This window comes from Rhinatrema bivittatum, unplaced genomic scaffold (genome assembly GCF_901001135.1).
Source record: "Rhinatrema bivittatum unplaced genomic scaffold, aRhiBiv1.1, whole genome shotgun sequence".
In the NCBI taxonomy this organism is placed as follows: Eukaryota; Metazoa; Chordata; class Amphibia; order Gymnophiona; family Rhinatrematidae; genus Rhinatrema; species Rhinatrema bivittatum.
Window position 1 is genome coordinate 21,607 of NW_021820752.1, and position 144,179 is coordinate 165,785.

General features: G+C 46.2%; 1 protein-coding gene across 2 annotated transcripts; it reads right to left on the reverse strand.

The window, feature by feature from the left end:
• Positions 1-31,702: 31,702 nt before the first annotated feature.
• On the reverse strand, positions 31,703-102,263 carry LOC115082081 (neurexin-3-beta-like). Of its 2 annotated transcripts, XM_029586346.1 has the most exons (4): positions 101,977-102,263; positions 94,686-94,857; positions 40,801-40,890; positions 31,703-32,625 (listed from the first exon to the last, which is right to left on the reverse strand). In XM_029586346.1, the coding sequence occupies exons 1-4, from the start codon at positions 102,220-102,222 to the stop codon at positions 32,255-32,257; spliced, it is 879 nt and encodes a 292-aa protein (XP_029442206.1). In that variant the 5' UTR covers positions 102,223-102,263; the 3' UTR covers positions 31,703-32,254. The 2 variants fall into 2 exon arrangements, with proteins under 2 accessions (XP_029442206.1, XP_029442207.1); XM_029586347.1 differs by lacking the exon at positions 40,801-40,890.
• Between the last annotated feature and the right edge of the window lie 41,916 nt (positions 102,264-144,179).

Consider the following 144,179-nt stretch of genomic DNA (forward strand, 5'->3'; position numbering starts at 1 on the left):
GGTCAGACCAAGGGTCCATCAAGCCCAGCATCCTGTTTCCAACAGTGGCCAATCCAGGCCATAAGAACCTGGCAAGTACCCAAACACTAAGAAGATCCCATGCTACTGATGCAATTAATAGCAGTGGCTATTCCCTAAGTAAACTTGATTAATAGCCGTTAATGGACTTCTCCTCCAAGAACTTATCCAATCCTTTTTTGAACCCAGCTACACTAACTGCACTAAATTTTAGTCAATCTGGCTAAATGCCTCTGGATAAGGACTGCAGGTTATTATTACATTTATTTGTGTTTCTTATAGCAGTGTGCAATAAAGAATGAAGTTAACCCTCTCCCTGCAGCAGCAGCAGCAGCACTGCTTGCATTTTTAGTGACAGGATAGTGGATAGAGCCCGTGCAAGCCTCTGCTGCCCATCCACCTCATTTCTTACCAGGGAAGAGTCCTGAAGCAAAGGGCAGACAGAAAGCTGCTGCATGCTTTGCCCGTCACTGGAAACCTCAGCTCTCAACTCTGGTAGAGTCTCTTCAGCTTGCAATGTCAGCTCTTGATCCCCTGGCTTGCGTACGGAGGTGGTCGGGGGGTTCTCCCCTCTTGCGCGCCTGCGGGAAGCCGCTCAGTAGTTCAGACACCCAAGCCCCGACTCGGCTCCTGCTGGAGAGGCAACCGCCGTGTAGTGCTGGGCATAAGGGCCAGCACAGCCGCCTTCTCCTCCCGCCCATTTGCTGTTCTGTAGATTTATCTCCCTTTTGAGCTCCTTGCTTTGCGACGCGTTTTCTCGACGCCTCCTCGTCATTTTCTGTCTCGCCTGGCAGGACTGCATGAGCCTTAAAGTGGTTCTCTGCCATCAGACTCTGGGCTTGTAAGTCTGGCTCTGTTGGCGCTGCCCCGGATCTACGGCTGAGCCCCGCGGGAAATATCCTGTTTTATAGTATGTGACGACAGCACCAAGTATCGAAGATCATCAAATACAGCACTCACAAGTAATGGATCAGTGATAGCAGCAAGATCCAACACCCGGCGTGCCAGAAACTGGCAGGAAAGCCTGTCCGAGTCTCACACCCAAAATGTCATCAGTCATAGACTTCTCGGGGGAGATTCTCAGGAGCCCCAAGGACCTAAAAGGGAAACGACCTGGCTAGCTTGCCTTGACAAACGGCCCACAAGGCCTGTCTGCATTTGCACCTCCTGCTCCTGCGGGCAGAGGAACAGGGGCAAAACAGTGCACGATCCACGTCTCCCTGCCGCTAGGAATGCACATGATGGAAAAGCTGCAAAGATTTTCCCCACATGGGGGTGGGTGGGCCTTTTTGACCCAAGAAAAGTCCCTTTCTAAAGTGTCCTGAAAATGGTGAGAAGATACGGTCCGCTGCCGCCTTGACAACAGAAGATCATTCACACTGCACTTGTTAAGAAAAATGTATCGTGGGTAATCTTGCAACAGGCCATGTAGTGCCGAAGTCCCAATTCTGCAAGCAAACGCACGCGTGAGTCTGCTCTGAAAACCAGCGGGCACAGGGGGAGTCCTGCTGCAGAGCCGGTGTCAATGGGCATACGCCCGTGACTTCCCCGTCTTTCCAATACCCGTACAAGTGCCGCAAAATCTCTTCCGTGCCGACCTGCATGCACCCGACCGTAACCAACGTCCCTGCAGTGCAGCGACCCCTCACCCCCCAGCCACGAAGATCCACAAGAGGTACCAAGGTGAAAAGGGACCAGGGATGAAACCAAATCCAGCAATGGTCTGCGTTTCCACAAAGTCTGCATCAGGGCGAACATTTCGGTGCTGTCCGGCTTCAGGTTGCTCTGAAAAATTTACCGTGAGCAACGGGTCTGCAATTAGAGAAATTGAGAAGCTAAGCGTCCAGTCGCATGTGATCTTTTCCCTTCTGAAGTTAGGAGATTTGACCCTTTAAAAACTGACTCCTAGACAATTCTGGCAAACAGACTTGTTTAAGGAAATGGGTTAAAAGTAGTCTCCCAACTATTCCTAGCAGGGTAACAGAAAGTGCTTTAAGAACATAAGAACATGCCATACTGGGTCAGACCAAGAGTCCATCAAGCCCAGCATCCTGTTTCCAACAGAGGCCAAATCCAGGCCATAAGAACCTGGCAAGTACCCAAACACTAAGTCTATTCCATGTAACCATTGCTAATGGCAGTGGCTATTCTCTAAGTGAACTTAAATAATAGCAGGTAATGGACTTCTCCTCCAAGAACTTATCCAATCCTTTTTTAAACACAGCTACACTAACTGCACTGACCACATCCTCTAGCAACAAATTCCAGAGTTTAATTGTGCGTTGAGTGAAAAAGAACTTTCTCCGATTTGTTTTAAATGTGCCACATGCTAACTTCATGGAGTGAACACAGATTCATTGTTCCATTTTTCTTTTACGTTTAAGTACTGTTGCATAGTTCAACATTGTCATAAAAAGGGGAAAGACAAAAAAATAGAGGGTGCATGCCCGCCTACAGAAATGCATAAATCCAGCATGCACGCTGTGCCTCACATGCTCATTGCAGGCCTTCCTGCAAACGCCACACGTGCCTTTCTCCAGACACTGCTGCCGTCTTGAGATGCTCAGCAGCAAGTCGCAGGGGCGAAAGAGAGGAGCCTTGCAGCAGATGGGTCCACGCTCAGTTAAAAACCTGGAATCAGGAGCCTAAAAGCAGCAGCCGACCAGGGAGTCCACTCCCGACACAGCCTGGGGGAGCCGGGATGCAATACTGATCCCCAACCACTAGAGAGCGCTGAAACCTGCTGCTGATGCAGGAGCCCGATGCCCGGGCATCCCAGGAAGGAACCGCTCCAGGCAGCAGAGTTAATAGTCAGTCACACTAACCTGACATCCCAGAGAGAACGTGAGAACCACGCTAATTAGTCAGTTTCAGGAAGTGAGGCTGTCATAGCGACCCGCCCAACACGCCCCAAAGCTACGAGGCACAAAAGCTCGGTGGCAGCGATGCGCAAATTTATTTCTTTCTTTATTTATTTATTTAAAAGTATTTGCATACCGTTTTTACAAACAATGTTTAATCAAAACGGTTTACATAACTGAATGAAATAAGTGTAAACAGAAAGAAATTAAAAAACATAGAATTATAAAAAAGTATAAAATTACAAAAAATGATCAATAGAAAAATAAAGACTGTCTAAAAAAATAAAAGTTACTTAATATAAAACAAGCCAATATATAATAATGTCGTGCCGTATCATTTGCAAACAAAGGGAAAAATGAAATCCTTCTAGCACCCTTTCTTTATCATTAGAAATTAGGAGCTGCTTCCCTCCTTCCTGCAGAAAGGGACATCTGGCCGCAAAGATGCAGGGCCATGAAAGCCGCACGCGGACGATACCCTCCGTGACCCACAAGTCCAGGGAAGGAGGTTGCCACGTGCTGACCGCAGACCCAGCTGGACAAGTCTCTTGGTCTCCTCTCTGATCTACCAGCTGCACTCCTTCCCATCACCGACTTCTCGCCATTCGCTTCCCTCCTACTATATAAGCTCTTCGGGGCAGGATAACTGCAGGATAATTTTAAAGCCGCGCCCGGCCGGGTGAAGTTTGCACCTCACGTTTAGGCACAGACTTCACCACGTTTTCTAAGCAAAACGTTTGCATGGATTGTTTGGTTTCAAAAATTCAGAAGTAACGGGCCCAGAAAGCGATACCTGCTCTTCCGAGGGCTGAAGGTGTGCAGCTCCACCCTCTGAAACACCTCTCCCCAGTCTGTGGGAAAGCACAGGCCGAGAAGCTGGTTTTCTGCGTGGCAGGGGGCTTTGAAAATTCAGCCCTCGCCGCACTAACTTTGCTGAGCTCTAACTACCAGGCCCACACAGTCTCGCTCCCGTAACGCGCGCCGCTCCACCATTCCCAGGAGCCCGGTTTCACGTTTAAATCGGCTGCCGTGACACAAAGGAGGCGGCTAGGGGAAGCTGTGCGCCTCGGTGGCGGGCGCCCGGGAGAGGTGGCTGTCAGCCGGACGCTCGTTAACTGAACATCCCTTTTCCTAACCTGACCGCTGGCACGCTTTTTTAAAAAAAATTCTCCTATTTCGGTTCCTGCAACTGAATACTGCAACGACATTAAGTCAGAGGAACAGAAAAAAGTTAGAGAAAAGCAGTATTTTCTGCTTTCCTGTACGATTTTTGGGCTCCTGCTCCGGGCAGGCGTTAATTTTTGCGGGATAAAGTGGGCACCTCGGACGCACATTTTTTTTTTGCATGAGTAATAGCCTCATCAGGTGGTGAGCGCTATTACCTATGCGCTGGATGGGACGCGCATTTTGGATGCGTTAACTCCTGTTTTTCATCGGGGGTATGCGCATCCAAATCGCGCGTCCAGTCGCGTGTTGAGCCATGCGCTGTGGCCAGCGCACAGTATTGCATCGGCCTGCAGGAGCATCACATGAAATTACAACAGGACTGGAAAGAGGGAAGTGCAGCTTCTGCCCAGATCTGAGCCCAGGCACAGGGGGGCTCTCGGGGAGGGCGGCACCCAGGCCTCCGGGTCCTTCCCACACACGGGCGGGGGGGAAGGGGGAAATCAACTTTTTGTTCTTCTCTGGGACTCCTCTGCACATCAGTCCAGTCACCCGTCAGCCAAAATCCAGGCGGCACAAAAAAGCTGCTGTACAGAACAAAAGCCTTTACTGGTCTCTGACAACAGGAAGAAAATCCAAGCAGCACACGAAATGTCCAGTGCAGCAAAACAATTCAGCAAAGTCCCCAGCAAAAAATATGAACTCAGGCACCTACAGCAGCGAAACAATTCAGCAAAGTCCCCAGCAAAAAATATGAACTCAGGCACCTACAGCAGCGAAACAATTCAGCAAATAAAGTCCCCAGCACTAAATATGAACTCAGGCACCTACAGCAGGGAAACAATTCAGCAAATAAAGTCCCCAGCACTAAATATGAACTCAGGCACCTACAGCAGGGAAACAATTCAGCAAATAAAGTCCCCAGCACTAAATATGAACTCAGGCACCTACAGCAGGAAACAATTCAGCAAATAAAGTCCCCAGCACTAAATATGAACTCAGGCACCTACAGCAGGGAAACAATTCAGCAAATAAAGTCCCCAGCACTAAATATGAACTCAGGCACCTACAGCAGGAAACAATTCAGCAAATAAAGTCCCCAGCACTAAATATGAACTCAGGCACCTACAGCAGGGAAACAATTCAGCAAATAAAGTCCCCAGCACTAAATATGAACTCAGGCACCTACAGCAGCAAAACAATTCAGCAAAGTCCCCAGCAAAAAATATGAACTCAGGCACCTACAGCAGGGAAACAATTCAGCAAATAAAGTCCCCAGCACTAAATATGAACTCAGGCACCTACAGCAGGGAAACAATTCAGCAAATAAAGTCCCCAGCACTAAATATGAACTCAGGCACCTACAGCAGGGAAACAATTCAGCAAATAAAGTCCCCAGCACTAAATATGAACTCAGGCACCTACAGCAGGAAACAATTCAGCAAATAAAGTCCCCAGCACTAAATATGAACTCAGGCACCTACAGCAGGAAACAATTCAGCAAATAAAGTCCCCAGCACTAAATATGAACTCAGGCACCTACAGCAGGAAACAATTCAGCAAATAAAGTCCCCAGCACTAAATATGAACTCAGGCACCTACAGCAGGAAACAATTCAGCAAATAAAGTCCCCAGCACTAAATATGAACTCAGGCACCTACAGCAGGAAACAATTCAGCAAATAAAGTCCCCAGCACTAAATATGAACTCAGGCACCTACAGCAGGAAACAATTCAGCAAATAAAGTCCCCAGCACTAAATATGAACTCAGGCACCTACAGCAGCGAAACAATTCAGCAAATAAAGTCCCCAGCACTAAATATGAACTCAGGGTCCTACAGCAGGAAACAATTCAGCAAATAAAGTCCCCAGCACTAAATATGAACTCAGGCACCTACAGCAGGGAAACAATCAGGCAAATAAAGTCCCCAGCACTAAATATGAACTCAGGCACCTACAGCAGCGAAACAATTCAGCAAATAAAGTCCCCAGCACTAAATATGAACTCAGGCACCTACAGCAGGGAAACAATCAGGCAAATAAAGTCCCCAGCACTAAATATGAACTCAGGTACCTACAGCAGGGAAACAATCAGGCAAATAAAGTCCCCAGCACTAAATATGAACTCAGGCACCTACAGCAGGGAAACAATTCAGCAAATAAAGTCCCCAGCACTAAATATGAACTCAGGCACCTACAGCAGCGAAACAATTCAGCAAATAAAGTCCCCAGCACTAAATATGAACTCAGGCACCTACAGCAGGGAAACAATTCAGCAAATAAAGTCCCCAGCACTAAATATGAACTCAGGCTCCTACAGCAGGAAACAATTCAGCAAATAAAGTCCCCAGCACTAAATATGAACTCAGGCACCTACAGCAGGAAACAATTCAGCAAATAAAGTCCCCAGCACTAAATATGAACTCAGGCACCTACAGCAGCGAAACAATTCAGCAAATAAAGTCCCCAGCACTAAATATGAACTCAGGGTCCTACAGCAGGAAACAATTCAGCAAATAAAGTCCCCAGCACTAAATATGAACTCAGGCACCTACAGCAGGGAAACAATCAGGCAAATAAAGTCCCCAGCACTAAATATGAACTCAGGCACCTACAGCAGCGAAACAATTCAGCAAATAAAGTCCCCAGCACTAAATATGAACTCAGGCACCTACAGCAGGGAAACAATCAGGCAAATAAAGTCCTCAGCACTAAATATGAACTCAGGTACCTACAGCAGGGAAACAATCAGGCAAATAAAGTCCCCAGCACTAAATATGAACTCAGGCACCTACAGCAGGGAAACAATTCAGCAAATAAAGTCCCCAGCACTAAATATTAACTCAGGCACCTACAGCAGGGAAACAATTCAGCAAATAAAGTCCCCAGCACTAAATATGAACTCAGGCACCTACAGCAGGAAACAATTCAGCAAATAAAGTCCCCAGCACTAAATATGAACTCAGGCACCTACAGCAGGGAAACAATTCAGCAAATAAAGTCCCCAGCACTAAATATGAACTCAGGCACCTACAGCAGGGAAACAATTCAGCAAATAAAGTCCCCAGCACTAAATATGAACTCAGGCATCTACAGCAGGGAAACAATTCAGCAAATAAAGTCCCCAGCACTAAATATGAACTCAGGCACCTACAGCAGTGAAACAATTCAGCAAATAAAGTCCCCAGCACTAAATATGAACTCAGGCACCTACAGCAGGGAAACAATTCAGCAAATAAAGTCCCCAGCACTAAATATGAACTCAGGCTCCTACAGCAGGGAAACAATTCAGCAAATAAAGTCCCCAGCACTAAATATGAACTCAGGCACCTACAGCAGGGAAACAATTCAGCAAATAAAGTCCACAGCACTAAATATGAACTCAGGCACCTACAGCAGGGAAACAATTCAGCAAATAAAGTCCCCAGCACTAAATATGAACTCAGGCACCTACAGCAGGGAAACAATTCAGCAAATAAAGTCCCCAGCACTAAATATGAACTCAGGCACCTACAGCAGGGAAACAATTCAGCAAATAAAGTCCCCAGCACTAAATATGAACTCAGGCACCTACAGCAGCGAAACAATTCAGCAAATAAAGTCCCCAGCACTAAATATGAACTCAGGCTCCTACAGCAGGAAACAACTCAGCAAATAAAGTCCACAGCACTAAATATGAACTCAGGCACCTACAGCAGGGAAACAATTCAGCAAATAAAGTCCCCAGCACTAAATATGAACTCAGGCACCTACAGCAGGAAACAATTCAGCAAATAAAGTCCCCAGCACTAAATATGAACTCAGGCACCTACAGCAGGGAAACAATTCAGCAAATAAAGTCCCCAGCACTAAATATGAACTCAGGCACCTACAGCAGGGAAACAATTCAGCAAATAAAGTCCCCAGCACTAAATATGAACTCAGGCACCTACAGCAGGGAAACAATTCAGCAAATAAAGTCCCCAGCACTAAATATGAACTCAGGGTCCTACAGCAGGGAAACAATTCAGCAAATAAAGTCCCCAGCACTAAATATGAACTCAGGCACCTACAGCAGGGAAACAATTCAGCAAATAAAGTCCCCAGCACTAAATATGAACCCAGGCAACCTAAAGCAGGGAAACAATTCAGCAAATAAAGTCCCCAGCACTAAATATGAACTCAGGCACCTACAGCAGGGAAACAATTCAGCAAATAAAGTCCCCAGCACTAAATATGAACTCAGGCACCTACAGCAGCGAAACAATTCAGCAAATAAAGTCCCCAGCACTAAATATGAACTCAGGCACCTACAGCAGCGAAACAATTCAGCAAATAAAGTCCCCAGCACTAAATATTAACTCAGGCACCTACAGCAGGGAAACAATTCAGCAAATAAAGTCCTCAGCACTAAATATGAACTCAGGCACCTACAGCAGGGAAACAATTCAGCAAATAAAGTCCCCAGCACTAAATATGAACTCAGGCACCTACAGCAGGGAAACAATTCAGCAAATAAAGTCCCCAGCACTAAATATGAACTCAGGCACCTACAGCAGGGAAACAATTCAGCAAATAAAGTCCCCAGCACTAAATATGAACTCAGGCACCTACAGCAGGAAACAATTCAGCAAATAAAGTCCTCAGCACTAAATATGAACTCAGGCACCTACAGCAGGGAAACAATTCAGCAAATAAAGTCCCCAGCACTAAATATGAACTCAGGGTCCTACAGCAGGGAAACAATTCAGCAAATAAAGTCCCCAGCACTAAATATGAACTCAGGCACCTACAGCAGGGAAACAATTCAGCAAATAAAGTCCCCAGCACTAAATATGAACTCAGGCACCTACAGCAGGGAAACAATTCAGCAAATAAAGTCCCCAGCACTAAATATGAACTCAGGCACCTACAGCAGGGAAACAATTCAGCAAATAAAGTCCCCAGCACTAAATATGAACTCAGGCTCCTACAGCAGGGAAACAATTCAGCAAATAAAGTCCCCAGCATCGGGCATGGTCCCAGACCCACTCAAAATTGCGGTCGTCAAACCCCTCCTCAAAAAACCATCCCTCAACCCCTCTGACCCAGCAAACTATCGTCCTATATCCAACCTCCCCCTGATTGCCAAAGTACTTGAGAAGGTAGTCAATTCCCAAATTTCAGACTTCCTCGAGGACCACCACATTTTACATCCATCCCAATTTGGGTTCCGCAAGGAGCGTAACACAGAAAATCTCCTGCTAGCAATCACCAACACCATACTCATAGGTATGGGCCAAGGGACATCCTTTCTCCTCGCAATCCTTGATATCTCAGCTGCCTTCGATACAGTCAATCACCAAATCCTACTTTCCCTACTAGCAGAAATAGGCATCGCAGGCACTGCCTTTTCTTGGTTCTCCTCATACCTCGCCAATAGAGAATACATAGTAAAAATTGACAAAGCTGAGTCTTCTCACATCCCCCTCACACAAGGAGTTCCTCAGGGGTCCTCACTCTCTTCTACTCTGTTCAATATTTATATACTGCCCCTCTGCCACCTGCTCTCTGACCTAGGATTGAACTTTTTCTTATATGCCGACGACGTTCAAATCCTCATTCCTATCCAAAATACTCTAAATGAAACCCTTCAACTATGGGACTCCTATCTCACATCCATCAATTCTCTCCTCTCCAACCTCCACCTTGCCCTCAATGCTTCTAAAACTGAGATACTCATAATATCTAATCAACCTGAACTTACCCTCCCCAATATTACATCCTCCCCCCACGTCTCATCTCCAACTGTCAGAGACCTTGGCATCGAACTTGACCAGCGCCTCGATTTCAAAGCCCACATTAAATCCCTTCTTAAGGGAGCCTTTTACAAGCTTCACATCATGAAAAAGCTAAAACCACTACTCCACACACAAGATTTCCGTCTAGTATTGCAGACCACTATCCTTTCCAAAGTGGATTACTGCAATTCCCTCCTCCTTGGCCTTCCAGAGTCGACCATCAAACCCCTACAAATCCTGCAGAACGCCATGGCAAGAATCCTAACGAACACACGAAAAAGAGACCACATTACCCCTATACTGAAGGACCTTCACTGGTTACCCATTTCTTTCCGTATACAGTATAAAACCCTCACCATACTACACAACCTCCTCTACAAACCCAACCCCTGGCTCAAGGACTCACCCCACTTCCGCATAACCAACCGTCCTACCAGATCCTCCCACGCAGGTACCCTACATACCCCCTCCCTCAAAATCGCCCCATCTCACCTCCACGAGAGAAAGGGCCTTTACCATAGCGGGCCCTTCACTCTGGAATACTCTCCCTACCTTTCTCCGCCTTGAACCCTGCCTGGCCACCTTCAAAAAAGGCATAAAAACGTGGCTTTTCAGAAAGGCCTACCCGGAAACCAACCAAACCTAAACATTTCCACATAATCTACCCCGAAACCTACCAAACCTATACATTCCCACATAATCCCCCCCCCCTCTCAGATTCCCAGCCTCCATCCCCCCCCAACCCCCCCCCGCCCTTTTCCCCCCCCCCCTTCCTAAGGCTTTCCCTTTTTTCCCCCTCCTTAGGCCTTTTTTTCCCCCCCTCCCTAGGCTTTTCCCCCCCTCCCAAGGCTTTCCCTTTCGCCTCTCCTTGCCCGCCCTTCCCCTTTTATCCTCCTATAATTTTACAAAATTGTTCAATTTAGTCCGATATAATCAATCCTATGCTAATTGTCACTAATGTAAATATTCCTTTTTCTGTAAATAAGTTCCTTTTATTTTCTTATGTTAACGGTTGTTTTTTATACTCTCACTCATGCTACCTATCTTTCCCTCTCTCCTTCCTGTCTCCCTTACCCCCCCCCCCCCCTTTCTGGCCTGCTCCCATCCCCCGGCCCCCTGTTTCATTGTAATTTCCTCCTTTAACTGAGTTACTTGTAAACCGGCGTGATGTGCCTCACGAACGTCGGTATATTAAAAGTTGTTAAATAAATAAATAAATAAATAAATAAATATGAACTCAGGCACCTACAGCAGGGAAACAATTCAGCAAATAAAGTCCCCAGCACTAAATATGAACTCACGGTCCTACAGCAGGAAACAATTCAGCAAATAAAGTCCCCAGCACTAAATATGAACTCAGGCACCTACAGCAGGAAACAATTCAGCAAATAAAGTCCACAGCACTAAATATGAACTCAGGGTCCTACAGCAGGAAACAATCAGGCAAATAAAGTCCCCAGCACTATGAACTCAGGCACCTACAGCAGGAAACAATTCAGCAAATAAAGTCCCCAGCACTAAATATGAACTCAGGCACCTACAGCAGGGAAACAATTCAGCAAATAAAGTCCCCAGCACTAAATATGAACTCAGGCACCTACAGCAGGAAACAATTCAGCAAATAAAGTCCACAGCACTAAATATGAACTCAGGCACCTACAGCAGCGAAACAATTCAGCAAATAAAGTCCCCAGCACTAAATATGAACTCAGGCACCTACAGCAGGAAACAATTCAGCAAATAAAGTCCCCAGCACTAAATATGAACTCAGGCACCTACAGCAGGGAAACAATTCAGCAAATAAAGTCCCCAGCACTAAATATGAACTCAGGCACCTACAGCAGGGAAACAATTCAGCAAATAAAGTCCCCAGCACTAAATATGAACTCAGGCACCTACAGCAGGGAAACAATTCAGCAAATAAAGTCCCCAGCACTAAATATGAACTCAGGCTCCTACAGCAGGGAAACAATTCAGCAAATAAAGTCCCCAGCACTAAATATGAACTCAGGCACCTACAGCAGGGAAACAATTCAGCAAATAAAGTCCCCAGCACTAAATATGAACTCAGGGTCCTACAGCAGGAAACAATTCAGCAAATAAAGTCCCCAGCACTAAATATGAACTCAGGCACCTACAGCAGGAAACAATTCAGCAAATAAAGTCCACAGCACTAAATATGAACTCAGGCACCTACAGCAGCGAAACAATTCAGCAAATAAAGTCCCCAGCACTAAATATGAACTCAGGCACCTACAGCAGGGAAACAATTCAGCAAATAAAGTCCCCAGCACTAAATATGAACTCAGGCACCTACAGCAGGAAACAATTCAGCAAATAAAGTCCCCAGCACTAAATATGAACTCAGGCACCTACAGCAGGGAAACAATTCAGCAAATAAAGTCCCCAGCACTAAATATGAACTCAGGGTCCTACAGCAGGGAAACAATTCAGCAAATAAAGTCCCCAGCACTAAATATGAACTCAGGGTCCTACAGCAGGGAAACAATTCAGCAAATAAAGTCCCCAGCACTAAATATGAACTCAGGGTCCTACAGCAGGGAAACAATTCAGCAAATAAAGTCCCCAGCACTAAATATGAACTCAGGCACCTACAGCAGGGAAACAATGCAGCAAATAAAGTCCCCAGCACTAAATATGAACTCAGGCACCTACAGCAGGGAAACAATTCAGCAAATAAAGTCCCCAGCACTAAATATGAACTCAGGCACCTACAGCAGGGAAACAATTCAGCAAATAAAGTCCCCAGCACTAAATATGAACTCAGGCACCTACAGCAGCGAAACAATTCAGCAAATAAAGTCCCCAGCACTAAATATGAACTCAGGCACCTACAGCAGCGAAACAATTCAGCAAATAAAGTCCCCAGCACTAAATATGAACTCAGGCACCTACAGCAGCGAAACAATTCAGCAAATAAAGTCCCCAGCACTAAATATGAACTCAGGCACCTACAGCAGCGAAACAATTCAGCAAATAAAGTCCCCAGCACTAAATATGAACTCAGGGTCCTACAGCAGGGAAACAATTCAGCAAATAAAGTCCCCAGCACTAAATATGAACTCAGGGTCCTACAGCAGGGAAACAATTCAGCAAATAAAGTCCCCAGCACTAAATATGAACTCAGGGTCCTACAGCAGGGAAACAATTCAGCAAATAAAGTCCCCAGCACTAAATATGAACTCAGGGTCCTACAGCAGGGAAACAATTCAGCAAATAAAGTCCCCAGCACTAAATATGAACTCAGGCACCTACAGCAGGGAAACAATTCAGCAAATAAAGTCCCCAGCACTAAATATGAACTCAGGCACCTACAGCAGCGAAACAATTCAGCAAATAAAGTCCCCAGCACTAAATATGAACTCAGGCACCTACAGCAGGGAAACAATTCAGCAAATAAAGTCCCCAGCACTAAATATGAACTCAGGCACCTACAGCAGGGAAACAATTCAGCAAATAAAGTCCCCAGCACTAAATATGAACTCAGGCACCTACAGCAGGGAAACAATTCAGCAAATAAAGTCCCCAGCACTAAATATGAACTCAGGCACCTACAGCAGGAAACAATTCAGCAAATAAAGTCCCCAGCACTAAATATGAACTCAGGCACCTACAGCAGCGAAACAATTCAGCAAATAAAGTCCCCAGCACTAAATATGAACTCAGGCACCTACAGCAGCGAAACAATTCAGCAAATAAAGTCCCCAGCACTAAATATGAACTCAGGCACCTACAGCAGCGAAACAATTCAGCAAATAAAGTCCCCAGCACTAAATATGAACTCAGGCACCTACAGCAGCGAAACAATTCAGCAAATAAAGTCCCCAGCACTAAATATGAACTCAGGCACCTACAGCAGGGAAACAATTCAGCAAATAAAGTCCCCAGCACTAAATATGAACTCAGGGTCCTACAGCAGGAAACAATTCAGCAAATAAAGTCCCCAGCACTAAATATGAACTCAGGCACCTACAGCAGGGAAACAATTCAGCAAATAAAGTCCCCAGCACTAAATATGAACTCAGGCACCTACAGCAGGAAACAATTCAGCAAATAAAGTCCCCAGCACTAAATATGAACTCAGGCACCTACAGCAGGGAAACAATTCAGCAAATAAAGTCCCCAGCACTAAATATGAACTCAGGCACCTACAGCAGGGAAACAATTCAGCAAATAAAGTCCCCAGCACTAAATATGAACTCAGGCACCTACAGCAGGGAAACAATTCAGCAAATAAAGTCCCCAGCACTAAATATGAACTCAGGCACCTACAGCAGGGAAACAATTCAGCAAATAAAGTCCCCAGCACTAAATATTAACTCAGGCACCTACAGCAGGAAACAATTCAGCAAATAAAGTCCCCAGCACTAAATATTAACTCAGGAACCTACAGCAGGGAAACAATTCAGCAAATAAAGTCCCCAGCACTAAATATGAACTCAGGCACCTACAGCAGGGAAACAATTCAGCAAATAAAGTCCCCAGCACTAAATATGAACTCAGGCACCTACAGCAGGAAACAATTCAGCAAATAAAGTCCCCAGCACTAAATATGAACTCAGGCACCTACAGCAGTGAAACAATTCAGCAAATAAAGTCCCCAGCACTAAATATGAACTCAGGCACCTACAGCAGGGAAACAATTCAGCAAATAAAGTCCCCAGCACTAAATATGAACTCAGGCACCTACAGCAGCAAAATGCTGCGCACTTGGAGAGTAAGTTCTCCTCTTTAGGATCCTCCTGTTTCCTTTCTCTCTCTCTCTCTATAAGTTCTCCTCTTTAGGATTCCCCTGGTTGCTTTCTCTCTCTCTCTCTCTGTAAGTTCTCCTCTTTAGGATCCCCCTGGTTCCTTTCTCTCTCTCTCTCTGTAAGTTCTCCTCTTTAGGATCCCCCTGGTTTCCTTCTCTCTCTCTCTGTAAGTTCTCCTCTTTAGGATCCCCCTGGTTCCTTTCTCTCTCTCTCTGTAAGTTCTCCTCTTTAGGATCCCCCTGGTTCCTTTCTCTCTCTCTCTCTGTAAGTTCTCCTCTTTAGGATCCCCCTGGTTCCTTTCTCTCTCTCTCTCTCTCTCTGTAAGTTCTCCTCTTTAGGATTCCCCTGGTTCCTTTCTCTCTCTCTCTCTGTAAGTTCTCCTTTTTAGGATCCCCCTGGTTCCTTTCTCTCTCTCTCTGTAAGTTCTCTTCTTTAGGATCCCCCTGGTTCCTTTCTCTCTCTCTCTCTGTAAGTTCTCCTCTTTAGGATCCCCCTGGTTCCTTTCTCTCTCTCTCTCTCTGTAAGTTCTCCTCTTTAGGATTCCCCTGGTTCCTTTCTCTCTCTGTAAGTTCTCCTCTTTAGGATCCCCCTGGTTCCTTTCTCTCTCTCTCTCTGTAAGTTCTCCTCTTTAGGATCCCCCTGGTTCCTTTCTCTCTCTCTCTCTCTGTAAGTTCTCCTCTTTAGGATCCCCCTGGTTCCTTTCTCTCTCTCTCTGTAAGTTCTCCTCTTTAGGATTCCCCTGGTTCCTTTCTCTCTCTCTCTCTGTAAGTTCTCTTCTTTAGGATCCCCCTGGTTCCTTTCTCTCTCTCTCTCTGTAAGTTCTCCTCTTTAGGATCCCCCTGGTTCCTTTCTCTCTCTCTCTCTGTAAGTTCTCCTCTTTAGGATTCCCCTGGTTCCTTTCTCTCTCTGTAAGTTCTCCTCTTTAGGATTCCCCTGGTTCCTTTCTCTCTCTCTCTCTGTAAGTTCTCCTCTTTAGGATCCCCCTGGTTCCTTTCTCTCTCTCTCTCTCTCTCTCTCTGTAAGTTCTCCTCTTTAGGATTCCCCTGGTTCCTTTCTCTCTCTCTCTCTGTAAGTTCTCCTCTTTAGGATTCCCCTGGTTGCTTTCTCTCTCTCTCTGTAAGTTCTCCTCTTTAGGATCCCCCTGGTTCCTTTCTCTCTCTCTCTCTGAGTTCTCCTCTTTAGGATCCCCCTGGTTTCTTTCTCTCTCTCTCTCTCTCTCTGTAAGTTCTCCTCTTTAGGATCCCCCTGGTTCCTTTCTCTCTCTCTCTCTCTGTAAGTTCTCCTCTTTAGGATCCCCCTGGTTCCTTTCTCTCTCTCTGTGTAAGTTCTCCTCTTTAGGATCCTCCTGGTTCCTTTCTCTCTCTCTGAAAGTTCTCCTCTTTAGGATCCCCCTGGTTCCTTTCTCTCTCTCTCTCTCTCTCTCTCTGTAAGTTCTCCTCTTTAGGATCCCCCTGGTTCCTTTCTCTCTCTCTCTCTGTAAGTTCTCCTCTTTAGGATCCCCTGGTTCCTTTCTCTCTCTCTCTGTAAGTTCTCCTCTTTAGGATCCCCCTGGTTCCTTTCTCTCTCTCTCTCTGTAAGTTCTCCTCTTTAGGATCCTCCTGTTTCCCTTCTCTCTCTCTCTCTATAAGTTCTCCTCTTTAGGATTCCCCTGGTTGCTTTCTCTCTCTCTCTCTCTGTAAGTTCTCCTCTTTAGGATCCCCCTGGTTCCTTTCTCTCTCTCTCTCTGTAAGTTCTCCTCTTTAGGATTCCCCTGGTTGCTTTCTCTCTCTCTCTGTAAGTTCTCCTCTTTAGGATCCCCCTGGTTCCTTTCTCTCTCTCTCTCTGTAAGTTCTCAGCTTTCTCTCTGAATCCCACCAAGGACAATCTTCTCTTTATTCCAAACCTCTAATGAGGAGGAAGGATTTGGACTTTTCTTCCTGGAGAGAACTTATCATCTTCACAGAACCTCTGGAGAATTCATGGTCTTCAACCCCAAGACCTCTTCCTTCCTTGAAGAGCTGGGAACCCCCACCGTGGGCCCAGCCACCTTCCTAGGACAGGAGTATTTCTTCTTGGCACACCTCTGCTGAGAGAGGGCCCCCTCCCAGTCTTTTCCCTGGGTGAGGAGGTGCGGCCTGACCCCCCCTGGGGACTCCCACTGCACTCTTTTAGGCGCAAGAGTGGCACAGACACTCATTCCACCGAGCCTACACTAACCAGGGCCGACCAGCAGATCTGGCGCTCCTGTAAGGTAAAGCAAGGCCCAGCAGGTCTGCGTGTGACCTCACTGCTTTCCCTCTCTCCCTCTGCTCTGGACAGTGGAGCTCGTGACTCTCGCCCGCAGCTTGATGGATAATCTCCAACTGAGGCTGGAAACGCCGCCCCTTCTCTGACGCTGCTCATCCGGAAATGTCCCACCCTGGCCCGATCCATCCCTGTGGAAGTCTCCCTCGTCAGATCACTGCGCTGTGGCAGTGCCGAGGCTAAATGGCAGACAAGTGGGTGAAAGGGCAGAGGAAGCAGAGACGCCTCAACCGGCCATTAAAGCAGACCCTCTTGCTTACTGTTTTCATTAGCGTTGTTGCAGCCGGAGGTGGAAGATGTCACCAGGGACTCGTAACAAGCACCGAGTACATTAGCAACCAATGGCCTCCTGAAAAATATTATCTGTCTCGAAAGAGAAGACCATAAAGGAAGTATAAGTGCCCGACTGTGGGACAAGGGAGAGAGAAGGAATCTTACAGTTAATCCTAATCAGACTGACAAATCTTTTTCCTGCCGGGAAGGGGAGCCTGGGAGTCTTGCATTAGAATGCACCCTCCACTAAAAGCAGATGCACTGCAGAGCCAGGGGATTTCCTACAGTGCCACCCCAAAAAATATGGCTTCAAAATCTCTTCCCTCTTGAAAAATGTAAATGCAAAATGTGTCTACACACTGCTGACAGTTACAAAAGACCTCCACTCCACTGCCAGCACCATGAAAGCGGGGTCTGTCTGTCTGTTTGGGACTGGCAGGGTACGCATGTGTACGCTGCGCACATGAGCACCCCACAAGTCATCGAGAGGCTGGAAAGTGTGCTAAGCCTGCATATCCCTTGCTATACTTACTGCGCAATCAGCACATTTAACGCAGGTGAGAAATAGAGCAATTTCCATTGCTGGACCTAACATTTGGAACGAGCTACCAGAACAACTATTAATTGCAACAGTAGCTTGGGATCTTCTTAGTGTTTGGGTACTTGCCAGGTTCTTATGGCCTGGTTTGGCCTCTGTTGGAAACAGGATGCTGGGCTTGATGGACCCTTGGTCTGACCCAGCATGGCAATGTCTTATGTTCTTATGTTTCTTAGGCCTACGTGCGTAGCTCGGTACTTGATCAGAAAGGCGCACAGCTCACAGTGTCTGCACAGAAATTCCGCGCTTCGAAGGCACGCTTCACTGCGAGACCAGCAGACACGGGGACTGGTGGGTTGTGCACGTGGGCGCTCGTATGCACCCCAAGTGCCACAAGGCAGCCAATGCCCATAGGGGACGTGTGAGCTGTCAGCAGGGGCCCACAGGAAACCAGACGGCCATGGGATTAGATGGAGCCACATGACAGGCAGCCTAGAAAAGACGGCCGCAGAACCAGAGAGGCAAGTGACTTCCTAGATGTCATCAGATACGGACCATTTGGCCCACGCAAAAGCAAACAGAGTGCCAGGAAATATTCAGAAAGGAAAAGAAAACAAAATCTATAATGTAGCCGTACCCTTAGTGCCGTGTACAGTTATGGTCGCTCCATCTCCGATATAACAAAACTGGAAAAAAATATAGAGAAAGGCAACCAAAATGATCAAGTGGATGGAATGACTCCCTTATGAAGAAAGGTTAGGCAGATTAGGGCTCATTGGCGTGGAGAAGACTGAGGTGGAAGAGCCGCTTACAGCCTGTGAACCAGGGAAGCCAGGGTTCAAATCCCACTGCCACGTCTTGTCACCCTGAGTAAGGCGCTTCACTCTCCTTTGCTTGGTTTGCTAAGGCATTTTTCCCATTCTGTAACTGTGGGGGGAATAAAAGTTCTCTAAATTTGGACCTTAGGTTATGAATCCTCTGGGGATAGGGAAGTACCTGAATGTAATGCACTTTGAATTGCCATGCAAGGTGGAATATAAATAAAAAGAGATGACAGAGGGGATATGGTAGAGGTTTGGAGAATCATGAGCGGGGTGGGATAACTTAACAGAGAGAGGCTATTTCCCCTTTCAAATGCTACTTTGGTTAGGGGACAAGCCATGAAACGAAGTGGTAGCAGATCAAAAACGAATTTAAAAAAAGTCAAGGCTAATAGTAAAGCTAAGTCTAAAAAAAAAAGTCTGGCCAAGTTTCTAGAGGTCAGATCCATTAGCAATTATTAGCCAGACAGACTTGGGCGTCTCCACCTCTTCTGGGAGTGAGTAAGAAGGAATGGATAGTTCCAAGTGATCCAGACCAGCCACCATCAGAGACAGGATGCTGGGCACAGCATGACACTTCTTATGTTCTAATGATCATTTGCCTGACCTTCTAACACTGCTCCAGTTCTGCTCAGCGTCCTTCCTTGCCCTTACTCACTGTGCCAAAAGTATCTCCCAGTGTCAGCTGTCCAAGCTATGAGGAAAGACTAAAGAGGTTAGGACTTTTCAGCTTGGAGAAGAGACGACTGAGGGGGGATATGATAGAGGCGTTTAAAATCATGAGAGGTCTAGAACGGGTAGATGTTCTAGACCTAGTCTTTCGGATGGTAGAAAGACTAGGGGGCACTCTATGAAGTTAGCATGTGGCACATTTAAAACTAATCGGAGAAAGTTCTTTTTCACTCAACGCACAATTAAACTCTGGAATTTGTTGCCAGAGAATATGGTTCGTGCAGTTAGTACAGCTGTGTTTAAAAAAGGATTGGATAAGTTCTTGGAGGAGAAGTCCATTCCCTGCTATTAAGTTCACTTAGAGAATAGCCACTGCCATTAGCAATGGTTACATGGAATAGACTTAGTTTTTGGGTACTTGCCAGGTTCTTATGGCCTGGTTTGGCCTCTGTTGGAAACAGGATGCTGGGCTTGATGGACCCTTGGTCTGACCCAGTATGGCATGTTCTTATGTTCTTATGTTCTTAAGCTTGACTGCCTACGGCAAAATCGCTCGTTAGCCTTTGCATCCTTAGCTGGGGATCTGAGGCCCCAGCAAGGAGTCTGCATTCTCCTGCCAACTGTCCCGGGAAGTATTCCAAGGTCCTACCACCACTTCATACTGGTTGACCCTACTACCATACCTAAACAGCACCCAAGCAACCTAGTCCTCTAATCCTATATCTCCCCAGCCCTGATCTTACCACTGTTCCAAGCAGGTTGAAATTCTGGCACAGTTTTGCTTACTGCTAACTTGTACTGGCAGGTTATTCCCTCTCAATTAAGAAGCATTTTCTCATGTTTCCTCTAAGTCTCCTCTATATCAACTTGTATTTCATTTTCTATGAAAAATTCCATCTCATCTTTACGGAAGCCTGTTAAACAATAGCTTAGCCATGGGTAGGCCCACCAAATCACGGCTGCCTGACACCAAATGGGGCCTGAAGAATGGCTGCCACTGACTCCATCATCGCAGTGGCTGAAGAAGAGAGCAAGGATGCATAGGAGACCATCCCTGTGGCGGCGAAGACGTCCCGTTGAAGCAAGGCCACCATGGGAGCCTATTCCCGTGAAGGCAAAGAAGTCCCATTGAAGCAAGGCCACCATGGGAGTCCATCCCCGCGGCAGCGAAAGAGAGGGCCCACCAAAGCAAGGCCGCCATGGGAGCCCATCCCCGCGGCAGTATAAGAAGGGTTTTGGTGGTGAGGCCTGGTGCGTGTGTGTGAGAATGGGAGTTAGGGTGTAGGTGTTTGTGCATGGGAATGGTAACCTGGGGGTGTGTGTGTGAGAATGGGAACTTGGATATATATATGTGTGTGTGTAAGAATGGGATGCTGGATATTTTGTGTGTGTGTGTGTAAGAATGGGAAGCCTGGGTATTTTGTGTGTGTGAGAATGGGAGTCTGGGTGTGTGAGTGAGATCTTGTGTATGTGGTAGAACATGTGAGAGTGAGAGTTTGTGTGTGTAAGGGAGTCTGTGAGAGAAAGCATGAGTCTTTGAGTGTGTGTGTGAGAGAGAGAGGAAGGGAAGAAGATAGGAAAGAAGAAACAGAAAGAGCATTGGGGTTGTATGACGCATTCTTCTGTCTCACGGGCAAACACTGCAGGACAAAAGAACGCAGCGAGCGACCCTTTAATGCGATGGCGGCCCCAACCTCAAGGGACTGCCATTGTCTTACAGGGCCGCTGGTCCGATAAAAATTGTTGCATGCAATTCCCCCAAAATGCTGCGCTGAAATTACACCAAGGCATTGAGTTCTGAAGCATGTGAATACTGCAAAAAAATGATTGTCCCTCCTGACGCAGCTGCGTTTGGCGAAACACGGGTCCATGTTGAAATTTGTGCCGCTCTAAGCAATGGAGTATGCCGCCATGACAAAATTAAGATTTGAGCCTATGGAATTTGAAGTGTGGGACTGATTTAATATTACTGCATTTCCTTGGATGATTGGATAAAATAAAAAAAAAAACCATGCGGTGATGGCCCCAGCCCCCTCCCCAAAAGCTGAAACAGAAAATGTGGCCCCGGTTCCCTTCCCCAATCCTTCAAGTGACAGAGATCCCCCCCCTCGATGCCATTCCCCCTCCCGAAAGTAAAACCAAAACATGGTCCTGGGCCCAGCCCCCAGTTCCCCCCCTCCCCCACACCCCCCAGGGGCACCTCACACCCGGACTGGTTGGTATCATTTTCCAAAATGGCCCCAGCCATGTGATTGGGGTAAAGTCTGGGGGTCGGAGCCAGGGCACATGGCCGAGGGTGCACACGGCCCCTAAACTGAATCCTTTTAAAGGTTCCCGGGGGGGGGCATGGGACCCTTGTATTGCTTCTTTTCTTTTCTTTCATGGATCTCTGTCACTTGGGGGATGGGGAGATGGTAGCAGGGGAGATCTGTCACGGGGGGGGGGGGGGGTATGGCAGGGAAGGGATCTCTGTCACTAGGGGGGTGGCAGGTATGACAGGGAGGGGATCTCTGTCACTGGGGGGGGCGGGTATGGCAGGGAGGGGATCTCTGTCACTGGGGGGGGGTATGACAGGGAGGGGGATCTCTGTCACTGGGGGGGGGGTGGGTATGACAGGGAGGGGATCTCTGTCACTGGGGGGGTTGACGGTAGGGTGACGGCAGCAGGGGCCCATTTTCTGTTTTGGGGAGGGGGCAGGGGGACCAGGGCCGGCGCCACACGGTTATTTTTTTTTATTAACATTTTGGGGGAGTTGGGGGTGGCCTCGACTGGCAGCCCCAGGTTCAGATGGGGGTCAGCACTGACCCCCGACCTATCTGCTCATTTGCATGGAACGTTTTACAAATTTTCTGCTGCTTTAAATGTGAGGTGGGGGCCTCGGGACCCATGTTAGGGCGCGGTCCCTCCTGCCTCACATCTAGCGAATTTCTAATCCTTTCCCCTAAAATACAGCCACCTTCCACCCCATCATAATAATTTTCAAAACCTGACAAGCCTTCTTACTACGTTTTACCTGAGTATTACGAGCATCCTTGAGCTAACTGGGAAGCCTTTCCCCTTTCTTTGCTGAATTATGTTCTGCAGCTGAATAACTCATCTTTAGGACCACGGGGAGAAAGACCCGGATGAATTCTTATTTACCCGGGCAGCGTCTCCTTTACAGCAGCTCAAGGGAAGTGAGGACTTCCACAAAGCACACGCTCTTCACAGGATTAAAAAGAGGCATTTCCTGGCGTTTAGGTCGAGGGCGGAGAATTCATTAGCGGCCTGCAGAAATGGCAGGTGAAAGTGTCCACTACCCGTGTGCTTGCAGCCGGGAAAGCTTCCTTTGAAAATTAAGTACAAGGTGCACATGTGAAAAGTCCGCACGTACCTTGCAACACCTCAGGGAGGGTGAGTTACAAACAACTCTCATCGGTAGAGTCTGCACGTACATTGTACACAGGGCTAGCCTGAGGATAGGGTGAGCTGGGCAGCCACAATAGGTGCCATGAGACAAGGGGCATCCCCAGCCTCATGCCCAGCTGGCAGAAGGAGTAAGAGAGTAATATAGTAAATGACCAAAAAGGTCCATCCAGCAGCTACTGCTCTGTGCAGGTCACCTCCCCAAGTAGCAATGTAAACTTTAGGAGTAATAGAAAAGTTTCCCCGTTTCTTCAGGTCCATCCTCCAGCCAGCAGGGATCCTTCTGTGTTTGACCCCGCCCTTCACCACCTCTTCTGGGAGGGCACTCCATGCACTCACCACCCTTTCCGTGAAGAAATATTCCCTGACGTTGTTCCTGAGTCATCCCCCTTGTGACCCTTTCCATCAGAAATTGAGTTTTGGGCATCACTAATTCCTTTCAGGTATTTGAAAGTCTGTATCATCTCTCCCCTGTCTCTTTTCTCCTCCAGGGTGGACTTATTAAGGTCCTTCAAGCTCATCTCCTATGACTTTCCATGCAGACCCCACACCATTTTGGTCGCCTTTCTCTGGATCGTTTCTATTCTGTACTTAACCTTTTTGAGATGCGGTCTCCAAGGATCTGTATGACAGCGTTATCATCTCTTCCCTGCTGGTTATGCCTCTTTCAAGGCATCCTAGCATCCCTCTGCCCCTAACCACCGTCTTGTCACATAGCTATGCTGCTAGTGCTTTCAGATCATCAGACACATCAGTCCACGGTCTCTCTCCCAGTTTGTGCACATCAGTCTCTTGCTCCCCAATGCATACAACTCCTTCAGATCGCCATACCCCAAATGCATGACTCTGTACTTCTTGCCAAATGTTCAACCACTCCTCCAACTTTCCTAGGTCACTTCTCATTCTCTCCACTCCTTCAGGCATGTCCACTCTGCTGCAGATCTTAATGTCCACCACAAAATGACAAGTTTTACCTTCTAATGTCCCACAAGATTGCTCATAGAGATATTCAAAGAACCGGTCCGAGAACCAATCCCTGGGGCACTCCACGTATCACTCGTCACTTCTCAGAGTACGTTCCGTTTACCACTACTCAATGATGTCTGTCAATCAGCCAATTTATGATCCATTCCACCACCTTGGGACCCACTCCCAGGCTTCTCATTATATTCATGAGCCTTCTATGCAGGACCATATCAAAAGCCTTGCTGAAATCCAGGTAAACCACATAGAGAGTTCTTCCTTGATCCAATTCTCTAGTTACGGATCAAAAAAAATCAATCAGATTCGTTTGACGGGACCATCCTCTGGTAAAACCATTATTCTTGGATCCTGTAACCCACTGGATTAAAGATATTCATTACCCTTTCCTTTAGTGTTGTGTTCATAGACCCTTAGATCGAGGCAGGGTTGACACAACTTGCAGGGAGGAGCCCTGCAGGTCCCCACCGTCGGCAAGCAGACCTGGACGAAGCAGAGGCCAACTGGAGCTTCGCCTTTATCAGTCCATGTTCCCCTCGGGTGCTGGGGCTGGCAGGTCTTAGGTGGGGGCCTCTGCTGATGGCAGAGAGATCCGTCGAGGTGGCTGGGTTGGAGTGGGCATAGGTGAGGCATATCAAGAGTATTCAGAAGTCAGGCCAAGGTCAGTATCAGGTATCCGTCCGAAGGGAATGGCGGGACAGATAGGCAGGGTAGAAAGGCTAGGAGAAAAACAAGCGTGCAACAAAGGAGGCGTGGAAGAACTGAAGAAGTAAAGAACTGAAGACAATAACACTGGAACTGAAGAACTGAAGACAGTGACGCCGGAACTGAGGAACTGAAGATAAGGAACACTGGAACTGAGGCAGGACGCTGGAGCAACATGCACCTTTACTGGAGCAGGGGAACCTGTTGCTGAGGCAAGGGCATGAAGGTCTAGAGGACCTTTTATAGACCTGGCTGCGTGAGGTCATCAAGCCATGCTGCAGGGCTTTTCCCACCGTGGGCTCTTTAAATCTGGCAGGATCAGCTGCGTGCACACCTAGGGGGAGGCACAGAGGGAGAGAGCTGGTGGCACCAGTCATGAGGAAACGTGGTAGTGTGTTGCCACGAAGAGGAGTGGGGTGTGGTAAGAGGAGAGCGGCATCCTGCTGCAAGGGTATCAGCCCGAGAGGTGAAGATGGTGGTTCGTGGGGTTAGCCCATGGAATGCCGAACCTAACATTTAGCAGTCTCTCCGTTAATTTTCCCACCACCGAGGTGAGGCTAACCGGCCTGTAGTTTCCAGCCTCCTCCCTGCTACCACTTTTATCAAGCATTCTTCTCTAGTCCTGCGGCACCGCTCCTGTCTCCAAGTATCTATTGAACAAGTCCTTCAGTCGACCCATCAGCACTTCTTGGAGCTCTCTTAATAACATGTCAGCTTCCTCTGCTGTGCCGGGCCAGTCTCATGGAAAGAGCCACCAGACTGGCCCCACACAGCAGAGGAAGCTGATGTGCTATTAAGTGCCACTCCTCCTGTTGAGCCCAAAACATAGCTGGGAAGGGAGGAGGAAACAGAAAATACAGGAAATTAGAGAAGGGAGATCTACACTTTATTTGACTTTTCTTTACATTTGACATTTAGGGGTGGTGGAACAGCAGAAACTATACATAAGGTGGTGGGGGGAGAAAGGGAGGGAGACCAACATGAGGTGGAGGGGCAGAGAGAGAGAGACTGTGCATGTGGTGGGAACAGGGAAAGGGAGATGTACATGGGATGGTGGGGTGGGAATCAGAAAGAGGGAGATGTACATCAAATGGAGAGGTGAGAGGCAGGAAAAGGGATACTACATGGGGCGGGGGGCAGGGGTGGAGGTGACAGGGAGAGGTAGACCTTCATGGGGAAGTGGTGGGCAGGGGAGATCGAGACCTACATGGGATGGTGAAGACGGTGGTAGGAACGGGAAAGAGACATACGTAGGATGGTGTAGGGAGGGGAGAGACAGTATATGGGATGGGGTAGTATGAAGCGAGAGGGGGAGAGGATCCAGGGTAGAAAGAGAAGACCCAGGATGGGGAGAAGGAAAACAGAGAATGGTGAGAAGGGAGAAAGAGGGGAGAATACCTGGAGGAACAGCGGGAGAGAGGGCACCATCGACAGTTTTTGCACAGGAAGCATTTACCCTAGATCTGGTGCTGATTGTACAATGTACACACAGACTTTACAGTGCACTTTCAAAGTGAGCTTATTTACATACGTTTGTGCTAAACATGTGTGGTTAAGTTGCTTGGTGTGTGCAGATTCATTCCTGTGAAGTTATATCTCTTCTTCAGCAGGTGTAACTTGTGTGCCCTCAGAACACCTCTGCTCCGTTTGCATAAAGGTAGGCGTGAAGCCGAGTTACACACATACCTTATGCAAACACAGCCCCAAACATCTTTGTAACAGCCACTTACATGCATTGTGATGAAACAGGACTTTTAACTGTTAAAGTTATTATTTGCCAGGCATGCAAACCTCCTTTTACTTTGAGGCAGCAGGAGGCAGCAAAGCAATGCAGTGTCCTACAGCACTAGTTGCTGGAGTTCACAGGGTGAAACCCTGAGCCAGAGCGAGCTCCTGGTATCATGCTATGAGCACAGACAAACTGGCAGGGTGAATCCACGAGCTAGAGCGAGCTACTGGCACCACACTGCAGGAGGAGGCAGAGAGACAGTTGGTGCTGTGCAGATGGAGAACCATTTCAGTTGGGATAGACAGCTGTGTGCTGACAGCAACATGGTACTCAGGAATCTCAGATTGGATTGAGAAAGATACAGCATTTAACTCTGTAGACAAACTGATTCAAGTGAAGCAGTTAGTGTTACTGTGAAAATTCCTTTTTCTTTCCACTGCATGTTGTATTGCAGTTATAACCTTTTCTGTTCACAGTAAATCCTTGTAAATAACTGTTTAGTTTATTAGCACTGTTTTTGCAGCTGATTAGTGACCCAGATAAGTGAGTTGCTGTAGGATCTCTGTATTTTCAGTAAATGGTCTGTGAATGCCAGTCTGTCAACCTATGATCTCGGGCTGTTGTGAGGTCACAGTGTTCCCAGAAACCCTCAAGGAGTAGCTTGTGAGTATGGTATTTGCCCAGAAGCAAGGGGAAACTCAGTTGGCAGGTGAGAGGTTGCCAGAAGAGGGAGGATATGAGCAAGTGCAAGGAAGACCTGTGCGGTGCTTATAGGGATCCTCAAATGGCCAAGGGCTTAACCCCGATGGGTTGGGGGGATAATGTGAGGGCATTATATGACTCTATAAAACCAGGTTGCAAATGGCTTTGAAAATTACCCATTTGCAGATGAATTTTAAAAGCGGTGCCACAGGCGCACATAAATGTGCATATGTTGCCTCATGCAAGAGGCCGCAGCCATTTTATAGCAGATGCACATATACGTGCACACGTTATAAAATAGGCTGAACGCGTGTACATCTGCGCACAAGTTTATAATGGACGTGCGCATGTGCATGCAAATGCCAACTTTACTGTGTAAGTGGGAGAACTTTAGCAGACACATGCGATAACGCAATTACCACTTTTCGCAGCTCGTATCCGGTCCACCCAGGTAAGGGAAGACTTCCTAATCCCCATAGTTAAAAGGCCTCCCTTTCATCCTATTAACCTCGACTCTTAAAACCCTCCTCACCTCTTTTCTTTTTTTTTTTTGTTTTAGGACCTACATATCATCCGCAGCAGAAGTAAAGTTAGGCGGCAGGGTACCCTGGCGCCCACTTGTGTCCGTAAATACTTATGTGCTGGTTTCATTCAGAAATCCAGGAACGCCATGCTCCACCCCCCTTTTGTGTAAAAAGATTCTGTGCGTGTAGCGGGAGATTCTGTGCATACTCGGGCACGCGCATTCCTCTCAGCGCGCGCCTAGGAACGCTTAAGGCTCGTTTCTCAGAGAAGGGCCTGTGAGGAGAGCCTTCCCTTTCTCCCGCCTTATGGAGAGAGATTTGCAGTTTCCAGCCTCCGGTCCTTAGCATTAACTGCGAGTGCTCTGTCAGCGACTTCTTTGCCACTGCAGATCAAGGCAGTGGGAAGGATACGGAAAGGCAGTCATTTAAAGAGAAGACGATCTTCTCCTCCACGGGGAGAAACGGAAAACAAAGTCCATTTGCAGCGAAGAGCGCTAAAGAGCTTTGGGAATGCGCCAGAGGGAGGAGGAACAGGTTGGTTCAGCAATATACCCTGCTGGTTGGGAGCTGCTAGAAGAGCAGATATTGGCTTTTATCTTTCTTTCAGTGGGCAGAATGAAATGTCAGGAGTTATTGCTTTAATATCAGAAGAGCTCAGGCTATTTGCTCCGTGTGTGTGTGTGTGCAGGAAATTAGTACACTAACTAAAGTTTGGAAGGCCTTTCAGCGGTCTGTGAAACCGCCATAATGCGTACTCCTGCACGTGCAGTATTCATGTGAGTCTACGTGAGTAGAACCGCCGCAGCTACACAAGGCGAGTTTTTTTTATTTGGGTTTAGGGCAAAATCCCACAAATCTGCGATCGAATCCTGGAAATCACAGCGAAAAACAGGAGCATCTCTTAGACCAGTGATGATTATTTCTTACACTTTTATTTCACAGACCAAGATCAGAAGCTTCTAATTTGGTTTAGCTCTCTGTTATCTGGGCTACTGCTGAAATGGCTAAGCACACTGTGCTAAGCTTTAACAAAGGGATGAATTTGACTTTTAATTGAATCAGTATAAATGCTCCAGCAATAAGATCTGCTTCCTATCTTGCTGAAACATGACTCTCTCCACTGATAAATTACTGGCCCTTGATAACACAGTAACATAGTAAAGACAGCAGTAAAAGACCAAATGGTCATCCAATCTGATCAGCAAGCCTCTTATGGGAGTAGCTGCTGCTCCATGCAGGATACCCCAATGTTTCACTTAAGGATAGTAACTGCCGCTCTCTGCAGGTCACCCCCAAGCCTTCTGTTAAGGGTAGTTACTGCACTCTCTGCAGGTCACCCCCAAGCCTTCTGTTAAGGGTAGTAACTGCCGCTCCATGCAGGTTACCCCCAAGCCTTCTGTTAAGGGTAGAAACTGCCGCTCCATGCAGGATTCCCCAAGCCTTATATTAAAGGTAGAAACTACCACTCTGTGCAGGATTCCCCAAGCCTTATATTAAGGGTAGTAACTGCCGCTCCTTGCAGGTTACTCCCATGTTTCTGTTAAGGGTAGTAACTGCCGCTCCTTGCAGGTTACCTCCATGTTTCTGTTAAGGGTAGTAACTGCCGCTCCGTGCAGGTTACCCCCATGTTTCTGTTAAGGGTAGTAACTGCCGCTCCGTGCAGGTTACCCCCATGTTTCTGTTAAGGGTAGTAACTGCCGCTCCGTGCAGGTTACCCCCATGTTTCTGTTAAGGGTAGTAACTGCCGCTCCTTGCAGGTTACCCCCCTGTTTCTGTTAAGGGTAGTAACTGCCGCTCCGTGCAAGTTACCCCCATGTTTCTGTTAAGGGCAGTAACTGCCGCTCCGTGCAGGTTACCCCCATGTTTCTGTTAAGGGTAGTAACTGCCGCTCCGTGCAGGTTACCCCCATGTTTCTGTTAAGGGTAGTAACTGCCGCTCCGTGCAGGTTACCCCCATGTTTCTGTTAAGGGTAGTAACTGCCGCTCCTTGCAGGTTACCCCCCTGTTTCTGTTAAGGGTAGTAACTGCCGCTCCGTGCAAGTTACCCCCATGTTTCTGTTAAGGGCAGTAACTGCCGCTCCGTGCAGGTTACCCCCATGTTTCTGTTAAGGGTAGTAACTGCCGCTCCGTGCAGGTTACCCCCATGTTTCTGTTAAGGGTAGTAACTGCCGCTCCGTGCAGGTTACCCCCATGTTTCTGTTAAGGGTAGTAATATTTACAATTAAAACCAAGCAACTGTCAAAACTATAACAAAATTACTACTTGCAACATTTTTACAGGGTGAGCAGCCTTCCTGATAATTCAGACAAAGCTGCTTGATGTGCTTCTCTTTTGGGACTGGCTAAAGAAGCAGTCCTATGTTTTTTCCCTAATGTCTGCGTAGCAATACCATAGTCAGTAAAGATCAGGGCCGCGTCTCTCTCCAGGATTTAAAGGGCCTGAGGCCGGATATGCCCCGGGCCCCACCTGAACTCCTCCCTGGGCGTCTCCTCCTTTTCAGCCCTATTTAAGAGCCCTGCTGTCATTCCTTCCTTGCCTTCACAAGAGGTAGTCCACCCCAGGCTTCTCTGCTTTCCTGCTTGGCATTTCTTTGTTCTTCGTGGGATCTCTTGTCGTCTGTGTTCCTGGTCTCTGCTGATGTCTCGTCTGTTCCTGATGTTCCGTGATCCAGTCCTGATGTTCCGTGATCCAGTCCTGATGTTCCGAGTCTCCGCTTGTTCCGTCCGGCTGGGTTGTGTAGGGCGCGAATTGGTATGAGTGGTCCGCAACCATCCAGGCTGGGGTATGTAAGGCGCTCGGTGGGATACTTCCATCCGTCATCGCCGAGAATTCTCCACGTCCTTCTTCTGCTTATGATTCTGTTCCTGGTTCCGGATGTTACCTCCTAGTGGCCCGTCCTCAGTCCAACTTCGGGATGACCTTCAGATTCGTTTTCCATGCCAGGTTGGAAGTTCCGTCTTCCATCGAATGACCTGTCAGGTGCGTCGATTACGCCGGGTTCCCGAAGCTCAGTCCAAGAAGTGGCTGCTATGAGTTCTGGCCGGATACCTCCATTCGTCTGTCCCGATGTCCTCGTCTCTGATGTCCAGATGTCCGTTTTCCTATTCCTGGATTTCCTGTTCGTCCTGCGCTCTGTGCTACTCTTCAGTGAGTGGCGGGAGGCCCTCTGCTCTCCTGGATGTCCTGGACTTTTACTTACCTGATTTTAGCTTGTCTTGTCTCCCGCTCCTGAGTCTTTCCAAGTTCCAAGCCTTCGTCTGAGTCCTTCCAAGTTCTTGTCTTTGTCTTCTTCAGTTCCAGAGTCTTCGTCCGCCCTTGTCTCCTGTCCGGCCTGCCGCCTCTGCCATTACCCAGCGGCAGGTCCAAAAGGACTTGGAGTGGTCGTCGGACTACTCAGAGACCAACCTTGCGTGGTTGGCCTCGCGGAGGCCGTGCAGGTCGGTGGGGGCCTAGGCTTCCGATTCCGCCCAGATGAGGTTCCGTCTCACCTGCCTCGGCGTTTCCTTGGAGCTCCTCTCCTGGTTCGCCGAGGTCCAAGGGCACACTTCTCCCCGGAATCGGGTGCGCCCCCTAGCGCTCCCTCCTACGGATCCGCTACAATTGGCTGTCATCTGAATCCAATTCCCTTATTATTTCCTCATAATAAGACAACAAAAGATGGTGAAACATCCATGAATATCACAGCTTTAATATGTTTTCTTATACAATATAGTGCATCCCTGTAAAGGCTGAGTAACACACAAAGTAGAATTAGTGATACAGAGGCTAATGGGGAGTGGGCACATGGCTACAAGTCCTTTCACTTCTAGGGATTGGGCAGATATATGATCTGTCCCCTCTAGGATATTTCTGATGCCACGTAAATGTTACTCTGTGTGACCATACAAACTCTCACTGTTGGATATATCATTTCATCTATTACATAAGAACATGAGAAATGCCATACTGGGTCAGACCAAGGGTCCATCAAGCCCAGCATCCCGTTTCCAGCAGAGGCCAAACCAAGTCACAAGTACCTGGCAAGTACCCAAACATTAGATAGATCTCAAGCTACTATTGCTTATTAATTACAGTAATAGCAGTTTATGGATTTTTCCTCTAGGAACTTATCCAAACCTTTTTAAAACCCAGTTATACTAACTGCTGCAACCATATCCTCTGGCAATGAATTCCAGAGCTTTCTAATTCTCCCATCTTACTTCTTAGGCTTCTGGCATTAGCATACAAACATTTCAAAATGTGTTTTTTGTTTGTATTTTCATTCTGCTTTTCAGTTGACAGGGATAAATTGGAATCTTTTAGCTCAGTTGAGTTTTTAATTATAGGCACTTGGACTACTTTTATTATCAGTGGAACGTAATCCACTTTTTCTTACCCATCCTGTTGCAGAAGCTCCAGAATGGGTTACATAACAATCAATAAAAATGTAATACAAATAACACAAATCACAGTAAAAAATTGAACATACTTACAAACTACACTAAGACCCTGAAAACACCACCAAAATCACCCCTTGTTCCCCCTCAGAACTACTTTTCTGTCCCACCACTCCCAAAGAGAGACATTTTCTAACATGGTAACAACTGAGTCCTGAATACTACGCTCTCAACAAGCCTATCTGGATTTTCAAACATTCATGACAATTTATTTTCAAAATGAAAGGGGGGTTTTCAGTGAACTGGCACAAGTATGTGGAACTAATTACTATTAGCTTCACAGTCTGAGTTCACCCTGGTCTTGTCCTGACAGTTTGTCATTATGATCTTATGGCTTACATTGGACTGCATGGAACAAGATGGTGGTCTTAGTTTACTTCCTAATCAACAGATTCAGTCATCAGCAAAAGTACATTGCAATTCTCATCTTAGTTGCCACTTTCAATCACAAATCATAAAGACTGAGTGAACACTGACGCTGGAGTCTTCACTTGTCCTGGCCTAGAGATACTTAGGACACATTGGTGAAATGATGGCATGAGGAGGAAGAGATGATGGAAAGATATTTACACCAAAACTGACCACACTGTAACCTTATATTAGAGCTAAGTATTAATTGAAAAAAAATGATAATTCAATAAGATCAAAACAAACTAAGAAAAGTAGATGTTCTACCTGAATGCTGGGTGTGGAACGATTTTTCCTGGCCGTAGTGGTTGCCATGGTGGTTGTGGTTTCCATGATGGTAGTCGACATTTCCGGTGGCATAGAAGTTGTTGGTGTTGTTCCCATGATGGGCGGGACTTCCCCTACGAGCCTGACGCTACCGTTGATTTTAATGTTCGGGTTGTTCTCGGCGGCCATGTGCAGCACCTTCAGGCCATTGTAATAGAGACCGGAGAGCTGGCCTTGGTACAGGCGTCCTCTGTCTTTTCCACCAATGGCTATTTGCGCCTGAGCATTGAAGATCGTTAACTTCCGGCCTGGTAGAAGGAGTGAGGGGGAAGGAAACAACATTATTGACACAGACTTCCTTCCTATACTAAACTGAGCCTGATTCAGACTGATATTTAGCAGCAGCAGTGTTATGGGAGATGAGACTCCATCATTACTCACATGGACTCTAGTGCTCTCGGCAGTTGTCAATCTATGGTTATCAGTTACAGCTTTTCAAAGTTTTGCCTACCCAACCCAAAGGGAACTGATATTTTGCTATTCCTTGACCAAAGTAGGATGGATATTAATTCAGGAGCCTCTGAATAGGCAGTGGGAAGCCGGTGGGAATAGAAGTTCTTAGATCCTATGTAAAAAGCAAATTAAATTCTAGGTAATAACCATTTTACTGTATTCAAAGCATGTAATACTATAAGGACTGAATTCATTCTTGCAGGGGGCATCCTGCCCAGCAGTGCACACCCCATCACAGTAGAGAGGCACAGTGGCCCCACTAATGCCAGTTTTGTGGAGGGATGCCTGCAAGAGCATCCCAAGTTAAAAAGGGCCTCCGTACTATGGAATGAAAATGGAGTGGAGCTACTGCTTACAGTTACAGCAGCAGCAAATCCCCTCGGTAGAGAGAGTGAATGGGCATGAGAATAAAATGTCACTTTTAAGAGTGTCCTTCCAGTGCCCACCTCCCCCTACCATGTCAGTGTAGGGGGGCGTAGGCACTGCCAGTATCCACTCTGGCAATAAATGGAAGATACTGGTTTCCTGTGCCCCAGGTTATACACCTTTCTTATATGCAATACATTCCCAGAAATAAAAAGAAAACCCAAAGCCACACAAGGAGTAGCACTGCAGGTAGCCCCAGAGGTCTCCGCATGGAAGTGCCTCTTTCAGGAACCGCGGGCGGTCACTACAGTAACTGGTCAAGAGGTAAGGGACCGGGCGAGAAGGCCTTCTGCAGGATGATGCAGACCAGCTCTCTGATGAAACAGATTATTTCGGGGTTAGCTGTCACGTGGCGTCCTTTGAATGGTAAGGAAAGGGCATTTGAAGGGCGCCCTAGACACACGGCTGAACGCAGACACAGTAACTCAGGATGTAGCAGGGTAGGGATGGATTGTATCAGGCAGTGATGGATATAGGATTTCTTGGATGATTTCTGGCAGTTATGTTGTATTGAGATAATAGGCTTTTGTAGGCTGGAACTTGAAAACCGCACTCGAGAATGCAACTGGGCTAAGCTCCCCTTCTCAGCTCGTGAAATAATTGGCTTAATGTTCTGCTTTTTAGCGCCTACAATACGGCGGTGTGTTTAGTTCATACGCGCTGCCTCTCTGAGTGGTTTGCAACAAACAGAGTCGTGTCTTCATCTGTCCCAGCCTCTTCTGGCCAAGGGAGGCTTACAGAATACAGACTGTGCTGCAGAAGTAGCGCAGACAGGAATGGGCTGACTAAGTAGATATATTTTCTGTCTTTTCCATAATAAAAAGTGCTATATATATATCTCGCTATCTGTATGAAGCTTTGGCGGTCATTAATGGACTTGCCCAGAGGAAGTCAGACCAGCCAGAACTCAAAGCAAATCAAAACCGAAGTATCCCAAAACAGGAGGGAATGAAGATACAGCTGGCGGGCAGGTGGGCTCTGCGGTACCGCGGCAGCAGCAGAGGCGAGATTTGCCTCCTGGTCTTTGTCTGCCATCAGAGTCTGCTTTTCTCTGTTTTGCCAATACATATTTTACCAGCTGCCACCTCTTCCTCCCAGCGGCAGTGATGGAGAGGGGCCGGTGGGGATGGAGCCTGTACGCTCCATCCCCACCGGCCCCTACGCCGACAGCTAAAGTCTCCCAGATCTCTGGGGTGTCTTCTGCTCCCTCCTCTCATATACGGCTGTCTCTGGCAAGGAGCAGAGCGGGAGCATCAGTACTACCCGGCCAGAGGCTGGGAGGGGCGGAGAGGAGGAGGCAGAGCCCCCGGGGTGGGGAGCGAGGGGGGGGACGTAAGATTAAGCTCTGTCTCTCTCTCTCTCTCTGCTGCTGTATAAGGGGGTGAGAGCAGAGATGAAGCACTGGGATCCATACTTAGACAAAGAGAGGGCTGATGGGGCTTTGGAAGGGGACAGACACAGGGAGCTGAGATCCAGGCGGACGTAAAGGTGGGGATGGGCCGAGACAGCGTGAGAGCCAAAGAGAAGGAAGAGATGGGAAGGTTGGGACGTGGGGAGAAAGAGGCACGAGAAGGGGTTGTGAGGGGAGAGTGAGAGCCAGAGAAAGGAGAGGGGTTGGGAAGCGAAAGCCAGAGAGAGCTGAGATGGGGGCCAAGTGAGAGCGAGATAAGTGGGGGGTGAGAACTCTGAAAATGGAAGTGAGGGGGGACTGAGAGGAGAAATAAAGCCATAGAGAGGGGGGACATGGAGGCTAGGAGGGGAGGGCCAGGAGGAGATGGTGAGGAAAGAAATAGGGAAAGCTTGAGAGGAGTGAGAGAACTAGAAGTGATGATGGAGGGGAGAGACAGGTGGAGAAGAGATGGAGATAGATTGGGGGAAGGGAAGGAGGGAGAAAGGAGGAGAAGGAAAAGCAATCAGAAGACAAACAAGATGAGAATAAGAGAAAAGACTTCAGCAAAAGGTTGATGCTACATTTCATTTTGAGTTTGGCTTTTGGAATAGATGACTCTTTAAAGCATTAAATTCTAGATTGTGTGTATAACTTACAGTTTTAGTCTTTTTACAATCTGTCTATAATAACTGACAAGTGCCAGTGCTCAGATCTTGCTAGCTCTGTCTTCTGGACTGAGGGCCTGACTCGGTAAAGCTTTTCTCCCACTCTCTATCTGAAGCTAAAATGGATCAAATGCTCTGGCAGTCAGTCTTGCTTCTAGGGCACACATTAATTAATTAATTCTCCACATACCCTCACCCCGTCCTACCCCATCTCCCTGAGGTTAGCCAGGCAAGCGTGGGCTGTCTGCATCTGGCATCTCCTAATACCATGGCACTCTACCCTTCCAGCCCGCCACGCGTGGGCCTAACACGTGGAAAAGCAGGGGCTCCGTTAAACGCTCACCCTGCAATCAAGCAGTGAGAAATTCCTGGGCAGGATGCAACGCGCACTCGGCCTTGCAGGGTCCTTCTCACTGCAATGTTTGCACTGCTGGGGCTTCGGAAGTCATGGCATTAAGACATTGCTGTGCCTGGCTACCCATAATCGATCTAAACGCACTAAAGCACCCATAATCTCAAAATGGTGAGAGTTCAGGGCCAAAGCACCACGGAAAGCCATGAACGAGAGCAGACTATCTGCCGCCGACTGACCGGCGAGTACCAGCTGCTCCCAGGCTGTGCAGAGGGGGCAGAAGGTCCTGTGACTGCCAGATGGACACCGGTCACTGGCTTGCTATACCGTGCAGCATTCATTCCCCACTCCCTGACACAGCGCCGTGACAGGGGCCTGATGCTAAGCCCAAAGCTCCCGGGACCAGCTGCAGGAGGTAAAGCCGCCAGGGAGGGCGAGCGGCCGAAGCCCTCTGCCAGCCCCTCGCGCTCTGAATCTGACTTTGCTCATTCGTTTACCAAGCGATGACAGACTGAGGGAACCCCCTCGCCCTCCTCCTCATGGAAACATATGCAGGTAATGCAGGTAGGAAGGAACCTGAGCATTAGATATTTGTGCTGTGCTGTTTTGTGTTTTAACCAAAGAATGTAAGTGCAGAAAGCGCAGCGAGATTTCCCTAGTCACTCTCTCCCCTGGCTTCCAAGGATGCTATCATATGCTGTGTGGCATCACTAAGTATTACCAGCTTGCCTAACTAGTTTATTAGCATTGAAATACCTGCGCATCACAGATTTCCAGCTCCTTTAATGCTTTACATTACTTCTAACTCACCAAGTGTAGAATAAATGCATTCTCTGTGGAAATCTATTATGTATGAAGTATTCTGCTCACCATGAACTATGGTTCTATCCATCTGGTTCTGGAGAAGATACCTTATTTGCCTAGTTACCATGGGATATGTAATGAGATTTCCTACTCTAACAGCATGCTGCAAAAATATCAGCCACCTATTATCCATCAATCAAGCCCTCCCTTCTAATTAGTCTCCAGATGAGGTCTTCTGAAGACAGTTTAGGGTGAGAAAACTTTAAAACTTTATAAAATACAGAGAGATGCAGTGTGTATTACGTTTCCTTCCACTATCTTCTGGTATTTGTAGTCTCAGTTTTATCTCTATATGCAGAGTGCAGGACTACTGGCACTGGAACTTATCAGGTGAGCATTAAAAAGCAAAAAATATCCCCCAAAGCTCAGGTACTAGCTCTAGTTTTCAAGCCGGAAAGATGGACAAATATCTGAGTGGTAATATGAATAAAAGATGGTTGCATGGTTAACAACTCAATCAATGCTAGATGGACAGATAAATAGCCGCATGCAGATAGAGATGATGTATGCCTACATGGAGGGGGGGCAGGTAAATAACTCTTCCGGTGGATATTTAATTGGTTATTACTCCTCCGTTTCATTTCAGCGGATGTGTGTACCATGCAGCTGGAAGTTTAAAGAGGGCTTTGCCGTTAAACAGTTAGATGAATACATGGATGACATGGTTAGAATCTGGAAGAACATCGAAGCAGAAAGCACCATCAAGATCCGATATATTAACCACAAATATTCCAGGGCAGTGCAAGCCCAAAGGCAATAGTGTAAACAGTGCTAAGGATAAAGACTGAAAGGCTGGCATTACATTTACTCTGTTGGATTCTTTTGGCATGCTGGCCTGATTTAGTTCACGGAGAGAATATAACACATGAAGCCATTCATACATGACAGAGGAAGGCTAGAGAGACTGGCCTATAGTTCAGATCTGATTTTTTTATAAAAGGGTTTCCTCATGCTGATTCTATAGAGAAACCGTTTCTTTTAATCATGCCAGTATAGTGTTGGTTAGTACTCTGTACATGAATGGAGAGATAGGCTTAGGGTCCCAAGTGGAGACTAATCTTTGGTGAATATTCTCTGCTTAGCATACCCGGAACAGAGTCCCTACCCATTATCCATTCTTTTACTGTTGGTCTTCCTGTTTTGGACTCCTGTAATGCATTCAAACTCTTTCTTTAAGTTTCCCTGTCTAGTGTAGTGCCTTGGTTAAAAGACTGAGTGGCGTGACCACTTTATGGTGGATAACTTGTTAGTTCAAAGGACAGAATGGAGAGACTGATGTCTGGCAGATGACTGGAGAGAAGCACAGATGCTAGATAGATGAGTGAATGCAGAAACTGATGTCAAGTTGATGTACTACCGAGACAGTGACTGATGGATTGTTTTGATGCGGATGGATAGATAGTCAATGGATGGATGAGAGATTGCTATACAGATGAACACATAGTTGACCTGACGAACAGTTGGGTAATCAATACATGGGTGACACTTGGTAGTTTACCATACATTTTTCTCAGACAAAGAGAGATAATACAATATACAAATGCTAATTACAACTGCATATAATCCAAAGAGTAAAATACAATATAATGAATAACTGTGCAAAACCTCAAAATGCAGCTCCCAACAAATCAATAGAGTTGTTAAGTCCTTTCCTTCCCATGTTGCTCTTACAGCCCTTCAAAGCAAAAGATGAAAAGCTGTGCAGATATTAAAGAAGAACTCTCGTGCCATTTTCCTTTACATGTATGTCTATTTATCTTCCCATACATTTGGGAAACTACATTTTAATGCTGAAGACCAATAAGAGTTTGTCAAACCTTATTTCCCAAACTATGCACAAAATGTCGCCTACCGATAACAGTTGTCGTTTGTTTGAATGAGTGAAAGGTGCACCAACTATGATCGTAATCAGCTATTCAACAGTTTTGCTATCACGGTAGCACAAGAGTTCATCTTTAAAACATGAAACCATTCACCTACCTGATAAATACGAAGCACTGCCACGGTATAAGGAGAGCGTACATTCTATTGTACATTACTCTATGAAATGCTACCAGAGGGCAGGTATTGAACTCGTGTCTTCCTTTTGAATTAAAAAGAGTCTCCAGGTAATTACAAGACGTCTTCTCAGGACAATTCATCCTGATGCCTGACACCAACCATCCATTTTTTTTTACATCTCCCTTCACACCCACCCTATCCCGAGACTTGCAAGTGATTATCTTTTAGCAAACTCTCGTCAATAGAACTGCAGATGCTGCGGAGAGTCCAGGATGGGTCACACAAATGGATAAGCCCAGCATGCTTCTAAGCTTAGATAAGGAAATGAATCAAAATATAAACCAAAACATCCACAGACCAACAGAGAGAGGCGCAGTATCTCAGGCACATAAGCAGCACAGCAACGGTACGGGTTGATTCATGCATCGATTCAAACAACACCAAAGTGGGATCAGCATTTTGGTTTTTGTTAAAGGGACTTTTTAGAAATTCAGAGGTACTGAAACATATTAGCCATCTATTGATGTTGGAGGTGATCTGCATTGGTGCCTCCAGATTAATAGGGCAGCATCTAAAATGTTCCAAGGATTGACTAGAGCCATACTTACTGGGTGATTTTTCCCCCCACATTTATCTTGCTTTTTTTTTTATAAGGGAAAGTCACCAACAGAAGACGTACTGTCTGTGGGAGCCAAGCACCTCCAGAGGGCCAGGATAGCCATTTAAGTCCCGATTCTGGAAAGGAGAACTGCCTTGTCTGCTGCCTACTGCAGGAACGTAACACAAGGTGACAGAAACACAGTCCAAGCATTTGCATAATTCAAGATGTTAAAGGCTGCATTATAGAATCTGAGTGAGACAGAGTCAGTCTTTATCTTAGTTTGAATGGCATGCTTCGATAGAAGCCAGTGATGCCACAGCATTTAAGACTTTGCTGTAGCATGTACAGTGAGCAGCTCTATCTGAAGTGCAAAGGAAAAAGGTTGGTACTGAAAGGCAGCATGATGTCAGGATGATTCCCTAGAATCACATGCAATAATCTAAAATCTTTGGAAATGATAAACAGCTCGAGTACAATTGAAGGTAACCAGTTAGTTCCATGTTAGAGGGGCAGGCCAAGTCTGTCCTGGTTATATGCTCATTGTATGTATGGAGATGGCACTAGGAGCACGACGTAAAACCAGGACAGGCTCCACCAGGCCCCTATGGCATGGAGCTATCTGATCCCCTTACTAGAACTGTACAATTAAGCTGAGGCTTGGATTTGCAGAGAATTTGCAAACCGACTTTGCAGATAACACGTCTCTTCCTATAAAAGAGGTTTGTCCTGCAGATTTTTTCATGGGTTCGTGGAACCGGGCAGGTTCTGTTCTGTTATACAGACTCTCGCAGTCTTCCACTGTGCACATGTTTAAAGTCCAGAAAAAGACAGTTCTCCTTTAACTCGCATTCCAGTGCATTCTGGTAGCTGTGGTCTCGTTTTGCGCAATGAACAAAGCAGGAGTGAGAGTTGCTACAGCAGAGTGCTCTGGGAGGCGAGTGCTAAAGACAGGTCAAGCATAACTCAGCCCTGACGCCTTGAGGTGCACCGGGCTCCCACAGACTTAGGTCAACATGGAAAATTCTAAATCCCAAAGGGCTGACTTTATCCATCCAGGACGCCTTTAACCGACTTAACATTTCTGAAAATCTTAAAACTCCATTTAGCAACCATTAGTTTTAAACAAAAGTGAAACAAGCACATCTAGGCTGTCCTTCCTTCTACATTTAAATGCAACATTAATTTTTAGAATCTTTTTGGAATGTTTTAGTCAAAGCTACTCAAACACTAAATTAAAACTGCTGGTGTTATGGAGCCCAAGATATTATTTTAAATATATCTTGAAAGAGGTCCAGTTAAGAAACACTGGTTTTGTTCTTTAAAGCAGGAGTGTGGCAGCTGCTGGGCTGGCCACGGAGACTCCGACGCACTATTTAGCACTATCACTCATGTTTAAATTGCTCCTGTTTGCTTTGTTGCTGTTTTGTTTCTACACTGAAAGCAAGCTTAAACCTCAGTCCCTTTAACTACATTTTAACGGCAGCGTGTTTTAGCATGATTTATCGACATATGACAGGCAGAAGCTGAGACAAATTATAATGGAAATTAAAACAGTCGTTTATGAAGCAGGCAATTACCCTTTAAGTCACATTTATTTGCAGGCTTTTAAAAAACAAATAAGGGTTTCTGATCAAATGGGTTTTAAAATGAAAGTTTTAATAAGCGTTTTACCTTTTTCCTGAGGCGATTCATCTATGTGTCGGTTATATATGAAGGGGATTTTCTGTTTTACCATTTGGAGACGCTCATTATCAGAGGTGCCTTTAAAGTTTAAAAAACAGCTTAAAAACAGTTTGAAGATATAAAATAGTAATCAATGTAGTCATCAAGCAAACTGAAATTTGTTTAAAAATATATTTTTGCATATTGGTTTAACAGCATTATCACCAATGGGGCAGATTTAAAGCATGCAGACAGGTCAAGGGTTAAATACACCTGAAGGTTGGTCTTTTGGAACCACATGCCGACATGTCTGACCTTCTCTGGGGCAGGTGTCAGCTGTGCTACTGAATGGTCTGCACTTAGCTGGAGCTGTGTAGATGAAAGCAGCTGGGCAGACAGGATAGCATAGTTGGTTCTTCTCTGTCATCATCTATTCTGCTACCAATTTTCTGTCTTAAGTTTCACTGATCGGTAATGCCATTTCTTTGGAAGCATTGCCAGGAATTGAGCAGGAAAACCAATCTATGATCAGTTTACCTAGGTCATGCTTTGCACACAAGCAGATCAAATATGTTCTAGGTGGAAGTGTCGCCCTCTACTGGGGAACACCGCCGTGTTAAAATGAGTTATTCAGGTAAGCCTTGTTAGTGGTCTGCTTTGTTTCCTGATTAAAACCTTTTTGTCAGACGCTAGGTTTGCACAGATTGAAACTGCAGTTGGAAGGCTGGGGGTGTTCTTGAAATGACATCATCACATAAATAGTTGACATCTACTACTACTACTTATTATTATTATTTCCAAAACACTACTAGACACGCGCAGTGCTCTACAGTCCTTGCTCTATGGAGCTTACAGTCTTGTCAAAAGAAACCGACATGACTGCAGCGTATTCGGGCCTGCTGGGGCCTCAGGAATAGCTCAGGAACACAATAAGGCTGGACCAACTTGATTCTGGTGCAAGTAATTATTTACAGTGCTTCAAAGATGCAGAAACCAAAACAGGACCTCACATTATGTCAGGCACAACTATCAGGTAAACTTCTCCATCTGGGTGTATTGTGAAATCCCACCAGTTCCCTGGTGTCTTCCCAAGCTTTCGAGACCTTGGTTCTTATGGTAAGTGAAGGGAACCCCCTTCACCCAGAATCCCTTGTGGCATTCTGCCTTAAGGAGGACTGGGTTAAAACCCTGAGCTGGGCTTCTTAAGATAGAACGAGGGAGTTGTCGGAACACTCCGTCACAATAACAAACAAGATATTCTATGGGAAGGGTAGTTATTGTAGAGAAGTGCTTAGAAGTTGAATGCAGCCTCAAAAAGATGGGTTTTTAGACTGGGTATGAATATGGTCAGAGAAGGAGCATGACGCATCAACTCAGGAAGTCTATTCCAGGCATATGGTACAGCAAGATGGAAGGCACGGACTATGATTTGCCCAATGAACGGAGTTCACGAGGAAGGGTGTAGTGAGAAAGAAGACAAGATAGGTAATGAGGAGCTGCAGAATCGATGCATTTATAGGTAAGAAGCTTGACCTGTAGGCTGAAGTGGACAGGGAGCCAATGTAGCAACTGGAGATGAGAAGTTACATGAAAGAAGGTAAGTCGTGCAGCCACATTTTGAATAGATTGCAGTGGAGAAAGATGTCAGTGGAAGGCCTGTGAGGAACAAACTGCAGTATTCAGTGGATGAACATTTGGTAGCAGGCTCAGAAAGAAGGAGACAGATTTTAGCAATGTTATGGAGAAACAAATTATGCACTTTTGCAGTGTTTTGGATGTGCGTAGAGAGGGAAAGAGAGGCATCAAAGATGACCCCAAGGTTATGAACCAAGAATGCCAGGAAAAGGGGACGTGAATCACTGGCCACGAAGAGATCACTGGATTTGGCAAGAGCAGTATCTGTGGAATGGAGAGAGTGAAAGTGAGACTGGAGCAGAACCAGAAGCACTTACGATGAAAGAAGGTCAAGGTGAACAACATGGTCAAGAGGGGAGAAGGGAGATGGGATGATAATTAGCAAGGCAGGGAGGGTCCAGTGAAGGCTTGTGAGGAGAAGTGTGATCACAGCATTTTTTGAAGGCAACGGGATCAGTTGTGATAGAAAATGCTGGATAGAGGATGTGACGGATGGAGAGAAACAAGAGTGAAGGAGCTGGGTGAGAATGGGATCAGAGGAACACATTGTGAGTTTGGAGGAGGAGACAAGATGGGTGTCTCCTCCTCTGTGATTACAGAAAAGGCAGGAGCTAAAGGAAAGTGAATGAAATGGAGAATTCACTATTAATCTTGCGAAATTTGTCATGGAAGAAGAAGTTAGCCATAGTCTGGGCACAGAGTGAAGGGGGAATGGGAGGCAGAGGCAGTTCGAGGAGGGAGCTGAGTGTGACAAAGAGATGGCTGGGATTGGAGGCAAGAGTGTTTTCAGACGAAGATAATCTTGTTTGGCAAATGTAGTAGCAGACAGGAAGGAGGCGAGCATGAATAACGTCAGCATGGGAATGGGGCTTCAGCCTGAGATGCTCTGTAGAGTGGCCACAGGAACGTAGGAAATAAACTCTGGAAGTGAGCCAAGGTTAGGTTTTGCTGTGCCTTACAGGATGGTGAAGAAATGGAGCAAGAGTGTCTTAAGCAGAGGACAGCAAAGTGTTATAAGAAGAAACTGCTTTATCAAGAGATTGGAGAGGAGAGGAGAGATAAAACAGTACTGGATAGGATGCCGGGGTAAATAACCCAGATATTCCTAAAGGTATTGGTGGCAATTGGACGATACTGCAGGGGAGTGTGAAAGTTATCAGATGATGGTCAGAGAATGGAAGAACAGAGGTGGAGAAGCATGAAAGAGTACAGTCAGAAGAAAGGACTAGGTCAGGACAGTAGCCAGGATAATAAGTGGGAACAGTAGAGAATAGTTTGAGGTTGAATGAGGAAGTTAAGGCGAGGAACTTTGATGCCAAAGAGCCAGAGGGCTCATCAACAAGAATAAGGGAGGGGGAAGTCGATTTGAGGAAGAAGGAAAGTCAGGAATCAAAGTCAGCAAGGAAGGAGGAGGGGCATTTATCAGGGGAATGATAGATGACGTTACCTGCATGAAAGTGGGGTGAAAAGACAAGAGTGGAAGAAGTGAGTGAAATGTCTGGCAGCCCGACGGCATCACTGTTGCCTACCGTGTGAGGCGAATGGGAGAAAGGGTAACCTGTAACAGAAAGGGAGACCGCAGGGGAAAGCCAAGAAGATGGAGGGAATGAGAGAGAAAGAGGTCATGAAAGTAGACAAGTGTACAGGGAGCAAGAGGGACAGGGATAAAGTGGGAGGGGGTGACGAGTGGAAAAATTCAGATGGGATGAGAGCTGCCTTGGAGGGCCAGGATTTATGTCCCCGGCTGAAAGGAGAAGGAAGAGGAGAGAAGCAGGAGTGCAGTAATGGTGACAAACCTGAGAGTTTCTCAGGGAGACAGGTGAAGACTGGATGAGAATAACTCTCCTACTGTCTTGTGATGTGAGCTCTGCACTCCATTCTCCCAGCGCAGCCACCATGCATGATTTCGGGAATAAGCTGAGCAGATGAGAGCAGAAAGTCAGGGGGCAGTTGTACACAAGCCAACTGATACAAAGGGACTATGACTAAGGATGCATCAGTCAGTGGTTTGCTAACGTTGTCTCGTCCTAGAGTCCTGAATCTCCTGATGTCTTCACACTCCGTTGCCCTTGGCTTGGGATCTACCAGGCTGACACATATAATTAGCCGGTGGAAAGGAGGAACGTGGGCTGCCTCCATGTCTACCCGGCAGAGACCCGACCAGCGCGCCGGTCTGCTTTGCTGTGCTGCATTTTTGTGGAAAACATCCCAGAGGTTGGCAGCACCTTACAGACCATAAGACGCGGTGCAGGGTTTTCATTTTTCTGGTTTGTTTTGTTGGGGGCAGGGGGTGTTTCCTTTTATTATTTTTGTTTTGTTTCCTTTTCCTTTTTTAGTGTGTGCTAAGGAGGTGATTATCAAAGCTGTTTACATGTATAAAACCCAGTTTTCTGCCCGTAAAGGGCTATTGCTTATTTACTGGTGCCTTCTTATATCCTGCAAGCTTCCGATGCAATTCTTCTCCCAGAATGCCACGTCCTTTTGGAGCTGGAAGTAACAAGACCACTCTTTAATTTGAAAAGTATGCATGGAAATTAACCCGCAGAAGTTGCACACTCCGAAGAGGAGTGAAACATTACACGCATACCGGGCCGAACGTTTTCAAAATGAATTAATGTGCAGACGTTTACATTGGCAGCGTTGGCTGCAGTCTGCGGGGACAGGTTCATCATCAAGTCACGCTGCAAATGGTTTTAGCATGCACTAAACTTGTGCATGCAAAAGCCATTTAATGTGCAGTAAAATGGAAACAAAATGTTTTTGTTTTGTTTGGAAAACGGACACAACAGCAAACAACTAATTTCGTTTCTGTATTATTTTCAAATGAAAGTGCATCCCTAATTTGTTCAGGAATAAGCTTTCAAGGTCAGATACAACTGATGGGGTTATCCGTTGGGCTTTCTGGCACATACCAGAGGTGGTGGTGCTCAGGCCCTGGGGTGATCCCACGGCTGGCACCAGGATAATCCTGAAAGGATCCCTTCCATCCCTGAGCCAGTAAAAGGAGCCGCAGATCCAAGCAACTGTCTTAAGTGATGGAGAGGGGGAAAATATGAGGGAAAAATATTCATTTCAGTATTTAAAAAAAAAAAAAAAGCGAAGATTAGAGTTTGTGAAAAGGCGGAGAAAGTCAGAACAGACCCAGTGTGAGTACAATGGTGAGCGGGGCCTGTGGTGATCTCTGGGGCATTAAGGACAGCGTGAAGAATGCCAGGCCTGGATGATGGCAGGGGCTGGCAGAATTGTATAGGTTCGTTCATGGACCCATGGTTCTTCACCAAATATCGGATCCCCTCAAAGCAAGACAAATGACCATGTTCCTAAAAAAACAGAATTTCTTCCCAGCTAACCACAGCATCTCTCTGGGTCCTTCTCTCGTCACTGCTTCCTCTCAAGCCTAGTTTCCCCTGACTCGACCTTAAAAGGCGACTCCATCAGCCCGAGTTTATTACTCTGGAGTGGCTTTTGCCAGCTATTCAGTCTGCATTTTTTTTTTGCTGTTTCTTGTAGCAAAAATCGACAGCAGATGCTGAGTTGACAGAATCAGGTCAGCGTCCAGGGTCAGTGGCAGGGGAGAGAGAGGAGAGGCAGAGACGCGGCTGAAGCTTTCCGTCTGCTGGGGGCTGAAATAAAAATAGCGCAGCGAGGGAAGGGAGCAGCGTCTGCCAGCGCCTCAGCGGAGGGTAAATTCATGGACAGGACGCGGGAGGCGGGCGTGTCGGATTGGTTTCTCAAACCAGGCCATGTTCTGCCGAGGCAGACTGGAGGCGGCACCTGGGTGGGGGGTAAGACAGGGTTTGAAGGTGGTGGAGTAAGCGGCAGCAGAGGGACGCAGCGAGCGGAGCTGAGTGCAGAGAAGAGGCTGTGGATGGAGCGCCTCCGGGATCAGTCCTTTCCAATATTTTCATAAGAAACGTTACGGGATGGGGAGGGAAAAGGAACGGTGAGGAACCACCACCCAGCAGAGGCAAAAAATACTATCGAAAGGGCAGTAATAGAGGGTGAGCTGGGATCTCCGGATCTCTTTCTCTGATGTTACTCTTGGACCTCTGAATGAGTCCCAAAACTTGTAAAAAAACAAACCACAAAAATCCTCTCTCCTTCTCATGGGCAGGAACGGTGACGAACTTTCCTCCCGACAGGAACAAAATTCCTTTCACCCTCACTCCCTGCTGTCCCTCCTGGCAGTGAGGGTAGGGAACCCCAGCTCTCCCCCCCCCCCCCCCCCCAGGACCAGGCTCCTCACCAAAAAATCTGCCTCTCAAAACTCTCCTTCTGCTCCCTTCCCAGCCGCTCCCTGCCAGAGCCAGGGGGTTCTGGTAACAAATCAGGCTGCAAACGCAGAGCCACGGAAGAAGGTCAGAAAGCTCCTCAAGGTCCACTCCTAACCACATCCTTCCCTCTGCCCACGCTAGGGGCAAGAAAAATGCTCAGTGGGGGACCTAGAAGGTCCTCCCAGCATAGTACGCAGGAAAAAGATTTGGGCTTGGCCAAAGATGAACGCCCGGTGCTGCTGGATGTTGTGCCCAGTCCTGGCACCGAGGGGACGCTCTTTCTTCATAAGAGCGCCTCTGTGGGTTCGCAGCTCTGGGTTAGACATTTCCCCTCCCCCCCTCCTCATGGAGAACGACAGGCATAGTGCCACCCGGGGCAGATAAATCCCAGGGGACCCCCTTGTAAGAAGCCTTTAGGAGTTGTGAGGGGGCAGCACAGCACCCACTCTGTGGGATCGCAGGACCCCCCGTGGGCTTCCCCTCTGGTTCCACAGACGCTTTCTCCAGCTGCTACAGTCTGTGGTTTTTTATTTCACACCGGGAAAAAATAAATAAATTCCTCCCCGGAAGTGGGATTTCATTTTCAGCTCCTTATTTCTGTGGCCAGATATCACAGATTGGACAACTAGATGTGAAAAAGAACCCCCGCGCTGATCTTAAAAAGCAGATGCACAGTGCAGTGCATTATGGGACTTGTATTTCCATATTTATTACACTTGGAAATGTAACAATCACAGCTACAGCACATGAAAATGTAATTTAAAGGCAGATTGCTAGCGAGACTGAAAAGCTGAAGTTACTCTGAAAGCATAAAAACTATCAAACTTTTACTTTTACCGGGCCCATCGAGTCTGCCCGTTTATTCTTCACAGACTCTGGTTCCTCGCTAGCTTTACCCTTCCTTCCCCATCACTAAGGATCCTCTGTGCTTCTCCTCTGTTTTTTTGGAGCGTTGGGTCTTTGCCTCGTGCCTGCCATCTGACGGCTCACTAGCTCCCTGTCCGAAGAGGTGGTGAATATGAAAACAGTAAATGAATTAAAAAAGGCATGGGACAAACAGTGCGGATCCCTAAAGGCTGGAAGTGGAATGAAGAAAAGAGTGCATGGGAGTAACCTGCATTAGCGGCAGTTACTGCCCTTAACAGAAACATAGGGGTAACCTGCATTAGCGGCAGTTACTGCCCTTAACAGAAACATAGGGGTAACCTGCACGGAGCAGCAGTTACTACCCTTAACAGAAACATGGGGGTAACCTGCACGGAGTGGCAGTTACTACCCTTAACAGAAACATAGGGGTAACCTGCATGAGTGGCAGTTACTACCCTTAACAGAAACATGGGGGTAACCTGCACAGAGCTGCAGTTACTACCCTTAACAGAAACATGGGGGTAACCTGCACGGAGTGGCAGTTACTACCCTTAACAGAAACATAGGGGTAACCTGCACGGAGTGGCAGTTACTACCCTTAACAGAAACATGGGGGTAACCTGCACAGAGCTGCAGTTACTACCCTTAACGGAAACATGGGGGTAACCTGCACGGAGTGGCAGTTACTACCATTAACAGAAACATGGGGGTGACCTGCACGGAGCGGCAGTTACTACCCTTAACGGAAACATGGGGGTAACCTGCACGGAGTGGCAGTTACTACCCTTAACAGAAACATGGGGGTAACCTGCACAGAGCTGCAGTTACTACCCTTAACGGAAACATGGGGGTAACCTGCACGGAGCGGCAGTTACTACCCTTAACAGAAACATAGGGGTAACCTGCACGGAGCAGCAGTTACTACCCTTAACAGAAACATGGGGGTAACCTGCACAGAGCGGCAGTTACTGCCCTTAACAGAACCATGGGGGTAACCTGCACGGAGTGGCAGTTACTACCCTTAACGGAAACATGGGGGTAACCTGCACGGAGTAGCAGTTACTACCCTTAACGGAAACATGGGGGTAACCTGCACGGAGCGGCAGTTACTACCCTTACCAGAAACATGGGGTAACCTGCATGAGTGGCAGTTACTACCCTTAACAGAACCATGGGGGTAACCTGCATGGAGCAGCAGTTACTGCCCTTAACAGAAACATGGGGTAACCTGCATGAGTGGCAGTTACTACCCTTAACAGAAACATGGGGGTAACCTGCACAGAGCAGCAGTTACTGCCCTTAACAGAAACATGGGGTAACCTTCATGAGTGGCAGTTACTACCCTTAACAAAAACATGGGGATAACCTGCACGGAGCAGCAGTTACTGCCCTTAACAGAAACATGGGGTAACCTGCATGAGTGGCAGTTACTACCCTTAACAGAACCATGGGGGTAACCTGCATGAGTGGCAATTACTACCCTTAACAGAAACATGGGGGTAACCTGCATGAGTGGCAATTACTGCCCTTAACAGAAACATGGGGGTAACCTGCACAGTGCGACAGTTACTACCCTTAACGGAAACATGGGGGTAACCTGCACGGAGCGGCAGTTACTACCCTTAACAGAAACATGGGGGTAACCTGCAGAGAGCGGCATTTACTATCATAAGAAATTTGCTGGGCAGGCTGGATGGAACATTTGGTCTTTTTCTGTCATCATTACTGTATCAGCTGACCGATTGTAATTATATCTTTTTCTGACGACATTACTAGCTTAGCTGTGCAGGACTAAACCAGAAGTGCATTTCTGGAGAACGTTTGTTGCTAATTGGATTAAAGATAGTTTTGAGGTGCAGTAAAATGTTTGTTGGATCACCCCACCAGTGGGGTCCAACGTCATTTGTGAGACTAAGAGGTGCCCCTATAGCAAGAACATCCCAGCTGTGAGTACATCTGAGAGAGAAAGAGATAAGGAGAGACCGAGGGGCCGATGTAATATAGTGCAGTGCGCTCAGCCTAGCGCACAGCTTGATATGCGGTTGGACGCATGTTTTGGACACGCTAGAATAACTCCTGATGGAGTAATAGGATTAGCGCGTCCAAACAAGGCTTGGCTAATAGCACTCATCACATGTAAATGCTATGTAGATAAGGCTATTAGCTATTATCCCCAATGCAAAAAACCGCCGTGCAGCCAATGCGCACATTCTAACACAGAAAATTCAACGCCAGCCCTGGAGGTGGCGTTAAGTCTTGCAGCTCGTCAAGGGCTCAACTGAAAAATCCAAAATACTGCTTTTCTGTGGTTCCTCCTACTTAGTCTCACGACAGCAGCATCATGAAAAAATAAAAAGGCTTCATGGGAAAAAAAAGTTCGGGGTGCACAATGCACACTCACTATAAACACGCTCCAGGCCCTGTATATTGTGCGGGTGCATTGTGCTGATAAATTAGCTGCCGCGGAATACAACGGACGCTCGTACTGAGCGTTCATTTTTGTAAGCTGCACACAGCATACGTCTCCTGCCATGGAAGCGCTAGGGACGTGCAATTCATCCTTAGCGCGTCCTTTTTAGCGTGGCAGCTCATTTGATTATCGTATCGGGCGCCCAGGAAAACGCGTTGAATAAACGGGTGCCCAGTTTGGAAGCAGGTTTTTTTGCGCATGATATTGCATCGGTCCCTGTGTGTGTGTTACCCTTCACCCTACTGTTTGTGTTGAGCCTCGGAGGTTGCATCCTCCTCTTTGCCAGACTGAACCCGGCAACCGGGGTCTGTGGATAAAGGGAACGAGAGAAATAGAGGGATTTCGTGGCCCCGAGACATCTGTGTAACCCTGTATTTGGGACAACCACTGAAAAGGGGGTTACAATGGCATAGAAATCTTTTGTACTGGCAGCAACACTGGCCTATTTCTAAGTATTATTTGGGAAGGGGCCGAATAAGGAGGGATTTTTCTGCCCAGTCCTTAAAACGCTTATGGTATATCAAGCAGTGATCTTGCTAGCAGCACATCAGAATGTATTAACTGGAGCAGAAAACTAGAGATTGTGCGTTTATGGAGGGGAGAAAAAGGAAGGGGAAGCGAGGCTTCTAGGACCGAGGACACCAGACCAACACATCACTGAGGATTTAACCCAAGACCATATAGAAAGCCAACCTCATACTCGCTCTAAGTGCTTTAGATAGTATTTTAGGTTTAATTGCTTTTTATTGATCATCATTAATTACACAGCGTTACAATTTAAGAACTGTCCAGTTACCTCTACAAGCAGAAGGCTCTGACGTGTTAAAAGCTCAGCAAGTTACCATTTTAGCACCAATGAACACCAAGAACTTGCAAGCCCCAAATCTGGCTCCTCCAGTGCCCCATCCAAATATCCCAGCATTGCAATGGTCAAGGAGTAATGGCCTTGAGCTGGGTTCAGGATCCAGCACAGCTTAACCGCTTGACGTCTAAAAGTTGCACGTGTCCTATTGTCAGAGGCCAAATTATTATCAGAGCCTAATTATTTTTTTAAGGACAATAACATTCTAATTTGCGGGAGTTATATCATTTGGAAGTCCTGCTCATGTGATTGGTCTTCCAATGCAATAGGGGACACCCGAGCAGCAAGTCAACAAGGCTTTAAAAGGAGGTGGGATTGAGTCGTGCCATGCGCTCTTTGGGTTTCTCCATGATTTATCTATCCCAATTGGAGAGCACGTTGATGAGGGCAAGGATGCCGCAGGGGGAGGGATCCACACCCTCATCATTGAAGCCTTCAAACTCAGGCTAATTCGATCCCTTTCTGTGCCGGGTGGACTGACCCTGGGTTACAGAGCACGTCCCCTCTAAAGACTGCTCAGGCTGATAGTGACCAAAGGCCATTAGCACTCAAAAGAGAGGACCAGATTGTGACATGAGCTGAGGGTCCCAGTTCCTCTCTCAGTGGGCGGGTGCCCCACCTCATTAAAGCCACATTGCAGTCTGGAAGGAACTGGCACCTTCGGGTTTTGTTTTTTTTTTAACTTTATTTTTATTGAAGATTAACATTATTTCAAATACAAATCATATTTGAAAAGAAATACAGAGGATGTATTGCTATCAATAAGTACTTGTGAAATGGTAATAAGAAAAATACCACAGCCTTCTCCTCTTAGTAAACATAAACATAATGGGGTGAGGGGAAGAAAAAGGTCTAGGAGCAAACAGACCAATCAAATCAAAAAAGGGGAAAAAGAAACCAAACAGCTTTCCTGACGACCATTACCCACAAACTCCATTTTCACCGTAGGTAGGTTGAGGAGAAACAACACGCCTAGCCTCAATGAAGTAGTTGAGTAGGGTCAAAAAACCCATACCTAACTGCATTCAGAGCCACAATCCATTACATGGATATCTAACAACGCTAACACATCTGCTTGCATGGCAAGATCCTTTCTTCAACGGTCCTGAGTAAACCTAGCTAGCACTTCACGTTTTCGGAAAAATAAATGAAGGCTATTATGTTAAATGTTATTTCTCAAAGTTACTATGTAAATAAACCTTTCAAAGTTACTATGTAAATTTATTCTTTCTAAATTATTATTTAAGTTACAATTTTACAATGTAAAATAAGCACCTTCTGCCTTATTTCTGTTCAGTTACATGTAAACCGATGTGATATCTCGATCGAATGTCTGTATATAAAAACAAACAAATAAATAAATAAATAAATAAAATAAAATAAATCTCTATCTTGTAAAAACACAAAAGAAATAAGGTAGCTCAACTATGAGATGGCAAAGAGGAGTTCTCAAGAAAGTCTGTTAAATTCAAGGAAGCTTCTTGTGGTATCCTATCCGGATTTTTCTTGGCCGATGGTAAATAATACATCTTTTGAATAGGCGGATAGGCTGATTCCTGAATTTCCATAACTCATTTCATATAGAGCTTAAACATTTCAATTGGAGAGAGTAATGGGATTTGAGAAAAATTCAGAAAACATAGGTTCAAATTTTTGGAAGCATTCTCCAAACTCTCTAGTTTACATGATATGATAGCAGAGTCTACTCCTTGTGTAGCTTGCAAATCTTTAATCTCAATGACCGAAGTTTCCAGTTTAGAAATAGATCCTTCACATGCAGCCATACATTGATCTTGATTTAAACATTTAGAATGGATATCCAATGTTATGATAACCAGAGATGAGACAGACTTCTCAACTGATTTAAGGACACCCCATAGATTGTCCAAAGTCACTTGAGCAGGTTTGGTCAAAACAAGTCTTAACCTGGAAAATATTGAATGCATCCCGAATCTCCTGTGAGCCAGAGACCTTGCCAGATGAGGAAACTTCACCCGCTGCTAGAGCGCTGGGGGCCACTCCCTTAAACAAGCATTCTGTCTCCTGGTGTAGCTGATACTGCTCCGCTGCTTTCAACTGTGGTCCCTCAGCAGCAGTGGGAACGAGAGCGCCACCCGGGAAAGCGGGAGAAATGCCAGAAAGATGCGCCGGTTCCGGCAAATCTACTCCTGCGTCTATGTTGAGTCCAGGAGGCAGTGGCAATGACCGTGCGACCGGGCTAAGCGATGTTTCAGCAATTGACAAGCCAGCCATCACACCGGCCAAGTCAGCGGTCGGCATCAGAGAGGATGATGTTAGTGAAAACTAGGGAAAGATGGTCTGCCGCAAAGCTCCGGTGGAGGGATAAATGCGAACAACCCCTTTCCTCTTCCCCATTATACCAGAAAGAAAGGAGACACGAGGTTCAGGACTGGGGATCCAAGATGGCGGATCGTTAAGGAGCAGGAGACGCAAGCTCTGTCACTTTGCTTTTCTTTAAGGCGAATTACCTCTTGAAAGTGAGTATGCCACATACAAAGCGGAACGCAAAACTCCGCAAAACTTTACCTTCAATCACTGGAGATTCCTCTCAGCAAAAAATTGATGGATTCCTTTCATCAATGCCAAAGACGCCGGGAGAAGCAGCCATGGTGGGGGCTGATGAGGAGCAAGCACCACCCTCCTTGACCGAGGAGATCTCATTGAGCCCTGGCACGCCAGAAACGCTTTCTCCACCCCACGGGGCTCCGTTGGAGGGTTTAACATCATCCTCAATACTTTTGATGGTGAATCAAAGAGACTGGATTATGGGGGGAGAAAAACCGATGATCCCAGGAATGGTTACAGAGGTTACTGGTTTTTCACAAGTTGCTTCCCTAGAAAAACAATGGGAATATTTTCTTCTACTTGAAGCTACCATGGATTTAACCTCAAATAAAGTACTGGGAGGGAAAAGAACAACAGAAGACTCAGGAGGTGCCATATCTTCAAATACAGGTCCTTTATTTGTCTTACAGAAACCTGAAAAAGTAACGCTAGAAACTGTTTGGACGGCCCTGGTCTCAATAGAAACAGCTATTACTTCGTTGACTCAGGTGCTCTTGAAGACCAACAAATGGGGACAGATTATTGAAAATAAAGTTATGGCACAGGAAGAAAAAATGGAAAATCTTGAAAAGAGAGTTTCTCAAGTAGAGAAAGTGCAGCATAATCTCGTATTATTAGAGGCAATGGCAACTAAGAAATTAGAAATGTGGAAAATGCCCTTAGGTTCTTGATCCTGAGGGTTATACATTTTCCAATAATTCATAAGATACCTCCTGCAGAACTTTTTAAAAATCACCTCTTAAATATTCTCAAGATACCTAAAGATGTAATGCCACTGATTACAAAAGCCTTTTACATGCGACAAAAGATATCTCAAAATAGTAAAGAAGAACAGAAATCTTTGGATTTAACAGGACTTTTGGAAATTTCCCAGGACACAGAATACAACAAAGAGGGACTTTAGTAGTATTGTTCGCTTTTAAACAGGAATGTAATAATGTCATGAGGTTATTTTTGAGAAACAGAAACGCGTTATTTCATGGTTATCGGATTTGGATATATCCGGATATTACTAAGCCCTCACAGGATCGTAGAAAAAAATTCTTATAGATGAGATCAGAAATTGTTGCAATGGGAGGGCAATGTGTTATACGATACCCTTGTAAATGTTTATCCAAATGCCAAAATGTGAAGTATATTTACTATGATCCAATGCAATTAAGGTCGTTCATAAATGCACACTCCTAGATTACAGGCTCTGGCTTAGTAATGGTAAAGGAAGGCTCTTTATTTCCTCATAGTTTGTTCTAGAAAGTCGCTCTATTTAACTTGGATCTCTCTCCTATTTCTTATAAATGTAGGGAAGAACAAGAGAAATATTATTTCTTAAACTTATAGTAATGCTTATTTATATATGGTTGTAATCTTCCCTTTTTTTTCTGTAACATGTTTATTATGTTATTGTATTGAGAATTTATAAAAAAAAACAAAAACAAGAAAGGAGACAGGAGAAAAGGCAAGATCTACACCTCTCGTCAGGGTGCCATCTTGAACACGCCTCCCTACCCATCTGATACCTCTCATCAACAGGAGATGTACTTTATGGTAATAAGTGATCAGCAGCACTGACCTAACTCTTAGTGGAGAAGAGCCTGCATCAGCTGAAATGACCTTGCAGGAAATGTGACCTTTTAGTTTCCTCTCAGAGGGCGCACTGCAAGGGGCTGCTCCGTAACACAGTACAGCCGTAGTCGTGCAATTTTTACTTAGCTGCTGATTTCTAATGCAAGGTATTACTCTTTATTTGTTTTCCTGACACATCTCTTGAGATCTTATAAAAATAAGTTGTCATATCCTCAAGCCACCTAGGGTTAAGGCTTAAGTTATTTAAATATCACATTAAAAATATGTCTTAAAATGTCTTTCACATCGTTCTCTAGCTGCTTTTAAACTCTAGCATTTACCTGAAGCGTTAGTAATACGCAACATTTTATTATGGATGTTTTATGTCGTCTAGGAAATATTTTTACGTCTTTACTTACTGCTTGGAAGCATTTAATCAGCAGGGTCTAGGTCAGGGATGGCCAACTCCGATCCTCAAGAGCCACAAACAGGCCTGGATTTCAGGGTATCCACAATAAGTATGCATGAGAGAGATTTGCATGCACTGCCTCCGGCGTATGCAGATCTCCCTCATGCATATTCATTACGGATATCCTAAAAATCTGGCCTGTTTGTGATTCTTGAGGATCGGAGTTGGCCACCCCTGGTCTAGGTTAACATTCCCCAACACCACAGCACGAGCCACGCTGGCTTTTTCTCAGAGCCTGATGGGGCTAATGAAGCTGAAAGTGATGAGATCCTTACGACATTCCCTGCCTGTCGGTACAAGCATGACCTGCTGCAAAGGACTCCCCAGGCTGCCAGCCGGCACGGAGATGCGCTGCTGACGGCAGGGTAAAAACCCAGGCTGACAGGGAGTCAGCTGGCAAGTCTAGGTTATTGTCACCTGCTGCCTTTGTCACTCAGGCAATAACATCTTTCTGCAACCTGCAAAGCTCAAGGTGAGGTCGTGACACTTCTGAACCGGTCACATTACTGAGCACAGTTAGAATCTGCACTATGACAAACATCAGAGCACTGAAGCCTCCAGCTTTCTGTGGGCCACACCCCCCGCAGGATTTTCTTTTCCAAGTCACCTTCCTGTGCTTATTCCCCCATTTCTTTTTTTTGGCAGGGCATGCATTCCGAACTACAGCTGAGGGTGTCCGAGCTCTGTATTAGTTACGCCATGGTAAACTTTCACTTCTTTGTTTTTCTTCGAGCCAGGAAGGATTCAGGCCACCGCCCCGACCAGGAGTCCAGTTATGCCTGGTCTTCTACCGCCAGGGCCTGGCGCTCTCTCTTCACACCTCACCCCCGATGCATTCTGTAGCTCATCCGCTTAGGAATTTTATGTAATTACAGTTTCTAGAAGGCGCATTTCTATTAAATTTGAAGATCTAAAAGCCCCTTGGTGGAAGAGCAGGGAGAATAGGCAGAGACACTGAAACATACCGAAGTCTGAGAGCTCTTGGAGGGAGAAGTGGAACAATGATGAATATTTTACCCTAAAGAACAAATCTCCTTCCTGGAGTTATGGGAGAAGAGAGCGCTTTTTCTGTCACGGAGAGATGAATGGTTGGTGCACACACCAGGCTAACGTCAAACGGACAGGGCTTTCTGATTAGGGGTCGTCTTGGTTCGACAATTCCCAACCTTTGCCCGGAGTCTGAGGAAGGGGCGGGGAGGGATCAAATTAATGAGAACCAGCAGGAGCTCTGGATCCCTCCTTCCAGCCACGTCATCCTCAATGGGTCCCTCAATATTGTTGGCATCAGGTGGCCACAGAGCCATGAAGGACAGGCTAAGCCCACCCTGGTGTTAGGCCACTGTATCTCTAAATTTGTTCTCCCGAATCCTACAAAGAGCAGGAAGTACAAGACTAGAGATGTCCCGAGTGCAAGTCCAGGCGAGGCTCAGCCTGTCCCTTACCTGGTCACCTCACACACACACACCACATGCGTTACTGCTAAGGAGGGAAATATTGTTAACTGTTGGAATGTTCATTTAAACACTAGCTGCAGCTGGGAAGGGTGGCCTGGGGGCCACGATGTGCTGTCACGCTCTTCCCCCCATTAGTGGTCCATGCTGGGAAAGAGAAATGCACAAGACAGCCATGGGCCCATTCGAGCCTGTCCCCGGCTCCCCTAGGGGCTGCCAGCAAATATCAAATGGTGAAAGGACCGAACGTGAGATTTTATTTTACCGTTTAATCATTTACCATTTTATATCCCCAACTGCTGCAGTGGGTGGCTCCTGAGGATCCTCCTCACTTTCCACTGCTGCCCCAAACTTTCCAGAAAACAGCAGCAGGACGAGGATAGAGAGAGAAGAACTTCCTCCAGCCGCCTAGCAAGGACTCTGACGATACGCTATGCTGATTCCTGAAGCATCTTCTATGAGGCCTGCTGTTACATGAACGAGGCAGATTCTGATTAACGTGGCTTCTGTATCCATAGCCCATCGATAATCCAGGATATGCAGGTCTGCAAGCACCTCTCTCCCCGCAGCACATGGGTGCATCTAGGTGATTCAGAAACCTCCCTTTTCCTTCCTGGATTCTCTGAGGCTTTGCGTCTTCACATTGGGCGCCTGCCTGTGACATCTGTGCGGCCGCATGAGATGGGAGCCCCTCGGCCCCTGGGAACGGAAGGAAGCCGCCTGCCACGGTGCACGGACTATCCGGCATCAGTGCCCGCCAGGGACCCTGCACTTCCCTCTCCCCCCCTGACCTATCAGAACGTATTCATCAAGTGCACCGACAGCGTGGCTTGCTCAGTTTGTTTTATGTATTTTAGTTGCTTTTATATTCTGTGGTCTGTAAGCCGCACTGACCTTTTGTGATACTGCGGTACAGAAATGATTGTTAAATGAATAAAACAAATGAATAAGATGTTCCCCTTTCTCCTCCTCTGCTTTCCTTCCCACACTCTGTCTCTCTCTGCCTCTGATCTCTCTCCCTTTGCTTTGGTTTCTCTCAGTACTGCCTTTGTTATTCTCGGCCTGGACATCAAACCGGAGCCAGCCCGACGGCCCTGGGAAGGGAAGATGAAAGAGGATCCAGCTCTGCTCATTACCACGGGCCCCCAAAGACCCCGGCCTCTCTTTCTTCATCATCATCAAGGCCTTCCTGCCGATTCGGCTCCTCTCCAGGGGCCACCCCCCATGCAGCCTTTCATTCTTCTCTTTTGCGTCATCGTGCAAGCCTTCCCTTCTGGATCTCACTGCGAAGCCATCTTACAGGGCCCTTTCTCCAGCTCTGTCTTCATGTAGTTCTCATCGGGGAGCCATCATGCATGACCCTTCTCCTTACACCTTCCCATCCAGCTTTCATCAGGGAGTCATCATGCACGGCCTTTCTCCTCACTCCTTCTATTCCCAGTCTAGTCCCTAGAACCCACAAAGGGAAGATTTATTTCCAGCCTCGGACTCTCCCTTACTGCACAGCCAAAACAGAATTTATAGTGCTCGGGACACCAGCAGGCAGGCAGCAAAGAACACAGCCCGCCATTTCTATTCCAGTTTCCCTCTGCAGTAAGTTACTACAGGAAAGGTGCTTTTAGCCAGAAAATGAACCAGACCTGGCCCAGAGTTCAGTCAACCTCAGCTGGTGGCCTCTGCACGTCTGAGGAGGGAAGGTGCCAGAAAGCCATCAGACATCTCACAGAGCCCACTGCTTTCTCCTGTCACGGCAGAGAGATTGCTGTATTGTCGTCTCGCACTGAGGACAAGTCTCCCAGGGCTATTGCCCAGGAGGGAAGGGTTAGGCTGGCCATCATAGTTGGTGATTCGATTATTATTAGTAATGTAGATAGCTGGGTGGCTGGTGGGCGTGAGGATCACCTGGTAACTTGCCTACCTGGTGCGAAGGTGGCAGACCTCACGCGTCACCTAGATAGGATTTTAGACAGTGCTGGGGAGGAGCCGACTGTTGTGGTACATGTGGGCACCAACGACATAGGAAAATGTGGGAGGGAGGTTCTGGAAGCCAAATTTAGGCTCCTAGGTAGAAAGCTTAAATCCAGAACCTCCAGGGTAGTATTCTCTGAAATGCTTCCTGTTCCACGTGCAGGTCCCCAGAGGCAGGCAGAGCTCCGGAGTCTCAATGCGTGGATGAGACGATGGTGCAAGGAAGAGGGATTCAGTTTTGTAAGGAACTGGGGAAACTTTTGGGGAAAGGGGAGACTTTTCCGAAAGGATGGGCTCCACCTTAACCAGAGTGGAACCAGGCTGCTGGCGCTAACTTTCAAAAAGGAGATAGAGCAGCTTTTAAACTAGAACAAAGGGGAAAGCCGACAGTCGCTCAGCAGTGCATGGTTTGGAGAAATGTATCCTTGAAGGATACTAATGAAACAGGAGAGTTAGGGCATCCCAACAGAGAGGTTCCATTAAATGCAAACATAGTTCATATACCTATATGTAAAAAATCACCAAAGCTAATGATTTCCGAATTATCCCAAACAACTGGAAAGCAGGTTGTTAAAACAAACAAAAAACACACTTTGAAATGTCTGTATGCCAATGCCAGAAGTCTAAGAAGTAAGATGGAAGAGTTAGAGTGTATAGCAGCAAATGATGACATTGACATAATTGGCATCACAGAGACTTGGTGGAAGGAGGATAACCAATGGGACAGTGCTATATCAGGGTACAAATTATATCGCAATGATAGGGAGGATCAACTTGGTGGGGGTGTGACACTTTATGTCCGGGAGAGTATAGAGTCCATCAGGATAAAGATCATACAAGAGACTAAATGCTCAGTAGAATCTACATGGGTAGAAATCCCATATGTGTTGGGTAAGAGTATAGTGATAGGAGTATACTACCATCCACCTAGACAAAATGGTCAGACAGATGATGAAATGCTAAGAGAAATCAGGGAAGCAAACCAATGTGGAGGTGCAATAATAATGGGAGATTTCAATTACCCAATATTGACTGGGTAAATGTAACATCAGGACTTTCTAGAGACATAAAGTTCCTGGATGTAATAAATGATTGCTTCATGGAGCAATTGGTTCAGGAACCAACAAGAGAGGGAGCTATTTTAGATTTAATTCTTAGTGGAACGCAGGATTTGGTGAGAGAGGTAATGGTGGTGGGGCCACTTGGCAATAGTGATCATAACATGATCAAATTTAAACTAATAACTGGAAGGGGGACAATAAGTAAATCTGCAGCTCTAACACTAAACTTTCAAAAGGGAAACTTTGATAAAATGAGGAAAATAGTTAAAAAAAACTGAAAGGTGCAGCTGCAAAGGTTAAAAGTGTTCAATAGGCTTGGACATTGTTTAAAAATACAATCCTAGAGGCGCAGTCCATACGTATTCCACACATTAAGAAAGGTGGAAAAAAGGCAAAACGATTACCATCATGGTTAAAAGGTGAGGTGAAAGAGGCTATTTTAGCCAAAAAAAACATCCTTCAAAAATTGGAAGAAGGAACCATCTGAAGAAAATAGAATAAAACATAAGCATTGTCAATGTAAAACATTGATAAGACAGGCAAAGAGAGAATTTGAAATGAAGTTGGCCATAGAGGCAAAAACTCATAATAAAAACTTTTAAAAATATATCCAAAGCAAGAAATCTGTGAGGGAGTCAGCTGGACCATTAGATGACCGAGGGGTTAAAGGAGCTATTAGTGTTTTGGTAATTGCCAGTTTTGGTAACTAGTGGCCTGGTTTTGGCCTCTGTTAGAAACAGAATGCTGGGCTTGATGGACCCTTGGTCTGACCCAGCATGGCAATTTCTTATGTTCTTATGTTCTTAAGATAAGGCCATTGCAGGAAGACTAAATGAATTCTTTGCTTCCGTGTTTACTAATGAGGATGTTGGGGAGATACCAGTTCCGGAGATGGTTTTCAGGGGTGATGAGTCAGACGAACTGAACGAAATCACTGTGAACCTGGAAGACGTAGTAGACCAAATTGACAAACTAAAGAGTAGCAAATCACCTTGACCGGATGGTATGCATCCTAGGATACTGAAGGAACTCAAAAATGAAATTTCTGATCTATTAGTTAAAATTTGTAACCTATCATTAAAATCATCCATTGTACCTGAAGACTGGAGGGTGGCCAATGTAACCCCAATATTTAAAAAAGGCTCCAGGGGTGATCCGGGTAACTATAGACCAGTAAGCCTGACTTCAGTGCCAGGAAAAATAGTGGAAACTATTCTCAAGATCAAAATCGTAGAGGATATAGAACGACATGATTTAATGGAATACAGTCAACATGGATTTACCCAAGGGACGTCTTGCCTAACAAATTTGCTTCATTTTTTTGAAGGGGTTAATAAACATGTGGATAAAAGTGAACCAGTAGATGTAGTGTATTTGGATTTTCAGAAGGCGTTTGACAAAGTCCCTCATGAAAGGCTTCTACGAAAACTAAAACGTCATGGGATAAGAGGCGATGTCCTTTCGTGGACTACAAACTGGCTAAAAGACAGGAAACAGAGAGTAGGATTAAATGATCTATTTTCTCAGTGGAAAAGGGTAAACAGTGGATTGCCTCAGGGATCTGTACTTGGACCGGTGCTTTTCAATATATATATAAATGATCTGGAAAGGAATACGACGAGTGAGGTTATCAAATTTGCAGATGATACAAAATTGTTCAGAGTAGTTAAATCACAAGCGGACTGTGATACATTACAGGAGGACCTTGCAAGACTGGAAAATTGGGCATCCAAATGGCAGATGAAATTTAATGTGGATAAGTGCAAGGTGATGCATATAGGGAAAAATAACCCTTGCTGTAGTTACACAATGTTAGGTTCCATATTAGGAGCTACCACCCAGGAAAAAGATCTAGGTGTCATAGTGGATAACACATTGAAATTGTCGGTTCAGTGTGCTGTAGCAGGCAAAAAAGCAAACAGAATGTTAGGAATTATTAGAAAGGGAATGGTGAATAAAACGGAAAATGTCATAATGCCTCTGTATCGCTCCATGGTGAGACCGCATCTTGAATACTGTGTACAATTCTGGTCGCCGCATCTCAAAAAAGATATAATTGCGATGGAGAAGGTACAGAGAAGGGCAACCAAAATGATAAGGGGAATGGAACAGCTCCCCTATGAGGAAAGACTAAAGAGGTTAGGGCCGTTCAGCTTGGCGAGGAGGCGGCTGAGTGGAAATATGATAGAGATTTACAAAAGCATGAAAGGACTTGAATGCGTAAATATAAAATGATTATTTACTCTGTGGGATAATACAAAGACCAGGGGCACTCCATGAAGTTAGCAAGTAGCACATTTAAGACTAATCGGAGAAAGTTCTTTTTCACTTGATGCACGTTTAAGCTCTGGAATTCGTTGCCAGAGGATGTGGTTAAGGCAGTTAGTGTAGCTGGGTTTAAAAAAGGTTTGGATAAGTTCTTGAAGGAGTTAACTGCTATTAATTATTTTACTTAGGGAATAGCCACTGCTATTAATTGCATCAGTAGCATGGGATCTTCTTGGTGTTTGGGTAATTGCCAGGTTCTTGTGGCCTGGATTGGCCACTGTTGGAAACAGGATGCTGGGCTTGATGGACCCTTGGTCTGACCCAGCATGGCAATTTCTTATGCTCTTATGTTCCTGAGCCATTCTACCCCTGACTGCTTCTGAGGTAGGTATTATGGAGCTTCTCTCCCTTCTTCTCACGAGACCTCTTGCTCAGTATATCTCAGGAATCCATCTTGGACCCCAAGCCCACACCTCTCTAATCCTGAAGGCTTAGCTCCCAGCCACCCAGCATCTTTCTCTTCAGAAAGGGATCCCCCTTGGAGGGAGAGACTGGAAGAAGAACCACGAGGGCACAGGAGTGAGTTTTGTCAAACTAATGACCTTTCCCACTGGGGAGTGTGAAACCTCTCCTAACACACAGGACATTCGCCTCAGGCAGTCTCTATTCAGACACTGATGCTACTCTAGTTAGGGACCCCCCCTCCATGTTGTTTTGCTGTTCTCTGTTAAGTGGTCCCCGTGGCTGCTGCTGCTGTGGCACCTGAGCTCCTCGGGGCTGTCTGACTGTATCGCTGATGGATTTACTGCTCCTTCTAATAAGAATGAAGCAAAGAGAGCATGAAAGAGAGGGTTAATAAAACAGCGCTTTGAGATGTGCTGTAACATATGTTGAAAGATGAGCCTGAAGGGATGATTAAAGCATGACAAGCAAATGAAATCAAGAGCTGATTGTAGCTTGTCACTGGAGGGACAGAAAATTTAAAATAGATTCAGAAGGCTAGGAAAAAACAAGCAAGCCGATTACACCACCAACCTGCCATCACATCCCATGGCCTTCTGCTCAGCTTTGTTATTTGAGCTAAGCAGTTTTTGGAACTTAGAAAAACACTTGTAGCATTGCTGTATGGAAACTAAAACCAAATAAACTCTCAACTGCACGTGACGGGAGCCTTTCTAGTTTTCCATCTTGGATATCGGGAATTCTTGCTTTCTGGGAGTCTGGGGAATTGCTTAATGGAGCTAAGAGTGCTGTGATATTTCTCTGGGCTGCTGGAAGCTTGTGCAGGTCTTTGTTCTGGCGTTGAGTTTATGGCGCGCTGCAGCATTGTGCAGTAAGCGCAGTGCCAGAACCGTGCTTCCAAAGACCACTCCTCAATACCCACAGACAGGCCTGTGATTCAGGATATCCACACAGATTATTAGTGCTTCGAAACCTCACAGGATCCTATGCAGCAGAAGAGGACTGGAAAGCTCATCTGCATACCTTACCCAGCAGCTCCTAGGAGAGGACTCCAGGGGTCACTATGAGCTATCCAGGATTCAGACACCACAGCTTCTAGAGAGCCCGCATACCTTGCAGCAGAAGAGGATCAGGAGGCTCATCTGCATGCCTTACCCAGCAGCCCCTGGGAGAGCGCTCCAGAGGTCACTGTGAGCTTCCCAGGATTCAGACTCCACAGCCCCAGCTTCTAGAGAGCCTGCATGCCTTGAAACAGGAGAAGACTGCAACAGCAACACATGTACTATGCACCTCAAAACCTCTTACTATAAATTTACTAGTATTAATGTAGGAGGAATTTAATTCGAAACAAGAGTCAATAAGGTGGGTAACGAGGTAATTATAAGTAGGTTAATTGTAGAGTTTTGTGGGTCATTGACAGTCAAATATAAAATAAATCAATAGGCTAAAAGTGATTTAGATTAGCTTTACATCCCTCCTCCCTTAGAAACTTAAACTCAATAACAAATCAACAACATTAAAATGCAGACAGTAGTCCAGCAGCAAAAGGGAGAACATAAGAACATAAGAAATTGCCATGCTGGGTCAGACCAAGGGTCCATCAAGCCCAGCATCCTGTTTCCAACAGAGGCCAAACTAGGCCACAAGAACCTGGCAATTACCCAAACACTAAGAAGATCCCATGCTACTGATGCAATTAATAGCAGTGGCTATTCCCTAAGTAAACTTGATTAATAGCAGTTAATGGACTTCTCCTCCAAGAACTTATCCAATCCTTTTTTGAACCCAGCTACACTAACTGCACTAACCACATCCTCTGGCAACAAATTCCAGAGCTTTATTGTGCATTGAGTGAAAAAGAAGTTTCTCCGATTAGTTTTAAATGTGCCACATGCTAACTTCATGGAGTGCCCCCTAGTCTTTCTATTATCCGAAAGAGTAAATAACCGATTCACATCTACTCGTTCAAGACCTCTCATGATCTTAAAGACCTCTATCATATCCCCCCTCAGCTGTCTCTTCTCCAAGCTCAACAGCCCTAACCTCTTTAGTCTTTCCTCATAGGGGAGTTGTTCCATCCCCTTTATCATTTTGGTCGCCCTTCTCTGTACCTTCTCCATCACAATTATATCTTTTTTGAGATGCGGCGACCAGAATTGTACACAGTATTCAAGGAGAAAGTTCCCAGGAGAAAGTTCCCTGGGAAGCAAAACTAGTCATGTTTTCCTCCTTTTTTGGGGGGGTTAAAATAAACACTAGGAAAAAATTAAATAAAAACAGGAAAGAAAGGTTCCTGTATCCGCACAGAGCTTCCTCTCAGACACGGGACTCGGTGGCTGCGTTATCGGTCGTGGTGCGCTGCAGCGATCAGTGGCGTACTCGGTGGCTGGGTTATCGGTCGTGGTGCGCTGCAGCGATCAGTGGCGTACTCGGTGGCTGGGTTATCGGTCGTGGTGCGCTGCAGCGATCAGTGGCGTACTCGGTGGCTGGGTTATCGATCGTGGTGCGCTGCAGCGATCAGTGGCGTACTCGGTGGCTGGGTTATCGGTGGTGGTGCGCTGCAGCGATCAGTGGCGTACTCTGTGGCTGGGTTATCGGTGGTGGTGCGCTGCAGCGATCAGTGGCGTACTCGGTGGCTGGGTTATCGTGGCGGTGCGCTGCGGCGATCAGTGGCGTACTCGGTGGCTGGGTTATCGGTCGCGGTGCGCTGCGGCGATCAGTGGCGTACTCGGTGGCTGGGTTATCGGTCGCGGTGCGCTGCGGCGATCAGTGGCGTACTCGGTGGCTGGGTTATCGGTGGTGGTGCGCTGCGGCGATCAGTGGCGTACTCTGTGGCTGGGTTATCGGTCGTGGTGCGCTGCGGCGATCAGTGGCGTACTCGGTGGCTGGGTTATCGGTCGTGGTGCGCTGCGGCGATCAGTGGCGTACTCGGTGGCTGGGTTATCGTGGCGGTGCGCTGCGGCGATCAGTGGCGTACTCGGTGGGCTGGGTTATCGGTCGCGGTGCGCTGCGGCGATCAGTGGCGTACTCGGTGGCTGGGTTATCGGTCGCGGTGCGCTGCGGCGATCAGTGGCGTACTCGGTGGCTGGGTTATCGGTCGCGGTGCGCTGCGGCGATCAGTGGCGTACTCGGTGGCTGGGTGATCGTGGCGGTGCGCTGCGGCGATCAGTGGCGTACTCGGTGGCTGGGTTATCGTGGCGGTGCGCTGCGGCGATCAGTGGCGTACTCGGTGGCTGGGTTGTGGTGCGCTGCAGTGATCAGTGGCGTACATCCGATGCTCCATAAGGATGTTCCTGAAACACTCCAAGCCACAAAAACATCCTTCTCTTTTCCAACCTCTGAGCAATGAGAGAGAGATGCATCTTATTTCTGTCTGCAATCTGTTACTGCTTAGGAGGTGGTGAAGAACCTGGCGGTTTTCTGCTGCTTTTAACATATAATCTCTTTTTAGAAATATGAAATTTGTTATTTTTGGAAAGTGCTGAAGGCTGGTTGCTCATAGCTTGAGAGGCTGCATGATTAGTTGTGATCCATTTTAGGAACTGACATGACGTTTCTCTGTTTGATAATTTGTATAACACATTTACATATGATTTACTTATATTCTGATTTTTAATCCTAGCAATTGGTGATTTTGTGACAGTTTTATTATGCAACTGTATACTGATTTGTTTTTTGAAATGTGTTGCTAGTTTGCTTTGATCATGTATATTTATTATGTTTCTTCCCTGCATTAGTAACTTATATTTTCGATTGTAAACCACCTTGACCTACGTCTGGAAAGGCAGAATAGAAATTTAAATAAGCAATAGACAAACATCTTTACAAGCAGCTGGAATGTATCCTTGTCAGTGTAGATCGGAATAACTGGATGGATTTGTTGGTCTTTTTCTGTTGTCATGTACTATGCTCCTATGTTTCGAATTGGACATTTCTTGGCTTCTAATCTACTTGGTTGCCCTCACGGCTTTTTTAGACAGCCTTCCTTCTTGCTTTGTTGGCCTAGGCTCCTATGGGTCTTATTTGCTAAGCATGTGACAATCATTGCATGCATGTATTGCCCAATTTCAACTGGTAACTTGCCCAAAGTCATTGAGTTCCAAAGGCAGAGCTGATATTAGGTAAAGTGACCCAACTGCAGAGGTTCAGTGACAAAGCCAGGTTTACAAGCGAGGCACAGGAAGATAATAGGACTCTTCCAAGATCACAGAGAGAGATCCGGTTTGAGGCACAGAGGTTTTTGTGACTCACAGTTCAGTATCCTGACTGCCGCACCTCCTGGATTTCTTGAGGGTGCCGTGCCAAGGATTCATTTGCCACACAAATCCCTGCAGGGTCTCAGGATGACCTCAAACCAATAGATGTGAGTAATCTGCCAAAGGCTGAATTCTAAGACCAAATGTGATCAGGAAGCCCTGCGGCTCTGAGCGAGGGCAGCCCTGTGGAGGATTCCACAATGCTCCTATATTTACCCGCATTGCCATGGAGGAGCCAACAATGTGTGGACTTTTATATTTTCAAAACAAGGTGCATGGTTTGGGTTGAAAAAAAGTAGCAGCAGAAAATGCAGGCGCAACTCTCTGCTGCTCCTTTACGTTGGGCTCGCATTTTCCCTTAGAGAAGTGGTGCAAAATGCACAGGCAAAAAAAGTACCTGCGGTCCCAGCACATGCTTGAATTTTACCCTCAAAGCCACGGCACTGCCTACCACAGCTCACTAACGGTCCACTGGGCTCAAGTGCCTAACTTTGAGAATCAAGCACCTAAACTGACCCCTTTTGAAAATTTACTCGCCCCTATATGTAGTCTCCCTAAGCAGCTAAATTTAGGTTCCCAATAAAGTGAGTGGCAATGAAGGTGGCGTTGGAATGGAGAAAGTCTCAGGCACTTAGCTGTCATTTTCAGCATGAGGCTGCTAACCGAGTTTCCTCCATTTACATTTATTACATTTATGAATTGCCTAACTCAAAAATTGGCCTAGGCATGGACATAATAACACACATAATAATAAAGATGACCAAAAATAGAAGAAATAAAAATCAATACATAAGAGCATAATAAAATTCCAAATAAAAATAGCAAAATAATATTAAACAATTTAAAATAAAATGTAAGTTAATAATAACAAGCTTAAACAAAAAAGTCTTATGGAGCCTTCTAAAGTTCTTAACTGAGTCACACTGATGAATCTCAAAAGGAAGGGTATTCCAAAATACTGGGCCGGCAATTGAGAATGAGCGCTCTCCAGTAAGATGTTAATATGCAACTCAAGGGCCTGGAACATCTAGTAGGGGCCCGCTGAGATGAGCGCAGAGATCTTGAGGGTTGGTAAAATTTCAAGATGGCGTTAGCCCATAGGCAGGACTGATTGTTAATTAATTTTAAAATGGTCATTCCCAATTTTAAATTTAATTCTTTCATGAATCGATAGCCAAAGTAACTCAATCAAGACCAGAGTGATATGATCATAATGCTTCAAACCAGTAATTAGGTGAGCAGCTGAATTTATTAACAGTTGTAAAGGCCGGAGTGATATCAATATACAGAGTGTTACAATGGTCAAGGATTGGAAATATAGAAGCTTGCAAGACAGTGCGAAACTCTGGTGCATGTACACATTTTCTCAGGCTTGAGAGTTATTCGCAGTCTAGAAAAACCCTGCTTGATGACATGTTTAACTTGCAGCCGAAATGAAAGTGGGTTATCTAATATTACACCAAGGCTTTTTATCTGATTTTTAATTTGAAAACGTTCATTGGAAATGTGAATAGAATTTTCAGTGAAAGTAGAATAAGGGCTGCAGACGACCAAGAATTTGACATGTTTAAAGTAAGTTTATTGTGTTTTAGCCAAGAATTGACGGCAGAAAAACAGATGTTAAGGTGTTCTATGGTTTCATTCGAAGTAGAGCGCATGCGCAAGAAGACAAACTGAATGTTGTCAGCGTATCCCTTATTATAGTCTGACAGGTTCGAAAGAATTGTACAGACTGGAGCTAAGTAAACGTTGAAAAGCATGGAGAAGGGCGCATATCCCTGGGGAACCCCAGTTTTAATGCGAGATATAGGAGAAATTTCATTGTTGAATTTGATATATAGAGATGGATCAGCAAGATATGGTCAAACCCATGCCAAATCGTTTCCTGATGTACCGCATTCTTGAAGTCGAAAAAAGAGAATGTTGCGGTCCATGGTGTCGAATGCGGATGAGATATCGAGAGCCACGAGAAGGAATTGCTGACGGTTATCTAATCCTCTCCCTAAAGTGCCTGTTAAGGAGAGAAGATGTTCTGTGCTCATTACACGCCTAAACCCAAATTGGTGGGGATGGAGCAAATCACATTTCTTGAGATGATCGGTTAATTGACAAACAACAGAAGCCTCAAGAATTCTGGAGAAAAATGGAAGAGAAGAAATGGGTCTGAAACTGTTCGGATCAGAAGGATCTAGGCCAACGAACTGGGAGAAGTTTCAGCCAAACATTTTAGCTCCTGAGTTTGGCTGATAATCCTGCTAAATTGTAAAAAAAATCCTAAACTGTAAGCATGTAATTTAGGGCCTGATCCATCAAGGTATTTTCACATGGGAGGAAAGCCTTTGAAAAACTGGCTCCATTATGCTCAGGGGTACGGAGGGACACAAAAGTGGCGCCAGCCTTTGAAATGCCAGGAAGTGGCAGCCACAGGAAGAAGCCACTGTGTCAGGCCAGGCATCATTTAATTAACAAATTAACACAAAAAATAAGCTACCTAATTACTGTAAGAGCTACCTAGGCCAGGGCAATATTAGGAAATCTTATCTGCCTTCTTCTTGCTGCTTAAACCAGGGCACTGTTGTGAAGCGTGGAGGATTTCTCCCTGATTGTGTCTCAGTATTGCGTTGTCTTGATACTCAGGTAATGGTTGCTTTGTGGTTAATAGCAGGATGGTTCTGAATTCTCAGTCTAGTGGTATTTTTTCGGTCACTAACTGTTCCTTACTGTCCTGCTTCTGTCTGTACTGGCAATCGACTGATTCCTCTATGAATTTAAAGACCAGAGCCCAGAAGAAACCTGCAGTTACATATAGTTTAAAAAACAAAAGAAACCTAAAGACATCCAACAGCAAAATGTATTTCCAGTGGTAACTGGCAGGGACATGACATGAGAAGGGACAAGGTTTTGTCATAAACACATTCTGGCTGCGGTCTCCTCTCCAGCCTCCCACTCTGGCTGCCATCTCCTTTCTAGCCTCCTGCTCTGGCTTCTCTCTCTGTTCTGCAGTCTCCTTTCCAGCCTCCAGCTCTGGCTTCTCTCTCTGCACTGCCTCCCGCTCTGGCTGCTCTCTCTGCACTGCAGTCTCCTCTCCAGCCTCCCACTCTGGCTGCCATCTCCTTTCTAGCCTCCTGCTCTGGCTTCTCTCTCTGCTCTGCAGTCTCCTCTCCAGCCTCCAGCTCTGGCTTTCTCTCTCTGCACTGCCTCCTGCTCTGGCTGCTCTCTCTGCACTGCAGTCTCCTCTCCAGCCTTCCGCTCTGGCTTCTCTCTCTGCACTGCCTCCCGCTGTGGCTGCTCTCTCTGCACTGCAGTCTCCTCTCCAGCCTCCAGCTCTGGCTTCTCTCTCTGCACTGCCTCCCGCTCTGGCTGCTCTCTGCACTGCAGTCTCCTCTCCAGCCTCCCGCTCTGGCTTCTCTCTCTGCACTGCAGTCTCCTCTCCAGCCTCCCGCTCTGGCTGCTCTCTCTGCATTGCAGTCTCCTCTCCAGACTCCTGCTCTGGCTTCTCTCTCTGCACTGCCTCCCGCTCTGGCTGCTCTCTCTGCACTGCAGTCTCCTCTCCAGCCTCCAGCTCTGGCTTCTCTCTCTGCACTGCCTCCCGCTCTGGCTGCTCTCTCTGCACTGCAGTCTCCTCTCCAGCCTCCCGCTCTGGCTTCTCTCTCTGCACTGCAGTCTCCTCTCCAGCCTCCTGCTCTGGCTTCTCTCTCTGCACTGCAGTCTCCTCTCCGGCCTCCCACTCTGGCTTCTCTCTCTGCACTGCAGTCTCCTCTCCAGCCTCCCGCTCTGGCTTCTCTCTCTGCACTGCAGTCTCCTCTCCAGCCTCCCGCTCTGGCTTCTCTCTCTGCACTGCCTCCCGCTCTGGCTTCTCTCTCTGCACTGCAGTCTCCTCTCCAGCCCTCTCCTGCTCTGGCTTCTCTCTCTGCACTGCAGTCTTCTCTCCAGCCTCCCGCTCTCGCTACTCTCTCTGCACTGCAGTCTGCTCTCCATCCTCCCGTTCTGTCTGCTCTCTCTGCACTGCAGTCTCCTCTCCAGTCTCCTGCTCTCTCTGCACTGCCTCCCGCTCTGGCTGCTCTCTCTGCACTGCAGTCTCCTCTCCAGCCTCCTGTTCTGGCTGCTCTCTCTATATTGCAGTCTCCTCTCCAGCCTCCTGTTCTGGCTGCTCTCTCTATATTGCAGTCTCCTCTCCCGTCTCCTGCTCTCCTTGCTCTCTCTGCACTGCAGTCTCCTCTCCGGCCTCCCGCTCTGGCTGCACTTTGCTTCTTCTCCCTCTTTACCTTTCCTTACTCCTAGTATTAATGTATTTAATTCCAGGCACAGATGAAAGTTAATCTGCAGCCTTTCCAGCTACCCAGTCTCCAGGCATTTGCGTTAAGCCTCCTCTTTTAACTAACTACAACAGCCAGGGAATTATCTGATGGAATTCGTGCTCATCAGCACAATCTCCTTCCTGGTTCCTGTAATTCCTTGACAAATAACCTCAAATCATCTTAATATCTCAGGAGACATTCCTCTATTTTTCCCCTGCAAAGAAAAATCTCTGTGCCGTCTTCCGGGTGCTTCCATTTAATATCTGGGCGCCTGCTGCAGAAAGGCTTTATCATCTTGCAGAGGTTGCAGGAGGAGAAGACAGCTCTGCTTCTGATAGCTGTAATTGTATTTATCTTGTAGGAGATGCAAGGCTGATGTTCCCTCAGCTGGGAAAGCAGGGGAAATAAAATGGCTAATTAAAAGTAAAGGCACTCTGGGGAGAGGAAGACTAAAAACGGACTTCCAGCAGACTGAGCGGTGGCAGGGGCTCTCTCTCTCTCTCTCACACTCCCACTCCTCCCCGGCTGAGCTGCCCCGGTATCTTTAATCAGGGACGGAACGCGAGCACCGAGTCACCGGCGCCATGAAGGAGGAGGACCCCGCCGAGGTGGAACGAGGCTGCTTCGTGCCGCTGCGGCCAAGCGCGGCCTTTCCCCCCCGCACCGCCATCCACGGGGCCGTGGGAAGGGGAGCGGGGCAGCCTCCCAGGCTCCTGCTGAATCGCCTGCGGCGGCAGGACAAGAGAAGGTGAAATGCAGCCCCCACTTTCAGCCACCAAGGAGCCCGCACTCCACGGCTCTGCGCGCCTCGCCCTCTCTAATCAGATTTGGAAGAATATTTCCAAATTAGGGAAGGTCGTTTTCAAAGGGACGTCTGCGAGTAAAGCAGTACGAACCCATGGAAATGGCCCCTCAGAAAACTGGGCAAGTCACAGGCGTGTAAAATTTAGTTTCAGGGGGCTTGATCCTCCAGGGCATACAAGTAATTTGCATTCTCTGAGGCTATCTTCCCCGTTGTAACTCCCCAAGGCGTGGGTCCCTTTCTGTGGGAGGCAGTTAGGAACAACTTGTGTCCGCACATCAGGTGATATGAGGCAGCGTTGCGGACTGGGACAGGTGAAACAGGACACATGCAAACTTGTAAAAATAACTAAAGTACAGCTGGATTTCTTCTCTCCCTGTGCAGGTGGTGATGAGTTAGGTTCCTGGGGTGACTGCTAACGCTCCTGCACCGAGTGCGTGAGGTGCCCAATATCAGGGGAAATCCTGTCCTGTGTGGGATCCCCTTAAAGCATAAAGCAGTCCTACCCGAGATGCAAAGGGTTTTCTTCTACCCAGCCTGTGCCTGGTTCCCTGGGGGGAGAGCCAGTGGTGGTCTCCAATTTCTGTCCCTCTTCCTTCAACAACTCACTTCTCTGCGACCCTCCAGAGGGAAAGGTCTGATGCTGGCAGAGATAGCCCCGTCTCCAAGTGAGAGGTGGGGGGGGGGGGGGGACAAAAAACCTCCTCTGAGCAAAATGAGGAGAAAATACGTCATCAACTATCCTGCAGGTCTTCAGTGTCCTGGCCTCCGGATACCGGGGAAGGGCCCTCTCCAGGAGGAAACCAGGCTGCAGGCCAGCAAAATTACCTACGAATAGCACATTTTCATAAATAAAGGCTCTGCTCTAACTCTGAGGTGGATCCTTAACAAGCAGGTAGTGCCTGCTTCAGGGAGGGAGCAGGCCTTACTATAAAGGAAAACCCGCTAAGAGCTCCTCTCTCTTCAAACCTGTAACTCAAGTGCCACACTTTCTCTTATCCTAGCCCCTGGTCCTCTGGCGGAGGAGCTGCCTGGGTATTCCTTCTAGCTGGTTTATGGGGGCACTAGGGACAACCAGAGGGATGCCACACACGCACAAGGGGCTACAGTCTGGGTGGGCTGGAGATTGGCGCGCATAGGTTTTCATTTTAAAAATGCTGGGTGTGCGTAAATTCTCTCGGCAAAACTCTGGGATTCACATAGCAGGTGTAGTTGTGCGCCTGAAGCTCTGCAGGGATAATTTTCAGAGCGAGCTTCTCCGAGCCCGTTAGCTTTGAAAACTGGTGTAACTTGGAGCAGAAGAGCTTGCAGGCTTAGGCGACCTGCTGCAAAATGACCTCCATAATGTGCACAAGTTAGACCGTTGCCCGGAAGCGAAAATGTAATTCCCTGCCACTTTATCTGTCCCTACCCAGACTGAGTCCAAGGCAAGATACAATGATGTCAGCAGCGGAGGACCGTGATAAGCAGCAGAGCTCCAAAAATACATTCTTAGCACGTAAAGTAAGTGCTCTTCCCTTCCATATAAATCCGTAATGCGGAAGAGGGAACTTTGAAACACAAAACAGTGACTGCAAAGGTTAAGAGTGTACACCAGGCGTGAACATTGTTTAGAAATACCATCTTAGAAGTGCCGTCCAAATGTATTCCACACATTAAGAAAGGTGGAAGGAAGGCATGGTTAAAACGCAAAGTGAGGCTATTTTAGCCAAAAAAATTCTCTTCAAAAATTGGAAGGAAAATCCATCTGAAGAAAATAGGAAAAAATATAAGCACTGGAAAGTTAAATGTAAAACATTGATAAGAAAGGCTAAGAGAGAATTTAAAAAGAAGTTGGTCATAGAGGCAAAAACTCGTAATAAAACTTTAAAAAATATATCCAAAGCAGGAAACCTGTTGGACCGTTAGATAATTGAGGGGCTAAAGGGGAAATTAGGGAAGATAAGACCATAGGAGAAAGACTAAACAAATTCTTTACTTTGGTGTTTACAAAACAAGAGGTTGTGGAGAAACCCGTTCCGGAGATGGTTTTTAAGGGTGATGAGTCAGATGAACTGAACCAAATCACGGTGAACCTGGAAAAGGTAGGAGGCCAGATTGACAAACTGAAGCAAAGCAAATCGCCCGGACCGGATGGTATACACCCCAGGGTTCTGAAAGAACTCAAAAATGAAATTTCAGACCTATTAGTTAAAATTTGTAACCTATCATTAACATCATCCATTGTACCTGAAGATTGGAAGATGGCCAATGTAACCTCAATATTTAAAAAGGGCTTCAGGGGTGATCTCGGAAACTATAGACCGGTGAGCCTGACTTCAGTGCCAGGAAAAATCGTGGAAACTGTTATAAAGAATAAAATCATAGAACAAATATGAAGACATGGTTTACTGGGACACAGCCAGCATGGATTTACTCAATGGGGCGTCTTGGCTTACAAATCTGTTTTAGTTTTTTGAAGGGGTGAATAAACATGTGAACCGGTAGATGTCATGTATTTGGATTTTCAGAATGACAAAGTCCTTCATGAGAGGCTTCTAAGAAAATTTAAAAGTCATGGTATAGGAGGCGATGTCCTTTTGGATTGCAAACTGGGTAAAAGATAGGAAACAAAGAGTAGGATTAAATGGTCAGTTTTCTCTCTGGACAGGGTTTCAGGGATCAGTGCTTGTATCTTGGCCTGCTTGCATCTGCATACGGCTTTCTTACCAGTTTGTAATTTCCAATTATGAAGAGCCCTGGTGGTTTGACAAAAGGGAAGACAGTTGCCAGCCGGGAGCAGCTCTGCGCTGTTGTGCTGTTACTACTCACAGTCACGGCCCATTCTATAGCCTGAAATCAGTTTCATTTTGGGTGGCTCGCATATTTCTCATTCATTCTCTTTTGCATTTGTTTTGGATTTCTAATGCCACATGACAGACCCCGCATTAGAAAATCTATTGTCATGGACAGGATGGAAGATGCACGGAATGGGCTCCCACGGGAAGCGGTGGAGGCAAAGCCTGGGATGAGCAGTGGGGATTCCCAGTTGTGATCTGCTGGGATCTACGGCAGGGCGGCAGGAATGAAGCTGGGCAGACGAGGGGGGGGGGGCCTTATGGGGGCCTGTGTTTCTGTGGCTGACGTTTTAGTGATGCAAGAGCAGGCGGTAATCTAGTGACAGAATAAATAAAGGCAGAAAGATTGTCCAGTTATCCCGTCCACACTGCTAGGCACACAGCCCAGCTGCCAGCCCCAGAGCCTGACCACCTGCAGGATTCCTCCTTACCCAGGGCAGTCTGGGTCTCTGATTTCCTCCTTCGTACTTCGCCACCTTGGATAGAATACACAAGATCCTCACGTCGTTCCCCTCCAGCACCCTCCTTTCTCGTGCCTAATCACAAAGCTCTCTAATAATCTATCTATTTATTTTAAAACATTTATTACCCGCCCTTCCTATGTGCAGGGCGGGTTATAATAAAACACACATAATGAGTTACGAATAAGTAACAAACAGTAAATTAAAATACACTAAAATACAGAAAAATGGTTGCAATAGAGAAAATATCAAATGTCAGAGAGCCAGCGAGCAGCAAAAATAGCTGGGGACAGATCCCAGAAATTCACTGGGACCTGCACACACAAGTCGCTCGCTGAATATACTCAGATAAACTTACACTTGTAACTGTATCCAGGAAAAGTTAGGACTGTGATTCCTCTGACCAGATTTAAAACTTAAGGCTTGCCATATTGGGTCAGATCAAAGGTCCATCTCGCCCGGTATTCTGTTTCCAACAGTGGCCAATCCAGGTCACAAGTACCTGGCAGGATCCCACGGGGTAGAGAGATTCCAAGCTGCTTATCCCAAGAATAAGAAGTGGATTTCTGCAATTCTTCCTTAATGGACTTTTCCTCCAGGAACTTACGCAAATCTTTTTTAAACACAGCTATGATAACAGCTTTCACCACATCCTCTGGCAACAAATTCCAGAGCTTAATTATGTCTTGAGTGAAAAAATATTTTCTCTTATTAGTTTTAAATGTATCACCTAATAACTTCATTGTGTATCTCCTGTCTTTGTACTTTTTGAAAGTGTAAAAAACCGATTGATGTTTATTCGTTCCCCTTCACTCATTATTTTATAAACCTCTATCATATCTCCCTTCAGCTCTCTCTTCTCTTGGCTGAAAAGTCCTAACCTCTTTAATATTTTCTCATAGGGAACTCATTTCATCCCCTTTATCATCTTGGTCGCCCTTCTCTATACCTTTTCTAATTCTGCTATATCTTTCTTGGGATGTGGTGACCAGAACTGCACACAATACTCAAGATGAGGATGCACCATGGAGTGATACAGAGGCATTATGATATTCTCTGTTTTATTCTCCATTCCTTTCCTAATAATCCCCAGCATTCTGTTTGTGTATGATATATGAACACAAGATGAGGATGCACCATGGAGTGATACAGAGACATTATGATATTCTCTGTTTTATTCTCCTTTCCTTTCCTAATAATCCCCAGCATTCTGTTTGTGTATGATATATGAACACAAGATGAGGATGCACCATGGAGTGATACAGAGACATTATGATATTCTCTGTTTTATTCTCCATTCCTTTCCTAATAATCCCCAGCTTTCTGTTTGTGTATGATATATGAACACAAGATGAGGATGCACCATGGAGTGATACAGAGACATTATGATATTCTCTGTTTTATTCTCCTTTCCTTTCCTAATAATCCCCAGCATTCTGTGTGTGTATGATATATGAACACAAGATGAGGATGCACCATGGAGTGATACAGAGACATTATGATATTCTCTGTTTTATTCTCCATTCCTTCCCTAATAATCCCCAGCATTCTGTTTGTGTATGATATATGAACACAAGATGAGGATGCACCATGGAGTGATACAGAGACATTATGATATTCTCTGTTTTATTCTCCATTCCTTTCCTAATAATCCCCAGCATTCTGTATGTGTATGATATATGAACACAAGATGAGGATGCACCATGGAGTGATACAGAGACATTATGATATTCTCTGTTTTATTCTCCATTCCTTTCCTAATAATCCCCAGCATTCTGTTTGTGTATGATATATGAACACAAGATGAGGATGCACCATGGAGTGATACAGAGACATTAGGATATTCTCTGTTTTATTCTCCTTTCCTTTCCTAATAATCCCCAGCATTCTGTTTGTGTATGATATATGAACACAAGATGAGGATGCACCATGGAGTGATACAGAGACATTATGATATTCTCTGTTTTATTCTCCTTTCCTTCCCTAATAATCCCCAGCATTCTGTTTGTGTATGATATATGAACACAAGATGAGGATGCACCATGGAGTGATACAGAGGCATTATGATATTCTCTGTTTTATTCTCCATTCCTTTCCTAATAATCCCCAGCATTCTGTTTGTGTATGATATAAGAACACAAGATGAGGATGCATCATGGAGTGATACAGAGGCATTATGATATTCTCTGTTTTATTCGCCATTCCTTTCAGACCTATTAGTAAAAATTTGTAACCTATCATTAAAATCATCCAATGTTCCTGAAGATTGGAAGCCAGCCAAAGTAACTCCAATATTTAAAAAGGGATCCAGGGGTGATCCGGGAAACTATAGACTGGTGAGCCTGACTTCAGTGCCGGGAAAAATTGTGGAAAGTGTTCTAACCATCAAAATCACAGAACATATAGAAAGACATGGTTTAATGGAACAAAGTCAGCATGGCTTTACCCAAGGCAAGTCTTGCCTAACAAATCTCCTTGCTTCAAATACTTTCTTTGGCGCGAACCTCAGGGGTGTCCCGCTGTGATGACGTCACGCATCCCGGATACAAAAAGCCTACACTACTGCTAGCTAATCGAGTTAGCAACAGGTATTCGTACTGGTGAACTCCTTACAGATGGGATTCACTCTCCGTACCTAGCTACTCTGCCTCTCTATTATTGGACTTACTCTATTTGGGGTATCCGCTCCTCGGGGGCCTCTCTCTCTTCTCTTTCAGGTCGCTGTCTGGAACCGGTACTCGCTCCTCGAGGGCCCATGTTCCCAGACTCGCTGCCTGAGCTCACTTCTGCTTGGAAGATACCGCTGCGTACACCATCAGGAGTTACCATCTACTTCTCTCAGAGCTGTTCCCTGGAATCAGGTACTCGCTCCTCGAGAGCCTGCCTCTATTCCAGCTTCTGTGTTACCTTCCAGGAGAAACCGCTGTGTGAGTACTCAATCAACGAGGCTCTATACCAGAACCCTGTGTATGCTCCACTGTACTCACTTTCTCTTCACTACAGCACAGCCATTGTGGGATCGCTGTTCCAGAGGCCTGAGGGACTACAAGCCCAGCCGGCTCCATCTCTGCTCACTACTGCCACCTCTGGTGGCTCCTCAGTACTGTTAATAAAAGATCTATCTGCGTTGGGTGTCCTAAAGCTGAGCCTGACCTGTGGCCCCTCACGGGACTTCCCCCCGTGGGTGTGGTCTGCAGCCTCAGTGTCCAAGGGTCCACCCAAAACCTTACAAACAATAACAGTTCCTAATATGGAACATAACATCGTGTAACTACAGCAAGGGTTATTTTTCCCTATATGCATCACCTTGCACTTATCCACATTAAATTTCATCTGCCATTTGGATGTCCAATCTCCCAATCTTGCAAGATCCTCCTGTGATGTATCACAATCCGCTTGTGATTTAACTACTCTGAATAATTTTGTATCATCCGCAAATTTGATAACCTCACTCGTCGTATTCCTTTCCAGATCATTTATAAATATATTGGAAAACACTGGTCCAAGTCACGTAGTGCAATAAAAGTACTAAGTAGTAGTAGTATCCTCGTTACCTCTTTCCTGGTATGCAGAGTTGCTTTCCACATATCACCAAGAACTGGAGTTGGGCAGCGTCATCATGAAGTAAGCGCAAGAAGCCAAAGCTGCTTAGCCACAGTTCAGCTGCCTTACTGCCTCATGTAAATATACTCAAACGCACTTACTGGGCCCTATCCCATAGGATTAAATTGAGGGAAAAGGAAAGTTAAAGAAAAGAAGGCATTTTATTTGACATTGGAAAAACCCTGAGAAGATGCAGAGGCCATAGAGTCAAAGGCAGGGAGGCGGCCAGAACACCTCTGTCCTCTCAGACTTTGTTCCTTTGCTCTGTGTTGTAAATCAAATCATGACTTCTGGTGCGTGGTTTCAGGCCGGGTATGTGTATGTACTAAATGAATGCTGCCTGTGTGGTAGGACGGGCTGATATGAATGGAGTGTGTGTGTGTAAATGAAATCATGACTTCTGGTGCGTGGTTTCAGGTCAGGTATGTGCATGTACTAAATGAATGCTGCCTGGGTGGTAGGACGGGCTGATATGAATGGAGTGTGTGTGTAAATGAAATCATTACTTCTGGTGCGTGGTTTCAGGTCAGGTATGTGCATGTACTAAATGAATGCTGCCTGGGTGGTAGGACGGGCTGATAGTGTGTGCAGGAGGCTGCTGCAGATGTGACTGCTGCCTGTAGCGCTGCTCCCTGGTATTATGAGCAGACCGTGTCAGTGATTCATCTGCTTTTCTTGTTTCTCTCCTAGGTGCAAATCCCCCCCTCCCCCGAATCGTTCCCCCCTTCTCCAATTACAAAAGGCGGCCAAATCAGAAATTAAGGACATGGAGCTTCAGTGCTACTCTTTTCATTCTGTTCTTGGGTTTCTTGGCTGCACGGATGAAGAACATAAGAACATAAGAAAATGCCATACTGGGTCAGACCAAGGGTCCATCAAGCCCAGCATCCTGTTTCCAACAGTGGCCAATCCAGGCCATAAGAACCTGGCAAGTACCCAAAAACTAAGTCTATTCCATGTAACCATTGCTAATGGCAGTGGCTATTCTCTAAATGAACTTAATAGCAGGTAATGGACTTCTCCTCCAAGAACTTATCCAATCCTTTTTTAAACACAGCTATACTAACTGCACTAACCACATCCTCTGGCAACAAATTCCAGAGTTTAATTGTGCATTGAGTGAAAAAGAACTTTCTCCGATTAGTTTTAAATGTGCCACATGCTAACTTCATGGAGTGCCCCCTAGTCTTTCTACTATCCAAAAGAGTAAATAACCGAGTCACATCTACCTGTTCTAGACCTCTCATGATTTTAAACACCTCTATCATATCCCTCCTCAGTCGTCTCTTCTCCAAGCTGAAAAGTCCTAACCTCTTTAGTCTTTCCTCATAGGGGAGTTGTTCCATTCCCTTTATCATTTTGGTAGCCCTTCTCTGTACCTTCTCCATCGCAATTATATCTTTTTTGAGATGCGGCGACCAGAATTGTACACAGTATTCAAGGTGCGGTCTCACCATGGAGCGATACAGAGGCATTATGACATTTTCCGTTTTATTCATCATTCCTTTTCTAATAATTCCCAACATTCTGTTTGCTTTTTTGACTGCCGCAGCACACTGCACCGACGATTTCAATGTGTTATCCACTATGACACCTAGATCTCTTTCTTGGGTTGTAGCACCTAATATGGAACCCAACATTGTGTAATTATAGCATGGGTTATTTTTCCCTATATGCATCACCTTGCACTTATCCACATTAAATTTCATCTGCCATTTGGATACCCAATTTTCCAGTCTCACAAGGTCTTCCTGCAATTTATCACAATCTGCTTGTGATTTAACTACTCTGAACAATTTTGTGTCATCTGCAAATTTGATTATCTCACTCATAATATTTCTTTCCAGATCATTTATAAATATATTGAACAGTAAGGGTCCCAATACAGATCCCTGAGGCACTCCACTGCCCACTCCCTTCCACTGAGAAAATTGTCCATTTAATCCTACTCTCTGTTTCCTGTCTTTTAGCCAGTTTGCAATCCACGAAAGGACATCGCCACCTATCCCATGACTTTTTACTTTTCCTAGAAGCCTCTCATGAGGAACTTTGTCAAACGCCTTCTGAAAATCCAAGTATACTATATCTACCGGTTCACCTTTATCCACATGTTTATTAACTCCTTCAAAAAAGTGAAGCAGATTTGTGAGACAAGACTTGCCCTGGGTAAAGCCATGCTGACTTTGTTCCATTAAACCATGTCTTTCTATATGTTCTGTGATTTTGATGTTTAGAACACTTTCCACTATTTTTCCTGGCACTGAAGTCAGGCTAACCAGTCTGTAGTTTCCTGGATCGCCCCTGGAGCCCTTTTTAAATATTGGGGTTACATTTGCTATCCTCCAGTCTTCAGGTACAATGGATGATTTTAATGATAAGTTACAAATTTTTACTAATAGGTCTGAAATTTCATTTTTTAGTTCCTTCAGAACTCTGGGGTGTATACCATCCGGTCCAGGTGATTTACTACTCTTCAGTTTGTCAATAAGGCCTACCACATCTTCTAGGTTCACCGTGATTTGATTCAGTCCATCTGAATCATTACCCATGAAAACCTTCTCCATTACGGGTACCTCCCCAACATCCTCTTCAGTAAACACCGAAGCAAAGAAATCATTTAATCTTTCCGCGATGGCCTTATCTTCTCTAAGTGCCCCTTTAACCCCTCGAAGGAACAGGTAGCGAGCGGTAAGCTGTTCTTTTTAAGGTACACGCCACTTCTGACTCCATCCCAAATCTGCCATTCCCAGCGAGGACAGGAAGAGAAAGCGAGAAGAAGGGTGCCTGGCTAGAAATGAATGAAAGCCTCAGGCTAGCACCACCTGCTCTCTGTGTGCCAGCCGAGAATGACATCGCGGACCTTTTTAACCCTTTGGAAATCTACCGGCAGAAGGAGATGCGTTTAGAAATGGATTTGTCACCCTCCCTTCTTTTTTTTTTTTTTTTTTTTCTTTTTTCCAATATAATTTTTATTCAAAATACACAGAATAGAAACCATAATACAACCACAGGTATATAGTTGAAGAACTGCTCAAATAATACAAAGGAACAGATAATGCACATAATCAATGTGTAAGTGACGGACAGGCACCGCTCAGCAAAAACACCAAAAACAAAAGCATGATGTATAAGGAATGTACAAGGATGAAATTAAATTACAAGCCAGGTCATATAATATAAGCGTCCTAGGACCCTCTAAGGAGATGACAACCCTCCACAGAGGGGGAAAGGAAAGACTGTAATGTACCATGGTATGACAAATGAAAACAATATATATATGTGTAATATAGTATCAAGATGGTGAAATAAAGCAGATCACGACCCATGCCTCCGAGTCTGACTAGTCGCTTTGAGTCTTGTGTTTTATGTGGAAGGATGCAAATGTCCCGCATCAAGGTGTCCCATAGCTCGTCTCCACTGGAGATAAGGAGCCCACGTCCTGTCAAATTTGGGTATTTGTTTGTGCTTTTGAGCTGTTATCTGATACATCACACTCATATTGTCTAACTTCTGGAGTAAGGAAGATTTAGTAGGCACAGTAGCTTGTTTCCAGTATAGCGCCAAGAGGCACCGGGCCCCCAAACAAAGTTGATTAATAAGGGTACTTTCGAACCGAGAATCGGCAACCGGTGCATTTAACAGGCCCTGCGCCGGAGTCAATACCACTTGTTTCTTTATTGTACACAAAATAATATCCTGGACATCCAACCATAGACGTCTAACGTGACTACATTCCCACCACATATGCAGGAACGTGCCCCGCTGTCCGTCACCCTCCCTTCTGAGCAGCCTGCGTGGATATAAGTCACAGAGAGGGGTGTTAAGGCCTTCAGAATAACAAACTGACTCAGCCTTGGCCCTGCTGGTTTCCCTTTGGGTCTTATTCCTGGGTCTCTTTTCCCCGTGATATATTTGCTTTCTTCACGTTGTCAAGCCTCATTATGTAATAATATTTGATTATAGCCACCCTCATTTGTAGCAGTCTTCCGCCCAGCCACTCCCTGACCTTAATTCACAGGTGATGCCTTCTCAGAAGGATCAGCGCAGCAGTGCTCCCTGACTTCCACAGATTCAAGATGGCAGGCAGGGCCCATTCAAGAAATGCAAACACTAAAACCTCCTCAAGTAGTGACATAAAACTCCACGTGAGAGGGGGAGGATCTTAGAGATTCGGTTTGTTATCCAGAACAAATTCCTAGCATTACCGTCAGCCTCTCAGGCGCTCATCTGGGCCACAGTTAAAAGGAAAGACCTGCACTGGATGCGTGAGGAAAATCCAGCTCCTTGGTTTGAGTTTCTGCCCTACCACTGGCTCCATGCGCGTGGCCTTGGGTGAATCGCTCCATCTCCTTGTGCCGTGGTTCTAATCCCAGCTCTGCCACTTACTCTGGGTGAACCCCGAGCAAGTCACTTTATCTCCCTGTTCCATGGATTTGCCAAACATTTGATTAGGTGAAATGACGATGCACAATAAAACATGAAATATAAGATGATTCCCAGCCATGGCACAGATGCCCCCAATCCTCTGGGTGACCCCAGCAGCGCTTAAATGCTGTGATAACATTACTCTCGCTCCCGGGCACACAGTGTTGCACTTAACTCAGGTGCTGGTGGTGCATAAGAGGCGCTAGAACTGTTAGTATTGCCTCTGAATGAAAAATATTATATAAATCTAATCACAATACGCAAAACTAAGTTTAACCTGTAGTAAATCTATCCAGGAACCAGATGAACTGTTTGAACGTCCCTAGGGCCGTTCATGCAGTGTGACGGGATGCTGGCTGGATTTTAAAAAGTGCAGAGGAACGGAACAGCCCAGGAAAAATGGCTGTAGTAGAACACCTGTAGCCTGCAATCCCTTACTCCATTTAGGAAATGCTCTGCAACCAGTAGTAACAAAGGCAGTTAGGTTCCAGTAGAAATTTCAGCACCGTGGTAGAGAAGATGTCATGAAATATTCCTGAAGCAGCCTCATCACTTGCAAATAACTTTGTGATTGGTTATGCTGATGCATTTCTATGGCTCTCTCTCTCACTCCGGGATGTCTCTGAGCCAGTTTTTTAAGTGGTTAGAGAACAGTTATCAATGCAATTGTGATTTTTTTTTAGTATTTTAAATGCCAATGAATGTGACATTTTGTTTTTATTATTCTACCTTGATTTACAACTGTGTTTATAATAAAGCAGCCCTCCATTTGGCCGCCTTGTTTAATTAATGTTCTCCTGTGCTATAAAATACTTCCCAAGTAAGATTTATTTAGCTTTTTATAAAACCAGCAGCTTACAGGAAGATATTAGCATACTGTGCTTGGGCTCTTTTTCTCTGAGACTCTTCTCCTCCTCCCCAGGGACTGACTTAATATAAGAAAGATTTTTCTGAATGTATCACAGATATTCTTCACAGAATTTAATTGGCTTGAAAAAAAAAAAAAAGAGGAAAGAAGTAGTAGTTCCATGAAATGCACAGTACTCAACTGATGCCAGAAAATAGAAATAAAAGAACAAGTCTTCCCCGAGAGACTGTAGGTTCACAGAAGCATGGGTTGAAGGAACTTCAAGAGGCCATCTAGTGCCACAGAATGAGAAGGCCTGAGGGACCTCGAGAGGTCATTTAATACAGTGGTTGTCAACCTATTCCTCAGGCATTATGTGACTTGGATTTCAGGATATCCACATTGAATATGTATGACATATATCTGTATAGAATGAAGACAGTGCAGGTAAATATATCCAAGATATCCTGAAAACCCTATTACCCAGTTAAGACTGGGTTGAGAACAATTGAATATCTTCTTGCCTCCAGGTGGAATCCACTATATTTAAATCAATTGGGATGTGCATTCATTTCCATCTGAAAGGAAAAACAAGGCAAATGAGTTGATTTTCAGTTCAGTTTGGGGCAACTGAACTGAATAGGTGTAGTCCTAAAAAAAAAATCAGAATCCTTTTCAGTTCATTCAGCTTGGTCCCATTAAAGTCTCTGGCAGAATGAAAGAAATACATTTTTTGTATTACAAGTCAATCAGAGTGGAGCTGGTTAGGGATGAGGCATGGAAGGAGCAGGACTGATCATGTTTCAGCATTTTTTCAACTAGCCTATTCCAGAAGGCAGCTGCATATTATTAGTTTATCAATTTTTAGGTGAATGTGAAACTATGAACACTTGGACTGGTGACCCTTTTGTTGGATCTCAGAAAGGGAAAGAAATGATTTTGAAGTTCCTTGCTTCAAAAGTTAAAGTGAAAGAAAAGATTATAAAAAAGATAATTTACAGGTGAAAGCAAAGTATGCTGTTAAGTAACTCACTGACATCGTACCTAGCTATGGTTTGGGTTGCTAGCTCATAGTTTTAATATGGAAATTGATTTTTTACATAGGATTTAAAGCATAAAACATTTTTTTCTGTTCTCTCTAGCAGCACAACCATTTTTGGTCTGTGAATTTTTACAAAGAACCTTAAGCAAATGCTACAGAAACCATTAAACCACAGAAATACCTGGTGGCTAGCTGGGGAAATACATGAGCAGTAAGAGATATTTGAATTTAGTTGCTTTAGATGTCAGTGCCAAAAAGAAAAGCAGGATGTGAATTAACAGCAGGAGGCGCTGACAAAAAGTTCTGAGAACAGACAGAGCTTAGCACATTACCGAAAAATATCTGAACAACTAACCACAGATGGAAAATACCATTGACCTTTTTCTGAAAAGGTCATGATGACCAAATAATGTCTGATACTGAACTAAGCCAAGCTTGGCAATGCATTCTGACATAGCCAGGTGTCTCCTGGAGTTAGAATAACCAATTACATATCTGGAAGGCTTAGCCAGGAAATAGCATGAACTAGCAAAGCTGCCCAGCAATCAAAGACTAACCACTCATGAACCTGATACCTACGATGACAAGTTAAGCTCTATCTATGATGGCTGCATACAAAACCACCAGCACAGAAGCTCAAACTAGAAAGATTGTGACAGGCAACAGGAAGTGCTGAAAACCAAAGGCATTGCAGAAGATCCTGGCAGCACAGAGATTTGCCCCGCTAAAAAGAGTTCTTAATTTCACCAATGACTTCTGAAGCAGCTAAAATTTGGGTGATTATAAATCTTAGATGTGCAATATTATTTCTGTTTATGGTTATCTGACCATCTGCACAGTTTAAGCAGTGAATGTGGTGACAGCGATTCCATTTATTTATTTATTTCCAAAAATCTTTATACCGCACATGCAAAACAAACTTAGCAGAGTGGTTCACAACATCATAAAATCAGCATAAAATCATAAACAATAAAAATAATACAAAATTTCTCTAAAAGGTATTAGGTCACCTAAATATTATTGTTTCTTCGTCATTTTGGATCCAATAGCATGGGTCCCAGGATTGAGGGGGAGGGTAGAATCTAGGAGCCTCAGCTTACAGTATCAGGAGAAAGTTTATAATCACTGTGAAAGGGCTCCAGAGTCTATTATCAGGGCAACAGTATCACTACATCTGACACTGTGCCAGTGATTGCAGGAAAGATACAATCAGAGAGATTGTCTGTTTCTTGCAGCATGTGGCATGTTTGTGCATTGGAGTAACTTAGAGGCAGTCTCCTACTTTCTCTGAGTAAAAGGGTCAGTATGACAGTGAATTAATTCTCATGTGTGAAATTCTTGCACTAAGTTTCACTTACTTTCTTAGTGTACACAATCATTAAGCAAGTATTATCAGTTTGCACATTGTGCTATTTTTATGACAAAAGTGACTGTCTGGGCTATTATTCCTTGAGAGAGACCTTGGGCAAACACAAGTAGCAGTGGTGATGAAAGGCATAGGATCATGAGGATCAGCAGCCTCCTTGCTCAGATCAGGAGAGATTTTTTAAGAGAGACAAACAAGCTAGAGGTGCAGGTTTGGCTGGAAAAGGTGGAATAGTAGCTGCCTGCTCTCATTTCTACTGTTAATATGGTGCAGGAACAGTGGACATACACTAGGAGGGCATTAACCAAAGCCAGCATACTGCCCCCTGCTCCCTTCTGACCAGTATCTCCAGCAGATCTTTGCAGAATCTACTGATTCAGAAGAATCATGTGAGGGATTTGAAACATTAGAGGAAAGAGACACTGAACATTTACTAGGTGAGGAAGGTTTGGACAACCTAATTACATTTACTAGCCTATCTGATGAGCAGCAGCAGGCAGACAGCATAACCACAGAGGCAGTAAGTGATCCTGCCGGGGCCAAGACCAACCCCCAGCAATGGCAGCCAGTTGACAGCGTGAGAGGCGCACACCTGTCCTTTTACTTCCTGGATTGCCCTCAACCCCAGCTCCAGCAGCAGAACCTGAAGATCCAGAAATGAGATCCTACAATGATGTCACAGAGGTGAAGGTGCTTTATAGTTATAGAGGATCAGCATTTTGCTGAATTCATTCACTGACGGTGACGATGGGACAATCACGGGGCCGTCCCACGGCTGACCTCACTTGCCTGCCTCCTGGGTCCTTGCCTCTCAGTTTTGCTCTCCGCCTGCCTTGACCTCAGATCACACCTGGACTTTGCCTTGCTTGCCACCTGCCTTACTACTACTACTACTACATAACATTGCATTAGCTCTACATGATATACGCAGCACTGTACAAACATACAAAAAGACAGTCTCTGCTCAAAAGAGCTTCAATCTAATAAGACAAACATACAGGCTGCCAGAAACCTATTTATTTATTGAACAATGTTATGTGCCGACTCTTCTAGGAGTAGCTCAGGGCAGTTTACAAAATAACACTCAAATTATAATAACAAACAAACAAATAAAACAATAACTATAAAACAAGTGGCATAAAATCAAACAGTTCAAAAACCCTGCATATCCTAACAAAATAAAAAAATTTCCCGATTGAAAGGTTGTTTCATAAGTCAGGGAGAATCATTTAAATATCAAAGACTTGTTTAAAAAAGTTTGTTTTAAGGTTCTTTTTAAATTCTTTTGGTCAGCAGTCATTCTTAGTGACTCCGAAAGAGTATTCCAGAGTTTGGGCCCAGCAATGGAAAAACCGCGATTCCTGGTTCTATCCAAACAGCAGATTTTTATCAGCCGATCTCAAATGCCTGGTTGGCTTGTATAGGTGTAATGATGAACAGAGCCATACTGAAGAGTCTTGTTTTAGGAAATTGAATATCATAGTCAATATTTTATATTGGATGCATTCTTTAATGTAATGTACATAACACAGGGGAAATGTGCTCATGTAATTGGGCTCAACCCAAGGGGGAGGTGGTTGCCTATGCAGAGGACCCTCTCCAATGGTGTGTCAGCCTCCACCATCTTAACAGAGGCTAAGGGGCTCACAACCCAAGTCGTGACACTGTCCAAAGGCCATCAGTAGTGGGAACGTTCTAGGCCATCTTTCAGGCAGTGGTTTGCGAACGACACTCGCTACAGTTAGTTTCAGTGGAGGCTGGCACCAGTCTGAGGACCTCAAACTCCACTTACAACGGTCGCAGCAGGAAAGGCACTGAAAAGACAGAGTCTGTCTCTCGAGCAGACTCCCTGGCCCCTTTCCCCAACAGCCCTCACTGCTGCATCAGTGGCGAGCCACCATGATGCAAATGGGGTGGTCTCCTGTATCACTGGGCTGGGTCACGAGGCAGGCAGCATCGAAGGTGGTGACATGGATCATTGGAGAAACTATTGCTCTGGACCACTTGCCCCTGCAGGAGGTTTATAACATGGAGCTGCTTCATGTCCTAACCCCAAATTACAAAGTTCTCACCAGGACAACATTTAGAAGCTGATCAAGGCAGAGGGGAGTAGCATCTGTTTAATCAGCGACATCTGGATCAGTGTTAGGGCAAGAAGTATCATTGCTGGGGTTTGCTCGTGTTACGACTGTCGCTGCCCGACGTCTCCACTCCGCCCTCCTTACTTCTCTGGTGACTCCTCCTGCGGTTGACGGATGTTTGGCTGCCGCGGCATCTGCCTGCCGTCCTCTCCGGTGTCCCCGGACCGGCTTGGGTGCTGCCTCCCGCCATGCTGTTCAGCTGCCTTAGGACGTGTGCGCTGCGCGGCCCTGCTTCAAGTACCTTCAGTGGCGCGAACCTCAGGGGCGTCCCCCTGTGATGACGTCACGCATCCAGGATACATAAGGCCTACGCGATTGCTAGCTATTCGAGTTAGCAAAGGCTTCCTAATGGATGGGATTCGCTCTCCGTACCTTGCAACTCTGCCTCCTTTGGACCTACTCTATTTGGGGTACCCGCTCCTCGGGGGCCTCTCTCTCTTTCTTATCTTTCAGGTCGCAGTCTGGAACCGGTACTCGCTCCTCGAGGGCTCATGTTCCTGGACTCGAATTTGGACTCCACTTCTGCCAGGAAGACACCGCTGCCTATAACATCTGTGAGTTACCATCTCTCTCTCTCAGAGCTATTCCCTGGAACCAGGTACTCGCTCCTCGAGGGCCTGCCTTTACTCCAGCTCCTGCGCTCCTCCCTGAGAGACCGCTGCGTGAGTACATTACCAACGAGGCTCTATTCCTGAACTCTGCATATCCTGCTACTACTCACAATATCAGTTCTCTCTATTTCAGCACAGCCATTGTGGGATCGCTCTTCCAGAGCCTGAGGGACTACAAGCCCAACCGGGCTACTTTCCAGCTCACTACTGCCACCTCTGGTGGTTCACCAATCCTGTATAATAAAAGAACTAGTGTGTGTGTGTGTCTCCTACGCTGAGCCTGACCTGTGGCCTTCACGGGACTTCCTCCCGTGGCCGTGGTCATCTGCCACAGGTCCAGGGATCCACCCAAAACCCTTACAAATAATAACAGCTCGCTTCAGGACTGATGTCTTCTGCCCAGAGCATACACTAGCTCAGAGAAAGCCAGCTTCAGGAAGCAGATAACTTGCTGTAGTGCCTCACCCTTGAGGCTCCAGACTGGTCCTCAGGGCAGTCAAAAGGAGGGCTAGTTCACCTGGAAGGCGTTCTCAGCATTTAGATGGCTAGGAGGCCAAAGGAAGGTTTGGACAAAGACCTGTGAGCTCTTCTCCTGCTGTGTATTAATGCTATACCATGACGTTAATTCTGGAAGTAGAAATCTTGTCTCCAGTTGTGTTGTGTGCTGTCTATGAAGAGAATCCACTGTAAAAAAAGACCTGACTGAATACCTGGACTGGAAGTAAGCCTTACCCAAACTGTGAGATACCTGTTAAGTTTACCTGCGGTGCATAAGTCAGGAAATGTTATTTTGTCACTGTTTCTAAACAAACCAGTATTGAGACACGATACCTGTGAGTGGGCTGCAGGAGCCCCCAACCTGACCACCAGCTAGAATGCTATGCATGCCTAACTATCCCCGATGGCATACTAGTGGCTGCTGGGCAAGACAGGGTCAGGCAGAAGCTTAGCAGGGTACAAGAGGGCTGTTTTGCACACCTAGGAGATAGATCAGAGTCAAACCTTGGCCCATAGCTTAATGGCAATAGGGATGATGATGGAGAGCTGGCAGCTAGACTGTTCCTATTATAGATGGCGGAAGAACATGACCAGGGAAGAGGGCAATGGAGGATATCAGACCATCAAATGCTTTGTACACTTGCTGCATCTAGAAAAAATGGACTTCCCTCAAGATGGCGGCCAAAAACGTCGGCAGCTTTGTTCAACAGGAAGTGATAGAGAGGTTCAGGAAAACAGCAGGGCATTTTAATTGGAGCATGAAGAGTGGGCAGCAGCTCCGTGAGAAGTAAGAAGCAGTTGGTGCACCTGTGCACCAGCTTATTCAGGGAGTAGGCACCAGGTGCATATAATGTAAGAAGATCGGTATATAAAAACCATAAATAAATAAATAAATAAATAAACCTATCTGATGATGCAGAGGTTAGTAAAGCAACAGATACTACTTCATGAGTTATCTATGGTTGCCGAGATCAGCGTAGATCAGTCCCTGGGGTGTCAGGATTGCTTTCACATAAGGCAGAAAGTACAAGTCCTGAAGCCCTTCAAGGATGCCACAGAGGATCAGAGTTCAGTAACAGCCACCCCGGGTGAGGTCATCCCAATAGTCAATATCCTGGAGAAGTTACAGGGTTTCCAGCAGAACGCTGACTTGCACCAGAGGTGTTGGTGCTCATGTACTCCTTGCTGCCACAACTGCAAAATCAGGTCAAATCCTCAGCCATCTGAATCATCCCATGCTGGTCACCCTGTGTGACCCATGGAAGAATTGGAATATAGCCCTACAATCTGGCACTCTGGAATGTAGGAAGGAGAAGCTGGTGGCTAGGGTGCAAGAATGGGCGCATCAGAGACAGGGGGCAGTGGGGATTCGGTAGAGGAAAGAGCTGGCTCCCCACGCAGGAATGTCAGCATCAGCAGCACTCCGAAAGCTATTTCTTTCCCCACCTTTATCTACCCGCCCATATCCACCAAACAACAGGCTCTCATGCCATAGGCTACAGCAGATTAAAACAGAAACCAGTATGCCCTCTCCCCTCAGCAAGTGAGACCCCTGCATAAATTACAGTCCTGTGGTACCTTGGAGAACCCACTGAAGTCAATGACACTTGCCCAATGGGCATTCTAGGCACGCAAGGCTGTGGTCTGACTGAACCTTGTTCAAGGTCACCTATTATTTCCTTTCCTGCTCAACCAGCAAGCCTAGTGAAACATAGAAATGCGACGACAGAAAAAGACCCAATGGCCAATTTAGTCTGCTCATCTACACCAACTGTGCAATGAATGGGTCTTCTCAATGGCAGGGGAAACTGTGAGTATACAGAGTTGGCCAGAAGTTGGTCTCTGTTAAGATGCTGCAATGTTAGGGTCAAAAAATAAGATGAATTACTTCCTCCATTGACTTTAATGGAAAGGAATGAAACAAACAAACTGAATGAAGCAAATGAAACAGGAATCTGAACTGATAAAACAAACCAAAGCAACAATGTTTGCTGTGTGAAACCTTTTAAACCATCCTAGACAAGGCTTATCTACATTTTCTATATAATAAAGGCAGCCATGTTTTCACCCCACTCCTGGAGGAAAAGTATTCTAGGAATGATGTGTCACTAGCTGCCAAGCGAAACTTCCCGACCAGCAACATTGAACAAACCTATGCCCATGAAAACGCAGTCTTGCTGGTACACCAAAGACAGAACCGCTAACAAGAGCCCACCAGTTTCAACTGATCCAAGAGTAGAAGAGAAAAGAATGGAAGTGGTGAACCTCTGTTCAGGAAAAAATGTACCAACTTTCTCTGGTAACCAAAACATAAAGCACCATTCTTAAAAGGTCTTTTGTGGAATATTAGGGGCTGAGGGTATTGTTAGGGCAAAGAAAAACTGTTATGATAGGATCCAGAGATTTCGAAGTCCCTTCTGTGCTAACATACCTTGTTACTCATTGTCCAAACTATCCCATGGCTTCCTCTGTGCTCATGTCTACGGGTAAGCACCTGCCGATTATTGAGAACTGCATCTCTAGCCAATCCATGTTCATAGTTCAGTGACTGTTCAATACTTCCACATCACTCTGCAATACCATAGACCCACCCTAAGACCCTCAACGAATACCCCAGCCTTAAACACAGTTTTAAGGGTTTTTGACACCAGAAATATTTAATAAATACAGAAAATGGTCAATCAAATCGTGGTCTGCTGGTCACATTTACTACCTTGTGGCACCCAAAGAGGATCCCAAAAGTATTCCGTACGGCCACTCTGAAATCCGGCTTTGAATGGAGAAGAAGAAAGTTCACATCCTCATCGGCTAAGGAAGACGAGGGCTGAATCACAGCAACTGGAGGCGACCAGCACCAGCGCCCTGAGGCTCAGTCATCCCAGGGCACCATAGGCAGCTGTCCAGAGCCCTCCTGGGCATTTCTTTGTGTTTACCTGGAAGCACACTCGAGGCTCCTTGAGGTCCATGTTCAGTAGGGCGGTTAGTGGACAAGTTATCTGGCTAAGGTTAGCAGGATACCTCCCGTAAACGTCCCGCTGATTGTGGCAATCTCCCCCCTCCACAATATTTTGTGAAGGCCCTGTTGGGCCGTTCTCTTTTCACTCCCAAAAATGGTTTTAGGAGCAGAGGCTCCCTCTGCTGTTTGTTTTTTTTTCTATTTTAATGAGCAGCCTGCCCCCTCCCTTCCCTCCGACTAAGAAGAGAAATGGCCGCGGATACCCCCCCCCCCTTCCCCTCCCCATCCACCCTGTACCTTCATTCCTGCTTGCAGGGTGCAAGGGACCCTCTGTCCCGCTCCTGGCACCTCCAGGCAATGCTGGAAGCGTTCGCTTTTAAGAGAAGGGGATCTCATCTCGGCCAGAAAAGGGCGGAATATAACCGGGGAAGCCACTGAGACAAATAACCTAAGAGTTATCCGACTAAATGGCTTTTGAATTTGGATCTCCTTGAGACCAGTCCTTTCCTGATTACCTTACAGCTACATCTGGGAGGTAACCTGGAGGAAATCTTAGTGGTACGGCTCTTTTCAAACATGGAATGCATCCAGGACTTAAAGGCAAGGGTTATACAGATGTGAACTTTGAGCTGGGGTTGAGTCTCCTGTGCCAGTAGAGTTTAAGTACCCAGTGGATATGATGCATTTAGGCTCTGGGAGGATTGGAGAGGGTAGGTCCACGCGTTACTCGTGGAAGACGTGTAGAGATCATTCCGGGGGGGAGGTTTCTCAGCCGGCTTCAGCTTCACGAGCAGCTCTGGCCCACCACATGCTTTTTACTGCCAATTAGCTAAACTTTGGATTTGCAGCTTCGAGAAAAAGAATCATCGGAGAGTAGGTTTCCTGCTCAAGTAGCTTTCTGAAATGGCCTGCTATAGGGGAAACTATATCGTACCTGCTATAGGGGAAACTATAATCATACCCAAAAGATGCCGCCAACATCCTAGGAAACAACTGGTATGGAATTTGAATCGCATTGCTGAGCTATTTCTATGAAATGTAGTTTTTAAAACTGGCGAACATGGGAAGTCCTCGTAGCGTGTGGAGAATCAGTGCAGAGGCCCCTCCGTGCGGCGTGCGTCCGTTCTTTCCAGGATCATTTTCACTAAGTCACTGCTTTCGTACCTGCGTAACTGTAGGGAATTTTCACAGGGGAACAGCCCAGGTGAGCTCATCTTTGAAAAACTGATAACAGCCACATAGGTACAACAGCAGCTGGGTCCTTTCCCCTGCTGTATTTGTGGATGGGGTTAGGCAGTAGAAACTCCGAGCAGGTACTTTTAATATTCAACGTATGAGTCTCATTTCACGCCCCGGCAAGGCCTACACTTATAGCGGCCAAATACCACCGCCTGGTAAAGCAATTTTCACCCCGGGGGATCCTGCCAGCTCACGTTTTAGCGAGCCGGCTAGCTCTCCTCCCGTTTAACTCTTCGGGTCCGGAGTGCAGCTCACTACCTTACAGAACAGGTTTCTAATGCAAGCTCTTGCCCACGACTCTAAGACAGTGCTCCCCAGCCCCCTCCTGGAGGAAGGGTTGCAAGGTAACCATCATACATCTGTGTGAGATAAATTTGCATACATTGGAGACCCAGGATATGCAAATCTATCTCATCTAAAAAAAACCCAAAATCTGAAAAAAAAAAAAAAAAAACCCAACTTGGTTAGGTGCACCTCCCTCCAAGAGAGGGTTGGGGAACGTTGCTCTAGGGCTCGTTATTTTGATGTAGTCTTTGTTGGAAAGAGTTGGAAAGCCTTCACTGGCTCCGCACGTACCTGTGGGGTAGTGCTCGCTGACAGGCCAGGTGTCCACCTGAAGTGTGGCGTTCCCTCCGTTTCTGGTGAAGCGAACCACGTGGTATTTCCCGTCATTCACTGGCGTACTCTCCTCTTTGATGGAGATGTCCTCCGTGCCGATATTGAAAAGCACGCCGATCTTGCCTTGTTCCTGCAAAATGAAACACAGCCCACGTTCAGCCTCTCGAGCTCAGTGCTATCTCTGACTTCTCGGTATATAAACCACGTGGCGTGGGTTTTCTATCTTAAGCGGTATATATAAAAACTTTAAAGAAAGAAATAAGTAACAAATAAACCTCCCCATCTTCCTGAATCCTGGTAAATTCAAGTCACAGCCTGGACTTCTAGAAGACGGTAAGGGTAATTCCTGAAGAGGAAGCATGCTTTTCACTCAATCCTAACACTACCCTTCTAGTGAGAATGCAAGCCCTCTCTCTCCTGGCACAGCCAACCTTTTAAAGCTGGCTTGACCAATATTTAAAAAAAAAAATGAACAGAGGAATATCATAAAATACAGATGGATTTATATACAGGCCACAATATAAGGTGACTTTTTTTTTTTTTTTTTACCAAAATGAGGGCCTGCCCCTTCATAAGCAGGACATCTGTTTCCCTCTGGCCTTTCCACCTAATCTAGCACTCAGAATGCTTTCTTCATGCGTTCAAACATGCGTCTCTGATAGTTAGAGTGACTAGCTGAGCCAGTCCTGGTTTTACCCCATTCGATGCATTCTCTATTAACATGAACAAAACTGGACTACATTTCCCTGCATGCCATGTGATAATCCCAGGACAGTCGCCCTCCGTATACAGTGCAGCTGAGAGTTTAGAGTATTATCCCTCACACTAAAGTCCATTCAACCATCTACGGACTCATCTATCAATTCATGAAACATGTTACTTGTTACTAATGCACCCCCCTTTACCAGGGGCAGGCAAGTCCAGCTCTGAGGGAGCACAGACAGGTCTGGTTTTCAGGATACCTACAATGAATTTGCACATCGGGGATACTGGCATGCCCTGCCTCCAACTGTATGCAAATATAGCTCATGCACACTCCTTGTGAATGTCCTGAAAACCAGGCCTGTCTGTGGCACTTCAGGGCTACCCAACCATTCAGCGGAGAATCTAGCACTCAGACAGGTTTTGTAGCGTGCCGGCTCATTACTGTCAAGGCTCTGGGATTGCACCCTCAAACCCTATAGGACCTTGTAATCATGACCCGGCTGTCACTGGATCTGTACTCTCAGACTTTAATGCCCTTTTTCTCACACGCTGGTCATACATCCCCACTCACCCGAGAACTCCTTTATTGCAGGTACTGAGAAAGTCCCAGATGATATGGGACCCCTGTAAGAAGACCCTGATGCTGCCACTTGTTAGCTCTGTTCGCACTCTCATTCTCACCCAGAAGGAAGGCACCTTGTAAGCTTCCAAGCGAGCAAGAAGTGGTCAAGAAATGCACGTCTCCTGGTGCTAAAATCTGAGCGCTGCAATACACGAGTGACTGCCTGCTTTTACCTCTTTCTTCTTCAGATGGCCAGACTTTAAAATTCCTCCCCACTGAGTGTACACACATCAGCCCTAAATGTCTTGGTGCTCGGCAGAGGCACCCTTGGGATCCCAGGCTCACGAATCTACTTTCTTGTTCATTTACTCTCGCTCGGGCCAGCTTATCGTGACAGCCCTGCCTCGGTGGCAGACGCACAGACGCAGGCGCTCGAGGGCCAAGCAGCACAGAGCCAACAACATCTCCGTTCAGAATTTCAGAGACCAATACGAACGGCGTTGCGGAACGGGTACTGTGAACCGGGCAGAGCAGGAAACCATCAGCCAACCAGTGAGACCATGCAAACAGCGAGGCCCACGCAATAAAATGTGCGCTGTTCTGATTAACCCCCCAACTAATGACAATGCTAATGCACCTTTCTGCAGCGGCCGGAGGGAGCTCACTGCTTTGTGCCTGCCGCCTGCCTGCAGGGTAGAGAGGGGCTAACCTAGAGGACGGGCAAGTGTGATACGAGACAGGGGCAAACTAAGCAGGGAGAGAGACAGCAGGGACGTTCTGTGGGGGCTTAAACGAGGTGAGGGGAAGGGGCATGGATGCTGGGCAGGGAGAGAAAAAAAATAACAGAACTTCCAAAAGCGGGAGTGCAGTTTTTAAAGGGGAGATTTTCAATACATAAATCCTACGTCCTGGTCTTTCCAGAAAAACATTTGGGGGTCCATTTTCAGCCGCAGTGCGGCTCAGCCAGTTAGCGGGATAAACAGATCTGGCTAACCAGCAGGGTATGTTCAGTGGCGCAGTCCCGCGGCTGAATATACTCGGCTCTGTCTAAGTTATTGGGCCAGAATGTTACCCGGATAAGAAGGGGGCGTTCCGGGGAGGGCTGAATATAGCCAGGTAAGCCAAATAGCACATTATCCAGCTAAATGGCTTCTGAATAAGGACCTCCTGATTTTTTGTGCTTTCAAATGCCTTTCCGTCAAGGTCCAAGTCGCTGCACATCTAACAGAAACCTGCCTTTGTTTAAAACAAAGGCACATTTTGTAACAAACAAGTCAGTTTTGGGTTTGTTATGAATGAAGCATGGAAAATCGATCTACACAAAAATATCTGAAAATGTTCTAATATTTTCGGTTCGTTAAAAAAAAAATCCACCAAGCTCTCCCAGACCTCCTCGCTCCCTCCCCTGGAGCTGCCACCGAGCACTCCCAGCCCCCCATTAACCCTTCCATCCCCAGTCGCTCCTGCCTCACCAGCTCCAGCTGCACAATGGCTCTAGCTGGCCCCGAGACCCCCACCTTTCCTCGCTATGGCCACTTGCTTTGCAGCCATAAAACACGGGGCCCAGTCTCCAGGCCTTTTGTGCCCGGGATGGGGGGGCAGCAGTGACTGGGGATTGCCCCTGACCCTTGCTACATTGAAGACCCTGCAGCAGGGAGCCAGGGGGAGGGTAGAGGGACCCCATTTCAGTTCCTTTTTTAATTCGGGGGGGGGGGGGGTGTTTGGTATTTAATGTTCATTTCGTTTCAACAAATGAAACAAATCAAAATAAACCTGAACTGGACCAAATCCTGGATGAAAACAAAACAAAAAAAAAAAAACCTGAAAGGGAAAAAAATAAAATGGAAACAGAAATCCTCCTGCCCTGCCCTAAATCTCTCTAAGAAGAACTAATAATGGATGAAGGTGGTGGAATTAGTAAGAGAGGTTTCCCCACCTCTGGGAGCCAGGAAAATCCTTGCTAACATGGAGGCAGTGCATGCAAATTTTTTCTCATGCATATTCATTGTGGCTAGCCTGAAAACCCGACTGGCTAGTGGGCCCCCAGGACAGGGTTGGGGACCACTGCTCTAACCCCTGGAGCAGGTGTCTTTCCTTCTTTCAGAAGGGCTCTCATTCCCACCTGCACATAGTACGGCCACAAGCCGTCCGTCCGTCCTCTAACCCCTGGAGCAGGTGTCTTTCCTCTTTCAGAAGGGCTCTCATTCCCACCTGCACACAGTACGGCCACAAGCCGTCCATCCGTCCGTCCGTCCGTCCTCTAACCCCTGGAGCAGGTGTCTTTCCTCTTTCAGAAGGGCTCTCACTCCCACCTGCACACAGCACGGCCACGAGCCGTCCGTCCGTCCGTCCGTCCTCTAACCCCTGGAGCAGGTGTCTTTCCTCTTTCAGAAGGGCTCTCACTCCCACCTGCACATAGTACGGCCACAAGCCGTCCGTCCGTCCTCTAACCCCTGGAGCAGGTGTCTTTCCTCTTTCAGAAGGGCTCTCATTCCCACCTGCACATAGTACGGCCACAAGCCGTCCATCCGTCTGTCCTCTAACCCCTGGAGCAGGTGTCTTTCCTCTTTCAGAAGGGCTCTCACTCCCACCTGCACATAGTACGGCCACAAGCCGTCCGTCCGTCCTCTAACCCCTGGAGCAGGTGTCTTTCCTCTTTCAGAAGGGCTCTCATTCCCACCTGCACATAGTACGGCCACAAGCCGTCCATCCGTCTGTCCTCTAACCCCTGGAGCAGGTGTCTTTCCTTCTTTCAGAAGGGCTCTCATTCCCACCTGCACATAGTACGGCCACAAGCCGTCCGTCCGTCCTCTAACCCCTGGAGCAGGTGTCTTTCCTCTTTCAGAAGGGCTCTCATTCCCACCTGCACACAGTACGGCCACAAGCCGTCCATCCGTCTGTCCTCTAACCCCTGGAGCAGGTGTCTTTCCTCTTTCAGAAGGGCTCTCACTCCCACCTGCACACAGCACGGCCACGAGCCGTCCGTCCGTCCGTCCGTCCTCTAACCCCTGGAGCAGGTGTCTTTCCTCTTTCAGAAGGGCTCTCACTCCCACCTGCACACAGCACGGCCACGAGCCGTCCGTCCGTCCGTCCTCTAACCCCTGGAGCAGGTGTCTTTCCTCTTTCAGAAGGGCTCTCACTCCCACCTGCACACAGCACGGCCACGAGCCGTCCGTCCTCTAACCCCTGGAGCAGGTGTCTTTCCTCTTTCAGAAGGGCTCTCACTCCCACCTGCACACAGCACGGCCACAAGCCGTCCGTCCGTCCGTCCGTCCTCTAACCCCTGGAGCAGGTGTCTTTCCTCTTTCAGAAGGGCTCTCATTCCCACCTGCACACAGCACGGCCACGAGCCGTCCGTCCGTCCGTCCGTCCTCTAACCCCTGGAGCAGGTGTCTTTCCTCTTTCAGAAGGGCTCTCATTCCCACCTATGCGCATACTCTCTGGCTGCGGATGGACTACGTATTTGCCCTCCTGCAGGTGAGCACAGTGGTTGCTTTCTGGATGAATGGAATAATCTATTTATGACTTAACAAATGAGTGATCAGTGGGAATCAATAAAAACGCTAGCAAGTCCTTTAAATGCCCTTTAATCTGATAATTAGCATCCGGTTGGAGACAAATTAGTTATTAGTTTTGGATAACAAGAGGCAAAGTGTGTTTGTGGAGTACATTTTTATTTTTTTTAATTTATATTCTGCCTTTTCTTAAATACGCTCAAAGGATTCTCCAGCACAGTTTATTTGTTTAGCCATCACATTCCTCAAAATCCAGCAGCAAATACAATGCGGGCTGCAAATTCACATCGAGAAGAAGTGCATACAAAAAAAATGCTCTTAAAATAAATACGATCTGCTTATACAGCCCTCCCCCCTCTACATTACTTTATCGGCCTACCCAGCGCCCGTCCAAAAAGTACTGCCGGCCTCTCTTTATTTTCAAAAGTCTGAGAGCCAGGTTCGGTGGGCAGAAGATCGGGCCACAGCTACTGACCTGAGCCCCGTTTCCGTGCATCCGGGATCACCCTGGATCTTCAGGATGAATCTGGAACATAAGCTGGTAATAATCGTCCCCACTAAACGACGCATCCCTCCAGGAGGTGGCGCTGCCCGGGTAACCAAGCAAGGGCAAAGGCTCCTCCAGCGGGCAACGTCTGGGATCAGTCTGGCGGCCGCGTTCTGCGCTGGCTGTAACGAACGCAACCAGTTCTTTGGGGCCCTTATAAGCAATGGATTGCCAGAATCAGTCACCGGCAATGCCATAGCCTGGACCAACCTTTGCAAGCCCAAGGCACGCCTGCATTACGAATAACGTTGGGGTGGCTCGCAAACCTGCACAGGGCAGGCAAAATAGACATGGAAAGGACTCGAATGGGCAAAAGAGGAGCTCGGGAAACACTGAAAGCCCCACCAGCGTCTCTTTCAAAGAAAGATAAAGGTCGAACAAACTCGTGAGCTGGTGGCGCTGCCCCGGCTCCTGCAGGAGGAAGGCGAGGTTGGTCCGGCGAGGGCAGCCGCCTCGGTTAGTTACTTTGGCTGCCACATGTGGCTGCTCGCCGCATTCAAAGTGAGTGGCATCCCGAGCTCAGTGAAGGCTCAGCACGGGGCCTGAAGAGCTGAGAGGCAGGGAAGATGTGTGCGCCGCGCAAGGTAAGGACCCAGCTCTCCGTGCTACGACTAGGAAGGGGACGCACGCATGTATGCAGACGCGCGTTTTCAGACAGGAGCTCCCACCGCTGGAGCAGAGCCGAGCCCCGGGGCCGGCCTGGGTCTGAGCAGCAGGCACCGGTGACGTTTACAGGGCACACCGGCCTGGACCACGCATCTCCAGTACCCATAGCTTACAGAAAGCCAGCCTGGCCAGATTTCTGATCTGCGGTTTGAATCCAAGCTAAAACCAAGATCTCGGGCTCCTGCAACAGTCAGAATTTGCAAATTAACTGGGGGCAAGCACGCTCTATCCACTAATGGGGGATCCTTTCCTATCCAGAGGAAAAAACCTTTTGTAAGTTAAGCAGCAGACCATGGTCTGACAGCCGTGTATTTACAGAACAGAGACGGTTTGCTGGCTGTTTTATAAGAGGGCTGCTTCCATCCTCGTTACACAGCAAGTCAAACTGTATATCATCCGCCTACATCTTCTTAAAACCAATTTAAAGACATTTTAACAGCGCACACAGGGAGGATAACTTTCAAACAACAGAGGCGACAGCATATCATATACGCGTGCATACCTGGCCATGCGTAGTTTTACCATAGTATTTATAACCCGCATGTATCACATGTACACCCATTATAAAATACGCGTATCTTTACCCTGAAACATATGTGCGTATGAATGCTTACCCGAGGAAAATCAATGTACTGAATGCTTGTACTCTTCCTACCTATTTTATAATATACATGAGTACGTTTTACACGCAAAGGTAACGTCGGACTTACACGTGTTAACTCCCATTTTATGCGCACAAGTCAGCCAGTTTTAAAACGCATGCCTAAGTGAAATTAAGCAGTGTACGAATCAGTCCACTAGCTCGCGCAGGTCACCGAGATCCTTCTGGTTCTTCAGCCTGAATTCCTCCCAGTTCACCCAGCTCTCCCACCCAGTCAGCCGTACACAATAAACACCTTTAATATCACTCGTGCCTGATAATTGGCTGGGGGAAAATTAGGCAAGTATATCGGCAAATGTTCGTGTGTGTCTTTTACAGTGGCAGCTCACGTGTGTGTTGGCCCCGTCCCAGCGCACCCCTAGAGTGCACGCATATAAGTGTGCGCAAACGTGAAAATGCGCCTGCATTTCTTCCTTTCTAGAGTACGGAGTGTGCAAGCAGAGGCTTCTTCTCTGTGTACAGGATAATCTGTATGCGCATAACATTTTGAAAATTCACCTGAAAGGTTGCAAATAAATACTAAACAGTGCCTATGATAATGCTGCTCTCCGTGGGCCGATTTTCCAAGAGGGAAATTGCTCCCCCTGTCTTACCTGTTGTGCTTGGGGGAACCAGAGAAGCAGCAACATGAAAAGAAATTTCCCAGCGTCCATTTTCCCAAATGCATTTCTATAGCACTGTGGCTTCACAGGCTGTAAATTGTGCACTCCATTCCCAGCTGGAACGAGGACTGTGGAAGGCCGCCCTAGGTACAGACAGATGTTCACCGGATCTAGGGACACCGCTCCAGACGTCCTGGAATGTGCAGTTTTGCTTTTCGTGGCAGGAGGCAGTACCATGCTCTAACGTGGGACCAGGGGAGCCTGTCAACCTGCAGCCACCTCTCCCGGGCACGCAATGCGGCAGGCGAATGAGCCGCTGCGTTAAAAAGGAGGCGCTACAGGAAACTCTGCATCGGGCGCCCAGGAGAAGTGCCTGGGCCTGGGTCAGGAAACGGACGTTCAGTTTTACCAGTGCACAGCCACGCGTTTGGGAAAATGGACGCTGGGAAATTTCTCTTCGTGTTGCTGTTTCTCTGGTTCCTCCAACTTAATACAGCCACCGTATTAAGTCGGAGGAATCAGAGAAAAAGCAGTATTTTCTGCTTTTCTGTTCAACCTTTGGGGCTCCTGAAGTCTTAAACGTGTTAATTTTTGAGGGTTGAAATGTGCACGTCGGGCGCAGGATTATTTTTTACATCGGGGGGGGTAATAACTTATAGCGTCATCGGCATGGCATTTACGGCGCTATTAGCTACGCCCTGGTTAGGACGTGCGTTGTGGACGCGCCGATCCCCTTATTGGAACCACGCGCGTCCCACCATGGGTTAAACCTGTGCGCTAGCCTGAGAGCGCGGCACTGCATGGGCCTGTTGGAGGGCTCTGCACTAAAGTGCGGTGAGCAGCAGCGTGGCTGAACGTGCGTGGTAACTGCCGTGATTTCTGACGGGGCCGCGTCTTACTCTGCTTTAGTGAATAACCCTGGAGAGTGACGAGGGAAAATGGAAACGTGCGGCCATGAAAAAAAGTGAGGGCGGGTGCTCTGGGATACAGTGCGGCATCCTAAGGGCCCCCTCGTTTCATTCACCAAACTAATGTTCCTTCAAATTCAAGTGGACAAACGAGGTGTGGGTGAGGAGCTTTCCCTATCTTGGCCCGGAGGAGAGGCGGCCAGGACGTGGCCCGTCCCTTTACTGAGCTGTAATTCCCAGGCGGCCTGCAGCCTCTGGGTATTTCTGCACTTCCTCCTCCTCCCACGTGAAATCTAAGCAGGCTGTACGGCAGGGAGAGCCTGGAGGCCACGCCCAGCGCTCAGCTGTCCTGGTGGTGAGTCTGGAGCCACGAGGTTACAGTGCTGAGATTTGGTGGCAGCTGTGGAACCCAGAAAGGTAAAAACACCCGGGGTGGGATTGGCAATAAGGGAAGGAAAATAACGAGAGAAAAGTAAGAGTGCATTTCTATAGCACTGTGGCTTCACAGGCGCAAGCAGCCTTGGGTTTGGAGGCTGGAAATTGTACACTCCATTCCCAGCTGGAACGAGGACTGTGGAAGGGCCGCCCTAGGTACAGACGGATGTTCACCGGATCTAGGGACACCGCTCCAGACGTCCTGGAATGTGCAGTTTTGCTTTTCCTGGCAGGAGGAGAGGAGTAAAACACCCAGAATACTTTGACCCGGGAATTAAAGACTTGAAGCTTCAGGACTGTCTTTTCTGTGTGTCTGTGCAGCGCTGCATGCATCCAGGAGCACTACAGGATAGTGCTATGTGGTCACGCTACTGACAGCAAGTCTCTTTGTACAGCGAGGTCCTTTGCTTTAGTTTTATCTTCTCTGAGATTTTGTCTACGTTTCTTTCAGCCCTTTCTGTGCAATTTTAGTCCATCTGGCCGAGCAAAGTTGAATGTGAGCAGCTTGGGGTCTGGATTTGATGCTAATGCAATAAAGTTAGCAGAGGACACGAAGCCCCTACTGCTTTAGGATGTGACGGTGCCTCTGCAGCCACAGGATCTTTCATTACGGACGCCACAGGTGGCCGTAATTCATGGGAGCAGTAAGGCGGAGGCCCATCTGCTGAAGATTACGGTTCCTGGCCTTGTCACCATTGCTACTGCCTCTGCACTGTCACAGGAATTAATGCTGATCAGCAGGCGTTCGTCAAACTCTCAGATCAAGTCGACCTAGGGTCGGCTACTGATAAGCCGCAGATTGCCATGGGACACCCAGCTGTACACAGCTGCTCATGGCCTCTCCCCATTAATCTGATGGCTCTCTCGGAGGCAACGCCTGCACCTCCTGTATTAGATCTCCCCCCTCACAGACAAGTGGGACAGCCCAGGGAAGATTCTGGGCCACACCCCCTCCTCCCTGCCGGGTCTTCTTCGGTTCCGTCCAGGAGCAGCTAAAGCAGACTTCAGCGAATGCAGTGAAAACAGTTTATCGGGCAGCACTGACCCCCACTTCAGGCCGCCAGTGGTGCCGGAGGTAAAGTCAGCCGATAACTTGCAAGGCCCGAAAATGTGAGTCCGCGTCTCCTGCTGGCATCCTGCCACATTTGGCTTCTTTCTGACCCAGCCGGCTTGGGGACTCTGAGATATAATCCTAGGTGGATGCGCTTTTCATATTAAATAGTGAAACTGGTCTAATTCCGTTTATTACACGGGTTCCCTGTGCACCATAGCTGCTGATTCTTTTTCTGCCTAGATTTACAATCTTCTTCTATGATTCAAAGCTAACAAGCCTGATGTTGTTTAGCGTTCACTCGATTTGATTGGGATGCCCAGGACATAATATGCTTGAGCAGACTTCACAGAGATTTTGTTTTCCCCCTGGCACACGGGCCTCACATCTGTCTCTACCACTCCTAGGCCCGGATGCATTTCTCTGCAGAATGACGAGAGGGCAAGGCTGGCTTTTGGGGTGTGCGACCTGCGCGGCTGCATGGGGCGTCTTGTTTGAGGAGGCGGCTCTCCCTCCCCCCTGTAGGCAGAGGGAAAAAGAGAGGGGGGGGGGGTCATGAAGATAATGGTGCTGGGCAAGGGTGGAGGGAAAACAAGGGGATAGAAGAGAGAGAGAGAGAGAGAGAAGAGGATTTCGTGCTGGAATCACTGCCACCACCTAAAGAGGCATTGCAAGGCAGAGCTGCCAGTAACCAAATTAAGGAAGGTTTCCACACAGGGTGCCGGTTTGCCTAGAGCCAGCCCTGGGAGAGAGGCCCAAGGTAGACGGAGAGTGACCATTGGAAACTGGCCACTCCCAGCGCACACACTGAATCAACGTTTTGTCTTTATTAGCAGTCAGTTTGCTAAAGGCTTTGTCCGCCAGCCAACAGAAGGATGGCCAGATACCAGCAGGCCCAGAAGCACAGAGGACGTCGCCTGGAGGTGCCTGAATCCCTCTTCTTATAATCTGATGATCTTCCCATGGCAACGTCTTCTCCCAATACCTGGGAAGAAACGTCTTAGAGCACCTGAAGAGGTATGGACTATTTGCCTATTAAAAAGAATAAAACAGCAGCTGGCATGTGTAGCAAGCTGTTAACCTTGCAGTTACAGTGGGGTTTTTTCGAGCAGGGCCGACGCTAGCTTCTCTGCTGCCTTGTGCAAAAGTTACTGTACTGCCCCACTTCCCTGCCCTGTCCCAGGCCCAGCTCCCTCCAGTGATGCAAACTTTAAAATCTGACCCCTCCTAGCCCCAGGTCTCCGCCCCTCCTCTGGGACACACAGCTGGTGCAAGGGTGAACCTTGCTGGCCTAGGTGAACCTTGCAGCCTTGCACCCTCCCCCTCTCCACACACAGCTAAGAATTATACCTTTATAATAGATTTCATGAACAAAGTACACTCCTGAGGTAAAAATATCACTTACATTGTATTTACATGCAGAGCTGGGATATCAACCAGAAATCCCCGCAGAAAAGACACCTGGAACTCATATGGCATTAGGCCTATTGTAACATATTTTGGGTGTCTACCTGACCCTCAGAAAGCCACGAGTAAATGTAATTACTATTACAATATAATAAACCTCTCATACCAAAACAGCACTAACTGCCAGCACTCAAACAGTATCAACCCATCTAAGAAAAGGCAACCCTAAAACACCAATACACCTCCTAACAGGAGAATATTTCACCTCAGTCACCCAAAGAGACCCTCAACAAATAAGGAATAAAGCAACCATAACTACAGACAGAAATATACAGAGAAAAACTGAACAGGAAACCACAACAAGCCAGATCCAGCATAAAGTATAGCAATGGAAAAACAGAAACATCACCATTCCTCAAACATCAAACAATAAAATAAAAAAAGATATAATATAACAAAAACATAATAATAGTACAAAAAATACTAATAAAAAGAATATTTCAAAACCAGCTGATGACCAAAAGATCAATATACAATTTCCCAAATCCCAACAAAATATTTCAAAGCATCAGATACATCAAATAGCATCAAAAAAATAAAACTAATGGGGTCAATACTGAAAACTGTCCTGTTAAGTAACTTAAATGAGTCACTAAGGGTTTTTCCATACATACAAAACAGGAGAAAAGCCTTAATGAATCTGGCCCTTAGCCGGTCAGAACTTATAACAGAGTGTTTAGCCAGATAAGTCTAACTTGTTAAGGTTAGACCTTCTCTATGGCACGTCTAGCTTAGCTGTACAACTTATGCGGCTAAGTATGAATATCAGCAGTTAGCCACATGAATTGTACAGCTAATTCAGTCCACCCCGATCTGCTCACTGCCTGTCCACAACCTGTGAGGTTGACTTTTTAGTCATTAAGGGACTTATACGGCTAAGCTGCTGAACGTGGGTGCAAATTCAGTGGCAGCTATTTATCCGCATAAGTCTCACTTATCTGGCTAAATAGTGTTGAATGTGCTTTGAATATTGACCTCATTAAGGATAAAAAAATTTCACACTTTGCATACCTGGGAAGTTTTGATTTCCAGTCACCCTGAGATTGCCATGGATTAGGAGTGGGGTGCACAGATTTTTCTCCTTTCTCTCTCTTATATATATATATATATACACACACACATACGCTCCCCTCTCTCACACACTCACACACATACTTCCTCTCACTCACACACATAGGCTCACACAAATACACACAGGCTCTCTCCTCAAAATACACACATGTAGGCTCTCTCTCACACTTTCTCTTATAAATGCAGACTCTCTCCCACACACACATACACACAGGCTTGCTCTCTCATACACACATATATATACACATATGCAGGCTCTCTCATACACACACATTCTCTCCCACAAGCAGGCTAGCTCCCCCCCAACACACATATACGTATATGCTCACACAAGCTCAGGGCCACCCCCTCTCTAACTGGCCTTTTCTTCAGCCACCAGGCCCTCTGCTCCTTCAGCCACCATGGGATAAGCTCTGCTGGTGGCCATTGGATTGCAGGTCCTTTTCTCTTGGTAGTGGGGGGAAAAAATGCCACCCCCTATCAATGATACAATAAACAACTGTATATATATATATGATGTATCCTTATGCACTAAATTCAAAACAACATCATATTCAATTCAATAAAGAATAGCTGTTACCGTGTAGTCTTATATCCTATATGCAGAGAAAACCTCATAAACAAATGGCGGGCTTTACTTCGTTAGCCCTGATTGCCAATCATGTAAATGTGCAGTCACAGGTAAGTCTTCGCACCGTCACAGATTGTTATAATCATCGGTTACTCTGCAAGGACAATTTTTTTTAAAGTTTTTTCATATTTTTAAAATCTCCATTTTTAGAAACCGGTAATATAACCTGGTTTCTAAAAATGGAGATTTTTAGAAACCAGGCTCTTCCTGGCTCTTCCTCCAAGCCTACCCCCCTTCATCATCACTTACTAACCCTCCCCCTCTAGGACCCACATCTAACACTTGCCCCCTTTAGCCCTCCTCTCCCGTCTTCTCTGCCCTAAACAAGAACCAGCTGAGCCTTGTATATAAGGAACGTTTCGCTAAACTTTGTGTCATTGTTTTACTCCTTCCCCGCCCCCAACTTATGTCACTCCCAGTTGAATCCCTCCTTCTAATTTATCTAGTTTTTGCTGTGTTACTGCGTTCTATTGTTCTCTGTTCCTTGTAAAGGCAATGCCTACATATACATTGGTTTTAAGTTACATGTAAACCGACACGATGTGCAAACGGTTGTCGGTATATAAAACTGTTTAAATAAATAAAAACAATGTTTTGATTTTCTTATTATCAGGTATAAATAAGCGAGTGTGCTGTCGCCATGTGCACGGACGGGAGAAGAGGATGCCATGCCAGTTCTAGCTGACCACGTGTCAGAAGGAAAGTGTCCGAATTCTCGGCGGGACCTGTCCGTGAATGAGATGGGCAAGCTGAATTATTTATCAGAGTCCATTTCGACACGGAACTTTCCTTGAATAAAATCCTTGAAGGAGACCCAGGTTGAGTCTAAACCTACAAACTGGAATTTCCTCAATAAAGCGTTTGGACTACTATTTGCCCAAAGCTTCTGATGCAGCTGCTATTATTTGTTCTTAGATATTTCTGCAAGCCTAAGGGGAAGATTTGCAGAGCTGTAAGTATCTGATCTGGTGATTATGAATCCCACTAAATATTTGGCTGCCTCCCTGTACTGCTGCCTGGGCCGGTGGAAGCTCGGCGGATGCCTAGGGCGCCACCAGTCTGGGGGTGGCGACGGCATGACTTCTCCTTCTTCCTGCTCACGTGACCCGGAAGAGGAAGTGGTGGGTCCCAAGTGGGCGGGAAGAAGAAGAGGCCATGCAGGAAAAAGAAGAGCTCATCCCCTGGCCATCGCAGGAAGAGGCATCAAGTGCTCTAGGAAAAGCTACAGCGCACCCTCCCCCCGCAGGAAACAGAGTAACATCAGCTCCCGTGGCCTCAAGAAAAATGAAGAGTCCCCCTGCCGTGGGGGCTGAAAGAGGAGGCTGCCACTGTAAGAACATAAGAACATGCCATACTGGGTCAGACCAAGGGTCCATCAAGCCCAGCATCCTGTTTCCAACAGAGGCCAATCCAGGCCATAAGAACCTGGCAAGTTCCCAAAAACTAAGTCTATTCCATGTTACCATTGCTAATGGCAGTGGCTATTCTCTAAGTGAACTTAATAGCAGGTAATGGACTTCTCCTCCAAGTACTTATCCAATCCTTTTTTAAACACAGCTATACCAACTGCACTAACCACATCCTCTGGCAACAAATTCCAGAGTTTAATTGTGCACTGAGTGAAAAAGAATTTTCTCCGATTTGTTTTAAATGTGCCCCATGCTAACTTCATGGAATGCCCCCTAGTCCTTCTATTGTCTAAAAGAGTAAATAACCGATTCACATCTACTCGTTCTAGACCTCTCATGATTTTAAACACCTCTATCATATCCCCCCTCAGCCGTCTCTTCTCCAAGCTGAAAAGTCCTAACCTCTTTAGTCTTTCCTCATAGGGGAGCTGTTCCATTCCCCTTATCATTTTGGTCACCCAAAATGATAAGGGGAGAGGGGAGGAAGTGAATCAGTGAGAGCATGTCTGTATGTGTGTTTCTCTGGTCTGTGAAAGCATGTGTGTGTGTGTGTGTGTGTGTGTGTGTGTGTGTGTATGAGAGCATCTCTGTGTGTGTGTGAGAGAGCATGTCTGTGTGTGTGTGTGTCTGTGAGATCATGTGTGTGTCTGTGAAAGCATGTTTGTAATGTGTGTGTCTGAGAGCGTGTCTGTGTGTGTGAGAGCATGTTCTATGATTGAGCATGTGTGTGTATATATGAGAGAGAGAGATTGTGAGGAATAAACCCTCACCTCTCCCCTGCTAATCCATGACAATCAAAAGATTTCAGGTATGAACAACCAGGGATTTTTTATCCTTTTTAAGATTTAAGTATTGGATGGTGTTTGAAATGTTTTATTGGTCCTTGGAAAATTTATACAAGTTTTCAATTATTAGATGTTATTCTATTTGTCAGCTGTTTTGAAATATTCTTTTTATCAGTATGGTTTTACTTCGATTGATGATTTATATTTACTGATTTTGATGCTTTCTGAGGAATTGTAATAGTTCTCTTTTTCCATTGTTGCACTGTACAATAGTCTGGCCTTTGCGGTTAACAGTTCAGTTTTTGCCTGAACGTTTGTATTAATACTTTATGGTTACTTTATTCTGTATTTTTGAGAGGGTCTGTTTGTATTTTGCATGTGTGACTGAGCTGACGTATTCTGCTAGTGTGCAGGTCCTGTGTAGGGATCTGTAGCAGCTTGGCTTTCTCTGTTTTCCTAATAGTAGGTGTACTGGTGTTCTAGGGTCTGGTGTAATAATCGCAGTGTTTCCTTTTCATAGGTAGGGCTGTTAGTGTTTGAGTGCTGGCAGTTATTGGAGATTTACTATATTGAAATTGTAATCCAGTTTACATGTGGCTTTCCGAGGACCAAGCCCACACCCAGCTCACATTGCAATAAACCCAACACCAATCCCAAGGGTCTTTTTCACTTTTTTGCAGGGTTTTACTCCACCCCATACGAGTATAATACACAGGTTGTAAGTGATAGTTTTCCCTCACAAGACTCTAGTTAAATGTTCTTGTTCATGTAAATTATTATTATAAATGCATCATTTTTAATTGTGTGTGCAGTGCGTGTGACTGGGGGGGGAGGGGGCGGCAGGCTGTCAGTTTCGCCGAGGGCGCCTGATACCCTTGCACTGGCCCTGACTGCTGCATCCCACCTCATGAAAATGTTAGGGAGGTTACAACGTGTGCAAAATGGGATCCAATGTCCTAGGAGAGGAGCCATGGAAAATGCTTGCTGCAGAACTCTCCTGCTATCTACTCCAGCCTAGCAATACAGCAAGACAACCAGCGCGCCCCGCAGCTGAAAGCTCTCAGTGCGCTCATTTTTCATGCAAATAAAAACGACATCTTCATTGTCTGCTGGACTGTATTAACACTTTTGATTTAAGGGTACAAAACAGTCAGCTAAGTTCAAATAGTTGCCTTCCATCTTCCAAAAAAGCGAGTCAGCTGAGAGCTTCTCATCCTAGCAGATAAGAAGGAGCATTGTAAGGAAGCTGTTTCAGGTGCTCGGCTTAGCAAACTGCAGCATCTCGCACTCATGAAGGGGTTGCGTATTAGCTCAGAAGCCGCTCAAGGTCAACAAGCAACGAGTGCTACTCACGCCCGACCCCGCTCCTGGCTGCAAGAGCCCACGACTTCCAATAAGGTTCCACCAGCAGTTACTCCTGTGCGTCCCGCCTGCCAGACCGACCCGGCTGCGGGGCTGCCTGCGGTTCTGCTTACTCTGCACCCGTTATTTGTATGGGCAGCCAAATGGGGTAAAAGAGTGCGTGCGCATGTAAAAACTGCCTAAACGCCCAGGCTCGCCACCGGAGTGCGGAGGATCTGACACTATGAACATTGCAAACCTTTTAGAAGAGCCCCCTGCAAACCTCGAGGGAGCAGAGACAAAAGTGGGGTTAGCTGCACGCATATCTCGTGACCCGGTGAAGAAAGTCATCCTGTGACCTTCCAAGTGATAAACATGAAGAATAACTTCTGAAAGATTTAAATAGCCCTGTACAATACCCGGGAAAACTGCTCTCCATTAAAATAAAACGTGCCAGAGATATATTAAAGCTTATGATGAAGTGCCTGCATGCTTTAAAGGGGCTCGGGGGTCCTAGCAGTGTTTGCAGAATGCACTTACTGGAGGCCGTCGAGGGACAGAAAACAGAGACCACTACAAGGAGCTTCTGCAATGGAGCAAGTCATAGCACACATACTAACACTGCACCATAGTCATAACACATGTACTAACACTGCACCATAGTCATAACCCACGTACTAACACTGCCCAACAGTCATAACCCACGTACTAACACTGCACCACAGTCATAAAACACATAAAAACACTGCACCATAGTCATAACACACATACTAACACTGCAACATAGTCATAACACACATACTAACACTGCACCATAGTCATAGCACACATACTAACACTGCACCATAATCATAACACACATACTAACACTGCACCATAGTCATAGCACACATACTAACACTGCACCACAGTCATAGCACACATACTAACACTGCACCATAGTCATAGCACACATACTAACACTGCACCATAGTCATAACCCACATACTAACACTGCACCACAGTCATAGCACACATAATAACACTGCACCATAATCATAACACACATACTAACACTGCACCATAGTCATAACCCACATACTAACACTGCACCATAATCATAACACACATACTAACACTGCAACATAGTCAGCCAAATGGTCCATCCAGTCTGCCCAGCAAATTCATAATGATAGTACCTGCCGCTCAGTGCAGGTTACCCCCATGTTTCTATTAAGGGTCGTAACTGCCACTCCGTGCAGGTTACCCCCATGTTTCTTTTAAGGGTAGTAACGGCCACTCCGTGCAGGTTACCCCCATGCCTTATGTTAAGGGTAGTAACTGCCGCTCAGTACAAGTTACCCCCACGTTTCTATTAAGGGTAATAACTGCTGCTCCATGCAGGTTACCCCCATGTTTCTATTAAGGATAGTACCTGCCGCTCTGTGCAGGTTACCCCCATGCCTTATGTTAAGGGTAGTAACTGCTGCTCAGTGCAAGTTACCCCCATGTTTCTATTAAGGATAGTAACTGCCGCTCTATGCAGGTTACCCCCATGTTTCTATTAAGGATAGTACCTGCCGCTCTGTACAGGTTACCCCCATGCCTTATGTTAAGGGTAGTAACTGCCGCTCAGTGCAAGTTACCCCCATGTTTCTATTAAGGATAGTACTTGCCGCTCTGTACAGGTTACCCCCATGCCTTATGTTAATGGTAGTAACTGCTGCTCCGTACAAGTTCCCCCCATGTTTCTGTTAAGGGTAGTAACTTCCGTACCGTGCAGGTTACCCCCATGTTTCTATTAAGGGTTATAACTGCCGCTCCATACAAGTTACCCCCATGTTTCTGTTAAGGGTAGTAACTGCCACTCCGTGCAAGTTACCCCCATGTTTCTATTAAGGATAGTAACTGCCGCTCCGTACAGGCTCTCCCTATGTTTCTATTAACTGTAGTAACTGCCACTTCGTACGTTACCCCTATGTTTCTATTAAAGTAGTAACTGCCACTCAGTGCAGGTTACCCTCATGTTTCCATTAACAGTAGAAACTGCGAAACCGTGCAGGTTACCCCCATGTTCTGTTAAGGGTAGTAACTGCCGCTCCGTGCAGGTTACCCCCATGTTTCTGTTAAGGGCAGTAACTGCCGCTCTGTGCAGGTTACCCCCATGTTTCTATTAAGGATAGTAACTGCCGCTCTGTACAGGTTACCCCCATGCCTTATGTTAAGGGTAGTAACTGCCGCTCAGTGCAAGTTACCCCCATGTTTCTATTAAGGATAGTACTTGCCGCTCTGTACAGGTTACCCCCATGCCTTATGTTAATGGTAGTAACTGTTGCTCCGTGCAGGTTACCCCCATGTTTCTGTTAAGGGCAGTAACTGCCATTCCATGCAGGTTACCTCCATGTTTCTGTTAAGGGTAGTAACTGCCACTCCATGCAGGTTACCCCCATGTTTCTGTTAAGGGTAGTAACTGCCGCTCCGTGCAGGTTACCCCCATGTTTCTATTAAGGATAGTAACTGCCGCTCCGTACAGGCTCTCCCTATGTTTCTATTAACTGTAGTAACTGCCACTTCGTACGTTACCCCTATGTTTCTATTAAAGTAGTAACTGCCACTCAGTGCAGGTTACCCTCATGTTTCCATTAACAGTAGAAACTGCGACACCGTGCAGGTTACCCCCATGTTCTGTTAAGGGTAGTAACTGCCGCTCCGTGCAGGTTACCCCCATGTTTCTGTTAAGGGCAGTAACTGCCGCTCTGTGCAGGTTACCCCCATGTTTCTATTAAGGATAGTAACTGCCGCTCTGTACAGGTTACCCCCATGCCTTATGTTAAGGGTAGTAACTGCCGCTCAGTGCAAGTTACCCCCATGTTTCTATTAAGGATAGTACTTGCCGCTCTGTACAGGTTACCCCCATGCCTTATGTTAATGGTAGTAACTGTTGCTCCGTGCAGGTTACCCCCATGTTTCTGTTAAGGGCAGTAACTGCCATTCCATGCAGGTTACCTCCATGTTTCTGTTAAGGGTAGTAACTGCCACTCCATGCAGGTTACCCCCATGTTTCTGTTAAGGGTAGTAACTGCCGCTCCGCGCAGGTTACCCCCATGTTTCTATTAAGGATAGTAACTGCCGCTCCGTACAGGCTCTCCCTATGTTTCTATTAACGGTAGTAACTGCCACTTCGTACGTTACCCCTATGTTTCTATTAAAGTAGAAACTGCGACACCGTGCAGGTTACCCCCATGTTCTGCTAAGGGTAGTAACTGCCGCTCTGTGCAGGTTACCCCCATGTTTCTATTAAGGATAGTAACTGCCGCTCTGTGCAGGTTACCCCCATGTTTCTATTAAGGATAGTACCTGCCGCTCCGTGCAGGTTACCCCCATGTTTCTGTTAAGGGCAGTAACTGCCACTCCAGGCAGGTTACCTCCATGTTTCTGTTAAGGGCAGTAACTGCCACTCCATGCAGGTTACCTCCATGTTCTGTTAAGGGTAGTAACTGCCACTCCATGCAGGTTACCCCCATGTTTCTGTTAAGGGCAGTAACTGCCACTCCATGCAGGTTACCCCCATGTTTCTGTTAAGGATAGTAACTGCCGCTCCATGCAGGTTACCCCCATGTTTCTGTTAAGGGTAGTAACTGCCGCTCCATGCAGGTTACCCCCATGTTTCTGTTAAGGGTAGTAACTGCCGCTCCGTGCAGGCTACCCCCATGTTTCTTTAAGGGTAGTAACTGCCACTCCATGCAGGTTACCCCCATGTTTCTGTTAAGGGTAGTAACTGCCGCTCCGTACAGGCTCTCCCTATGTTTCTATTAACTGTAGTAACTGCCACTTCGTACGTTACCCCTATGTTTCTATTAAAGTAGTAACTGCCACTCAGTGCAGGTTACCCTCATGTTTCCATTAACAGTAGAAACTGCGACACCGTGCAGGTTACCCCCATGTTCTGTTAAGGGTAGTAACTGCCGCTCCGTGCAGGTTACCCCCATGTTTCTGTTAAGGGCAGTAACTGCCGCTCTGTGCAGGTTACCCCCATGTTTCTATTAAGGATAGTAACTGCCGCTCTGTACAGGTTACCCCCATGCCTTATGTTAAGGGTAGTAACTGCCGCTCAGTGCAAGTTACCCCCATGTTTCTATTAAGGATAGTACTTGCCGCTCTGTACAGGTTACCCCCATGCCTTATGTTAATGGTAGTAACTGTTGCTCCGTGCAGGTTACCCCCATGTTTCTGTTAAGGGCAGTAACTGCCATTCCATGCAGGTTACCTCCATGTTTCTGTTAAGGGTAGTAACTGCCACTCCATGCAGGTTACCCCCATGTTTCTGTTAAGGGTAGTAACTGCCGCTCCGTGCAGGTTACCCCCATGTTTCTATTAAGGATAGTAACTGCCGCTCCGTACAGGCTCTCCCTATGTTTCTATTAACGGTAGTAACTGCCACTTCGTACGTTACCCCTATGTTTCTATTAAAGTAGTAACTGCCACTCAGTGCAGGTTACCCTCATGTTTCCGTTAACAGTAGAAACTGCGACACCGTGCAGGTTACCCCCATGTTCTGCTAAGGGTAGTAACTGCCGCTCCGTGCAGGTTACCCCCATGTTTCTATTAAGGATAGTAACTGCCGCTCTGTGCAGGTTACCCCCATGTTTCTATTAAGGATAGTACCTGCCGCTCCGTGCAGGTTACCCCCATGTTTCTGTTAAGGGCAGTAACTGCCACTCCAGGCAGGTTACCTCCATGTTTCTGTTAAGGGCAGTAACTGCCACTCCATGCAGGTTACCTCCATGTTCTGTTAAGGGTAGTAACTGCCACTCCATGCAGGTTACCCCCATGTTTCTGTTAAGGATAGTAACTGCCGCTCCATGCAGGTTACCCCCATGTTTCTGTTAAGGGTAGTAACTGCCACTCCATGCAGGTTACCCCCATGTTTCTGTTAAGGGTAGTAACTGCCGCTCCGTGCAGGCTACCCCCATGTTTCTTTAAGGGTAGTAACTGCCACTCCATGCAGGTTACCCCCATGTTTCTGTTAAGGGTAGTAACTGCCGCTCTGTGCAGGTTACCCCCATGTCGCTCCATGCAGGTTACCCCCATGTTTCTATTAAGGGTAATAACTGCCGCTCCGTGCAGGTTACCCCCATGTTTCTGTTAAGGGCAGTAACTGCCACTCCATGCAGGTTACCCCCATGTTTCTGTTAAGAGTAGTAACTGCCGCTCCGTGCAGGTTACCCCCATGTTTCTGTTAAGGGCAGTAACTGCCACTCCATGCAGGTTACCTCCATGTTTCTGTTAAGGGCAGTAACTGCCACTCCATGCAGGTTACCTCCATGTTCTGTTAAGGGTAGTAACTGCCACTCCATGCAGGTTACCCCCATGTTTCTGTTAAGGGCAGTAACTGCCACTCCATGCAGGTTACCCCCATGTTTCTGTTAAGGATAGTAACTGCCGCTCCATGCAGGTTACCCCCATGTTTCTGTTAAGGGTAGTAACTGCCGCTCCATGCAGGTTACCCCCATGTTTCTGTTAAGGGTAGTAACTGCCGCTCCGTGCAGGTTACCCCCATGTTTCTGTTAAGGGTAGTAACTGCCGCTCCGTGCAGGCTACCCCCATGTTTCTTTAAGGGTAGTAACTGCCACTCCATGCAGGTTACCCCCATGTTTCTGTTAAGGGTAGTAACTGCCGCTCTGTGCAGGTTACCCCCATGTCGCTCCATACAGGTTACCCCCATGTTTCTATTAAGGGTAATAACTGCCGCTCCGTGCAGGTTACCCCCATGTTTCTATTAAGGGTAGTAACTGCCGCTCTATGCAGGTTACCCCATGTTTCTGTTAAGGGTAGTAACTGCCGCTCCATGCAGGTTACCCCATGTTTCTGTTAAGGGTAGTAACTGCCGCTCCATGCAGGTTACCCCCATGTTTCTGTTAAGGGTAGTAACTGCCGCTCCATGCAGGTTACCCCCATGTTTCTGTTAAGGGTAGTAACTGCCGCTCTCTGCAGGTTACCCCATGTTTCTGTTAAGGGTAGTAACTGCTGTTCCATCAGGTTACCCCCGTGTCTCACCGTGGATTTTGTTCTCTGTAGCTTTCCCTGAGATGTTATATTTTATTTTTCATAGGGCAGTCTGGACACTTGTAGAAGAATCCAAAGTCCGTGCTCAGGAAGATCATAAATATTTTTTGGTACACAGAGATGGGAGCATTCTCATATGTTATATTTCTGTAATAATATAGAGAACATTTGGACGGGGCAATGGGGAGAGGTTAAGGATAAACTGAATATCCAATAGGACCTTATTTTTACACATCCTAGTGGATTAGCACTGCAACCACAGTTCTTCACTCCAATGTTTATTTGGAAAGTGACCTTAATTACAGAAGATATTTTGGTTTGCAATCATTTTACCAGCTTTGACCCTAAGCCTCCCTCTTAGTAACTGGAAGGTTCATCCCTTGCTAAAGACGGGTTCCTGATGGAAGAAGGCCCGGTTACACGAAGCTGCTGCAGCTGGAACATCTCACAGACTCCAAAAACGCCAGGCAGCCTGCAGACCTGTGGCTCATTACGCTTTCCAGGTGCTTTCTGCACCATTAGATAAACCCTGGGGCAATACGACCACCTTATCCTCCCGGACGAGTTCATGTTCTCTGCAGGGAATGGAAACTTGTGAATTCAATAAAAACATCTGAAGGCAGAAAGCAGGAGTGTGTGAGAGGAAGGAAGGGAGAGCCAGAAAAGCAGGCACCGTGCACCGTAGAGGGAGGGACAGACAGGACTGCAGATAGAAAGACCCCGTTGTTGCAATTGTTATGTGGGTTTGTTTGTTTGTTTTTTACCTCCCGTCTCTCTGTTCGCAGCAAGGTGATAGATGTAACAGCCCTTCAAGGACTCTGCGATGCAAACCAGCAGCATGGAAAGAGAAGTTTGGAAGAGCTGCCGCCTGTCCATTTAAAGCCTCTCAGAGCGGCTGCCAGGGAGAAGGTTAAATGAGCAGAATCCATCTCCTCCCTGGCGCTGCCTTCCCCTGCTCCAGATCTGCTTGGCTGATTGGGAGGATCGGATCGATGGCGTGAAATATGAACGGAGAGAGCGTGAGGAAAGGCGAGATAAGGGTGATGGATGGCTCGCGCCAAGCCTGTCTGCCGCTTCTGTGCACGCGAAGGACGCGCCGCCTCCAGGTGCGCGCGAGAGCGCAGGGAGCCCGGGGGATCGATTCCTGCAGCAGGTGCCTTTCCCTGAGGAGGAGGAGGGCAATAAAAAGCGGACACTGTTTCATTCAGCACACTGGTACTGGCACCTTAGGGCATGCAGCCTTACTTCCGTACTGCACAGACCTGGCCAAATACACGGGACAATGTTCAGAAGTCCTACTGCACGATGATTCACCTACGACAACGATACTGAGCAAAACGCCACCTGCTCCGAGAGCAAAATGAATACCCTGCCGCTAAGCCACCTAGGAAAGTGTCATTTAATTTCCTTCCATAATAAAAACAAGTGTTCCGAAAGTTTAGGTATGGGTGAGGCCCGAATCTTTCTGTCCTCAATACACCAGTTACACGCTCAGGGCACCGGGCAGCTGCTGTGAGCACCACGGTTCTGGGATTGGCGGCAACATGGGAGACCTGAGAGCAGCATTCGCTGCATGGGCCGAGGCAGAGCTGCATGGGCAAAAGGAGGAGTCTAGGGAGAGTAGGGTCAGCCCGGGCTGCCGAACAAATCAGCAGGAGCAGAAGGCAGAGCAACTTGGAACCCTGCGTCCAAACGAGTGGTCTTGTTGGCCCAGTGGGTGTGTATGAAAGAGGAGGCTGCTCCTGCAGCCCTTGTGCTTCCAGAGGGGAGTTAGTTAAGAGAGGGGGGGGGCAGTATGTGTGTGTGACTGAGCACGTTTGTGTATGTGTGTAACACAGGAAGTACGAGTGAGAATGTATGAAAGAGAGAGAGAACAGGTGTGTGTATGATTGAGCATGTGTGAGATTTAGTGTGAGCAAGCACGTATGAAAGAACGTGTGACTGAGCATTTGTGAGAGGGAGTATGAGTGAGATGTGTGTGTGAGAGAGATTGAGCATTTGAAAGAAGGGGAGTGAGTGAGCATGTGGAAAAAAGAATGTGTGTGTGATTGAGCATCTGTGAGAGTGTGAACAAGTTTGTGTGAAAGAGAAAGGGCGTGTGTGTGTGTGTATATGATTGCGCATGTGTAATAGAATGTGTGTATGTAAGCATGTGTGAGTGAGTGTGAGTGAGCATATGTGGAAGAGAACATGTGTTTGTGTGTGACTGAGCATGTATGAAAGGAAGTTTGTGAGAGCATGTGTGAAAAAGAAAGAGCGTGTGTATGATTATGTGTGTGACAGAGTATGAGTAAACATGTGAAAGTGAGTATGAGCAAGCATTTATGAAAGAGAGAACTTTGTGTGTGTGTGTGATTGAACATATATGAGAGGAAGCATGAGTGAGCCTGCGTGAAAGAGCATGTGTGAATGAGCATTTGTGTGTGAGCATGTGTGAGAGTATGTGAAAAAGAGCATGTGTGAATGAGCATTTGTGTGTGTGATTGAGCATCTGTGAGACAGTGTGAATGAGTTTGTGTGAAAGAGAAAGGGCATATGTGTGTGTATGTTATTGAGCATGTGTGATAGAATGTGTATGTAAGCATATGTGAGGGAATGTGAGTGAGCATGTGTGAAAGAGAGAGAGAGCGTGTGTGACTGAGCTTGTGCAAAAGAGAGAGAGCATGTGTGTGAGTATGTATGTAAGAGCATGTGTGAAAGAAAATGTGTGTGTATGATTGAACATGTGAGAGGGAGTGTAAGCAAGCATGTGTAAACGTGTGTGTGTGTGACTAAGCCTGTGTGAAAGTGAGTGTGAGTGAGCATGGTAAAAGAGAAGGCATGTGTGTGAGTGATTGAGCATGTGTGAGAGAGGGAGTGTGAGTGTGTCTGACAATGTGAGAGTGAGAGAGCATACATTTGTGTGTGTATATAATATAGAAAGTAAAACGTTTGCATACAATGACCCCCCTCTCCTACCTCCCACTAATCACGACAATCTCAGGGCAACTGGAAATCAAAACTTCCTGGATATGGATAGTGGGAGGTTTTTTTAAATCCTTATTAGTTTAATTATTGGGTGTTATTTAATGGGTCTGCTGTTTTGAAATATTTTATTGGTGTTTGGAAATTTAAAAAAAATGTTTTTCAGAGTTGGATGCTCCCTGTCTCTTCTCTACCCTCCCGCCCGCTCCTACCTACTCTCTACCTCTGCCCTCCTATCTCGCTCTGCCCTGCCGCTCACTAACCTTTATTTCTTCCTTTTTGTTCCCTCTGCCTGCTTTTTTTCTCCTGCAGCCCGGCGCTGGAACGCGAAGCCCGAGGAACCCGGAAGACCAACGAGCTCCTCCCCCTTGGCTGACGCTGCTGACGTCACAGACGCCGGAAGCGCGGCCAAGAGGGGGGCTTTAAATCGCAAGAAGGACCAGAGGCAGAGTGTGTCCTTCGACTGGACGACCTGCGACCTGCCTGAGTGAAGATCGAAAGGCTCCCTGTCTCTTCTCTACCCTCCCGCCCGCTCCTACCTACCTCTGCCCTCCTATCTCGCTCTGCCCTGCCGCTCACTAACCTTTATTTCTTCCTTTTTGTTCCCTCTGCCTGCTTTTTTTCTTTTTTTCTCCTGCAGCCCAGCGCTGGAACGCGAAGCCCGAGGAACCCGGAAGACCAACGAGCTCCTCCCCCTTGGCTGACGCTGCTGACGTCACAGATGCCGGAAGCGCAGCCAAGAGGGGGGATTTAAATCGCAAGAAGGACCAGAGGCGCCGCGCGCCAGCGTCGCACTCTGAAGGGGCGCAACAAAGGGGCATGCCCCTTTGTTCGCCCCTTCGCACACTCCAAAGAATCCAAGATCAACTGTCCAATCTACACAACAAAAACAGCCAAACTGAAACATGGAAAAGGAAGGAGAAGTCTCGAGTAAGCATCCAATATCAGTCTGCCTGAAAAAAGGTAAATATGACAAGAATTACATAGAGATCAGAACTAAATACAGTACAAAAGATGCACAGAAAACATTTAAAAATAACAACCTAGTAGAGATAACAAGAACCACCAAATCAAACAACACAACTCTAAACAACCTACTAATGTTAATGTTTTTCTTAGTAAATGCACAATCAATCACAAAAAAATTCCCAATCATTTCAGACTTACTGTATGACAATAAACCCAACTTTGTTGCAATAACAGAATCATGGTTAAAGAAATCTGATGTAGTCTTAAAAAATAAAATAGTACACAGAAATTATGAAGTCTTCTCAGTCCCCATAATAAATAAGCGCAGGGGGGCCTCCTACTGATTATCGAAAAAGCTTTTCAATGTAAACTAATCCCAATAACACCACCGCAATATCATGAAATTGCCATCTTCAATACCAACAATATACAAATATGCCTCATATACTGCCCTCCTAGCTTATTAGAGCTAAATATTTCACCGCTAATCAAGTTTCTTACAACACATCTAAAGATCTCTAAACCTACCATAGTGCTAGGCGATTTTAATCTCCACATGGACATCTATCCCCTATCTAACACATGCCAAACACTAATGGATACCATGACAGCATTGGGTTTCTCACTAATCACTGACAAATCAACACACAGAGCCAGACACTCTCTTGATCTAACATTCATAAACAACAACTGCTTAGAACACCTAGCAACTAGTTACACCCAAATTCCTTGGTCTGACCACCTCCTTATTCAGTCCAATATCAAGATTCTCAATCCTCAGAACATACAAAATCATAATCCCGTAGAATTTAAATATCAACCACCTTATAACACTGATGAATTAAAGGACAAATTAGAGGAAGAACTAACAGATATAATACTTAAAGATTGTTGCTCAGCTACGGAACTCTGGTTAGACTCAGCCAAAAAGATAGCCGATGAAATAAACCCCATCAAATCAATACATATCAAAGAAACAAAACAAAATAACCCCTAGCATAATGTAAAAATAAAAGAGGCAAAAAGAAAGTTCAGAAAATTAGAAAAAGGCTGGAGAAAACAAAAAACAACCAAAAATCTAACCAATTTCAGGAAACATCTAGCTCTCTACAAACAACTAATCCTTAATGCTAAAAAAGAATACTATAGCAATAAAATAGAAAAGTTTGTCAACAACCCAAGAACCTTATTCTCCACAGTAACAAATCTCACAAACGACAAGCAAGAATCACCTCAAAGTCTTCCTGAAACAAAATGTAATGATATAGCCACATTTTTTAGTGACAAAATTTCAAACTAAAGAAACAAACTCCCCCAAAACACCAAACAAGCAATCATAATGCACAAATGAGATGTTAACCCATGGTCCTCTTTTATAGAAATATCAGAACTAGAAGTAGAAACAATGATAAAAAATATAAACCCAGCTCCACACAAAATCGACCCAATACCAATAGCTGAGATAAAAAAGATTACCAATGTAGTATCCCCAACTTTAGCTAATATCATAAACCTATCCCTAACAGAAGGAATAATGCCAGATATACTGAAAGGGGCAATCATAAAACCAATCATCAAAAAGAAAAACAGTGACCCACTAATCCTCAATAACTACCGCCCAGTCTCAAACATCCTCTTAATAGCTAAATTAATAGAGAAAACAGTACAGAAACAACTAGCTGAACACCTAGACAATAATAGCATACTATACCCTTCACAACACGGCTTCCGAAAACACTACAGCACTGAGACATTACTTCTCTCACTAACAGACAACATCTTAAGAGGTTTTGATAACAGTAAACACTACATCCTTATAATGTTAGACTTATCCTCAGCCTTTGATACAATAAACCACAAAATACTACTAAAAAGACTTGAAGAAATTGGATTATGTGACAAAACAATAAATTGGTTCATATCCTACCTCAACAATAGGTTCTTTCAAGTCCAGATAAAAAATGTATTATCAGAAAAAGTTAAACTTGAGACAGGAGTACCTCAGGGTTCGGCCCTGTCTGCTACCCTCTTTAACATATATATGCTGCCCTTATGCCATCTGCTGGCAGGCCTGGGGATCATACATTACATTTACGCAGACGACATTCAATTAATTCTACCAATAGATGACACAATTGAAAAAACACTAAATCTAGCAAACATGTACTTAGACATAATAAAACAACTACTAGACCAAATGGAACTAGTTATTAACATTGACAAAACTGAATTCCTACACCTAGAGCGAAAACATACTGAAATCATTCAAACCCCAATAACATTAAGAAATAACCAGAAAACTGATCTAGCTGAAAAAGTAAGGAATCTTAGAGTAATAATGGACCCAGAAATCAACCTGAAACAACACATATCTATAAAAGTAAGGGAAGGCTACGCAAAACTTATGATCAGAAGATTGAAACCATTACTCACACCTGCCCACTTCAGAACAGTATTGCAAACACTTGTTTTTTCCCGCACCGACTACTACAATGCACTCTTACTAGGACTCCCAAACACATCAATAAGACCGCTCCAAATACTTCAAAATACTGCAGCCAGAATACTGACAGGAAAAAGGAGGAGGGACCATATAACAAACTCTAGCAGACTTACATTGGCTGCCCATCGAATACAGGATAAAATACAAAGCCTTATGTACCATACATAAACTAATATATGATAAAGAAGCAGACTGGCTAAACACAGCTTTACGAGTACACGTCCCACAAAGAAACCATCGCTCAGCAAACAAAGCACTTCTAACAATTCCCTCAGTAAGGACAGCAAAACTATCACAAGTAAGAGAAAGGGCCTTATCATTGGCGGGGCCCATACTATGGAACACAGTGCCTCCTGAGATCAGATTACAGAATAATCTCAAAACTTTTAAGAAAAATTTAAAAACATGGCTCTTTAAACAAGCCTTTTCCTAAAGAGACAGGAGGATAGAGAAAGCACAGAGACATGCAGAAGAGAATGAACACAACACTACTATCATAAAGTACATGATATTATTTTATTCAATTTTATAACTAAAAAGTAAAACTTCAAACAAAGAGTAACATAATAGTACACCCGGGCAAGACCAACATTACTCAAATATTGATTTTATTTATGAAATTGTAACCGAACTTTATTGGCACCTGTTAGAATGTATGATAATCCACACTTACCTACCTTATTTTATGTGCCTATTTGTAAACCGTTGCAATGGTATATAACTTAGCGACGGTATAGAAAAGATTTTAAATAAATAAATAAATAAATAAATAAAATATTCAGCAGCTGTTTTGAAATATTTATTCTTTTTATTAGTATGGTTTCACTATTATGACTAATTTGTTCTATTTCTTGATTTAATTGTTTTATGAGGAATGGTGATGTTTCTGTTTCTCCAGTGTTGCTCTGCATGTAGAGTCTGGCTTGTTGCAGTTAATAGTTCAGCTTTTGGCTATACATTTCTAGTTATACTTTATGGTTTCTTTATTCTGTGTTAGGTGAGGGTCTAGCCATGTTCTGCATTTGTGACTGAGGTGAGGCATTCTGTTAGCGTTCTGTGTAGGGATCTAGGTTCTGTGTAGCCTATCTATAGCAGCCTATCTGGTTTTGTTTTCCAAACAGGAGGTGTATTGGTGTTATAGGGCCTGCTGTAATATTTGCAGCATTGCCTTTTCATGGGCAGGGTTGTTGGCAGCCAGAGCTGATTTGGTATGGGAAATTTATTATATTGAAACTGTAACTCAGTTTACTGAAGGCTTTCTGAGGGCCAAGCCCATGTCAAATGCAATTTACAATAGGGCCTAACACCATAGGGGCTCCAAATGTCTCTTTTGGTACCACAACAGTGCATGCAAGTATAATAAACCTGGTGTAAGTGAAACTTTTACCTCAGAAAACTGAACTTTAAATGGTCTTTTCCGTGTAAAATCTGCTAAACATGCATACATTTAATTTGGGGGTTGCGAGGCTGTAGGGTTCACCTAGGGCACTGTACACACTTTATGGTATCCCACTTAGCCCAGCTCCGCACAGCTGTTGGAGAGGCTGACTGAAAGAGAGCCAGACCTCTTTCTCTTTCTGATTCAGCTGCCAGAACTCAGAAGCTCATTCTCAGGGGGAGGGAGCATGTCATACCACAACTCAAGCTGCTCTCTAGTGTCTCAGCGATGACCAAGCATCCAACATCTCTTGCACTACCAAAAATGACAGGAGGCGGGTAGCACCTTTTAGACTAACTGTGAAGGAGGGGGCTTACTCTGATGCCTGGACCACCTTAAATCCCCACAGAGGGAGAGCGCTCTGTGGGCGATGGGACCCAGCTGTGGGGGTTAAGAGCCAGAGCCCAGCTGGGGTCAGCAGACCAGGCAGCTCCTTTATACATTATCTGACCTATGGTGAATCCTCTCTGTGCGTGGGGATTGTTACTGTGATTAATGCTGAAGGGAAGCAGAGATGCTGTGATTTCATGTGCACTGTAGAAACTCAAAAGAGCCTTGACCACCCATTTACCATGCCACACTAACCAGTTTATCGAGTCACCAGCTTCCAAGTCAGAGCCTACTTCCTCAGATGTACAGTCCCTCTGAATATCTTGCTCTACCAGGCACTGAACAGCCTACCACATGCAATATTTGTATAATTCCTTCTAAATGTCCATCCAGTACTTGCCTTGTACTGAAAAGGAGGCTAGCGGCTTTTTTTAAATCATAAAAAAATTAATTTTACTAGGAATTCACTACCCATGTTCTTCTTTACCAAATAATTCCATGCACATTGAGATATATGTATATGGTCCTTATAGAGGTCCATATTCAGCCGCTGAGCCGCTCGGCTAGTTAACAGGATAAACCTATCTGCACTGCACCACTAAATATATCCAGCTATCTTAAAGTTAGCCAGATACCTTTATCTGGCTAACTTTAGGGGAAGTGCATGGGCTGACCAGAGATAGCCAGATAACTTATCCAACTAACTCAGCTCTTCCCAGTTACATCCCAAGAATGCCCCTGACTTATCCAGACACATTTTAGCTGACTAAAATATTATCCGGCTAGAATTATCTGACTAAATGCTTCTGAATATGGACCTCATAAAGACCAACCCAAGCACACGCAGATGGTTATGGTTATGAAAATCAATTATAACAGATGTACAAGCATGCAGAGAATGGGTAGACACTGAGCACCCGAGTACATCTGTTATAACAGACTTTAAACTGATATGTGTCAAAAATGGATGCCATACACACTTCAGCAACAACCACAGTCTGAACTAGAGAAGGTCATCAAGAGCCACAGCATAACTTAGAGAAGATGAGCAGCAATCATAGCCCAACCTACAAATGGCCAGCAATATCCATAGCACATCCAATAATAAGTAATGAACATAGCAAGACTTAGGAAAAAAAATCAGTAAATATTACAGCACAACTGCAGAAATCCATTAATAACTAGAACACAATCAAAGAAAACCATCAATAATTACAGCACAACCTACAGAGGACCAGCAATAACCACAGCCCTACCAGAAGAGATCATCAATCTCCAGCCTTTTCAGAGCTCTCACTGCCTCCTGGAAGACCTGCCTACATCATCAGCCGGCCACCTCTACTAATCTGCAGCCAGACGCCAGAGGCAGCTTGCCAAAGGAGGGAGCAAAAGGTGTTGCCCCTGGCATGCCTGTCCGGGGGCTACAGAGCAGGCCGGTTACCCTGTCTCTAACTGTTCAGTACAGTCATGAGAGGCTTGTTTTTTTAATGTTCTGTTTCCAAATATCTGTCAATCATGTGCTATGCTAGGGTTTTAGGTACTGCTCAGCAACCTGTCCGTTATCCTCGGGCAGAAGCAGCCTTGTGGCCTATCGAAGTTGCAGTTAAAATCTGCCCCCCTCTGGGTTTAGATGTTTCTTTTCCCCAGTTAGATCCCATGTAACTATTAAGGGCTCCCCGTGAAAGGATTGGTTATATAAACAATTGCTCAGTCCAAATTAAATGTCCTATGATCCTTGCCCTTATTGTCGATCAACAATTGGTCATATTTTGCATCACTGAATCATGGCATTCATAAGAACATAAGAAATTGCCATGCTGGGTCAGACCAAGGGTCCATCAAGCCCAGCCATGCTGATACTAACTCAATTGTGTCCTCTGGGTTGTTTTTGAGGGGCAATCCTGGATAGTCAGCGAGGGGGCTGGCGTGTCCTTGAAACTGTTGAATTGGAGTGATCATTTCCTCCCTCGTCTTTAGATCTAGTACAGCTTGTCGAGGGTCTTTTGTTTAGGACACCTGCTTGGGTTTCTTTGGTATAATCGACCCCAAGGGACTTTAGCTTAGACTATTTACCATAAGCTGAATCCTTTTTCTTGTCTCCGTTTGGTCATCTTTGGTGATTCCAACCATGGGCATGGTTCAAGTGCTTAACCCCCTCCTCCCCCACTACTCATGAGGCTGGCCGCATTCTTGATTTCGTTTTGCATCACAATCTCCCTGCCTATGCAGACCGCATCAAAACTGTGATGGGCCGGCCTGTTCCCTGGTCTACCCGTTCATTTATGTCCTTTGATGTGAGAATTAGTTCTCCCAACGTCTCCATGTCAGTAGCAACCTCAGAGTAAATATGTTAGCAGCTAGGTCCTATTGGATTTAAACTAAGCTTCTAACTAACGGAGCACCAGAATCAGTTAACGTTTTGATTTCCCACTGCAGTTTGATAGTATCACAGACTTTTGATGTAGTTGTACCTCCGAAATGGTTTCTTTAGGGAAGCCTAAGCACAGGGTTTCTTGGTTTTCACAGAATCTGGTTTTAAAGAAGAGGAAAGCTTGAATAGATGAGCACCACTGGCAGAAGTCTTGTCAGCCACGTGATAAAGAGGAGGATTAATTCAAACTGCAATCGTATAGATTCCTGTTTAAGCTGGCCAGAAAACATTATTATACCAAAATGTTGCAGAATGTGTTTTACCACTCCTAAGAGTTATTCCGAACCACCAGGAGGTTGTTAAAGAATTTCATTACCTGTGATGATTCTGTAAATTATTTTCCATCCAAAGTTGTTAGTCTCCCATCTCTTTTAAAGTTGTCAGTTACTATGAGTAAGATATGAGGCACACAAATATCTGAGATGAACCCCAAAGGATAAATAAATGTTAAAGGAGGACAAAAGACTTCATAAACCAGCAACGGCAAAGAATTGCCTAAAGCAGTCGGGCTTCTTAATCATGAGTTTTTAAAAAAAGTGAACAGTGTCCTCAAAATAATGCAAAAGTGCACCACACAACTTGACTTTTGTAAGTCTGCAATTTCCTTCTGTGCTTTAAATCAAACTTTATGTATGAAATCGTTCTTCTGACGATGTAAAAACCATGAGTGGCCAAAATGCTTCAGTAGGGACTACACATGTTTGGTCCAATTTTCACTTCCTCTCATCTGCAGATATTCCAAAATGAGTTTCTCAATTAAAATCAGTTAAATGCTTGTTGGATCCATGCCCTTTTGGATCATCTGCTTTCTTCATGACATATTTTGAGCCGTTAGCTCACATTATTTACTTATTTATTTTCGAGTTGCCTGGTGCCAAGCTCTACGTGACATATATTAATAAAATACTCATAAATCACTAAAAACAGACAAACAAAACAGTAAAAAAAACCTCAAAAAACCAAAGACATCAGATCAGCATGTTTTGATGACAAAACTAAACAATCTTAAAGGAAAGCTTTCTCCAGGAAGGGAGATCCAGAAAGTGGCTATTGACAATACCTGCATACGATTTTCTGCCAAGCATGCCATACGTATGAACGGGATACCCAGGAGGCTTCTTTGGAACTAACGTGGAGATGGCGGATGGCTATAAATTTATACCACATAATTAGCCCAGGGCAATGAATCGAGGCTCAGCAACTTGTGTACCAGCAATGTCATTTTAAATTTCACATGCCAGATCACAAGGAGCCAATCTGGGCCAGCAAGAAGAGGAGTAATACGATCCCCAATTCCTCACCCTGAGATTAGCCTAGCAGTGGCATTCTGTAGCACCCGAAACGAATGAGGACGAGATTCTGGAAGCCCTATGTACATGTAGTTGCAATAATTGATCATGAACAGAATAAATCATGGACGACGTTACGAAACAGCTGGACTGAGCAGGGGTTTAGGACCCATAGCATCTGTAGCTTGAAAAATCCAGCTTTAATAACTGACGTAATGTGAAACTGAAAATGCGACAGCGTCAATTAATATATCAAGACTCTTCACATGAGCTACCACTATTAATGTCCTTTTATCAAAGGCCAGTGACAAAGGGCATGGGATGGAAACTCTATGAGATAATCCTAGCACTTTGGTCTTTGCCAGGTTTTATGACTAAATGGTTGTGAGTTAGCTACCATGTGATCGTAGAGATGCAGATCTCCATGGACACTGTCTCAGCCCACAATAGTAACACAGGAACCAGAAAGTGGATGGTTCACTGAAGGAAGGAGTGATAACAGAAGATTCAAAAGGGGTTACCGTATGACCAGTGCTAAAACATTCAGTTAAGTCTCCCTGGAGATGATGACTTATCAACCAATCTCTAACCTAGCTTCATTAGCTAATCAGATTGAGAAATGGGCTTTCCAGCAGTTGGAGGACTTCCTGCAGGAACACAACATTCTTGATCCTTTCCACTGCAGATTTTGCAGGGACTATGGGACCAAAACGCTGATGGTGTCTTTATTAGACACGCTATGTCATGATCTGGTGGACAGTCTATGCTTTTAGTTTTCTTAGATATTTCTGCTGCCTTTGACACTATATGTCACCAAATCATGATCGACTGACTATGGTTAATTGGTCTGGATAACGTAGTGCTCACTTGGTTTATGTCATTTCTTCCTGATATAAAGCAATAGTTAAGGATTGGGAACGAGGGCTGCTCTGAAAGCCCCTAGGCTCTGGTCACTGCATCTCAAGAAAGATATAGTTGCGATGGAGAAGGTACAGTGAAGGGTGTCCAAAATGATAAAGAGGATGGAACAGCTCCCCTATGAGGAAAGACTAAAGAGATTAGGGCTGTTCAGCTTAGAGAAGAGAAGGCTGAGGGGATAGAGGTCTTTAAAGTCACGAGAGATCTAAAATTGGTAAATGTGAATCGTTTATTTACTCTTTTAGATAACAGTAGGACTAGGGGGCACTCCATGAAGTTAGCATGTAGCACATTTAAAACTAATCGGAGAAAGTTCTTCTTCACTCAACGCACAATTAAACTCTGGAATTTGTTGCCAGGGGATGTGGTTAGTGCAGTTAGTGTTGCTGGTTTAAAAAAAGGATTGGATAAGTTCTTGGAGGAGAAGTCCATTACCTGCTATTAATCAAGTTGACTTAGAAAATAGCCACGGTAACATGGAATAGACTTAGTTTTTGGATACTTGTCAGGTACTTGTAGCCTGAATTGGACACCGCTGGAAACAGGACGCTGGGCTTGATGGACCCTTGGTCTGACCCAGTATGGCATGTTCTTAAGGGTTGGCATTTCCAGGATTAATATTTATTTGTACCCCTTAGCCAAGCTCCTTTTATCCCTAGGCACGAGTTATAAAATTTATGCTGATGACATCCAGCTATGCCTGCAGAGTGTTTTGGATGTGGCTGTTGCGCCCTTCGGTCGCAGACAGCTGTGACCTCTGCTGCTCACCTCTCTTTTCCCTGCACCAGCGATTCTCAGAGCCATGGCGGTCTCAGCTTGCAAACGCTGCCTTCCTCGGCGTCCCCGGGACGGCGTGGGCGATCCCGTCCGCCATCTTATATCTGGGATTACCTAGGGCATGCGCGTACCAGGCCCTCTCTTATTCACGTCATGGTGGGAACCTCGGGGGTGTCCCCTCGGCATGACGTCACCCGCCAATGTATTTAATCCATCTAGCCTATGCTTCCTACGAGTTAGCAAGAACTTCCTTCCTGCTTATTCCACTCCTCTTGGAGATGCTTCGCTTTGCTACTCTGAACTTGTTCCTGAACTCTTGGACTTAGAATGCCTTAGGTACCCACTCCTCAGGGGCCTTGTCACGTTCTGGCTATCCGTTCCTCGGAGGGCCTTGCTGCCCCAAAAATTTGCCTAGTTCAGCCTTGTGAGTACGCTTCTCGTTTCTACCATCTTGCTGACGGAACCGCCGGTGTACCCCGTGCCACTACCGTGCTCATCCCAGCTACTTTCATCTACACTTCGGAGTGAGTACCGTCATCTACCTTGCTCTGCTGACCTCCTGCACTTCTCTGAACTTGCTGATCCTCAGCGTACCCCACGCTGCAGGCCACTACCAGATCTACCCTGAGAAGTGTGTCATTGGGAGAGGAGTTCCTGGCGTACCCCGCGTGGCGGGCCACTACCAGATCTACCCTGAGAAGTGTGTCATCGGGAGAGGAGTTCCTGGCGTACCCCGCGCTGCAGGCCACTACCAGATCTACCCTGAGAAGTGTGTCATCGGGAGAGGAGTTCCTGGCGTACCCCGCGCGGCGGGCCACTACCAGGGATATCATCATTGAACAATCTTACTACTCTGGACTGTGTCTTTATTCCACTCAGTGGGTATTACCCATGTTCCAGTGTAATAAAGTGTCTTACTTCTGTGTCCGTCTCAGCTGAGGCCACGCCTACTGTAGTGAGTCCCCACAGGGCTCCTCCCTGTGGGTGGAGTCAGCTCTCACTATGATCCAGGGTCCACAACCACACCAGATTATAACAGTGGCTTCTGACACACTTACCAGATACCTTGAGGCAGTAAATAGTCGGATGATGTGCCACAAATTAGTTTTGAACCTCCAAAAATCTGAATTTTTTTTGCATTGGTCGGGCCCTTCCTCTAACCCAAGTGATAACAGAGATTGAGGCTTGTGACTAGGGGATCTGTTTGAATTCTTCTCTAACCTTGAAAGGTCAGTTGCCAAGTCTGCTTTTTACAAACTTAGAATGGTGAGGTGCTTAAAATATATTGTGGATCTGGCTGACTTTCGCACACAGTAAAGCAGTTTCTTGTCTTAAGTACCATCAATTATTGCAATGCTGTACATTTGGGTCTTCCTATATAATTGCTTGGCATATTGCAATTAGTGCAAAATCCATCAATTATTGTAATGCTGTGCATTTGGGTCTTCCTGTATAATTGGTTGGCATATTGCAATTAGTGCAAAATGTGGCAGCTCGATTCGCAACAAATCCAGATCCTGGAATAGGAATACTCCCAAACTGCAGGATTTACACTGGTTACCTGTCACTGCCCTTATTGACATCAATCCATACGGTCATATTAGGGGCTGGTCTTCAGTACATAAGAGAGATTGTCTTCCCACTTGCTGCCAATCATCAGAGAAAGCGCTTCTCACAGCTCGGTCTTTTCACGAGCCTTAGATACAGGATATCCACCTAAAAGCCTTTTCTACCACCAGAGCTGTTTTCTGGAACTTCACAAAGATTCTGATTGAGTTTTACAAAGAAGATCAAACCAAGGGTTATTGATTCCTCAGGCCTTTGAGCTAGAGCCTGGATTTTTTTTCTTTGTCTGTAGGCTTTTCTAGTTATTTGTTTTAGGAAGAATGTAATGTTTGCATTTTTGGTTTATACTTTTATTCTTTTTTTAAGATATTTTATTGTCATTTAAGAACATAAGAACATGCCATACTTGGTCAGACCAAGGGTCCATCAAGCCCAGCATCCTATTTCCAACAGTGGCCAAACCAGGCCATAAGAACCTGGCAATTACCCAAACACTAAGAAGATCCCATGCTACTGATGCAATTAATAGCAGTGGCTATTCCCTAAGTAAACTGATTTATAGCATCCCCTTTATCATTTTGGTCGCCCTTCTCTGTACCTTCTCTATCGCAATTATATCTTTTTTGAGATGCGGTGACGAGAATTGTACACAGTATTCAAGGTGCGGTCTCACCATGGAGCGATACAGAGGCATTATGACATTTTCTGTTTTATTCTCCATTCCCCTTCCTAATAATTCCTAACATTCTGTTTGCTTTCATGACCGCTGCTGCACACTGAGTCAAGAACTTTGACTTTTCTCCAGGATGATGCCTAGATCCCTTTCCTAAGTGTAACTCTGCATTGTATAGCTATAATCGGGTTGCTCTTCCCATCATGCACCACTTTGCCCTTGTCCATATTACTTTACATCTGCCATTTGGATTCCCAATCTCCCAGTCTGGCAAGTTCCTCTTGCGATCAGCTTGTGTTGTCTGCACATTTGATCATCTCACAATTATGTGTGTTTTACTGTAATCCACTATGGACAGGATAAAGCGCAATAAGAGGTCCTTTTAAATAAATAAACCACATGCGATTTGAAGTGCCGAAAAGTGGAATATAAATCAAACAGGTAAATAAGCTAGAGAAGGCAGCAATAGTCACAGAATAGGCTAAAGAAGGCAGCGGCTGATAGGGGATGCAGCACAATGCAGGGAGCCCAAGCAGAGATATCTGGCACTAGGGTACTCAGCTTCCATACCAACGTGTTGAGAGGGAAATAAAAGGGATGGATTGAAAGAGGTTACAGCGCTGGAAAAGGTAAAGCTTTGAGAAAACATCAGTAGGCGCACTTATCTGGATGAATTTCAGACCTCTGGAAATGTGCTCACATCTTCAGTGCTGCTGGAAACCTGTTTTTTTCCCTTCAAATGCCTTGAGCTTTTTTTTTTTTCTTCTGCTTTGATAAGAAAACTTTTTTAAATTCATGAGGCTCGATTTGTGGATTTCATCATGAGAGCTGCATAACATCAGGGGTCTTCAGCTGCGCTTCGCCCACTCTTGCTCTGAGCCTTGCGTCTGTGCACAGCAGATGGAGCAAATGACTCTGCCTCGTCCAAAACATTTTCGTCGGTGTGCACGGTGCAATCGTAACTTGAGCATCAGAGGGGGGGCAGAGAGAGGAAGAGGCAATGGAAAGGAAGGAAGAACTGGAGAGAAGGGAGGAGGAGGAGGGAGAGGAGACGGAGGATGGGGAGGGAAGGATCCCTGACGATCAAGTCTGACCATGTGGCACTTATCCTTTCTACAGTGCCACCAGATGTACGCAGCGCAGTACTGACACACATAAGAGACTTCGGCTCTGCGGACCAGGGACTATCTCGTCTTCATCCTCATTGGGAATTGTGAGTGGCTTACGCCAAAGCACTAAGCGATGTATCAAAAGTGAGGTAGGTAATCCCCACCCCAGGGAGCTTACTACTCTACGGTGGGGCCATAAAAGAGTGAGCCGTCTCTTCGGGGCTGGAACCACTCCTGGCTAGCTCTAACATTGCTCTCGTTCCCCCAGCGTCGGGATCCTTTGTCGGTGGAGGAAAGTTTGTTCTTTCAAGGCCCAGAGTGCTAGGGGGTGTCCCTTCGTGCCTTCTTTCTTGTCCCTGGAAGAGGAGCATTTTTCTTTCACTGTGCGTGCTCTGGTGCCACCGAGTTAGCGTTTTTACTGTTGCAGACTCTGATGACGTCTGGCACCATGAGCTTGGTCCTCAGCACCACAAATCTCTCTTTGCTCCCAGTCTATCCGTGCAAGGGTTTCCTTCAGCAGGGCCAGGGAAACATCCACCCTCCGGGTCTTGCATAAGTGATGCCCCCAGCTGGACCAGAAAAGCCCCTTTCAAAGCGGGTAAAGAAGTCAATCACGGCCTCTGCATGGAGGCTGCAAAACCTCTCTCCTGATGGGGGAGTTTCTGACCCGCAGGTAGCAGATCTTCAGAAGCCTCTCCTCATGGGACCAAGCACCTCTTGATGGGCAGCAAAACCTCCTCCAAGGTCTTCTTACAGAAGTCTTCCCAAAACTGAGATCAACAGCAGAAGGGGTCGCCATCTTCCGCTGTCCTCGTTGAGGGTGTGGAGAGGCAGATCTTCCCCGGGCCCTGAAGCCAGGAGGTGCCCAGCGTTTCACCAGCCCAAAATATCCTGGGATGCAGAGCCTCCCCACCAGGGAGTGGGCAGAGCACCGACCCAACTCACCGACCTTCAGCAGTGGCCAAAAAGTACGAAAGAGAGAAAAGCTCCCACGGACACCCTCAGCCTCCAATCCCAAGCTGCACTGCCACGTAGCCCCCCCGGAGAGGGCTGCTTATAAAGCCTCACCGAGGGAGGGGGCTGCATTCTCTAACCTGCACTGAATCAGTGGCCCGGCGCACATATCTAATCTGAAACATTCATCACAACGACATCGAATATTCCATCAGCATGGCGGAAGGATAACTGCAGTCATTCCGCATTAAACTGAACCAGCCTAGCATACGACTTAATAGATCTGAGCCCAGCAAGACACATAAGGTTTAAGGAAGTTTCTGTCATGGTGCCATGGCTGAACCCAAAGACGCACGCCATGACTGGGACATGATGATTAAGGGAAGGACCTAAGTGGCATGGCTGGGACGTCCGGCAGGGATCAGGAATCCAGGCCAGGCAAGCAGCGTTTCCACAGGAAGACTGTTGGACCATCAAAGGTGCATCATGCAAGGACTCCTGAATCCGAGTCCTCGCCCAGTATTGGTCCAGACAGGAGCTTCCAGGTGCAGAAGCAGGCACCAAGTTATCTGGCTCATAGCTGCTGTGGGGCTCTCAGAGTCGGCTGACCCTGCCTGGAGCTCCTGAAACCATGGACTGCTGCAGGCTCACGGCTTTCATGATCTGTTTCATTTCCTTTTCTTTTTTTCCCCAAACTGTTTTCATTGGTATGGCATCAGCATAGATAAGAACAATGAACATTGTAACTGCAACTATTTCTCTCAGCACTTGTTAATGTTCTTATTTAACCATTTATATCTCCTGTTCCACCCCTTGTTAATTGTAAACCGGCATGATACGATCCCTATCGTGAATGCCGGTATAGAAAAACGTGAAATAAATAAATAAATAAATAAATAAACATGGTGCACAAAGAAAGGGATTTTAAAAAAAGCAACAGTCCATAAGCACTGGAAGATAACTGTACAACAATTTTCAGTTTTCTCCCCCTAGTGCTGCCCCCTGAAAGAACTCCATCCAAATCCATTCACACTATCTAACCTCTCTCTTACACCCGACTCGTCCCTTCCCTTAGCGATCCAAGATGTGGTATTACAAGGGCTCTTAAAGAGTTTTCTCTCTCTTCAGGTAGCAGGTAAGGAAACATTTTCCAAGCAGATCTATAGAGGTGGATATTCAAAAGCCATCTAGATGGATAAATGAAAAGTTATCCATCTAAATGGCAAAATGAGGTGTTGTGCTCGGGCATAGACCGCGGTCCTGCTTTGGGCTTCAGTCTATGCCCTAGGCGAGGCCCCGCCATCGCATTACGTTTAAAACGAATGTTATGAATAGGGTTTGATTCATCGGGAGCCCCCTGATTCGTTTTGGGACCTGCTGAAACAAATGAATTGGCCCCATTCGTCGCGTTCTGCGCATTCATTATGAACGAATGCACATCCCTTGCCCACGTTCTTCGCCTCATTTGAACGAACGGCACCATGAAAAGGTATATAGGAGAACCTCTCAGGGCACCTTAAATGACCGGCTCTAGTTATTAAGCCTGGTCCACCTTAAAGGACACCCAGGATGAAATCAAGTTACAGGGCGGTTTTCCCATGGTATCACAGGCACTGAGAATGGCTGATCTCAGGGCACAATTAGAATTTCTCTGTCACAGCTGGAAGTGCGCTAAGGATCCTGTACATGGGCCCTCAACACTGGACAGGATTCTTTCCGATTTGGGCTGAGCTGCCTGTCAGCTGTTATCATCCAGACCCTGTGCAGCCTGGGATTTAGTTAACAAAACACGCCAATGCTTTTTATTCAGCATCTGTTGAGGACTCTTGGAGGGGACATCAATGAACATGAAACTCCAAATGTCATCTCCTGTTTCCCGCCACCGCACTGAGAGATATCAGTGGCATGGCTGTGGTTTAGAGTTGCTGCATGTCTTTGAGCTTCGAGCTGTTTTCCAGAGAATTCAGACTTAGAGCGATGGTGAACAGTTACCCGGCAGTCATGCCGTGGCTCTCGGGTCTGCTGTACGACTTGCACTGGTGGCTCTCCCAGCTGGACAGGAAAGGCCTTTCGCAGCTCGTAAGACATCGCTGTGTGTTTGGGTCTCAGATACAGCTGAGTGCTTAGGACAACTCCTGTGCCAAGCAGATGGAAGCCAGAGCAGAAAGCCACGCAGCAGGGAACATGGCCTCACTATGAATGCTCCAAGTCCGAAGGAACTATTTCATGTTCCTTATTAAAGCTATAACAAAATGGCTGGAAGCCTATATTTGTGTCTGCTGGAGAGAGAGGCAGAATGTGATTGTTAGAGCAGAATTTCTTTAGGGGACAAGATTGCAGAGTGCTGGAGTTATTATACAGAAGGATCACATTATTATTATTATTATACTTTGCAGAGAATATTCTGAAAACTTCTCTTAGTCTTAGCCCAGCCCTAAGAATACAGCAGAGAGCCGAGGAGTCATTGTGGAGATCTGTGACCTATGAGAAGGGTATAACTATACAAGCCAATCTATGAGGGGCTTAGCCACTATTGATCTGACCACCCAAGGCTTAAAGCACTGCAAAGAAGCGTAAAAGGGGGCTGCAATAGGGAGTTTCTGTGTAACATCTGGGGGAATTCTGCACAGCTGTGCAACGCATGACATTGCGGCAGGACAGAAAGGAAAGCAGTGCAAAGGGAACTGAACACACATCTCTCTCTCTTCCATCCTCACCTCCTCCTGAAGCCATCTTGGAGCAGCTGACTTCTTCCTGCGGCTCGTGGTTGTGGGAGCAGGGAGCAGCTCCAAGGGGCCATGATGCATAGGATCTCAGTCTCTCACGTGTACTACTAATGCTCTTCTTAGTACTCACACTGTGCCCAAGAAAGCCTCGACCTGCAGTCCCTACAGGCAACCTGTCCAGGTACAACCGTAAGCTCTTTCTAATCAGCCCACTGGTGCCCAGTACAATTTGGACTCTCTCTGTACCTTGCTGCCATGTTTTCTTGGCCTATCTTTTGGTGTTTGATGGTCTTCTTTTCTTAAGTCCCACTTAGCAGAGTGAAAATAATAATAATAATCTAAACAAAAAAATCCCTCCCAAATCTGCACTCCCTGTACAGATTCCTTCTCCCTCTCTTAATACATAGTGCAAGCACTCACTCGGTCTGCTGACACCTCCATTAGCAACACTGTTCTTGTGTTTTTCTCCTTTACCACAGTGCCCGGTGCTCCAGCACCGAGCTTTTTATCAGTCGGAATAGGAATGTCCCAGGTGAGCCCAGGGTTTTCACCGTTACCAGTGGATGAGCCATGCAACCTTGCTATGCCTTTGTGCATACCGCCCTTCTGACAGCAGCCAGCCACACTCAGTCACTGGTTCCAGTCCTGTTTTACAGGCTCTGCATTGGTTTAAGGACGGAGACTGATTCTGGCTGTTCATGTCTCTACTTCAGCATTCTTTGAGTATTTGGGTCTATTGATGCTGTAAAGTATGCCTGGAGGTCTATGATGACAGCTCTACATGTGTAATAGCCTTTAGCTCTTAGGATGTACAATCTCAGCATACATTGGCTCATAGAGAGTACCCAGGGGACGTGATAAAGACTAAAATGGTAACATAACTCAAAAGGAGGATCTCGAAGGCCAAGGGGCTATCCTGCATGCATTGGCAGTTACAACTCTGAACAAGGCGGAGGCGTAACCTGCACAGAGCAAGACTTACAACCTGGTGCGGCAGACAGGATGGACCCTCTTTGGTCTTTATGTGCCATCATTTACTATGTCGCTGACACCCGGTAGGCATGTGTGTGCAGAGTTTACTGTTCTTACATTCAATTTGTTTAAGATCTTTCTGGGGCCAGTCTGAGAGTTCAGGGATTGCGAGCTGATTGCTGGCTTGTATCTTACTCCGTGCTGTTAAAGCCCTTCTCGATATCAGTCTCAGTCTCCTGGAATACACTTTGCTGATCTTTTCTCTCAGATGGTGTCAGCTGCATGGTGTCCGAACTCCCACCCTGTTCCTGTGAGACACTGAGAACAGTGCAGGAGTTTGGGCGCTGAGTGACGCGGACTTTCGGAGAGTCTCGTGGTGCAGATGCCTGCATCATGGGTCAGGAGAAGATAAGTCAAGGGGGAAACAGGTTGAAAACTGGTAAAGGCTGGCAGAAGGGAGCGGGGAGAGGAAGGAAAGAGGGTGTGCTGGGGAGAGCTGGGTGAGGGTTTAGAGCATTGGGGGAAGAGGAGGAAATGGTAGGTAGCAAAGGTTAGGGTGGCAATGTGTTGGGGAAATGATCTATGAGAGGGATGCAAGAATGGAAAAGGGAGAAAAGTTGGAAGCTTGCACTGCTGCCGCCTGTGGTGTGTGTGTGTGTGTGTGAATCTTCTGTAATGGAGCATTGTTACTGTCTGTGATGGGGCTTGATGTGTGTGTGTGAGGGAAGCTTGCACTAATGCTGCCTGTGCTGTACTTGTTCAGTGTGTGTGTGTGTTTAAAAAGGGTGCCTGCTGCTTCTTGTGCCTTACATAACCTAACTGCATAAACAAGTAAATAGTTTGGATTCTGTGTTCACTCGGTTACAGAAGCTCTGCAATCCTAATTCATCAACATCACACGAGAGGCCGTTGCACTCTTGTCATCAGCAGCACATTAGAATGGTTTTATTTTTTCTGTAAAATAATTTTGCTACCTTCTTAGCTGACCCTTTCTCAGCTAAAATGTGCTTTTACCACATAATTAAAGAAGAAATTAATTAACGCTGAGAGCAGAGAGTGACAATTGAATTTGCTGCTTCAGTGCAGAAACACCAAGGACATTTCTGTTAAAATAATCTTTTTTGGCTCTGCAGTCCTAGCGTTAGAGAAATGTTTGTCAAAAAAGGCAACACATAGGTGCCCTCTCCAGTCAAGGGGCTTGCAGTGTTTATCAGGGGTAATGGCAGCCGCACATGGTTACCCCAGGCTCTTCTCAAATGTGAAATAAATGAATGCTAGAGAGGTTCTTATAGTGAGCAAAGCAGTGCAATCTCGAGCAGCGCTCCTTCCAGGGAGGAGCAGAGAGAACCCGAGAGAGGAGCGGGGTGAAGGCAGGAGGCATTACTGAGGTGAGACGAACGATCGACCACTCTCCCTCCCTCTCCCGCCAGCCATTTAGGATGCCAGGTTTCGGCTCGGCTCCTTAGGATACCCCTGACAGCACACCAGCCATTTCTGTGCTATGTTTGCCATGCTGGCACAGCTAGTCCGAAGCACCTCCTCACTGCCAGCTGCGCTTCACAGGGAAAAGTCCATGTCTGGCAGCTCATGGGACAGCTCATCCCAGACACCGCCGGCCTCTTTCCGCGGCAGGCACGCCGCCAGCGGTTGAACGCAGCTGAGAGCGGCACGCGGCGCCCGGACGCTGCCATCTTCCTGCTCCGCCCCCCAGGGGCTCTCTATGCGGGCCTGCACGGCGTGTCCGCCATGGGAAAAGTCCCCATGGCGCCCTTTGAAGACGTCAGTTGTTCTGTTTATATAAGACTTCCCGGGGTGATCCACGGGCGCCTCAGCAATGCGCCTCCTGCTTGTGTATGCCTGCGTTTCGATGTTCCTCTGATCCTGTGTTCCTGCCCAGCCTCAATACACCCTCCTAGTCTCGGCCAGTGTCTCTTCATGTGTCTTCATCTATCCTCGGACTCATCTTTAAGGATATCCACACTGAATATGCATGAGGTGGATGCGAGTATGGAAATCTATCTCCTGCAGATTCACTGTGGATTTCCTGAAAACCAAGCATGTTTGTCTGCTGAGGACCGGAGTTGGCCACCCCTACTTTCTGGTCTCTTTATTCTGTGTGACTGAGGTGAGCTATTCTGGCTTTTTCTGTCTTCCTAACAGGAGGTGTAGAGCTAGTTTAAGGCCTGGCGTAATATTTGCAATGTTGCCTTTCCACCCATAGGGTTGTTACTGTTTTGAGTGCTAGCACATAGTGCTGTTTTGATATGGAAGGTTTACTGTATTGTAATTTAGGTAACTCATGGCTTTCTGAGAGCCAAGCCCTCACCCAAGATGCTTTATAACGCGTCTAATACCGAATGGTTCAGGTGTCACTTCTGCAGCATTGTCTGGTTGGCAGCACAGCACTGTATGTAAATATTATATACATATATACTATATTTTGAATGTGTTTCTCATGTGACATTTCCCTTTCTGGGTCAGGGAAGTGGTTAATATGGAATTGTAACATAAATGCATAATTTTTAATTGTATGTAGGGATGGGGGGGATTTAACTTATTTATTTATTATTAAGGCTTTTATATACCGACTTTCTTGATACAAATCAAATCAATTCGTATCATTTGTATCAATTGATACAAATGAATTTGTATCAATTGATACAAATTCAAATCAACTTGAGGCTATGCCTAGTACCCTTACACTGGCCTGAGAGGTACACCACTGCACACAGATCCCCACCATTCCTTCATCCATCTCCAACATCCCCGGGGGCAGATGCTGGGTATGGCGGGGAGGCAGGAGGCAGGAGGCAGGAGGGAGAGTTCCTGGCGCTCTCTCTGCCACTTCTCTGCGCACCCTGACCTCTCCGTCCCCTCTTCCCAGCATTCCAAGCGGGATCCCTCCAGCCCTGGCCTCTTCAATGATTTCATGTTTGTCAGGTCTTGGGTGGGGCCCCTCACCTCACTCAGCAGATTGCCTTGAGCCACCTCTGCTCATGTGCAATGAGTTGCATCATAAAAAGTCATCCTCATAATTCTCTGAGTTCTCTGAACAAGGCATAACTTCGCAGGCAGGTTATGCATCTTTCTACCACCCATGTTAGTAAATTTGTCTTCATCCTTTGGCTCATTGTCTCCACCTTTTTCCCATCCCCCGGGTAATTTACCCATTGGTCCATTCCCACCCAGTTTCATATGATTTGTTCCTTCTAGACACCATTTTCTAGCAAAGTTAGCTTTGATCCCCTGTTATGTATCCTGGAAATGTGATACTGTGCGTTTTTAGTTTCCTGCTCTCATGAAGAGCTTAGTACTTATTTGTAACTTTGATCCCAGTTACCTGTATCCCTTGTTTGATGTAATGCATTCGTTTGCTTTTATCGTTTCGCTGTAAATCGATGTGATATGTAATTTTGCACATGAATGTTGGTATATAAAAGTTCCAAATAAATAATTCTTAAGTTTTTAGGTTATCTTATGACCCCCCTTAAATCAAGAATATAAAAAGTTGCCATGCTGGGTCAGACCAGGGGTCCATCAAGCCCAGCATCCTGTTTCCAACAGAGGCCAATCCAGGATACAAGTACCTGGCAAGTACCCAAATACTAAGAAGATCCCATGCTACTGATGCAATTAATAGCAGTGGCTATTCCCTAAGTCAACTTGATTAACAGCAATTTATGGACTTCTCCCCTAGAAACTTATCCAAAACCGTTTTTAAACCCAGCTACACTAACTGCACTAACCACATCCTCTGGCAACAAATTCCAGAGCTTTATTGTGCGTTGAGTGAAAAAGAATTTTCTCCGATTAGTCTTAAATGTGCTACCTGCTAACTGTTACAGTTCTAGCCGCGAGCACCGCGACCAGTCCCTTACCTCCGTGTTCCTGGACCTGTTCCCGCTTCACTTGCCCTAGTTCGCGGCCTGTTTGGCGGCGTCCCCGCGAGGGCCACGCCGCCGGGAAACCTCCCATGGATGCCCTGTCTCTAGGCGCGCATACGCCACTTGGGCGCTTTTCTAGGCCGTTTCCCGCCTGTGGTGACTCCGCCCAATTCCTGACGTCAGACGCCGCGGCCTTGATAAGCCGGCCACGGACCCTCAGTCTTTGCCTTGCAACGGGCTTACCTACCGGATCCCTGTTGCTTCGTGCCCCGGAGTGAGCTGCCTTTGGAACTCGCTCCGTTCCTGCTTGCCTGCTACAGTGCCTGCCTGGTTCCAGTGCCCGAGTCCTGCTACAGTTCCAGTCAACTGTTCTAGTCTGGTTCCAGTTCTCAGTTCTGCTCATCAGCCTGCCTGCTCCAGTCTCAAGACCATCAACCCGCCTAAGTCCCAGCGGCTGGGCTCCTCCTGGGGAAGCACCAGCTTCCAGGGTGAAGAGCTCCTCTACATCCTGCCTGAACATCTGCCTCCCGGCCTGTGGTGCTCCAGAGACTTCGAATACCTTTCCCAGTCTCCTGCAGGTCGGCCCAAAGGTCCACTAAACTAAGACTCCCTAACACTAACTTCATGGAGTTCCCCCCTAGTCCTTCTATTGTCTAAAAGGGTAAATAATGGATTCACATTAACCAGGTCTAGTCCTCTCATGATCTTAAACATCTCTATCATATCCCCCCTCAGCCTTCTCTTCTCCAAGCTGAAAAGTCCTAACCTCTTTAGTCTTTCCTCATACGGGAGCTGTTCCATCCCCTTTATCATTTTGGTTGCCCTTCTCTGTCCCTTCTCCATCGCAACTATATCTTTCTTGAGATGCGGCGACCAGAATTGTACACAGTATTCAAGGTGCGGTCTCACCATGGAGCAATACAGAGGCATTATGACATTTTCCGTTTTATTCACCATTCCCTTTCTAATAATTCCCAACATTCTGTTTGCTTTTTTGACTGCCGCCGCACACTGAGCTGATGATTTCAATGTGTTATCCACTATGACACCTAGATCTCTTTCTTGGGTTGTAGCACCTAATATGGAACCCAACATTGTGTAATTATAGCATGGGTTATTTTTCCCTATATGCATCACCTTGCACTTATCCACATGAAATTTCATCTGCCATTTGGATACCTAATTTTCCAGTCTCACAAAGTCTTCCTGCAATTTATCACAATCTGCTTGTGAGTTAACTACTCTGAACAATTTTGTATCATCTGCAAATTTGATTACCTCATTCATCATATTTCTTTCCAGATCATTTATAAATATATTGAAAAGTAAGTGTCCCAATACAGATCCCTGAGGCACTCCACTGTCCACTCCCTTCCACTGAGAAAATTGCCCATTTAATCCTACTCTCTGTTTTCTGTCTTTTAGCCAGTTTGCAATCCACGAAAGGACATCGCCACCTATCCCATGACTTTTTACTTTTCCTAGAAGCCTCTCATGAGGAACTTTGTCAAATGCCTTCTGAAAATCCAAGTACACTACATCTACCGG

Coding starts and splice junctions, on each gene's coding strand:
- LOC115082081 (XM_029586346.1), bottom strand. CDS start 102,222: ATGGTACTGCCTCCTGCCACGAAAAGCAAAACTGCACATTCCAGGACG. Junction 94,858..101,976: donor GGTTCCCCCAAGCACAACAG/GTAAGACAGGGG, acceptor TTCATTTTGCAG/GAACAAGGCAAGATCGGCGT. Junction 40,891..94,685: donor CAGCGAGCACTACCCCACAG/GTACGTGCGGAG, acceptor TAAACTTTAAAG/GCACCTCTGATAATGAGCGT.